Raw genomic sequence first — 144,179 nt, forward strand, 5'->3', positions numbered from 1 at the left:
GTCTCTGTGTCATTTATTTTCATTCTGATCTTTATTATTCCCTTCCTTCTGCTTGCACTGTTTTTTTTTCTTGTTGTTTCTTTCTAATTCTTTGAGTTGTAGGGTTAGATAATTTATTACCATTTTTTCTTGTGTTCTGAGGTAGGCCTGTAGAGCTATGAACTTCCCTCTCAAGACTGCTTTCACTGTGTCCCATAGATTTTGGTTTGTTGTGTTTTCATTGTCATTAGTTGCCATGATGCTTTCTATTTCTTCTTTGATCTCTTTGGTAACCCAATCATTGTTTAGTAGCATGCTATTTAGCCTCCAGGTGTTTGATATTTTTAATTGTTCTTATTGTAGTTGATTTCTAATTTTATGCCATTGTGATCTGAGAAGATGCTTGATTTGATTTTTATCTTCTTGTATTTGAAGAGACTTTGCCAGTGTCCCAATATGTGGTCTATCTTTGAAAATGACCCATGTGCATTTGAGAAGAATGTATATTCTGTGGCTTTGGGGTGGAATGTTCTGAAGATGTCAATTAATTCCATCTGATCTAGTGAGTCATTTAGGATTGATGTTTCTTTGTTGATTTTTTTGTTTAGAGGATTTGTCCAGTAGAGTTAGTAGGGTATTAATGTCCCCTACTATGACTGTATTGCTGTCAATATTTCCCTTGATATCCTCCAGAAGTTTTTTTTATGTATTTGGGTGCTCCTGTATTGGGTGCATATATGTTTACCAAACTTATATCTTCTTGTTGAATTGCTCCCTTTAGTATTATGAAGTGGCCTTCTATATCTCTTGTTATGACCTTCAATTGGAGCTCTAATTTGTCAGATATAAGTATTGCTACCCAGCTTTTTTATTTTATTTCCATTCTCCTAAAAAACCTTTTACCTTCCCTTCACCATTAGTCTGTGTGAGTCCTTTGTTCTGAGTTGGGTCTCCTGTAGACAGCAGATATATCTATCATGTTTTCTTATCCACTCAGCTACTCTATGTCTTTTTATTGGGGCATTTAATCCATTTACATTTAAAGTTATTATTGATAGGTACTTGTTTGTCCCCATTTTTATTCTTTATACTGGTGTTCCTTCTACCCTTCCTCTTTCTTCTTTTTATAGCAGCCCCTTTAACATTTCTTACATTGCTGGTTTGGTGGTAATAAACTCCCTTAGTACTTTTTTGTCTGTGAAGTTCCTGATTTCACTCTCAATTTTAATTGATAGCCTTGCTGAGTACAGTATTCTTGGATTCAGACCCTTGCTTTGCATGACTTTGTATATTTCATTCCATTCCCTTCTGGCCTGATGTGTTTCTGTTGAGAAATCAGTCACTAATCTGATGGAGAATCCTTTGTAGGTAACTTTCTTTTTCTCTCTGGCAGCCTTTAAAATTCTTACTTTGTCATTGGTGTTTGCCAATTTAATTATAATGTGTCTTGGTGTCCGTCTTTTGGGGTTCAGCTTGTTTGGTACTGTGTGCTTCTTGGACATGTGTGATTTTTTTCTTCCCTATATCAAGGACATTATCTGTTATTATTTCTTTATACATGTTTTCTATTCCTTGCTCAGTTTCCTCTCCTTCTGGCACCCCTATTATGTGGATATTGTTTTGTTTTGTGTTGTCCCAAAGTTCCCTTAGGCTCCCTTCTTGTTTTTTACGTTTTTTTTTCTAGTTGCTGCTCTGCTTGGGTATTTTTTTCTACCTTGTTTTCTAGCTCATTGATGCAGTCCTCTACTTCTTCTAGTCTACTGTTGATGCTTTCTTGATTGCTGTGATGTCATTTTTCATTTCTTCTTTGTTCTTCTTCATTTCCTCTTGGTTCTTACGCATATTGTTGAATTTGTCTTCCATCCTTTTCAGCATCCTCTGAATTCTTTCTATGACATATTGATTGCCTCCATTTCATTTACTTCCTTTTCCAGTGATTCCTCCTTTTCTTTCATATGCGAGCTGTTTATTTGTGTCCCCATGATCACTCCTCTCAGGGTGTCTGGTTATGTAGCTCTCTCTTTCCTGAGTTGACTTAAAGGCACAAAATACAACATGACAAGACACAATGCACAGGGCACCAACCCCAAATGTATTCACGATACTAATAACCCCAATTAAAGGTGACTGCCAGAGAAAAGATTTATTGGAGAGAAAAGAGTGCAAAAATGATATTGAGAAAAGGAAAAAATGTAAGAAATAAAATAAAGAGAAGAAAAAAAAAAGGGGGGGGGAATTTAGGTATATGGGGCAAAAACTCTAAAAAAACAGCAACTAATCCAAAAAATGCAAAAAACACACACACACACAAAAAAAAAACACCCAGAGATGAATGCAAACCATAAACAACTAATCCAAAAAAATGAATAAAAACAAACACCCAAACAACAAACACACAGATGAATCCGAGGAGATAAAGCTTATTTCCCAAAGGTAAGGTCAAGGAATTGAATGAATGAGGAAATAGCCACAATTCAGTATATAGGAGGTAGAAAGATAATGAGTGTATAAGAAGAAAAATAAAAAACAAAATACAAAATAATATATATATATATATATATATATATAAGTATATATGTGTGTGTGTATGTGTATATATATATATATATATATAAATATAAATATATATGTATAATTTTCCCCTTTCTTTAACCTATCTATGAATTTGTCTATTATTGAAAAAAGAGAATAGAGAATAGATAGGCTTTAGTTGGGAATTGGAATTAATTAAGCTTTCAGTAGCAGAAGAGAACAAGCATGGAGAGAAAAAATAGAAGCAAAAAAAGAAGAAAAAACACTAACAAACAATCAAACAAACAACAATAAGACAGAAAGAAAGTAAAAGGAAGAAAAAATTTTGGATAGTGAAGAAAGAGAAGAGAGAAGTGTGCATGGACTTGGAGCAGGGAAGATGAAATTAGATATATGAGTAAGATCAATTTTTAACAGGGAGTAAAAAGAAAGGATAGAGAAAAACTAAAGCAGGAGCAAGGTAAGAGAAACATCATGAAAAAGGGGAAAGGTGAGGAGGAGAGTGTTGTCATAAAGGAAAAATTGAGGTAGAGTAAAATAATGCTAAAGAAAAATAAAAATAGAATATAGAACACTAATTCTAAAATAAAATAAAGAAAAATAAAATAGAGAAAAATAAAACAAAAAATGGTAAAATAATAGTAGTAATAATAATGATTAAAAATATAATAATAACAAAGTAAAATCAAGTGTGAAAAAAATTTAGTTTCTAAAGTAAAAGATAAAATATAAAAAAGTGAAGTAGTGAAGGTCTTTCACTTCCTCTACTGTTCTGCTTGGCATGTCAGTTTCCTGTCAGGTAGTCAGCACAGTGTTGAAGTTCCCTGAGATCCACCGCTCCTCTGTGTCATAAGCCACAACCTTGTTTTCAAGCAGGCAGGATCTCTCTGATCACTTTGTTTCTTGCTTCCTTCAGTTGTATTTACATAGGAATCAATTTCTGACACAACCCCTCAGTGGCAGTGTTTCTGAATTAATATCCAGGACTAAATGGCCCCTCTATGCAGTGTTTAGACTCTACTTTCCCTGCCACATTTAATTCTGGTTTGGAGGGACGGACTGACCCACAGCTGGTTTCCACTTTTCTCTCACCACTCTGATCCCCAGCTTCCACAAAAACAACTTTCCCCTGCAGTCTCAGTAAGTGTTTTCATTTGGAAGATCTTATGTACTGTACTTACTAGTAGCAAGCAAAAGAAAGGAGATTTAAAAAAAAAGAAAGATTAGAAAGACAAAGGGAATTGCGCTGACTCTTGTCTTTTTCCTCTGGCACTGCTCGGCCGGCATAGAACTTCAGGATGCCTTTCTGAGCACAGATTCTCACAGATGTGGGCTTAGATCTAGAGTCCCCCTCTGCCAGCACCCCTGTGGACCCTCTTCCACTTTCGAGGGCTACACTGACACCAACAGCTGCAGATTTTGTGGGAGGCAGTCTTCCTCTGAGACTTTAATCCCCGCTGTGAGCGTTTCTCCCTCCAGTCTGGATCCCAGATCTCACCTTCACTAGGCGATATCTGACCTTTCCATCCACAGATTGCCTCACCAGCTATGTTTAATTTGTCAATTTCAGGTGGATGTTATTTGATTCAGCTGTTCATTCTATCTGCTCTGTGAGAAGGCACAGGGCCTGTTCAATTATTCAGTGCTGCTTTGTATTCCCCTGGACAGACTTTTTAGGCACTTGTGGTTAGGAAGACTGGAGTCCCGGTGCTCGTGGGTTTGCAGCTGAGGCAGCTGGTCCCTGGGCCTTGTGGTTGTAGTGTCCTGGGGGGTATCCAAGGTCTCCCTGGTTGAAGGTAAGGCTGGGCTTCCAATCACAGCTGCTCTCCCCTTCAAGATGGCATGGTCTCTGCAGCAGAGCTGGCTGCTCCAGGAGAGAAATCAGCAGCAGTAGAGGCTACCCAGCCAGGGGAGCCTGGTCCGCCAGTCCCCAAGTGTCCTGTTGAATATAGTGGTCCCTCCCCCCTCACAAATACAGACACTCCATGCATGACCACGTACTCTTCTTTCGCTCTCTCACTCACACACTATCTTGCAGCCTGCTGACCCATCAGCAGCTATCTTGGATTCCCAAATTTATTATTTCTCAACATTTCTGTGGCTATTCAGGGTCTTTTTTGGTGCCATATAAATTTTTGGAGTTTTTGTTCTAAATCTGTGAAATATGCTATTCATATTTTAATAGGGATTACATTGAATATTTTAATAGGGATTACATTGTAAATTGTAAATTGCTTTGGGTAGTATGAACATTTTAATGATGTTGATTTTACCATTCCATGAATGCGGTATATTCTTCCACTTGTTTATATCTTCCTCTATCTCTTTTTTCAACATCCTGTAGTTTTGTGAGAATAAGTCTTTTAACTTTTTGGTTAAGTTTATTCCTAAGTATCTTAATATTTTTTGCAATGTTAATGGGATTGTTTGTTAATTTCTTTCTGAGAATGAATTACTGGAGTATAAAAATGCCATCAATATCTGGGTGTTCATTTTGTATCCTCCTACATTGTTGAATATATTTATAAAATCTGGTAGTTTTTTGGTGGAGTCTTTAGAGTTTCCTATGTATAATATCATATCATCTGCAAATAACTACACTTTTACTTACTCTTTTTTCTAATTTGGCCTATTCGCATTTTCCAATTCATCCTGATTAAGTTTTGGAAGATTGTATTTTTCTAGGAATTTGTTCATTTTTCCAGATTGTCCAGTTTGTTGGAATATACTTGTTCATAGTATTGTCTTACAATCCTTTGTATTTCTGTGGCGTCAGTTGTTACCTCACCTCTTTCATTTCTAATTTTATTTTTGGGGTCCTGTCTTTTTGTTTTTTTGATGAGTCTAACAGTTCATCAATCTTATTTACACTGAATGGCCAGATTATTATGATCTCTGAATGCATAATAATCTGGCCACTCAGTGTATATCCTATATAATAAAAGGCTAATATGCAAATTGTCCCCTCAACCAGGATTCAACCAGCAGGCAGGCCGGCCAACCGCCCATGTCCCCTCCCCCTGGCCAGGCTGGCCAGACATCACCCATGCATGAATTTCATGCATGGGTGTGTGTGTCCCTCAGCCCAGCCTGCACCCTCTCCAATCTGAGACCCCTCGAGGGTTAGGCCCAATCCCGGTATGATTGGGCCTAAACAGGCAATCGGACATCCCTCTCACAATCCAGGACTGCTGGCTCCCAACTGCTTGCCTACCTGACTTCCTGATTGCCCCTAACCACTTCTGCCTGCTAGCCTGATCACCCCCTAACCACTCCCCTGCCAGGCTGATTGATGCCTAACTGTTCCCCTGCCAGCCTCATTGCCCCTAACTTCCCTCCCCTGCAGACCTGGTCACTCCTAAATGCCCTCTCCTGCAGGCCTGGTCACCCCTAACTGCCCTTCCGTGCAGGTCCGGTCACCCCCCCAACTTCATTCCTCTGCCAGCCTGGTCACCCCTAGCTGCCCTACCCTGCGGGCTTGATTGCCCCCAACTGCCCTCCCTTGCAGGCCTGGTCCCTCCCAACTGCCCTCCTCTGCTGGCCTGATCGCTCACAACTGCCCTCCCCTGCTGGCCTGATCCCTCCCAACTGCCCTCTGCTGCTGGCCATCTTGTGGTGGCCTTCTTGTGTCCACATGGGGGTAGCCATCTTTGACCACATGGGGGCAGCCATCTTGTGTTTTGGAGTGATGGTCAATTTGCATATCACTCTTTTATTAGATAGGATAGAAGCCTGGTACACGGGTAGGGGTCGGCTGGTTTGCCCTGAAGGGTGTCCCAGATCAGGGTGGGGGTTCCCTTAGGGCATGGGGCATCCTGGGCAAGGGGCTTGTGGTGGTTTTCAGGCCAGCCATGCCCCCCGGCGACCCAAGTGGAGGACAGGGATGGCTGGAAGTATCTGGGATTTATTTATCTTCTATAATTGAAACTTTGTAGCTTTGAGCAGAGGCCTGGGTGGGCCAGGGTGTGCAGGAAGCTTGGCTTCCTCCATTGCCGGGGAAACCCAAGCCACCTGCTCACTCCGTGGCTGCAGCCATCTTGGTTGGGTTAATTTGCATACTTGCTCCTGATTGGCTGGTGGGCATGGCTTGTGGGTGTCACAGAGGTATGGTCAATTTGCATATTACTCTTTTATTAGATAGGATATATATCCTATCAGAACATTCCACCCTAAAGTGGCATATAATCTGGCCACTCAGAGTGTGTGTGTGTGTGTGTGTGTGTGTGTGTGTGTACATATATATACTGAGTGGCCAGATTATTATGCAATCAGAGATCATAATAATCTGGCCACTCAATGTATCTTTTCAAAGGACCACCTCTTGAATTCGTTGATCTTGCTTTTTTTTTTTTTATCTCTATGTCATTTAATTCTGCTTTGTTCTTTATTATTTCCCTTCTCTGTTTAGTTTGGGCTTTTCTTATTGTTTTCTTTCTAATTCTTTAAGTTGTAGGATTAACTAGTTTATTATTAATTTTTCTTGTTATTTGAGATAGGCCTCTAGTGCTATGAACTGCCCTCTCAGGACTGCTTTTGCTGTGTTCCATAGATTTTGGGTTCTTGTGTGTTCATTTTTTTCCATGATGTTTTCTTAATTGATTAGATTGGGACATCATTCATTGTTTAATAACATACTATTTAGCCTCCCTTTTGTTTTGAGTAATTTTATTGTGGTTGATTTCTAGTTTCATGTCATTGTGATCAAAGAAGATGCTTGATATGATTTCAATCCTCTTGAACTTTTAGATACTTATTTTGTGTCCTATCATCTGGTCTATCTTTCAAAATGTCCTGTTTGTACTTAAGAAGAATATACATTCTGCAACTTTAGGGTGGAATGTTCTGTAAATGTCAATTAATCACATCTGATCTAATGTGTCACTTAAGGTCTCTGTTTCCTTGTTGTTGTTTTTGACTGGAAGATCTATCCAGTTATGTCAGTGGGATGTTAAAGTCCCCTGCAAAGACTGTATTGCTTTTGATCTCTCCCTCAAAGTCCTCCAATACCTATTATAAATATTTTGGTGCTCCTAAATTTGGTGCATATATGTTTACCAGTGTTACATCTTTGTGTTGGATTGATCCATTTAGAATTATGTAGGACCTTTTTGTCTCTAGTTATGCACTGGCTTTGAAGTGTATTTTGTCATATACAGATATTGCTACACATGATTATTTTTCTTTCTATTGGCATGGAAAATATTTTTTTTATCCCTTCAATTTCATGGTGTGTCTTTTGTCCTGAGGTGGATGTCTTGTAAACAGTATGTATATAGGTCATGTTTTCTTTCTTTTTTTTTTTTTTCCTTTTTCATGTCTAACCTTAATGAATTTGATTCATTAAACTTTTCTTTTTTTAATTTATATTCTTTCGTGTTTAAAGTATTACATAAGTCTCCTTTTTCCCCTATTGACCACCTGTCTCTTCAGCTGTCCCCAACCCCCAGCACATGCCCACTTACCTCCCCCACCTGTCTGTGTCCTTTAGTTATTCTCCTATGAATGCATACAAGTACTTTGGTTGTTATTTTACCCCCTCACCACCCGCCTTGCCTCATGTTGGACAGTCTGATGTTCTATGACTCTGGTTCTATTTTTGTTCATCAGTTTAAAATGTTCTTTACATTCCACAGATGAGAGAGATCATGTGATATTTATCTTTCACTGACTGGCTTATTTCACTTAGCATAATCTCTCCAATTCCATCTATGTTGTTGCAAATGATAAGAATTTCTTCTTTTTTATAGCAGCACAGTATTCCATTGTGCAGATGTGCCACAGTTTTCTAATACACTCATCTGCTGTTGGGAATTTAGGCTGTTTCCAAATCTTAGCTATTGTAAATTGTGCTGCTATGAACATAGGGGTTCATATATCCTTTCTGATTGGTGTTTTTGTTTTCTAGTATATATTCTTAGAAGTGGTATTACTGGGTCAAATGGAAGTTCCATTTTTTATTTTTTGAGGAAACTCCATACTGTTCTCCACAGTGGCTGCACCAGTCTGCATTCCCACCAGCAGTGCAGTAAGGTTCCTTTTTCTCTGAATCCCCTCCAGCACTTGTCATTTGTTGATTTGCATCTCTCGGACGATTAGTGACTTTGATCATGTTTTCATATGTCTCTTGGCTTTCTGTATGTCCTCTTCTGAAAAGTGTCTACTTAGGTCTTTTGCCTATTTTTTTTATTGGATTGTTTATCTTCCATTTGTTACGTTGTATGAGTTTCCTGTAAATTTTGGAGATTAAACCCTTATCAGAGATAACATTAGCAAATATGTTCTCCCATGCAGTGGGTTTTCTTGTTTTATTGATTGTTTCTTTTGCTGTGCAGAAGCTTTTAATTTTGATGAAATTCTATTGTTTATTTTCTCCTTAGTTTCTATTGGCCTTGGATATTTATTGGTAAAGATATGGCTATGACAATTGTCTGCTATTTTGGTGCCTATGGCTTCTTTTAAGATTTGTATGGTTTCCCATCTTAGGTTTAAGTCCTTCCTCTATTTTGAGTTTATTTTTGTGAATGGTTTAAGTTGGTGGTCTAGTTCCATTTTTTTTTTTTTTTTGCAAGTACCTGTCCAATTTTCCCAACACCATATATAGAAGAGACTGTCTTGACTCCATTGTATGCTCTTGCCTCCTATGTCAAATATTAATTGAGCATAATGGCTTGTGTCAATTTCTGGGTTCTCTGCTCTGTTCCATTGGTCTATAAGTCTGTTCTTGTGACAGTACCAGGCAGTTTTGAGAATAGTTGTTTTGTAGTATAGCTTGATATCTGGTATTGTGATCCTTCCAACTTTGCTCTTCTTTCTCAAGATTGCCGCAGCTATTTGGGGCCTTTTTTTTTTATTCCAGATAAATTTTTGGAGAGTTTGTTCTAGGTCTTTGAAGTATGATGCTGGTATTTCGATTGGAATTGCATTGAATTTATAGATTGGTTTGGGTAGAATGGACAATTTAATGATGTTGATTCTACCGATCCATGAACATGGTATATTCTTCCCTTTGTTCATGTCTTCCTCTATCTCTTTTTTCAGCGTCCTGAAATTTTCTCAGTATAGGTCCTTTATCTCCTTGGTTAAATTTATTCCCAGGTAATTTAATTTTTTTTGTTGCAATGGCAAATGGGATTATTTTTTTAGTTTCTCTTTCTGTGAGTTCATTACTGGTGTATAGAAAAGCCATAGACTTCTGGGTGTTAATTTTGTATCTTGCTACATTGCTGAATTCATTTAATGAGTCTAGTAGTATTTTGATGGAATCTTTGGGGTTTTCTATGTATACTATTATGTCATATACAAATAAGGACAGTTTTACTTCTTCTTTTCCAATTTGGATGCTTTTCATTTCTTCTACTTGTCTGATCACAATGGCTAGTATTTCCAGTACTCTGTCGAACAGGAGTGGTGAGAGTGGGTTTCCCTGTCTAGTTCCTGTTCTTAGGGGAAATGGTTTTAGTTTTTGCCCATTGAGTATGATGTTGGCTGTGGGTTTGTCATATATGGCTTTTATTATGTTGAGGTATGATCCTTCTATTCCCACCTTGCTGAGAGTTTTTATCAAGAAAGGGTGTTGGATTTTGTCAAATGCTTTTTCTGCATCAATGGATTTGACTATATGGTTTTAATCTCTCAGTTTATTTATGTGGTGTATCACATTTATTGATTGGTGGATATTGTACTATCCATGCACCCCGGAATAAATCCCACTTGGTCATGATGTATGATCTTTGTAATGTAATGCTGGATTCAATTTGCTAGAATTTTGTTGAGAATTTTGGTGTCTATGTTCATGACAGATATTGGCCTGTAATTCTCTTTCTTTTTATTGTCTTTATATGGTTTTGGGAGTAGAGTAATACTGGTTTTGTAGAAGGAGCTTGGGAGTGTTCCTTCCTCTTGAATTTTTTGGAATAGTCTGAGGAGGATTGGTTTTAGTTCTTCTTTGAATGCTTAGTAGAACTCCCCTGTAAATCCATCTGGACCAGGGCTTTTGTTTGCTGGAAGATTTTTGATGGTTGCTTCAATTTTTTCCATAATTATTGACCTATTCAGATTTTTTATTCTTCCTGGTTGAATTTTGGAAGGTTGTATTTTTCTAGGAATATGTCCATTTCTTATAGGTTGACCAGTTTGTTGTAATAGAGTTGCTCATAGTATCGTTTTATGATAGTTATTATTTCTGTGGGGAGCAGGCCTAAGCTGGCAGTCAGACATCCTTAGTGCTGCCATGGAGGCAGGAGAGGCTCCCACCACCGCCACTATGCTTGCCAGCCCAGAGCCTGGCTCAAGGCTTCTGGCTGAGCTGTGCTCCCCTGTGGGAGCACAGCTCACCACCAGTGGACAGCTCCTGCATGGAGTGTCTTCCCCCTGGTGTTCATTGCATGTCACAGCAACCAATCATTCTGCCGTTCAGTTGATTTACATATTAGACTTTTATTATGTAGTATATCCTTAATGTCTCCTGTACATTAGTAGTCTAATTTATTCTAGAATAAAACTAAGTTAATACTTTTGAAATGCTAGCATATATCAGAGAATATGTTTAACACTTTATGTACAGTGTCTGATTTAACGCATACAACATTCCTAAGGTCAGTGGCATTATCCTATATAATAAAGAGGTAATATGCAAATTGACCCTCACGCCCTCACATCACACGATGGCCGCCCTCACGTCGTCACAAGATGGCTGCCTTATGTCACCACAAGATGGCCACCCCCACATTGTCACAAAATGGCTGGCAGGGGAGGGCAGTTGGGGGCGACCAGGCCTACAGGGGAGGGCAGTTGGGGGCGACCAGGCCTGCAGGAGAGATCAGTTGTGGGTGATCGGGTCTGCAGGGGAAGGCAGTTGGGGGCAACCAGGCCTACAGGGGAGGGCAGTTGAGGGCAACCAGGCCTGCAGGGTAGGACAGTTGGGGGTGATTGGGCCAGCAGGGGAGCAGTTAGGTGTCAATCATGCCAGCAAGGGAGAGTTTAGGGGGCTATCAGGCTGGCAGGCAGAGTGGTTAGGGGCAATTAGGCATGCAGGCAGGTGAGTGGTTAGGAGCCAGCAGTCCCAGATTGGAGAGGGTGCAGGCTGGGCTGAGAGACCCCCCACCCAGTGCATGAATTTTGTACACCATGCCTCTAGTCCTATATAATAAAGAGCTAATATGCAAATGATCATCATGCCCTTGTGCCCTCACACTCTCGCACCGGGGCTGGAGGACCTGAGGCCGGGCCAGGGACCTGAGGCCATGCCCCCCACCCGACGCCAGGCCAGGGGAGCTGAGGCTGTGCTCCCCTTCTGGCGGGGCTTGACAGGGGACTTGAAGCTGCACCCCCTGCCTGGCAGGGCTTGACAGGGGACCTGAGGCTGCGCCCTCCACTCTGTGGGGCTTGATGGAAGTGGCGCTGACCGGATCTGGGTCTCGTGCAATTTCGAGGCATGCGCAGATGGGTGAGGACTTGACTCTGGGTCCCATGGAACGTCCCAGGCTCTCACAGGAGGGAAATTTTCATATACATTTTACTAATTTTCTTTCATCTCTGACACTTCTATTATAGAGAAAGGGAAAATAGCAATATTAAAATATTTTCTCTCATTAATTCCCTTTTAAAGTGCACTTATTTTGTGCACCAGGCCACTAGCCTCAAATAAAAAAAATAATTGAATTGTAGAATAGAAGTTGTGTTATAAAACACAGTAAAAAGACTTTTTAAAAGCCTCATGGCTTAGTGAAATACATTGAAAATTAAAACTTGCTTACCTGGTTCTAATTCTTGATACAGTGTATCTTTTTTCTCAGTTTCTTCTATTTTGATCATATTTTATGGGCTCACATTCTTTTTTCTTATCATTTATATAACATTCTTTTATTCTTAAATTGTTTTTATTCTTTAAACTAGAGGCCCGGTGCACGAAATTCATGCACGGGGAGGGGGTGTTCCTCAGCCCAGCCTGCACCCTCTCCAATCTGGGACATCCCTCTCACAATCCAGGACTGCTGGCTCCCAACTGTCTGCCAGCCTGATCACCCCCTAACCACTCCCCTGCCAGCCTGATTGATGCCTAACTCCTCCCTTGCCAGCCTATTTGGCTCTAACTGCCCTCCCCTGCAGGCTTGGTCACACCTAACTGCCCTCCCTTGCAGGCCTGGTCACCTCTAAATGCCCTCACCTGCAGGCCTGGTCCCCCCAACTGCTCTCCCCTGCAGGCCTGGTTGCCTCCAACTTCCCTCCCTTGCAGGCCTGATCCCTCCCAACTACCTTCCCCTGCTGGCCTGATTGCCCACAACTGCCCTCCCTTGCAGGCCTGGTCCCTCCCAACTGCCCTCCCCTGCCGGCCATCTTGTGGTGGTCATCTTTTGTCCACATGAGGGCAGGATCTTTGACCACATGGGGGCAGCCATATTGTGTGTTGGAGTGATGGTCAATCTGCATATTATTCTTTTATTAGATAGTATAGAGGCCTGGTGCATGGGTGGGGGCCTGCTGGTTTGCCCTGAAAGATGTCCCAGATCATTTTGGGGGTTTCCTTGGGGTATAGGGTGGCCTGAGCGAGGGGTCTGTGGTGGTTTGCAGACTAGCCACACCCCCCAGTGACCCAAGGGGAGGCTTTGGTATCTGGAGTTTATTTATCTTCTACAATTGAAATTTTGTAGCCTGGAGCAGAGCCAAGCCTTCTGCTCGCTCCGTGGCTGCAACCATTTCTGTTGGGATTTATTTACCTTCTATAATTGAAACTTTGTAGCCTTAAGTGGAGGCCTGGGCTGGCAAGGGCAGGTGGAAAGCTTGACTTCCTCCATCGCTAGGTAAACCCAAGCCTTCCTCCTGCTCTCTGTGGCCTCAGCCATCTTGATTGGGTTTATTTGCATATTTGCTCTTGATTGGCTGGTGGGCATGGCTTGTGGGCATGACTTGTCAGTGTAGCAGAGGTATGGTCAATTTGCATATTACTCCTTTATTAGATAGGATTATTACATATGTCCCTTTTCCCCTCTCGTTTTCCCCCTTCATTCTGCACCCCCATGGACAAAGACAATTGTGCAATGGTTCTGGGTATGGGTGCAGTGTGTGAGGGAGGGGGTCAAAGGGATAAATGGGGTCATATGAAATATTTCAAACAATAAAGATAAATGTTAGAAAAATAATGCTATATAAATAAAAGAAAAAAAAAAGAAGAAACACAGCCCATAAAATATGATCAAAATAGAAGAAACCAAGACAGGGACACATGGTATTAAGAACTTGACCCAAGAAAGTACCAAGGTGGCAGCATAAGTTAATGCAGGTATTCAGATCCTCTCACAACCACATCAAAATTACAACTAAAATACAGAACCACCATATACAGAACTGCCTGAAATCTGGCTGAATGGAAGTCCTACAGTTAGAGAATTAAAAAAGAAAGCACAATGAGACTGCTAGAAGGAGTGAAGGTGCATAATGGGCTGGTGACATGTGTGATGTGTTTTTAATCAAGAGGGATTGCTTGACTGAGGAGGCCTCCTTTGAGAAGCAAGAAATCCCAGCCCTAAACCAGGCCCCCAGCCCAGAGTTCCAGTGACAAGAAGAGAAGTCCCCATATTTTCAGGCTGTAAAAACAAGTGGGACTTGTGCCTGAATGCCAGGGAGACTGCAGGAGTACCAGGAAGTTCCTCTTTAAGTCCCCATACAAGGAATTACTCCCTCTTCAGTGCTCAGGCAATAGCTTGAAATTCTTGATACATTCTTTTTTCTCAATTTCAAGAACATACAGGCGACTAAGTTTTCTGGCATCAGGGCAAGAATTCAGGGGCAGCTTTCTCCAAGACAAAAGTGCTGGGACCTCTCCCCCACAGAGCAGACTGGCAGGTGCCATATCTGAGTCTCCATAAACCTGGCCTATACTGTTCGCTCCACCTCAGTGATTCCCTGAGATCCTGCTGCATCTAATTTTCAGCCCCCCCCAAAACAAACAAACAAACAAACAAACAAACAAAACACTGTTTGCAGTGTTTTTTTCATATGAATGGTCTGTCCTGGCTCAGGCTTAAAACTTTCCTAAAATCTCTCAAATAAGCAGCAGCTGGACTCAGTGTGACCCATATCTCTCAATATGTGGCCCCAGGCCTGGCACTAACAGCAGCTTGCCAAGGTTCACAGCTTGGCCTCTTCTGGGCACCTCTAAGCCCAATATTAGTAGCAGCCATCTGAAGATCACTCTGTAGCTCATGACTGGTGGCCTCAGTCAGGGCATAGGCAGTGGAAGATGGCTGACTTTCCACATTCTTGGTGGCCCCAGAGCCAGGGGACTGGGTGGATAGCTTCAGACCATACCAGACTATAACTCTATCACATCCTTGAATGAGACACTCAAGAGGTGGACTCAGTGAGCACCAAAGCCCCACTGAAGCAAGTTTTCTTCTATACGGGTGTTTCATGCACAGCAGCTCTTCCACTGTAGTTGTAGCTGGTTCTTACAGATAATTGGCCTGGGGGTTAATTCCTCCCAATGATGCCAACAGCAATCAAGGCTCAACTATGAAAAGACAGTATACACAGTCCACACAGGGATACATCTAGAATGCCCAGCTCAGGTGACTGGGGAGGCTGAGTTACTGGGCCCTACAGGACAACTATTACACAAGGCCACTTTACCAATTCCAGGAGACATAGTAGCTCTACCTAACACATAGAAACAAACACAGGGAAGCAGCCAAAATGTGGAGACAAATGAAAGTATAGAAAAAATATCCAGAAAAAGAGCTAAATGAAATGGAAGTAAGCAAACTACTAGGTAGAGTTCATAACAATGGTTATAAGAATGCTCAAGTATCTTAATGAGAGCTCCAAGGAACTTAGTGAAAATTTCAAGGAAATTAGTGAGAACATCAAAGATATGAAAAAGGACTAGGCAAAAATGAAGGCTACACTAACTGAAGTGAAGAATAATTTACAGAGAATCAACAGTAGACTAGAGGATGCCAAGAATCAAATCAGTGATTTGGAGTATGAGAAAGCATAAAACACCCAATCAGAAAAGCAAAAAGCAAAAAGAATTTTAAAAAATGATGATAGTGTAAGTAGCCTCTGTGACAACTTCAAGAGTAGCAACATTCACATCATGGCAGTGCTGGGAGGAGAAGAGAGGGAGCAAGAAATTGAAACCCTGTTTGAAAAAATAATGACAGAAAACTTCCCCTACCTGGTGAGAAAAATAGACATACAAGTCCAGGAAGTGAAGATAGTCCCAAACAAGAGGAACCCAAAGAGGCCCACACCAAGACACATCATAATTAAAATTCCAAAGGTTAAAGACAAAGAGAGAATCTTAAAAGTAGCATGAGAAAAGCAGTTAGTTAACATATGACTGTCAGTTGATTTCTTAATAGAAACTTTGCAGGCCAGAAGGGAATGGCAAGAAATATTCAAGGTGATTAATAGTAAGGACCTAAACCAAGATTATTCAACCCAGCAAAGCTCTAATTTAGAATTTAAGGTCAGATAAAGAGCTTCACAGACAAGAAAAAGCTAAAGGAGTTCACCAACATAAAACCAGTATTACATGAAATGTTGAAGGGTCTTCTTTAAGAAGAATAAAAAGAAGAAATAAAATGAACAATAACATGGCAATTAATACATATCAATCATTAATTGAATCTAAAAATAAAAATAAATGAGCAAGAAGTCTAATGAACAAAATAAATTGATGAACAAAATAGAACCAGAGGCATGGAAACTTGGAACAGACTAACAAATCTCATAGTGAAGAGGGGAATATGGGGGAGAGATTAACCAAAGAACTTATATGTATGTATGCGTTACCCATGGACACAGAAAATAGAGTGGTGAAAACCTGTGGCAAGGTGGGATCTGGGTGGAGGAGGACAATGGAGAAAAAGGGAGGGGGATGTATGTAATAGTCTAAAAAATAAAAATAAAAAAAAGAATTTGAACAGGGTAATCAGGTTTTAACATCCAATGTATTTCACTATTTCATGAGGCTTTAAAATGCTATGGTGTTTTATTAACACAACTTCTATTTTACATCTCAAGCAATCCACTTCTGAGTATTTATCTGAAGAAAATGAAAACACTTACTTGAAAAGATATCTACATCCCCATATTCATTGTAGCATTATTTACAATAGCTGACAGATGAAAGCAGCCTAAGTGTCCATTGATGGATGAATTAATAAAGAAAATGTGATATTTATACACAATAGAATATTATTCACCCATAAAAAGAAGGAAATCTTGCCATTTATGACAACATAGATGAATTTTAAGAGCATTATACCCTATAAAATAAAACAGATAGAGACAAATTCCTGATTATCTCACTAATATGTGGACTCTAAGAAAAACAAAACAAACTTGTAGATATAGAGAACAGATGGGTGGTTGCCAGAGGTGAGCATATGAGGTGAAAGAAATAGCTGAAGAGGGTCAAAAGGTACAAACTTTCAGTAGTAAAATAAATGTCATGTGGATGTTATGTTTAGCATGGTGACTATAATTAATAATACTGTACTGTATATTTGAAATTTGCTAAGAGTAAATCTTAATAGTTTTCATCACAAGAAAAGAAAAAACTATATCTGGTAATGGATACAGATTTCTGGTGTGGCCATTTCACAGTATATATAAAATCATTATGTTATATACCTGAAAGTAGTAAGATGTCATATGTTAATTATGTTTCAATAAAAAATCCCTAAAATGCAATTCCTATTTGGTCAAATTATGCAGTTAAATGTAAGCTATAACCATGGCCCATAAAAAGTTACTCTTTAATTTATGTGTTTTTCCACTATATGGACACTTACTTTAGCCCATATAGATGTAGAAACACTGGTCTCAGAGATGATAGAGCATTTATACCTGGGAAGTTTCACTTCTTTCACAGAGGTATAAGTCAACTTGCTCTGGAGCTTGGTTTAAGAATTTTTACCAGGGTAATGTGCAAAGATACCAAACTTTATTAAACAAAACTTGAACTCACTTAATGTGCAAACCTTTAGGATGTGGGAGTAAACCAAAGTACCCTGAATACTGGTAAACCCATGCAGACATGAGGAGAGCCATGCAAACTCCACACGGACAGTGGTCCTGGCTGGGAATCATTATTTTTTTCTCATCAACATTATATGGAAACAAAGTTGAAAAAACAACATTATCCAAGGACTTGCTATATTTTCTCACCTTAAAAATGTTAAAAATATAGATAGTTTAGAGAAAAACAAAAATATTGTATTATGCTGTTAATAAGATGTGAGTAACATGATAAAACGAACATGAAGGATGGGAGGAGGAAACAGAAGTGTACTATTAAAAGGTTCTTACAACATATGTATTTACTCTTATGTGGAGTTATACAGTTACATGTTAAAGATGTAATGTAAAAATCCTATAACCAACAGTGGGGGTGTAAAAGGAACTAGAACTCTTGTAAATTGCTATTGGGAATGTAAAGTAGTAAAATGACTTTGAAAAATTCTTTGGCATCTTAAAAAGTTGGATGCACCTACCATACAACTCAACTATTTCAATAAAAATATGTCCACACAAAGACATGCACATAAAGATTCATAGCAACTTGATTTGGATTAAAAACAAACAACCTAATAATATTCATCAATGAATCAGTAAAGAAAATATGGTATATCTATACAATGAAACACTACTTAGTAATTAAAGGCACAGACTTGCAACAATATAAATAAATCCCAAGTATTAAACTGAGTGAAAGAAGCCAGATTTTTTTTAAAAAAAGAGTTTATTGTCTAATTCTATTTGCTACAAATGCAAATTAATGTATAGCAACAGAAGAAAGTATATTGTACTAATTACTTAATTACTTTCATTTTTGGGTCTGATTCTATTGACTGATTATTTTCCTGATGACAAGTTGCTTTTTCCTGCTTCTTAGTATAACTAGTAAGTTTCAATTCAGTGCTTTATATTGTAAATGTCATGTACTTGAGTATCTGGATTTTTGTAAAGAATTTTTGAGGTTGCTCTAGCAGAGAGTTATCACAGATCAATTTTATCTTTCTGAGTTTTGATTTTAAGGTTTTTATAGGACAGGTCTAGAATGGCTTTAATATTTAAATATTTGACTATTTCAAGTGGTTTGGTTTTTAACAAGGTTAAATATTCAGAATAATTGCTCAGTTATTAACTGTATTTTCCTGTTTTAAAAATATAATGTAATCTTATCAAAGTTGTTGCTTATAATTAAAACTAGAAGCCTCGTGCACGAATTCATGCATGGGTGGGGTCCGGCTGGCCTGCCTCGATCTGAGCTAATTGGGCCAGGCTGGCTAGGGGGAGGGGCCTTGGTGGTTGGCCGGCTGGCTCCGCCTCCTGGTCAAATTCCTGGTTGAACTCAGGGTGGAACTCCCAGTCCAGGGGACAATTTGCATATTAGCCTTTTATTAGATAGGACTGTATTATTAATTTTAAAATTAAAGTTATTTTAGTATATTTTATTTATATTTTATATTACATTTATATTTATTTATATTTTATACTTAATTATATATTACATTTATCTTATTATTTATTATTTTATCATAGGTTAAAGGGAGAAGAAATAAATATTATGAATCTGAAAACTATTTCTATATATAAAAATCCAGAGACCGTAATGCTTCCATGACCATAACAACCTAACGACTGGTCAATATGACACCCACTGCCACCAGTGAATTGGCCTGATCTGGGTTGGATTGCCCCCAACACACTGATCAGGGCGTCCAGGCTCCGATCAATCAGTGGCATCAGCGACTGACGAGCAGGTGGAAGGCAGACCTCTTGGTTCCTCCCCCTGGCCCTCAGGCTCTGATTGATTCGTGGTGGTGGTAGGGCAGAACTGGGGACTGGAGAGCAGAAGGAAGGCAGACTGCTTGGTCCCTACCCCCGGCCTGCAGGCTCTGATTGATCAGGGGATGTCTAACGGGATAACTGGGGTGAGTGGTGATGCAGGGACTGGCAAGTGGGTGGGAGGTAGACCTCTTGGTCCCTCCTCCTGGCCCTCAGGCTCCAATCTATTGGTGGTGGTGAGAGAGTGGACCTGGAGACTGGCAAATCGGCAGAACATGGCCCTGACACAGGCTATGCCTAGGGACCCTAACTATGCATGATTTTGTGTGATGGGCCTCTAGTACTATAATACAATTTAGATATTTGTATAATTGAAGCAGTTCAAGATTGGACTCCTTTTAAAAACAATTACCATATTTTCCGGCATATAAGACGACTTTTTAACCCAGGAAAATCTTCTCAAAAGTCGGGGGTTGTCTTATATGCCGGGAGTCATCTTATAGGGCGGGTATATCCCAAACTCTATATTTTAACTGGAAGAGTTGGGGGTCGTCTTATATGCCCAGTCATTTTATATGCCAGAAAATACGGTATTTGACATGGATTAGAGATTGATGGTCACATTCTACAAGAGTAACATGAAATATTTGGAATTCAGAAGACTATAAGTCAAAGTCTTAAAGAAGAACATTAAACCCTTGTTTATAGTTACATAAAAAGAAGAGTAGCATCATAACTATAATAGAAATGTAAATCTCCCAACCAGGTCTTTTACTTTACCATGGATCTCACATATATAAATATTTATAAAAATGTGTTTAAAATATTTCCCTTCAATTCTTAGCCTTCAATTTAAATAATTCTAAATTGCAACATTGCCCAGATTCCTGAATCAATATATAAAGTTATCTAAAAATCTCTCTCTTATAAAGAAATTTCCACTGAAGCAATTAATTGGAGGCTTGCAGGATATGTGGCAATATTTACTAGTCTGCATTGAAATCATGAATCATATATAAGGCTAATGGGAAAGGACTATGAATGATAGTTTCTATATTCAGTGAAACCGATCTAATAAAAGAATAATATGCAAATTGACCATCACTCCAACACACAATATGGCTGCCCCCATGTAGTCAAAGATGACTGCCCCCATGTGGACACAAGATGGCCATCACAAGATGGCCAGCAAGGGAGGGCAGTTGGGAGGGACCAGGTCTGCAAGGGAGGGCAGTTGGGGGCGATCAAGCCTACAGGGGAGGGCAGTTAGGGGTGACCAGGCTGGCAGAGAAGGGAAGTTGGGGGCTACCGGGTCTGCAGGGAAGGGGAGTTGGGGGGACCAGGCTTGCAGGGGTGGGCAGTTAGGGGTGGCCAAGCCTGCAGGGGTGGGCAGTTAGGGGCAAACAGGCTGGCAGGGGAATAGTTAGGCATCAATCAGGCTGGCAGGGGAGTGTTTAGGGGGTGATCAGGCTGGCAGGCAGAAGCAGTTAGAGGCAATCAGGAAAGCAGTCAGGTGAGCAGTTGGGAGCCAGCAGTCCTGGACTGTGAGAGGGATGTCCGACTGCCCATTTAGGCCCAATCCAGATAGGATTGCGCCTAAATGGGCAGTCGGACATCCCTCAAGGGGTCCCAGATTGGAGAGGGTGCAGGCTGGGCTGAGGGACACCCCCCTGCACAAATTTCATGCACCGGGCCTCTAGTATAATTATAATTACATTATGGCTACAATTATAATTATAACTTTCTACCCCACAGTATTACATTTTAATCCACAGTATAGAAAGCACCTTTAAAATTAACCTTCTCTAAAATTTATCCAATCACCTCCAAATTCCATGAACATTTCTTCATTATTTCATCTTAGCAGTGTTTGTATATTGTTTAGATCTTTCTAAACATGCAAAAGGCAGAAAAATCACATTCAGGTGTCTTTCTTTCCCCAGTTAGATACACTTGAGAGCAGAGACAACTTTTTTCTTCTTGTTTTGAATCACTTATAAAAATCTAGTCTGGATATAGAAATGAGTGTACTGAAGTTCCCTAAATCTGTGGGAAGATTGATTTGGTATATTATGTTTTCCTTTTATAAGAGTTTCTAAAATTTCATTTTATGAGAGTTTCTCAGTATACCCAAAACTGAATATACCAGATGCTTTTGTCAGGTACATATTACACACTAGAGGCCATTGCACAAAGATTCATGCAATTGGCCTTCCTTCCCCTGGCTGCTGGCACCGGTTTTTCTCTGACAACCGGGACCCAGGCCTTAGCTCTGGCCACCGCCTTCTGTCTTCGCTCTGGCCAGAGCCTTCAGTCTTTGCTCCAGCCAGAGCACCACTCCTGTAGCTCCCTCCACCCCCCACCCTTCCCCTCATAGCAGGTGTCCTGCCCTGCCTGGCCTCACCACACCTGCATGCATGCTGCCCAGAGGTCCTTTGGCATGGGGGCCAGCACTCTAACCACTGAGAAACACCGGCCAGGGATTTTGCCCATTTTTTAGTGAGTTGTTTATTTTCTTAGTATTGACTAGTATAATTTCTTTATACATATATATTTTAAATTAACCCCTTATCAAATGTATCATCAGCAAATATGTTCTCTCATTCAATGGGTTCCCTTTTCATTTAGTTGATGTTTATTTTGCTATGCAAAAGCTTTTTAGTTTAATCTAGCCCTATTTGATTATTTCTCCTTTGTTTCCCTTGCCCAAGGAGCTATATTAGCAAAATTATTGCCACAAGGAGTGTCTGAATTTTGCTACACATGCTTTCTTCTAGGATTTTAATGAATTTTTTGACTTACATTGCATGTTTAGTTTATTCTTGTTTATGCTGTAAGTTGGTGGTCTAGTTTCATTTTTTGGCATGTGCCTGTCCAATTCTTTCAACACCCTTTATTGAAGAGACTGTCTTTACTCCATTATATGCTCTTGCCTCTTTTGTTAAATATTAATTTACCATAAAGGTATAGGTTTATTTCTGGTCTCTCTTTTCTGTTCCATTAATTTGTATGCCTGTTCTTATACCAATATTATGCTGCTTTGATTACTATGACCTTGTAGTATAGTTAGATATCAGGTAGTGTGACACCTACAACATTGTTGTTCTTTCTCAAGATGCTGAGGCTATTTGGGGTCTTTGTGGTTCCATATAAATTTATGGAATATTTGTTCTATATCTGTGAGATATGCAATTTGTATTTTAATAGAAATTGCATATTTTGGGGGGAGTACCTTCATCAACTTTTTTATTCAATACTAGAGGCCTGTTGTATGAAGATTCATGCAATAGGCCTTCCTTCCCCTGGCTTCCGGCACTGGTTTTCCTCCAGCACCCAGGAACCAGGCCTTTGCTCTGGCTGCCACCTTCTGCCTTCACTCCAGTCAGAGTCTGCTGCTTTTGCTGTTGACTCTGGCTGGAGTCTGCCATCTTCGTCTTTGCTGCAGACTCCGGCCGGAGTTGACCATCTTCGTCTTCACTGCTGACTCCAGCCAGAGTCTGCAGTCTTCGTTTTTGGTGCAGCCAGAGTGCCGCTCCTATAGATCCTTTCACCCCATGCCCTCCCTCTCATAGCAGGAGTCCTGCCCCACCTGGCCACCGCCATCTTTGTCCTTCTAATTTGCATATTCCTTCCTGATTGGCTGGTGGGAGTCATGGAGGTATGGTCAATTTGCATCTTTCTCTTTTATTAGTGTAGATCATAATTTTTTGAATACAGGTCTTTTTCCTTCTTGATTAAATTTATTCTTAGGTACCTAATTTTTGTTGTTGCTGTTGAAATAGGAAATGGAATTGTTTTCTTCCTTCCTTCCTTCCTTCCTTTCTTTCTTTCTTTCTTTCTTTCTTTCTTCTTTCTTTCTTTCTTTCTTTCTTTCTTTCATCTTTCTTCTTTTTTTCTTCCTTTCTATTCATTTCAGAGAGGAAGGGAGAGGGAGAGAGAGATAGAAACGTCAATGATGGTAGAGAATCATTGATTGGTTGCCTCCTGCACATCTCCCACTGGGAACCTGTAACCCAGGCATGTATCCTGACTTGGAATCAAAGAGTGACCTCCTAGTTCATAGGTCGACGCTCAACAACTGAGCCATACCAGACAGGTTGGATTGTTTTCTCAATTTCTTTTTCTGATAGTTCATTATTGGTCTATAAAAATGCCACAAATTTCTGAATATTAATTTTGTATCCTCATACTTTGTTGAATACATTTAGTAGATTTAGTAATTTTTGGTGGAGTTTTTAGCATTTTCTATATACATATTCATGTCATCTATGAATAATGACAGTTTAAACTTCCTCCTTTAAACTTTGGATGCCTTTTATTTCTACTTATACTCTAGACTCCCAGTACTATAATGAATAAGAGTGGTAAAAATGAACATGCAAGCCTTGTTTCCAATATGAAGGGAAAGAAACACTTTTAGATTTTGTCCATTGAGTATGATGTTGGCTGTCAATTTGTCATAGATGGCCTTTATTATGTTGAGGTTCGATCTCTCTATTCCCACTTTGCTGAGAGTTTTTATCATAAATGAGTGGCCCCGTGCACAAAATTAGGGGGAGGGTCCCCCAGCCTGGCCTGTGCCTCGTCACAGTGTGGGAGCCCCACAATGCAACACCCCAAAGAGGTAGGTCCTGCCCACCCATCCGGGGCTCCTCGATGGATTGTCCCAAAGAGGTAGGCCAAAGCCGGGGCTCCCGCCTCCATGCCACGCAGAGCTGGGGGACCCCCAGGTGTTGCTGCGCAGAGGCCTCTGCCAGGCCCCAGGCCTCCTGGTGATGGATTATGATGGCTTGATGCAAGTCCCACCCACCCGCACCTGCTGTGCACACAGCCTGCTGATCAGTTGTTACATGTGAGGGCATCCTGACCATTTGCATATTACCCTTTTATTAGTATAGATGGGTATTGGATTTGATAGAATGCTTTTTCTGCACCTTTGGATATGATCATTTGATTTTTATCCTTCATTTTGTTTATGTGATATATCACATTTATTGGTTTGTGAATATTGTACCAGCCTTGCATCCCTGGAATAAATCCCCCTTGGTCATGGTATATGACCATTTTAATGTATTGCTGCATCCAATTTGCTAATTTTTTTTTTTTTTTGAGAATTTTAGCATCTATGTTTATCAGGGACATTGGCTTACAGTTTTTTTTTCTTTGTAGTGTCTTTATCTGGTTTTAGAATTAGGATAATGCTGGCTTTCTAAAAAAAAGGGGGGGGGCTTGGAAGTCTTTCCTCCTCTTGAAATTTTTGAAATAGTTTAAGAATAGATATTAATTCTTCAAATGTTATGGGAAATTTGACTGGGAAGCCATCTGGCCCAGGACTTTTGTTTGGGGGAGTCTTTTTATTACTGCTTTGATTATATTAATTGTAATTGGTCATTCAGTTTTGGAAGATTGTATGTTTCTAGCAATTTATTTATTTCACGTAGGTTGTCCAATTTGTTGGCATATAGTGGTTCATAGTATTTGCTTACAGTCTTTTTGTAATTTTGTGATGGCAGTTGTTCCTTCTCTTTAATTTCTGATTTTAATTATTTGGGTCCTCTATTTTTTTTATGGGTCTGGTTAAAGGTTTATCAATTTTGTTTATCTTTTCAAAGAACCAGCTCTTGGTTTCATTTATCTTTTTTATTGTTTGGTGTTTTATTTTTGTCTCTATGTCATTCATTTCCACTTTGATGTTTATTTTTTCCTTCCTTCTACTTACTATGGGCTTTGATTCTTTTTTTAAATAGTTCTCTTAGGTGTATGGTTAGATTATTTCATATTTTTCTTGATTCTTGAGGTAGGCCTGTAATGCTATGAACTTCCTTCTCTGGACTACTTTCACTGTGCCCCATAGATTTTGAATTGTTGTGTGTTCATTTTCATTTGTTTCCAAGTAACTTTTGATTTTCTTCCTTGATCTCATTGTTGACCTATTGGATGGTTAATGGCATGTTATTTAGCCTCCATGTGTTTGAATGTTTTTTTCACTTTTTAAATTGTAATTGATTTCTAGTTTCATACCATTGTGACTAGAGAAAATGCTTGATATGATTTCAATCTTCTTGAATTCATTGACTTATTTTGTGTCATAAAATGTAGTCTATCTTTGAGAATGTTCTATGTGCACTTGAGAAGAATGTATATAATGCTGCTTTGGGATGAAATGCTCTGTAAATACCAATTAAATCCTTCTGATCCAGTGTATTGTTTAAGTTTGCTCTTGTCTTGTTCATTTCAGTCTGAAAGATGTACCCATTGATTTTAATTGGGTGTTAAAAATCCCCTACTTGACTGCATTGCTTTTGATCTCTTCCTTAATGTCCACCAAAAAATTTTAATATAGTTAAGTGTTTTTATGTTAGGTGCATATATGCTTACAAGGGAGATATTTTCTTACTGGATTAACTTCTTTGTATTATGTCATGACCTTCTTTGTCTCTTGTTATAGCCTTTGTTTTGAGGTCTATTTTGTCTAAGTATTGCAACCCCTCCTCTTTTTTGTTTATATTTGCATGTAATATTCTTTCCCATCCCTTTACTTTCAGTCTGTGTGTATCTTTTGTTATGAGGTAGACAGCATGCATATGGGTCCTGTATTTTTTATCAATTCAGGTACCCTCTTTTTTTTCATTGGAGCATTTATTCTGCTTACATTTAAACTTATTACTGATAAGTATTTATTTATTGCCAATTTCTTCATTATACCTATCTTCCTTTCTCTCTATTTATTTTCTTTCCTCTTTTTAAAGCAGGCCTTTTAACATTTCCTATAATACTGGTGTGGTGTTAATGAACTTATTTATTTATTTATTTGTCTTGGAAGCTCTTTATTTTGCCTTCAGTTTTAAAGGATTTAGCCTTGCTAGATAAATTAGTCTTCGTTGTAGTTTCTTGCTTTTCATCACTTTGAATATTTCATGTCAACCCTCTGGTCTGAAGTGTGTCTTTTGAGAAATCACCTGACAGTGCTATGGGAGCTCCCTCATAGGTAACTAATTGTTTTTCTCTTGTAGCCCTTAAAATTCTCTTTCTGTCTTTCACTTTTGCCATTTTAATTAAAGTATGTCTTGGTGTGTTTTTTGTTATTGTTGTTCATCTTGATTGTCACTCTCTGTGCTTCCTGAGCTTGTGTGACTTTTTTCTTCACTGGGTTAGGAAAGTTTTCTGTCACTATTTCTTCAAACAAGTTCTCATCCCTTGCTAACTTTCCTCTCCTGTGATATCCTTATGATGTGTATATTGTTACCCTTGATGTTGTCCCAGAGGTCCCTTAGACATTCCTCATTTTTTAAATTCTCTTTTTTTTCTAATACTCTGCTTGAATGCTTACTGTTATTGTGTCCTCTAAATGGCTGATTTGACATTCTGCTTCATCTAACCTGCTACTGATTTTTTCCTTTCAGATATTGTATTCTTTATTTCTGACTGTTCTTTTTTTATGATTTCCATTTTATTTATTTATTTATTTTTCTGGAGATTTCTCTTGTTCTTTCAGTTGAAGCATATGTCTTTGTCTCCCTATTTTGTCTCTGTGTATTAGGTAGACCTGCTATTACTTCCAAACTTGTTATTATGGATGTCTTGTTGTACTCAGTGGCACAATCTTTTAGGTCACCTGAGCTCAGTGCTTCAGGGATGGTTTCTTATGGTTTTTGTGCACCTTACTATTTTAGTGAATCTTGAATACTGTTGGCCCTTTCTTGGGTGGAGTTAATATTTCTAGTTGGTTGACTATAAGGAAAAATCTAGATCACTGTGTCTGAGATACTGTGCAAGAACTACCTTTCAAGGTGGAGTTGTTCCCAGCAGGATCTGATGCCTGCCATAATCCCCCTCTAGGTGTACTTCTTGTGTGGCTATTTAGATCCAGTTCTGGTGTGGTCTGATGATCACCACTTGTTTTTGTTTTGGGTCTTCTTTGGCAAGGTTCAGGTACCAGTAAATATCAGACATTGTGTGTAAACAGCCTTGAGCTACTTGTCTGAAGCAACTATGCTGTTCACTGTTTGTGGCTGAATTTACCGGGCCTGGGTGTGCCTGGGAGAGGCCAATCAGTATGCAATAATTGGTTTCCTCCAGCTTAGAGCTGGGGGCAGATCTATAAAATGTCCAAGGCTCCCTGAGGTTTTCCTTCTCCTATCAGCTACACTACCTCCCCAGAGTTTGCCTGGTCTTCTTCCAGAATCTTCCAAAGTAAAATTGTAGAGTGGGCCCAGGCTGAGTGTGACCCACTGATCCTTCCTCAGGTCACAAACTTGGTAAGGCATGGCAACTGGAATCAGGAGTACGAGCCTAGTGGGTCTCTTCCTTGAGAGCCACGTGGTCAGGCACTGAATGAGAGGAATGTGGTCCCTACTCCCGAAGCAAACCACTAAATGTCTGTCAGAGTTTCCAACTCTAGCTTCCTCAGAGGAGTACACCTCAGGTTCATGTTGGGTGCAGCCAGCTATTCCCTCTGCAGGAGCAAGCTCAACAGAGTGGAGCCCTCTGGTCACATGAAGACAGATTTAAAAAGTTGCCCATTGAGGATGGTGCCAGCCAAGCATATAAGAGGGGGACAAACACTTTGTCCTGATCTCAGACTATAGCTTTTGAGGAATCCACACTTCGAATGCCCCAGCTTTAAGTAGCACTACCTTTCCCCCTGTGTGACTGAACTAAGCAGAGCAGGATATTTGGTACTTAGAAGGGCAGATCCAAACAGTCTCTGTTTGGGGTTGGTGCCTACAAGCCTGTAGGACAGGGTCATGAACTTCTTCTCCTTCCAGGGTAGCATGGGCTGAGCTTGCAGGGGAGATAGGAGTGGCTCCCCAGTGATGTAGCCACACAGCCCAGCACCATCTAAATCCCGCACAAAAGCCTCCTTGGGAGACAAGCACAAAAACTTGCAACTCTGTGCAATACTCTGAAATCCCTGCCTGACTGAACTCAGCAGGACAGGGCCAGCCAAGTTATTCAATGGGTGGGGAAGGGGGCTCCAGCTGTGAGCTCAAGATTAGCCTACTTGATAATAATGTCATTTGTTATGTATGTTAAACACCAAGAGCTTCTCTAGAATAAGAGCACCCAAATGGTCACTACTGGGTGCAGTCAGCAGACCCATCCACAGAACCTGAGCGCAACAGGGTGGTATTGCCAACAACTGGGGAACTGGGCAATGCATTCCCCAGGTTGGCTCTGTAACAATAAAAGTGTTCATTCCTGAGAAAGAGACATATGGATATCTAGCAGATTCCCTTCTCCTCCAGGCCAACTAAATCTTCACTGATTTACACCACCAGATGCACTGCAGACTCTTCTTTCCATGTCTGCTGCTCTGAGTTGGGAATACCTGTGTGCAGTTGAGATCCCACCTTCCTAGGGGGAGGTAGTTTTGCAGTTAAGAATACCCTTCAGCTTCTTGGCTGCTGCACATGGATGTTAGGGCCAGTCCTTTCTGTGTCTCCACCATCTTAACCATTTCTATGTGGCTTCTGCTGTAAATCCTTCATTGTAATATTTCAGTTTATCTAATCTTCAAATATTTAGGTTGATTGCTCTATAAGTTAATTGTAAATCTAGTTTCGCACTAGGAGCAGGTGAGTGCAGCTTCCACCTACTTTGTATCCATCCAGGAATCCCTCATTTTCTTAAAGGTATTACCTCTTGGGTAGAGATTTGTATGAATATATGGTATTACGTTAATGTGCAAATCACTGAATTCTCTTTGTGAGTTTACACATATATTTGGAGTACACAAACTTCCAAATATTTTATTGAATCCATATTTGTGAAAGTATTTTGTAAACCTAAAATACATAGTGGAAATACTAGTAATTATTATTTTACTCTTCATTGACCTGATGAGCAAAGACCATAAACTGACATTACTAATGATTTTCTTTCTTAGTTTTTTAGTCAGTTAATACTTTAATTGCATAATTCAGGTTGATCATGTAGTTCACAGAAACTAGCAGAATGCAACTCAGTGTTCTTTATATGATGATTTTTTTCCTGTTCCAACAGTTACAGAATACTTGGCTATTTTTATTTAAGTGGATGACTAGCCTGGAAGGACTACAATTTAGTTTGGAAGCTCTTCTCTTAAAAAATCTGTACTTGTCAGCTTCCCAAAAGGGTCAAGTCAGAAACCAAACCCCCATGAGACTGTGCACACATGTAAATAATATTTGTAAAATCTCTCAGAGTTAATGGCTGTGAAATTTATAACAGTCTATTAGCTGGGGAACTTGCCTTCTGGATTGATTTCAGTTTTAGCCCAGTAATTATTTCTCCAGATTTCTCCCAATTCTTCTAACAGCAGAGTATTTTCAAAACTGGAAGACAGTCAGACATTATTCAAAATTATGTTTCTCAAACTTTTGAATTAATAAAGTACAACTAAAGTAAATTATGCTGATTTTGAAAATGTCATTTGTTATATATGGTAAACATAAAAGGAAGTCAATTATGGGAAGATTTAAGATACTGACCAATAGCTAAACAAGTATATCACAATAGCAAGGGATCATTTCCAGGATAAATATGTGGTCTAAACTGGAAAGTGATTACCAAGAGCAGAGGGTATAGGGGCACCCTTATAAGGCAAACATATAAGAATGAAGAAGGCTGGTGTGGCATCTATAAAAATAAAAGGGTAATATGCTACTTAGACTGGAAGTCTTCTGGATGTCATTCCGGACATCCTTCCTGAGGAAGCCAGGGCCCGAGGGCAGCCAGCCCGGGTCTCGGGTGCCTGCCGGTGGCTGGAGGAGGGAAGCCTGGGTCCCGGGTGCCAGTGGGAAGCCGGTGCCGGCAACCGGGGGAAGGAAGGCCTACTCTTGCACGAATTTTCAAGCATCGGGCCTCTAGTATTTGATAAAAAGTTATTCAATATTTAGAAGACTAAAATAAAATCACAAATTCATATTAGTTTGTTTTGGTAATACACATCAGAGTCAATTGCCACAAAATGTTAAAGCTTAAAAAAACAAAGAAAATTTTTACTTCTGGGTGAGAAACAGTTAATGGTGGACAAATGTTTCCATTAAAATAAGAAAAGCTAGATAAATTACATAAATCATATCTCATGAAAGCTTAGAAAGAATGAGCACTAGATGAAATAATGTTCTAGAGAGTGGAGGATCTGTTTCACCAAACTCGGAGACATTTGTTGATTTTGTGGGAAAGCTAATTATTGAGCTTAGTCTTAACAAAGCTTGGTGGGGTGCAGGAAGCCAAACTAGTCATTTTAGTGGTATGCTAATCTACACTGAAAACGGAGACTGATTTTCAGGGACTGTTTCTTGATTCTGGGGCTCTGTAGCAGTCTGGAGAGTTGGGACTAGACTTCTAAAAAGGCACAATGAAATCTCCAGCAGTTATATCAACTTAAGAAGGGGGAGGAAACCAGCCTGAAACTAATTACCAACTCCCGACTTAAGACATTTGTCAGATTCTGAAGTGATACTGGCAAGAAATTGGAAATCTGGGCTGGACATTTTTAATATTAAAAGTTCAATCTTGTGCAGAATTCTAAGACTGGTGATATAGATACCTACTATGTTTTTTATCCAAAGGCAAAATGGCATATACTAAAATCACAGAGTTGACCCAGGAGTAGATAGATTCTAACTAAATCTTTAAGGGAATTCAGAACAAGCTTATTCTCAGATTTAATTGATATGATCATCAACTCAGATTATTTGCCAAACAGAGGAAAAGAAAAACAGTCTAGTGGAAGATGACATCATTTGGAGTCTCACGTTCTATTTTACAGTAGTTAGCCTTCAATCAAATATTTAACAACGAGAGTTACAAAAACACAACTATAAATAAAAATAAAAAATAACCAATCAGCCCTGGCTGGTTTGGCTCAGTGGATAGAGTGTCAGCCTGTGGACTGAAGGGTCCCAGGTTCGATTCTGGTCAAGGGTACATGCCGGGTTGTGGGCTCATCCCCAGTCGGGGGTGTGCGGGAGGCAGCTGAGCAATGATTCTCTTGTCATTGATGTTTCTATCTCTCTCTCCTTCTCCCTTCCTCTCTGAAATCAATAAAAACATATTTAAAAAAAGAACCAATCATAAAGGCATGGTTAATATAGAAGTTGTAGTTAACAGTAAAAGATTTTGAAATAACTATGATTAATATGTTCAAGAATTTAAAAAAAATTAGACAAAGTATATGAAAGTATAAAATAGTATCATAAAATATCAAATCAGTATTCCATAATGGAAAAAATGTGATAGCTAAAATTAACAACCCAAGAAATGAACCAGCAGATTGGATGCATTAGATGACAAGGTAGGTAAAGTGAAAAAGAGACCACAGAATATATCTGAATAGAAGCATGGAAACTACTGAACAATAAGAGAGCCCTGTGTGGTTTTTCTTAGTGGTTAGTTATAGCATCGTCCTGCAGACCAAAGGGTCAAGAGTTTGATTTCCAGTCAAGGGCATATACCTTGGTTGTGGATTCAGTCCCCAGCCCGGGTCCGGGCCATGCGAGAGGCAACCAATCAACGTGTCGCTGTCATGACAATGTTTCTCTCTCTCCTCTCCTGCCTCCCTTCTACTATGTCTAAAAAAATCAATGGAAAAAAAAATCTTTGGAGGAGGATTTAAAAAATAATTGATTTTAAAAGAGCAATAAGAGTAAATATGCTGGTAAACAATGAATATTCATTATATAAAGCAATTACTGTTATGCCGAACTTATTTGTAGCATTAAAATGCCTGACAACTATAATGTAAAAGGTCAAAGTACAGGTAAACAGGTTTTAAAGTAGCTAAGATTTTAGCATTATAAAGTAATTGGCAACTTTCTTTCTCATTATACATTTGATTATTTTGAATTTCCTCCAACACCCTACCAAATGCCTTTTCCCTTTAAAACTATGTTCCTAGATGAACTTGCTTCCTATTCATAAAGAATATTCTGACTTTTTTATCTTGTAGTTACTCACAATCAAATTATAGACATACAAAAATATCTGTTTTTATTTAGAAACTAGAGGCCCGATGCACAAAATTTGTGCACGGGGGTGTGTGTCCCTCAGCCCAGCCTGCACCCTCTCCAATCTGAGACCTCTCGAGGGATCTCACTAGAATCGGGCCTAAATGGGCAGTCGGACATCCCTCTCACAATCCAGGACTGCTGGCTCCCAACTGCTCGCCTGCCTGCCTTCCTGATTGCCCCTAACCACTTTTGCCTGCCAGCCTGATCACCCCCTAACCACTCCCCTGCCAGTCTGATTGATGCCTAACTGCTCCCCTGTCAGCCTAATTACCCCTAACTGCCTTCCCCTGCCAGCCAGGTCACCCCTCAACTGCTCTCCCCTGCAGGCCTGGGTTTCCCCCAACTGCCCTCCCCTGCAGGCTTGATAGCCCCCAACTTCCTTCCTCTGCTGGCCTGGTCACCCCTAACTGCCCTCCCCTGCAGGCTTGATAGCCCCCAAATGCCCTCTCTTGCAGGCCTGGTTCCTCCCAACTGCCCTCCTCTGCTGGCCATCTTGTGGTGGTCCTCTTGTGTCCACATGGGGGCAGCCATCTTTGACCACATGGGGGCAGCCATCTTGTGTGTTAGAGTGATGGTCAATTTGCATATTACTCTTTTATTAGCTAGGATAGCTAGGATTGAAAATGTTGAAGATACATTCTTTATACTGAAGTGACTTATGATGTCCCTTTGCATTGTGAACTCTTAGCAGATCCTGTTTCTTTACTCTGTTAGGTCAGACATTCCCAAATCAGTGCTGCCTTTCTTTCTCTTTCTTTCTTTTTTGGGGGCAGAATTTATGATTTTATTAACACAAATACAATGTGCACACAATATGTCTATTCATTTTCTTTGTTGCACAGCCTGGCATTGGGATTGGTGTCTGATGGCCAGCTGGGCTGCTCTTTCCACAATGGCTTTGAGGTTATCTGAGGAGACGCTGTGAGCAATATCAGTACAGTAAGGTTTGTTCCATATCAGCAGCACTTCAAGCTCTTTGACGTTGTGGACCAGAAACTTCTGAAAGCCCGTGGACAGCATGTGCTTTGTTTTCTTGTTGCTCCCATAGCCAATGTTGGGCGTCAAGATGTGGCCCTTGAATCAATTCCTCTTGGTTTCCACCAGTTGCACTTAATTTTGACATATCGGTCTGACTGGTGCCAGATGAACTTCTTGGTTCTCTTTTGGACAATTTTGGGTTTCACAAGGGGTCTGAGGGAAGCTATCATGCTAAGTAGGAGATGGTTGCCACCTCCACTGGCAGTGCCGAGGAAGAGCTGTGCTGCCTTTCTTGATGTAGTTTCTATACTTTATACTACAGCATTTATGGCTGTTGATATAGTTTATCATATGTTCTCAGGATTTGGCTTGAGTAGGTTACTCCATGGCTTCTGAAACTTGGAAGTGATTAATATATAAGCCTGTACAGATGGTATCAAGTGATGCTTAGGTTGTCTTGACCTAAATAGAAGATCTCAGAATGTAATAATTTTTCTTTAAATGATGGCTCATGAAACTTTATGGATGTTCAGAAGTAATACAGTTACTTTTTGAGAGAACTATAAAAGGATCCAAACTTAAGAGACTAGATGTTGCATATATATATATATATATATATATATATATATATATATATATATATAATCATATATAGAAAACACTTTAAAGAGCTTATCACAAGAATGGAGATAAATGTATTCTTTAGAGCAGTTTCCTCTGCTTTTTGTTTACTCTTTTCTCTTACTTTTAGAACCAATGAAATATAAAACTGATGTAGTATTAACCTTTAAAATAAGTATTCAAATTATCAATTTATATTATTACATTAAATGACATAAAGATTTAGTATAATTTTAATCAGAAAATATTTTTATAAAAATTAGTCTGTTTCAATAATATAGTTTTTAAAAATTTGCATTTACCTCAATTATCCAAACAGATTTTATCTGTCCCAAGTGACTCTGACCATAGATAGAATAATGCTGAAAAATAAATATAAAGCATATAAAAAGAGAAAAAAAATAAGTATGTTACTTGACCACTTCTTTGGCAGTGGCTGGCCCTTTTGCATGTCAGGAAACCTCTAGGTTCTTGACTAGTGGAGGAAAATTTTGAAGACCAAAGTTCAGGTGAAAGTGAGAAAAAAGCAAGTTTTATTCAGACAGAGAAAAAGAAAGAGGCCTCTTTTTAACAGCTGCATAGTATTCCATTATATAAATGTACCACAGCTTTTTTTTTTAATCTACTCATCTATTAATGGGCTGTTTTCAGATCTTAATTATTGTAAATAATGATGCTCTGAACATAGGGGTGCAAATATTTTTTCCTGATTCATGCTTCAGAGTTCTTAGAATATATTCCTAGAAGTGGGGTTGCTGGGTCAAAAGGCAATTCCATTTTTAACTTTTTTGAGGAAACTCCATACTGTTTTCCATAGTGGCTGTACCAGTCTGCATTCCCACAAACAGTGTACTAGGGTTCCCTTTTCTCCACATCCTCACCAGCACTTGTTTGTTGATTTATTGATGGTAGCCATTCTGGCAGGTGTGAGGTGATACCTCATTGTGGTACATTTACACAATGGAATATAATGCAGCTGTAAAAAAGAAAGATCTCTTACCCTTTGAGGCAACATGGAGGGACCAGTATAGTATTATGCTAAAGCAAAACAAGCCAGTCAGAGAAAGACAAGTATCACATATCTCACTCACATGAACAAAATAAACTGAAGAACAAAATAGATTCAGAGACATAGAAGCATGGAATAGACTGATGAATCTCAGAGGGAAGGCAGGGGCGGAGATGGGGGTGGGAAGAGATTAACCAAATAATTTATATGCATGTATGCATAACCCCTGGACACAGAAAATAGTGTGGTGAAGGCCTGGTTAGGGGTGCCGGATGGAGTGGGTCAATGGGGAAAAAGTAGGGAGATAGCTATAATACTTTCGAAACTAAAAATTAATTTTCAAAAAAAAGGAAAAATAAAGATTGCATTCAGTAATGAAGAATAAAAAATAAAAAATAAAAAGGAAAAGAAAGAGTGCAGGCTCCACTGTGACAGAAGCAACGAGTACATGCCTGAGTGGATGAGGGCCAATTCACTGGTGAGTTGCTCCCATGATTAGCTAATTCTTTGGAATTTATGTTTCCAAGTTGTGTGTGTAGGGGGTTATTTTCAAGCTTTGTGGCACCAAATTCTGACTCCAACTTCTGGTTGAAAGGGGAGTTTTGTTCTTAATATGATCACTTCCAGAAATCATGGTGTTTATCCTCTGAGGTCTCCTTCTACTTATGGTGTCAATTTTTATTATAATGATGGTACATTGAGCTTTGGGCCCTTTTTTGGTTAGTTTAATCTTTGATCTGGATTAGTTTGGCTCTACTTGTTTTTTGTTATCTACCTCCCTAACTACGATTATTTAAACCATCTGTTCTTAGGCATCGTCAGTTAGGGAGGATAGGATCTTGTGATTTATTAGCTGGATGTTAATTGTTCAGCCTTTCCTGCTTTTTGTTCAACCATTTGTCTTAGTATCCTCATTCCACTTGCCAGGGAATTTTCTTTGTTTCTTCCTAACTTGCCTCAAAAGCCACATATTTAAAACAAATATTTCAAGATGCATGCATGGTTAGATGAAATTGTTTAGGAAAATTATTTTCTAAATTTAATTTAATGATTTTTATTTCCCTAATTTCTTCTAGTAATTATAAAAAATAAATTTCATATGTTTACTGTATTTCTTGACATGCAAATTACATTCTTAGAAGGAAGCTTTATTTGTTGTTGTTTATGAAATAGTGTAATCTAATTGTTGTGGAACTTGATAATTCTGTCTTGAATATGACCAAAATGACATAGCTGTTTTGAGAGCAATCAGAAATTAGGTTTCTCAATTATTTTCTCATTTAGCCATGAACCTAGCTTAGGAATAGGATAAAAACTGAATATGTGATATGATTATGGGGTCAGATGCAGGAAGGCTTAGATATCATGAGGCAAGGCAAAGGGAAACACAAGCAAATAAAACAGATGGCCTCAAGGATTCAGAAAAGGTCAGAAATAAATTCATCCAGACATTTCAGAAGTGGAAAGGTAGTAGACTAAAGTCAATAGACTTTACTTTAAGAACTGTAGCTCTAGAATTGTATTGTCTGAGAGCACCAAACTTCTAAGTTTTGTTTTGTTTTTACTGTGGTTTCATTTTAAGATTTTGTATAGCAAGATGGCACATTCTTTTAAAAATCAATTATCAGCATGCATATATCATGATAAAATAATTTTGAAAATGACAATCAAGTATTGTAAGTCTGAAGTCTATAAACTAATCAGAAAACAGAATAAGAACTAAAATATACTTTTTCTTCTCCCTTCCCCTTTCATGGCAATCTGAGAGTGAGAAAAAAAATTTCTGAAGTTATTTGCAACAGGCAAATTGTTTTGTTATCTGTTGTTCATTTGAAGAGAAAAGATATAAATAGATATCTTCAGTAGGGAAACAGAGATGAATAGAATAGCTATTTTGAAGACCTAATCAGTTTTATAAATGTATACATAAGATTGCTCCCAAGGATATTTTTGTTATTTTGCCATTTTTTAGAAGGCGAAGAGCTTTTAAACTTTTTATTTTTAATAGTAAAATAAAAAAACATGCCAAGGCAAAACTTGTAGTGATTAGTGAAACAATAAGAAATAGCAGTTTTCTTCAAAATACATGCAGCCTATTTTGAAGAAAATATGGTTATCATTAAATGTTATTTTTTATTTTCCTCCAATCGTCTATCTGGTTCAATTAATGAATTTTAAATTGTTGTTTGGTAAGCTTATCACAAATGTGCCAAAATTTGACATCTGCAGTTCTGAGTATATGCTCTGTTAAGAAAAACAAAGGGTTCTTTTAATTAGGTCTGATTTCAGATCCACAGACAAAACAATGAAGTAATTTTTTCCTTTGCTTCTCAGGAAAGTATGTTCACCCAGATCAGTAGCTCTCACAGAAGTTATCATATTGAAACTAAGGTTCACCTGGGGAATGTCTATACATTGTAAATCCTCTTTCCTCTTCTCACTACTCTTTCAGGGTTCATTCCAGCTCTTTGTTATATCCTAGGTTAAGAACAATTGGCAGGTGTTATGCAATGCTTTGCTCTTGCCTTCAAGAACCTTCTATTTTCTCCTAATTCTGACAAGAACACCAATGATATGATATAGTAAGATTAGTGCTATGATTGATCTAAAACAAGCTAGCAGAATAACAAAAGCTTACCAGAAGAGGTGACATTTGAGTTCAAAGTTGAAAGATGACTGGATGTAAGCTAGATATAAAAGGGGTTTTTATGCATGAGAGTGTATGTATTTATGGGTATGGTTTGAGAATTGAGATTATTGCAGAGAACATTAAAAACAAATGTGTATTCTAAGCATATGCAAAAGTGTGAAAGAGAGAGTCAGAATATATTGAATACTAGAGGCTCGATGCACGATATTCATGTGAGGGGGGGGGGCAGGGGTTTCCTCAGCCCAGCCTGCACCCTCTCACAATCTGGGACCCATCACTCCTAACTGTCTGCCTGCTCACTCCTTACCATTTGGCTTGCTGCTCCTTACTGCCTGCCTGCTTGCTCCTTACCGCTTGGCTCTCCACTCCTTAGTGCTTCTGCAGAGGCAGGAGAGTCTCCCGCCACCGCTGCTGTGCTCGCCAGCGTGAGCCTGGCTTCTGGCTGAGCAGCAATCCTGCTGTGAGAGCGCACTGACTACCAGAGGGCAGCTCCTGCATTGAGTGTCTGCCCCCTGGTCGTCAGTGTGTGTCATAGCGACTGGGTATTCTGGTCCTTCCACCATAATGGTTGCTGGGCTTTTATATATATAGACCAGGGGCCCAGTGCACGAATTCATATACCTTGAAAGGAACTATGTGATGTGAGGTTTGGTAGGCACAGGGGTGGGTCTTGGCCCATCCTCCATGCCCCTGCCCGGCCCCTCCCACTGGGGCCCCTTGTTGCCTGTCTGCTGGCAGCCCTGCTCAAGCTACTCCCACTCCCAAGCGCTGCCGGCTCCATCCCCAATTGCTCCACTCCATTAGCAGATGCAAGCGCTTTTTGCTGCCCCGATTGACCCTCAGGAGCAGGGGGAGATGGAGAAGTCCTCAGGGGCTATCAGGACCAGCAACTGCCGCTCTCACCTGCTGATGGCACCAAATGATTGGGACTGGCACCAGGCACCAGCAGTGAGATCAAGCGGCAGTTCCAGTGTCGGCTGTCAGTGCAAGTGGGGTCAGCACTCGCAGTGGGTGTGAGTGGTGGCTCCAGTGCTGGCAGCAAGTGTGAGTGCCGGGCAGGACTGCGGCATGTTGGAGCAAAGAATTTTCAGTAACCACCAGAGGCTTGCCCTGATGATAGTGACCAGTGCTATGCCTTGGTCTGATGCACCCACTCACCTGCTCTATTATCCTGCCGCGGCCAATGCCCACCATGTTCCACACATGCCCCCGGTGATCAGCGCATGTCATAGCGACAGGTTGTTCAGTTGTTTGGTTGTTCCAGTTCTGCTGTTCGGTCTATTTGCATATTAGCCTTTTATTATATAGGATGTCATTGTAGTTTGGGGAAGTGGTGCATGATTAATGAAATGGAAGATGTTTAGGAGGTAGAGACTGTTGTGAATAGCTTAAGTAAGGAGTTCAGCCTTTATCCTAAAAGCTTAAGGATGAATTTAAGCAATGGTATAATTGTATTTGGAATTTTGAAAGATTACTGATAATACAGAAATAACACTAGGGGAAGTGAGAGGCTAATAATGTAGTAAGTAATCCAAATGAGAAATTATGGTAGAAAAATTTAATATCATAAGAATAGTAATGAAGAAAAGATTATGAAAACAAAAATGTTGAATCCATATTTACCTCAACTGGATGTATAAAGTGTTTAAAAGACTTCTTTTATACACTGAGTGGCCAGATAATTATGACCACCCCATCAGTACTTCGTTGGGCCACCTTTTGCCTTCAATACTGAGGCGATTCTTCTTGGCATTGACTCCACGAGATGTTGAAAGGTGATGGGAGGAAGCTGACACCATGCCTGATGAATAGCACTGTCCAGTTCTGTGAGATTTGATGGTTGTGGAACCAGCTGGCTGATGGCTCTTTTAACTTCATCCCACAAATGCTCAATTGGATTGAGATATGGTGATTGTGAGGGTTACCTAAGCAAGATCAAGTCTCCCTCATGCTCTTGAAACCACTCCTGCACAATACAAGTACCATGGCATGGTGCATTGTCTTGTTGGAAGAAGCCATCTCCATTGGGATACACTATCAACATGATAGGATGAACTTGATCAGCAACGATACTTAGGTATGTTGTGCTATTCAGACGTTGTTCCACATGAATTAAAGGGCCCAAATCATGCCAGTAAAACATGCCCCAAACTATAACACTGCCCTCACCAGCTTGAAGGGTTGTACTCATGCATGTGGGGTGCATGCTTTCATGCTGTTTCCACAAAATTCTCACTCTTCCATCTGCATGATGCAACTGGGAGCATGATTCATCGGACCATGTGACTTTTTTTCCAATGCTCGACTGTCCAATCCTTGTGTTCCTGTGCAAATTGGAGACATTTTATCTTGGTAACTGCAGACAGCAAAGGTGTTCAAATAGGCCTTCGGCTTCCATATCCCATATGATGCAGTGTACGGCTAATTTGCCTACAAACATCGGGTGGTCATAATAATCTGGCCACTCAGTGTATACTTTATTAAACTCTCTAGTTCCCAGAAGTTTTTCATTGACGATTTACGATACAAAGCATATTTCTTTTTATATTTGTACTAGTAGCCCTGCTCACGAATCCATGCATCAGTAGCTCGCCAGTAGCTCGTTGCCGCCCTCCAGTAGCTCTCCGCCTGCTCCCCCACCCTCCTGTAGCTCCCCCTGCCGATCTTCCCCCACACCCCCTCATAGCTTGCTGCCCTACCCCTCCTGTAGCTCTCCACCGCCCGCTTGTAGTCAAGTAGTTCTCTGCTACCCAACTTTAGCTTCCTCCGCCCCCGCCCCCCCCCCCCCCCGCTTCCTCCCATAGCTTGCTGCCCTACCTGCTCCTGTAGCTCTCTGCCGCCTGCTTGTAGCTCGCTGCCCCACCCTCCTGCTGATCTGTGATCCAGTCGTTAGTTACACGGTCAGTCGTTATGCTTCACAGTGTAACAACCATTTGCATATTATGTCTTTATTATATAGAATCCCTCTACTGAATCATTTCAATAAAATAATAGTAGCCTTTTCCTTAAGAAATCACTTCTCTTGATTTCTCAGTCCTCTACAATTTCTGCTTCATTTTTTTTTGTTTCTTCCAAAGACAAATTTGTCAAAAAAGTGGTGTATTACTGATGTCTTCATTATCTTACTTTTGATTTTCTTATCAATCCACTATTGGCTTCTGATCCCCGTACTAACTTTGCTAGGGCCCACACTGACATCTACATTGAAATACTCAAAGAGCACCCTTCTGCTATTCTTTTTTTTATTTTCCTACCATTGCTCAACATATCAGTTCACTCTGTTCTTTTTGAGATACTTGCTCCCTTGTAACTATGATCATGGTTTCTCTCCCATCTCTGTTGCCACTCTGTCTCAATCTCCTTTCCTATCTCCTCTTCTTCCAACCAATCTGTAACTAATTGTTATTCAGGATGTATCTAACTTTTTTCTTTCCCTTAACTCTAATCCATTTTACAATAATAATAAGAAATCACTGTGACAATGCATGTGTAATTTATATCTACTCTAATTAGGATATCTTCTCTGAATTCTAAATTTGGTGTCTAAAAACTTATTTTATATATCCACTTGTACATTTATAGAGAACTCAAGAGTTATCACATTCAAAATTGTTCTATGGGCCTGTCGGTGTGGCTTAGTGGTTGATATGACCCACGAACCAAGAGGTCACCAGTTTGATTCCCAAGTTGTGGGATCGATCCCCAGTAAGGGCATGCAGGAGGCAGCTGATCAATGATTCTCTTTCATTATTGATGTTTCTGTCTTTCTCCCTACTCCCTTCCTCTCTGTCTCCAAATCAATAAAAACACACATTTTAAAAAATTGTTCTATTGGTTTTTCTGTGTTTTTTTTTTCTTCTTTTCTCCCAGGCTTTCCTATTTTATAAAATGGCACCATCATTCAGGTAGTTGCTCAAGCCAGAAACCTGAGGGATCAAGATAATTTTTCAGTTCTTTCTCTCCTTCCACCTTAAACCCAATCCATCACTAAGACCTGTCATTTCTAAATTCAAATTCATTTTTAAACCATCATCTCCTCTTCATCTTCATTGCCAATAGCTTTGTTCAAGCCACCAGGATTTCTTATCCAAATTTTTTTAGGAGCTTTATTTTTTTTTAACTGGTTTTCATTTTTCTTTTGTAGTGGGCAGTATACCAGATGTTCCTAACTCTACTCCATTCACAGAAATCTTTAAAGAGTATTTGCAACTACTTGTTTTTATAATCAAATGGTAGTTCCCATCTTCATAAACAGAAAATAATATCTGCCCTTACCTTCTACTTTCTAATTTGGGAAAAAAAAATCTCTACCTGCCTTTATAAGTATCACCATATATTATTTCACACTTAGATGGATTACACATAAATACATTAGAGAATAAAAATAACTAACTAAAAATTAATTTTTACAACTCATTTTTTATTCTAATAGTTATGCATTTTAATTTAAAAAATTTGTAATGTAAATAATTCAATTTTGCCACTTATACCTTATAAGATAGAGTTTTTATCCCATTTTGGAAAAATAGAATGTTCTTATGTAACGTTTTGTAACCCAAAATGGCATAAAGTGAGGAAGTAATCACCTTAGGACATATCTTTCTTTTTAATTTAATAAATCTTTATTGTTCAGATTATTACAGTTGTTTCTCTTTTTTCCCCCCAAAGCTCCCCTCCACCTGGTTCCCATCCCACCCTCTTCCCTTACCTCCCCCCCACTGTCTTCATCCATAGATATATGATTTTTATCCAGTCACTTCCCGCACCCCCTACACCCCTTTACCCTTGACAGTTGTCAGTTCACTCCCTTTCTATGCCCCTGATTCTATTATATTCACCAGTTTATTCTGTACATCATATTTTTAATTCACTTGGTTTTTAGATTCACTTGTTGATAGATATGTATTTGTTGTTCATAATTTTTATCTTTACCTTTTCTTCTTCTTCCTCTTCTTAGAGAATACCTTTCAGCATTTCATATAATACTGGTTTGGTGTTCATGAACTCCTTTAGCTTTTTCTTATCTATGAAGCTCTTTAGCTGCCCTTCAATTCTGAATGTCAGCTTGGCTGGGTAGAGTAATCTTGGTTGTAGGTTCTTGCTATTCATCACTTTGACTACTTCTTGCCACTGCCGTCTGGCCTGCATAGTTTCTGTTGAGAAATCAGCTGACAATCATATGGGTGCTCAGGACATATCTTTCTAACCGATACACAGCATAAATCTAGATCAAGCTCAGATGGTCACAGTTACAGTTCAAATTTCCAGTGGCTTGATGCTGAGATGCTGAGTGTGGTTCCCTGGAAGGAGCTTGGTGGTGTCATTCTGCTGGGGTGCAATTGCCTCTCTAAGGGCTCACTGTAAAATAAATGAAAAAGGCTAGTTTCACTTTTTTGCCTTTTTCATATCAAATAAGTATTAATTTAGGTGTCAGTCAAAAGAGATACTAATGTAGGTCTTTCATAAAAACAAAGTGACATAAAGTGAACTTCTGAAAAGCAGAAGATTGCCAAAAATGTTTTTCCTGTGGTTACATATGTTTCTCAAATAGATCTATGCTGCATATTTTAAAAAATTTGTTATTATTTTCTTATTAGAGGTCTGATGCATGAAATTCATGCAGGGGGGAGGGGGCTGTCCCTCAGCCTAGCCTCTCCAATCTGGGACCCCATGAGGGATGTCCGACTGCCCGTTTTGGCCCGATCCAGGATAGGGCCAAAACGGGCAGTCAGACATCCCTCTCACAATCCAGGACTCCTGGCTTGAAACTGCGCGCCTGCCTGCCTGCCTGATTGCCCCTAACCGCTTCTGCCTGCCAGCCTGATCATGCCCTAACCACTCCCCTGCCAGCCTGATCGAAGCCTAACTGCTCCCCTGTCAGCCCAAATGCCCCTAACTGCCCTCCCCTGCCGACCTGGTCACCCTTAACTGTCCTCCCCTGCAGGCCTGGAGGCTACCAACTTCCCTCCCCTGCTGGCCTGGTCACCCATAACTTCCCTCCCTTGGCAGCCTCGTCACCTTAACTGCCCTCCCCTGCCAGCCTGATTGCCTCTAACTTGCCTCCCCTGCTGGCTTGGTCATCCCTAACTGCCCTCCCCTGCCAGTCTGGTTGCCCTTAACTGCCCTCCCCTGCTGGCCTGCTCATCACCAACTGGTCTCCCCTGCTGGTCTGGCCGCCCAAAACTGCCCTCCCCTGCAGGCCTGGTCCTCCCCAACTGCTTCCCCTGCAGGCCTGGTTTCCCCTAACTGTCCTCCCCTGCAGGCCTGGTTGCCCCCCAACTTTACTCCCCTGAAGGCTTGGTCCCTCCCTCCCCCCAATTTCCCTCCCCTGCAGGCCTGGTCACCTCCAACTGCCCTCCCCTGTTGGCCTGGTTGCCCTAACTGACCTCCCCAGCCAGCCTGGTTGGCACCAACTGCCCACCCCTGCAGACCTGGTCCCCCCCAACTGCCCTCCTCTGCCAGCCCAGTCACCCCTAACTGCCCTCCCCTGCAGGCCTGGTCCCTCCCAACTGCCCTCCCTTGCTTGCCTGATTGCCCACAACTGTCTTCCCCTGCCGGACATCTTGTGGTGGCCATCTTCTGTCCACATGGGGGCAGCCATATTTGACCACATGGGGCAGCCATCTTGTGTGTTGGAGTGATGGTCAATTTGCATATTATACTGTTATTGGATAGGATTGCTGACAGTATTACATATATCCCCCATTTTTCCCACATTTGCCCCGCTCAACTAAGCCACTGCCCCACCCAGGATCTTCACCCACTACTCTCTGTATTTATGGGTATACATATATGCAAATATGTTGTTTGTTTAATCTCTTCCTCTCCACCCCACTATCTCCCCTCTGAGATTTGTCAGTCTGTTCTATGCATCCATACCTCTGGACCTATTTATTTTGTTCATTAGATTCCACATAGAAGTGAGATAATGTGATAACTGTCTTTCTCTGTCTTGCTTATTTCACTTAAAATAATACTCTCCAGATTTATCCATGCTGTTGCAAAGGGTAAGAGCTCCTTTTATCTATCTATCTATCTATCTATCTATCTATCTATCTATCTATCTATCATCTATCTATCATCTATCTATCATCTATTTATTTAATACTAGAGGCCTGGTGCATGAAAATTCATGCACTGGAGGGGGGTCCCTCAGCCCGGCCTGCCCCCTCTCACAGACCAGGAGCCCTCGGAGGTGGGAGGTGACCCAGCAATCAGGGGAAGGTGACACCCCATCACACCTCTGCTGCTGCCACTGTCGGCAGTGCAAGCCTTGGTCTGCCCTGGTTACCTGAACCTCAGGCAGCCCTGGGTGGCTGGGCAGCCACCATCCGAGGCTTGCCTGTGCCTTGGGCTGGCCCTGGGCAGCTGGGGGGCTGAGGGGTTTGGGCAACTCCAGAGGCAGGTGCTCAGAGCGGCTGGGCCCACGTGCCTGCTTCCCCGGTGGGTCTGAGAGGACTGGGCACCATCATATTTGAGGGTCTGGCAGTCAATTAGCATATTCCCTCCTATTGGCTGTGGATGCTGCCATCTTTGAGGGCAGGGCAGTCAATTAACATATTCCATCCTTATTGGCTATGGGTGCCACTATCTTTGAGGGTGTGCAGTCAATTAGCATATTCCCTCCTTATTGGCTGTGGGCGCTGCCATTTTGTGATGGCGTGAGGGTCAATTAGCATATTCCCCTCTTTATTAGATAGGGTTTTATTGATTGAAGAGAAAAAGAGAGAGGAAGAGAAATAGAAACATCAATGATAAGGGAGAACCATTGATCGGCTGTCTCCTGCACAAGCCCCACGGGAGATCAAGCCCACAACCTAGGCATGTGCCTTGATCAGAAATTGAATCATGACTTCCTGGTTCATAGGTCAATGCTCAAACACTGAGTCGCGCTGGTTGGGCAGAGTGCCTTCTTTTATATAGCAGCATAGTATTCCATTTTGTAAATGTACTACAGCTTTTTTTATCCACTCATCTACTGGTGGGCACTTGGGCTTTTCCAGATCTATGAACACAGGGGTGGATATATTCTTTCTGACTGGTGTTTCAGGATTTTTAGGATGTATTCCCAAGAGTGATAATGTTGTGTCAAAGGGCAGTCCCATTATTAATTGTTTCAGGAAATTCCATACTGTTGTCTACGGCCATACCACCCTGAACGCGCCCGATCTCGTCTGATCTCGGAAGCTAAGCAGGTTTGGGCCTGGTTAGTACTTGGATGGGAGACCCAATACCATTTATTGAAGAGATTATCTTACTCCACTGATATGCTTGCCTCCTTTGTCAAATATTAATGACTATAATGGTGTGTGTCAATTTCTAGGGACTCTGATCTGTTCCATTGGTCTATATGCCTGTTCTTGTACCAGTACAAGGCTGTTTGATTTATAGTATGGATTTATAGTATAGTTTGATATTTGTATTGTGATCTTTCCAACTTTATTCTTTCTCAAGATTGCTGAGGCTATTCAGTATATTTTATCTAGATCTGTGAAATATGCTGTTTGTATTTTAATAGGGATTGTATTGAATCTATAGATTACTTTGGGTAGTATAGACATTTTAGTGATTTTAATTCTATCAACCCATGAATAAGGTACATACTTCCACTTGCTTGTTACGTCCTATATTTCTTTTTTCAATGTCTTACAGTTTTTTGAGTACAGGTCTTTTTAACTCCTTGATTAAGTTTTACCCAGGTACCTTATTTTGTTGTTGTTGTTTCAGTGGTAATGGGCTTATTTTTTTAGTTTTTCTTTCTGAGAGTTTATTATCTATAATAATAAAGGCATAATATGCTAATTAGACCAGATGTCCTGCCGGATGACCTTCTGGACAAAGCCGGGGCTGCCTGGGTCCCGGGTACCTGCTGGCATCTGGAGGGAAGCCTGGGTCCCAGGTGCCTGCTGGTGGTCAGAGGGAAGCCTGGGTCCCGGGTGCCAGAGGGAAGCCAGTGTTAGCAGCTGGGGGAAGGAAGGCCTACTCTTGCACAAATTTTATGCATCAGGCCTTAGTTGGTATGTAAAAATGCTATCAATATATAGATGTTAATTTTGCTAATTTGCTAAATTCATTTACTAAATATAGTGGTTTTTTGGTAGTCTTTAGGGTTTTCTATGTACAATATCATGTCATCTGTGAATAATGACAGTTTTACATACTCCTTTCAAAATAAAATGCCTTCTTTTTTCTTTTTGTATGATGGGACTTCCAGCACTATGCTGAATAAGAGTGGCAAAAGCAGACATCCCTGCTTGTTCCAGTTTTTAAGAGAAATATTTTCAGTTTCTGCCCATTAAGAATGATGTTAGCAGTGGGTTGTCCTATATGGCCTTTATTACATTGAGGTATGTACTCTCTGTTCCCACTTTGCTGGAATTTTTTTTTTTTTTTTACCATAAATGGATGCTACATTTTGTTGAATATTTTTTCTGCATCTATTGATATGATCATGTGACTTTTTTTCCTTCATCTTGTTTATGTGATATATCACATTCATTGATTTGCAAATATTGTATAGCCTTGCATTCCCAGAATGAATTCCACTTGGTCATGGTGTATGATCTTTTTAATGTATTGCTGGATCTGATTTGGTAACATTTTGTTGAGGATTTTAGCATCTATGTACATCATGTATATTAGCCTATAATTTCCTTTTCTTTCCTTTTTTTTTCTTTTCTTTCCTTTTCTTTTTTTTCTTTTGTAGTGTCTTTATCTTGTTTTGAAATTAGAATAATGCTGGCCTTGTAAAAAGAGATTAGAAGTCTTCCTTCTTCTTGAAATTTTGGGATAGTTTGAAGAGTATAAATATATATACTAGATGGGGGTGGGTGTTCCTCAGCCTGGCCTGCACCTTCTTGCAATCTGGGACCGCTGGCTCCTAACTGCTCGCCTACCTGTCTGCCTGCCTCATTGCCCCTAACCACTATTCTACCTGTCTACCTGGTTGCCCCTAACTGCCTTTGCCTGCCTGCCTGATTGTCCCTAACCCCTCTGCCTGCCTACCTCATCACCCCTAACCACTCACCTGCCTGCCTGATTGCCCTAACCACTCTCCTGCCTGCCTGCCTGCCTTCCTGATCGCCCCTAACCACCTCTGCCTCGGCCCCCACCGCCATGGCTTCGTCTGGAAGGACATCCAGAATGACGTCCAGAAGGTCGTTCGGCTGTCCGGTCTAATTAGCATATTATGCTTATGATATATATGTACTGTGTATAGTTTAGGTGTTCCCATATTGGGTGCATATATGTTTATCAGGGTTATAAACTAGATTGATTTATTTAGTATTATGTAGTGATCTTCTTTGTCTCTCTTTTTAAAAGTATGTTTTTTAAAAAATGATTTTAGAGAGAGAGGATGGAAGAGTGAGAGAGAAACATCTATCAGATGCCTCCTGTACATCCCCTATCAGGGCCCACAACTCATACATGTGCACTGAACTAGAATCAAACCAGTGATGTATTTGGCGAAAAGAACTATGCTCAACCAACTGAGCCACAGTGGCCAGGGCTCTTTGTCTCTTTTATGCCCCTTGTTATGGAGTCTATTTTGTTGCATGTTAGTATTGCTACCCCAGGTTTCTTGTTTGTTTGTTTCCATTTGCATGAATTTTTCCATCTCTTTATGCCTGTGCTGTCTCTCTCTCTCCCTCTTATTTCTCCTTCTTCTTATAGCGGTCCCTATAACCTTTCTTGAAAAGATGGTTTGGTGGTTGTGGGGACCCTGACTAGAGTAAGTGGAATGTTAAAGGACCATTTGCCATACACATGTGCCCAGAGGCAATGACACAGTGTTTCACTGTACCCACTATGCAGGCACATCTATATAGTACATAACTCGTTCATGTAACACTGATTCACTATTTGTCAAGAAGCCTCTTTTGTCTGAGTTAGTATAAAAGTCTGCTACTGACCAGCCAGTGGTTGGCTGCTTTGTATGCAGTGGTTGCTTTGTTTGCAATGGCTGCTTTGTTTACAATAAAACATGTCCCATATACTTGTGGTTGCTCATGTTTTTTTGTTTTGTTTTGTTTTGTAATTTCCAGCATCCAAAGAGGTTCAGTCCCTAGCAGAGGAGCTCGAACCCAACAGTGGTAATAAGTTTGTTTAGCCTTTTTTTTCTTTTTTGGTCTGGGAAGTTCTTTATTTTACCTTAAATTTTGAATGACAGCCTTGCTGGATAGATTAGTCTTGGTTTCAGATCCTTGCTTTCATTATTTTGAATACTTCATGCCATTGCCTTCTGACCTGTAGTGTTTCTGTTGAGAAATCAACTGACAGCCATATCATTGCTCCCTTTTAGGTAACTGACTATCTTTCTCTTGCTGCCTTTAAGATTCTCTCTTGGTCTTTAAAGTTTGCCATTTTAATGATGATGTGTCTTGGTGTGGTTCTCTTTGGGTTCATCTTGACTGGGGCTTTGTACTTCCTAAACTTGTGTGTCTTTTTCTTCACCATGTTAGGGGAGTTTTCTGGCATTATTTCTTCAAACAGGTTTTTTATGCCTTGCTCACTTTCTTCTCCCTCTAGTACTCCTATGATAAGGATGTTGTTTTGTTTTACATTTTTCCAAAGTTACCTTTAACAAACTATTTTTTCCTTTTCTGCTTTTTTTGAGTGATATTTTTTTTTTCTATCTTTTCCTTTAATTCACTAATTTGTTCCTTCTGCTTCCTCCAGCCTACTGGTTATTTCTTCCAGTGTATTCTTTATTTCAGCTATTTCATTCTTTACTTCTGACTGATTGTTTTACATAGTTTCTATGTTCTTTTTCAATCTTCTGAGCATTCTTATATTAATTACTTTGAGATCTGTTTCTGATAAATTTTTTGCCTCCATTTAATTTAGCTCTTTTTTTTTTTTCTTCAAGATTCCTCCTGTTCTTTCATTTAAGGTCTGATTCTTTGTCTTCCCATTTTGGCTGTCTCTTTGTGTTTGTTTCTTTTTATTAGGTAGAACTGCGAAGACTGTCAGTTTTGGTCATGTGGCCTTCTGTAGTACATGTTCTGTGGGTCTCAGTAATGCAGTCTCCTTGATCTCCTGAGCTGGGTGCTCTAGAAATGTCTCTTTATTATTTGGGTCTTCCTGTTTTAGTTGGGTCTTGCTTGCTGTTGGCCCATTTGTGGGTGGGATTGACCCTCAAGATGGTTGACTATGAGGCTCAACCTCAACCCTGGCATGCAAACTGCTATTCAGGTACAGTCTCTAGCTACCTTATTTGAATGCAGTGGCACAATCATACATCCTTTAGGCTGGGTGTCTATAGAGGCAAACCTGATCACCTTGTATAAGATGATGTGCAGGGGCTTCCCCCTTAGGCAGTTTTCTTGCCAGCACTGTCTGGGATCTGCTGGGATTCCTCTTTGGGTGTGCTATTTATGTGTCTAGTTGGGTTGAGCTCTGGTTTGGTCTGAAGCCCATACCTTGTTGTGCTAGTTCTGCATTCTCTAGTGTGTGTTTTAGATGCAGGTCACTGTCAGATTTTGTGAACATGGGAGGGGCCAATTTATGTAAATGGTTCAGCTTCTTCCAGGGTACAGTTGGGGGAAGATCTGTGATCAGACCAAGGCTCCCTGAGATACAACTCCACATATCAGCTATTCTACATTCCCCCTGAGTTGCCTGGCCTTCTTCCAGAGTCTTCCAAAGAGAGTCTTTAGGATGAACCCTGGCTAGCCTTGCTTAGCTAGTTGGCTCCCTGCTTGGGGATTACACAGTCAGGTGCTCAAGGAGGGAAAATTAGTCCATGCTTCAATGTCAATCTCCTCAGTCTCTGCCAGAGTGTCTAACTCTAGTTTCCCCTTAGGGGCTCACTGCAGGTTCAGGTTGGGTACAGCTTGTAGTCTCTTCTGCAGGAGCAGATTCAGTCCCCATGGGCACAGGGGGAGAGATCAAAAGAGTCTCCCATTGAAGATATTTCTGGCCCGACCCACAGGAGAAGGATAAACACTTTCTCCTAGTCCCAGATAACAGCCTCCAAATGTCTCATTTTGTCAATGTCCTGGTCTGAGAGGAACTTCTCTCCCTCACAGAACTGTACCCAGCAGGGGTATCTGGGACTTCACAGAGCTGAACCAAACACTCTCCTGTTGCGGGTGGTGCCCACAGCCTGCAGGAGGGGTGACAAACACTAATACTCTTTCCTGGTGCTTTTCGGTGAAACTCCCAGTAAGCTCAGATATGTCTGCCAACAGTGAAGTCACAGAGCTCAGGACCTGCCTGTCAGTCTCCCTTACAGAAGCCTCCCTCAGCACTAAAAATTCCCAGCTCTGCATGCACCAATGCCCCTATACCACCAAATCAAGCAGAAAGGGGCAGAAAATCAGCGCTGCACAGGACTTCAATCTCTTTATGCAGACCACTCTGCTGGTCCCAAAGACAGCTGTATAGATTTTCAAGTAGTCAGAGTCCAGAACAAACTTCTCAGGCTGGGACTGCTAACATTAGGAGCACTCATTCACTGATAAGGTGGTGTCTAAGCCTCCCAGGCAGACAGAACCTGTGATTCCCTCTGCCAAATGCTACATGAACTCTTCTTCTCATCTCTGTTGCTCTTGGTTGGGGATATCTGCATAGGGTTGAGACCCCACACTCCCAGGGGGAGGGAGTTTGGAAGCTTGGTATCCCTCTGGCCTCTCAGCTTCTGCACCTGCTCAAAGGGGGCTTTCCCTTTCTGTGTCTCCACTTCTCTTACTGGTCTCTTTGTGGCTTCTTCAGGGCTCCTTAGGTATAATATTTCAGATCAGCTACAATTCAATTGGGTTTTCAAGTTGATTTGTCTGTATTTTAGCTGTAAATCAGGTCCATAGCTCAGAACAAATAAGCCCCAGCTACTCTGCAGCCATCTTGCATTCTCCATGAATATTCTTTGTAATAGCATGCTGTGTAACATGTTATTGTATTGGTCTATCATTCTGTCAGAATCTTCAAGAATAAACATATTAAAACATTTTCTGCCTAAATAATTTTCTAATAGCCATAATTTAACTATCTTTTGAAGTCTGACATGAAGGTTATTTCCATTTTCCATTATTATAAGTAACTATAGTAAACATTTTTATTGTTGTTGTTAATCCTCACTGGAGGATATTTTCCCATTGATTTCCAGAGAGAGTGGAAGGGAGAGAGAGAGATGGAGATAGAGAAACATTTTTGTGAGAGAGACACATCAATTGGTTGCCTTCCCGCATGTGCCCCAACCAGGGCCAGAGATCAAGCCAACAACTGAGGTACATGCCCTTGAACAGAATCAAACCTGGGCACCTTTAGTCTGTGGACCAACACTCTATCCACTGAACCAAACCAATTAGGGCTATAGAGTAAACATCCTACCTAATAATAGACAAATATGCAAATTGGCCATACCTCCGACACACCCGCAAGCCACACCCACAAGCCATGCCCACTATCCAATCAGAGTGAGTATGCAAATTAACCCAACCAAGATGGCTACAGCCACAGAGAGCAAGGTTTCCTAGGTAACAGAGGAAGCCAAGCTTTCCGCCTGTCCTTGCCAGGCCTAAGCCTCCACGCAAGCTACAAAGTTTCAATTATAGAAGGTAAACAAATTCAAACAGAAATGGCGGCAGAATGGAACTTGAGAGAGCAGGCCAATGTTGCCCCTGGCAACAGGGGAAGCTAAGCTTTCCACATACCCTGGCCGGGCCCACCTGCTTAAGGCTACAAAGTTTCAATTATAACCCCAACAGAAATGGCTGCCATGGGTGGTTGGCCAGCCAGCCCGGCCCCTGATTGGGGTGGAGGGGCTGATCTGGGGTGGGGCCAGGCAGGGGGAGGGGCTTCAGTATATTGGCTGGCCAGCCTTGACCCCTATTGGGGTGGGGGGGTGTGATCAGGGGCGGGCAGCCACCAGGAGGGGCTGTGGGCCTATTGTGGTGGGGCAGGCTGATTAAAGGTGGCTGGGGACTATTGTGGTGGGGCTGGTGGAGGGGAAGGGAGGGGACGTTTGGCCGGCCTGCCCGCTCTTATGTTTTTTTATTTTTATTTTTGGCAACTTCACAACTTTTATTTGTGGTGCCTGTGCTTTGTCTCAAAATACCTTCTTCCCCTGCCTGGGACAGCATTGGGGAGGGGGCAGCAAAAAAATAGAAGACATCCTTCCCTATTGCACACAAACCCTATATACAGGCCCATCTGGCACAGTCCTGCAGGATGCTTGGCACATTCTCAAATCCCTGCTCAGGGGCTGGAGGGGTCACTCGTGGCAGCACACGTGAGAAGCAACTTCTGAGTAGCCACTCTGGTCCTGGCACTTCCTGCCCCTCGGTTCCTTCCTGGTCCTGCCTGCAGCCCTGATCCCCTTACCTGGCTCAACCTCCCATCTCCATCTTGGCCTTAGATGGCCCCCTTGGCTCCTGGGGGTTCTGTCCTCCCCTCCCAGCCTGGAGGTCCAAAGGGGAGGTTATGGCTTCTCAGAGACTTCCCGGCAGCCCTGTCACTCATGTTCACACAGGGGAAGGGGTATTTGTGGCAGAAGTACCTGTATAAATGTGGGCTCAGGGGCAAGTCCTCTGGGGTACTTGGACAGTTTGCTGATGACGTGGATCAGGGCCGCATTCTTGTCCTTGAGGCGCTGGTTGTCAGCCCAGAGGTTGGACAGTCCCTTCAGCTCCTCTTCAAGCTCAGCCACCTTGCGCTTCAGGGCCCTGCGCTCAAATCTCTCCAGCTCCAGGAGGGTCGGCCTCCCTGCAAAGCACTCCTGCCTCTGCGTGGTGCACTCCAGCTCCACCTTGAGCTGCACCAGCCGCATCATAGTCTGGGTCAGGGCCTCACGAAGTCTCTCATTCTCAACATGCAGCTTTGCATAGAGCTTCCTGAAGCCTCTTCAGGCTCTTCCAATTTGGGCTGGGGTTCTGGGTTTAGGTCCTGCTGGCTCCGGAGGGGAAGGGCTGGATTCTGGGCTGATGTCCACTGGCTTCACCTCCTCCCCCTTCTCAGGCCTTCTCCTCTCCTTGCCAACTCTGTGGAGCTCCCTGGAGGCCTGTGGTCCCTGTCCCTGCTCATCAGGCACCTCTAGTCTCTGGGAAGGGCCATCAGAATTCTCAACCCCACAGACTTGAAGATGCCAGGAAGGGTCCAGGCTCTGTGCAGCCTGCTCTTGATTGGGATGGGAGAGTCCATGGCAAGCCGGCAGAGGGGAGGGGCTGTGAGGTTGGCTGCCAGCCCCACCCCCAGATCAGGCTGGTTTGTTGGCTACAGTGGGGGTCATAGTGACCAGCCCAAACAGGGCCATCAGAATTCTCAACCCCATGGACTCGGGCTGCCAGGAAGGGTACAGGCTCTGTGAGCCGTGCTCTTGATTGGGATGGAAGAGTCTGATCAGGGGAAGGCCAGCAGGGGGGAGGAGCCTCGAGGTTGGCTGCCGGCCCCAACCCTGATCAGCAGTTTGCTGGCTACAGTGGGCATCATAGCAACCAGCCCAATCAGGGCCATCTTCTGCCCATTTGCCAGTCCCCAGGCCCAATGCCACCTCCACTGCTGGCTGTCAGGCTGTTGGTATCACCAGCACATCCCCAGCTGCTTGGGGGTTCAGGCCTGCAGGAAAGCCAGCACCGGTGACTTCACCTGCATGCGCGTGCACAGGGCGGGCTGCTGATGGAACACACTGCCTGCTTGGGACACTCATGCTGGGGCGGGTAGGTCGTGGGTGCTGCTGCAAGTCCCCGCCCACCATGCCTGCTGCGTGTGCAGCCTCCTCCTGTCCGGTCATGACCGTTACAGTATCCCAGCCTAATTTGCATATTCTCTCTCTCTCTCTCTCTCTCTCTATATATATATATATATATATAGCCCCTTTAGCCTGGCTGGTGTGGCTCAGTGTTTGAGGGTCAACCCATGAACCAGGTCACGGTTCAATTCCCAGTCAAGGCACAAGTCTGGATTTAGGGCTAGTCCCCAGTAGGGAGCATGCAGGAGGCAGCTGATGGATAATTCTCTCTCATCAAGGATGTTTCTCTCTCTCTACCCATCTCTTCCTCTCTGGAAAAAAAAAAATTAAAAACAGGGTAGCAAAAATTTAAAAAACAAAAGGAAAAAGGAATGATTCTGTTTGTAAAAATAATAAGTAAATAAATAAATGAATAAAATAAGCCCTGTTAGTTGATACTGATGCACAAGAGCTACAGCCCTAACTATGATAAATATTTCTTTATAGAGATTTCTGTTGATACCGCAATTTTCCACGCAACCACTTATCTACTTTCTGTCACTATAGATAATGGCAATATCTAGACTATTATATAAGTTGAATCGCACAGTATGCATGACTTTTTCTGACTTGCTTTCTCTTGGATTAATATGTAGGCAGGTATACAATTAAAATTTTGGAAACTGTCAAATTATATTACAAAGGAGTTCTATTTTGTATTTCCAGCAGAATTATATGAAAGTTACAATTTCTCTTGCCAACACTTGACATGGTCAATCTCTTGATATTAGCTATTCTAATAAGTGTGTAGTGATATCTCATTATAATATTTAAGTTGCATTTCCCTAATATATGATTTCCATATGCTTTTTGATTATCTTTGGTAAAGTGTTCAAATATTTTGCCAATTTTTAATTGGGGTGGTTTTAAAAATTATTATTGAATTTTCAGATTCCTTTTATATAATGGATTCAAGTTGTTTATCAGCTATATAAGGTGCAAATATTTTCTCCTAGTGATTTCTCTTTTAATTCTCTTAGCAGTGTTTTTCAAAATGCCAAAGTCAAATTTATCATATTTTACCTTTTATGAATTTAGCTTTTGGTGTCATATCCAAGAAATCTTTTCTTAATGAAATGTCAAAAATGTTCTAAAATGTTTTATTTTTGAAGTTTTATTAGAATTTAAGTTTTACATTGAAGTATGATTCATTTTGAATTATTTTTTATTATGATACAGGTGTAAACCAAAGTTTTTTCCCCTTAGATAGTCAGTTATTCCAGCACCATTTTCTGAGAAGACTCTCCTTTGTCAATTGATTTGCCTTTACACCTTTGTAAAAAATCCCACAGGCATAGCCCTTCCAGGTGTTATGATAAAGAGTTGTGTTTTTCTAGCTCTGTCCAGGTAAAGGAAACAAGTGTCTGTTGACTTCTGATCTTACTCTCCGAGCCGCCAGTTAATCCCTCTGGATGCATCATATCCAACCTCCAAAGGATCCGAGGGGCAGGTTCAACCTTCGTTCCACAGGTGAGGAAACTGACCAATAAACACATGGGTCTCATAACTCAGTGTCAGCTCCCGCAGAAATCCCGGGTAATAACTCAGATTGTATATCTAAGGGTATATTTTCTTCTATTTCCATGTTTAATTCAACCCCAGGAATTAAATAATACAATAAAGAATAAAATGAGTTCAGAGGGCTCAGCATTGTGTTCCAGGGCCTTTGGTCCCACACAAACCGAAGTGCTCAGTTATCCTGAGATGAAAGAAAAGGAAAGAGAAACATGAAAGGTTTCCCAGCTCAGTCATAGAGAGATCTCATAGCCACATACTAAGGACATGGCATTAACTTAGGGGTGTAAAGGACACAAATGAAATAGAAGATGGAGCCATTTCCATTCAGATTCAAACCAAGTTAACAAGGCAGAAAAAACACTGGACACCATGAAAGAACGAGATGAAATGGTTTGGTAGGGAGTGTCACAGACCTCACAGGGACAGCACCTGGGGCTCCGGACATGATGGGAGGAGAGAGAGGGCTGGTTGAGAGGAAGTGCATGGAATGGCCTGGGAGTAGGAACAAGAGGGTGATATGCAGAAGGTGGGCCCCAACTGGGTGATGATAGGGGGCAAGCCTGTGGGAGGTGGCCAAGTACCCCCACCTCTGCTGAGGGGTGCATGTGTCCTGTCCTGGGAGCTACGGCTGATGGAGAGGGAGGCTATGGCTCTATGTGGATGAATTGCCAAGGAGAGATTCTCTGCAGCCACAGTACTGGGTGTTCTCAACACGGTGGGAACACAGGATCACATACACAACATAACGAAAGAAAAAGCATCCTATTCCCAACTTATTCACAGACTTCTGTTTCTGGTATCTATATTCCCAATGTGTCCACAAGTAAATTTGGAAAAAGAAAAAAGATTTGTACATGATATGACTGCATCTTTAGAAAACCCAAGTGATCACAACCAGAGCACTTTTAACACCTAATGAGCCAAATACACTGATGAACAAAAAGATACACAGATGCATGAATAGGCTGTGGAACCTCAGAGGGAAGGGGGGGGATGGTGGGTGGGTGGGAAGAGATCAACCCATGGTCTGTGTACATATATGCATCATCCCTGGACACAGACAATGGGGTGGTGAGGGCCTAGAGGAGGTTGTAGTCTGGAAAAGATTAATGGGGGGAAAGGGGACCTATGTAAACCTTTCAACAATAAAGATTTAATAAAAAAGAGAAAAAAATAAAAATAAAATAAAAGCTAAGAATAACTGCCCTGGCCAGGTGGCTTCATTGGTTGGAGCTTCGTCCTGTACATTGAAAGGTTGCGTGTTTGAACCCATGTCGGGGTGTGTGTGGGAGGCCACTGAGCAAGTGGTGCCTGGAGAAGGGAGGCTCCTCGGAGCTAAACACAGTCCAGGCCTCACCCATGATCCCAGGCCCATCCTCTGCTGAGTGAGACCAGACCTCCCAGCTTCCTGTCGAGTACCTGGTCCCTGAGTCATAAGGCCGCTTCCCCATGTTCCCCAGAATGGACTGCTCAGTAACCATCCATACTAATAAAAGGGTAATGTGCTAATTAGACTAGGTGACCGGACATCTTCTGGACATCCAACTTCCTTCCAGACAAAGCCACGGTGGTGGGGGCTGAGGCAGAGGTGGTTAGGGGCAATCAGGTGGGCAGGGGAGGGCAGTTGGGGGCCATCAGGCCAGCAGGGCAGGAAAATTGGGGGCCATCAGGGGAGCGGTTAGATAGCGATTAGGCCAGCAGGCAGGCAAGCAGTTAGGAGCCAGCAGTCCCGGATTGCGAGAGGGATGTCTAACTGTTGCTGCCCTGTGAATGGGGCCTAAACTGGCAGTCAGACCTCCCCCAAGGGGTCCTTGATTGGAGAGGGTGCAGGCTGGGCTGAGAGGGATTCCCCACGCCACCCCGTGCACAAATTTTGTGCACCGGGCCTCTAGTTTTCTTTTTCTTTTTTTTAATATATTTTATTGATTTTTTACAGAGAGGAAGAGAGAGGGATAGAGAATTAGAAACATTGATGAGAGAGAAACATCGATCAGCTGCCTCTTGCACACCCCCTACTGGGGATGTGCCCACAACCAAGGTACATGCCCTTGACCGGAATCGAACCTGGGACCCTTGAGTCTGCAGGCCGACGCTCTATCCACTGAGCCAAACCAGTTTCGGCCGGGCCTCTAGTTTTCTATAAGTTAGTTTTTTATGGAGAGTAACTGATTGCATAGATTTTGTCTATCCACTAAATAAATTCAAGGCTTAATTTTCTGAATAAGATAATGGCTCACCACTGAGATTTGAATTGTAATAAATCCAGTGATAAGGATTTTCTTTGATGGATCCCGAAGTTGGTCAGAATGTTTAATGTCAAGATGTAAAAGCCTGTAAGGTGTTTGAATTCCCTCAGTTCCCATCTCAAAATTGAGATTGTAAAGTCCACAATTTCCCTGATTTTCCTAATTAAAAAGAATTAAATTTACATTCAGAATTGTTCAATGATTTTTTATTTGTGGTGATGGTTTATTTCCTGAAATCAAAGTGGTTCTCATAATATTTCTTTAATATCAGGGTTTAGGGTTATATAAACTTTGCCGTCTGGTCTGGATTTTCACTGAGAATGACCTTCTCTTGATCGTCTTCTAGATCCTGATTAGGAAGAAGGGAGAACATATATATAGTAAATATAATGAAACATTAGAGTCTAAAAATATGATATTCTATGTATAACTATATCTATAAAAGTCCATATCCTATATAATAAAAGGCTAATATGCAAATTTACTGAATGGTGGAATGACCAGCAGAATGACTGGTTGCTGTGACTTGCACTAACCACCAGGGGGAAGACACAATGCAGGAGCTTCCTCCTGGTGGTCAGTGCACTCCCACAGGGGGAGCACCACTCAGCCAGAATCTGGGCTCAAGCTGGTGAGCACAGTAATGGTGTCGGGAGCTTCTCCCACCTCTGCAGCAGCACTAAGGATGTCTGACCTCTGCAGCCTAAGCCTCAGTTGGACATCTCCTGAGGGTTCCTAGACTGCGAGAAGGCACAGGCCAGGCTGAGTGACATGCCTCACAGAGTGCATGAATTTCATGCATTGGGCCTCTAGTTTCTTAATAATATCCTTCATTTATGATGATAAAATCAAGGTTATACTTTGAATAAAGGTATATGAAAATGATAATTTAAAGTGGTGATTTTAGTTCTCTAGAAAATTTGAATGAATTTGGAAGTTCAGAAGAAATACCTGATACATTTTAATTAAAAATTACATGTATCATTCATTATTTAATTTCAAATATCTGTATTGGATTAACTTAAAATCAGATATGCCTATAATGCATTTATAAGACTTGTAACTTCTTTTGACTACCAGTATGTAATTATTTTAGAAATTCCAAATTTATAATTTATTTCAAGTTCCATAAGGGGAATCTTTAATTTTTTAATGTAAAAGAATGTAAGGTAACCTAAGTGGAAGATTAGAAAGTGCACATAAACATAGTTATAAAGAATATTATATTGAATGGGGATATAAACACTGAGTGGCCAGGTTATTATGATCTCTGAACACATAATAATCTGGCCACTCAGTGTATATCCTGTATAATAAAAGGCTAATATACAAATTGTCCCCTCGACCAGGAGTTCAACCAGCAGGCAGGCTGGCCAACCACCCATGTCCCCGCCCCCTGGCCAGGCTGGCCGGACCCCATCCATGCATGAATTCATGCACCGGGCCTCTACTGAGTGGCCAGATTATTATGCATTCAGAGATCATAATAATCTGGCCACTCAGTGTATATGAGTAAATTATGTATATGTAATCTACAAATGATATCAAATTTTGTACAGTTATATTAACAATTTCCTGTATGTGGACAGTGTTTATACTTCAACTCTAGTCTCATCTCAAAAAACAACATTTTACAGAGTTCAGTCCTGTATTTACTTTTGTTCAGCTTTGATATTTAAGGATTTCTTTCCATATTAACTCTATTTGAGTTTTCCTAAAGGGTTCAATGTATCTAGCACTTTAGATGAGTATAGTTGCTTTTCCCTTAATATTTGTTATTCTTAGGTTTTACTAATAGTGCAGAACATAAACAATTTATCTTCTTGCCATCAAAATACTTTGCCCCCTTATTGGCTAACTGTTCTCCCTAACAGACAACAAAGTCCAATCCTATATAATAAAAGAATAATATGTAAATTAGTCATCACTCCATGACAAAAATGGTGGCGCCCATAGCAGACGCTGGAGGCATTGCCCCAGCAATGGGAGCCCAGCATCTGCTCCTTGGCCGTGGAGGGGTCTCTGGCCAGATGACTGGGAGCGGGATGCTGAGCTCGCGTCGCCAGTGGTGGCATGAGCTCAGCATCTGCGCCACAGCTGTGCGGCGGGAGTGAAGGGGCCTCTGGGGCCGCGAGCCCAGAGTCCGGGAGCCCAGAGTCCACGCCCTGGCCTGTCTTGTGGTGGGAGGGAAAGGGCCCGTGGTGCCCGGAGCTCAGCGTCCACACAGCAGGGGAGGAACCAGAAAAATGGATCTTTCCAGTTCCTGATGCTGACAGAGCCCTATGGGTGCTGGGGTCCTCCACCTGCATCCCCAGTCGCAGCCCATCAGCCCCAGTCACAGACTGGAAGCCCCCAGCCAGCAGTCCAGAAGGGACCAGCTTGGTGCCACAGCGGCGGCAGCGGCAGCAAGGGGCAGGGGTGTGTCAGCGGGCATGCTACAGACATCAAATCACTGCCACCGAGCCACCCCCCCCACCTCGCCACACTCGCAAGTAGTATGGTCCAAGGGGGCGACTCCTAAGGCAAGGATCCCATGGCAGCTGATGCTCACCATGCCAGGTGAGGAAGCCAGACCTGAAAGCCCAAGCCCCCGAGTACCTGAGCTGCAGGGCATCGTGGGCCAGGGCCCTGAGGAGGCCCCAGGACAAGCATCTTCCCAGAGGCTGTGCAGAAGGAGGGGATGAACCCCTAGCCAGAGGCCAGGGTGAGGGATGCTGGCGTCTTTGCAGGCCAAGACAGGGCTGAGGGACACGCCCCCACCCATACCCCCATGCATGAATTTTGTGCACCGGGCCTCTAGTAAAATATATGAAAGCACTCTCCTTTTCTTTGGTTTCTTTTAACATCTCACGTGTTACATATGTATATTACTATAGTCAAATTTACCTTGAATTCTTTTGTTGTCTTGTATCTTCTTCACAGGTGTGTCTAAAATTAAATAGTTGTAGTTAAAAAAAAAATTTGAAAATATGGCCAGCATCAGACAGAAGACCACAGTTAAGCAGAAAAGCATAAAGTTTTAAATAAACAGCACTTAAGTGTGTAGATTTTCTTTTGTAGTAGTGAATTTCACAAACATGAGACTTTGCATTGGCAACAGACAAAACAGAAACTTGTTTTCCACAAATCATAATGAATTTTCACCATTTGCAAAATATTTTGTTTCATTATGGCATTTGGAGTTCTGTATAATGTACCACTTCTGCAAAGAGTATATCACTTACATGATTTTTTTCACTTTTTTTTAAAAAAAGCATGACTTTATGATGAAGGGATATTTCACATTATATAAAGTTTAGCAGAAGTACCTCCCCAAAGATATCCATTCATTTCTATTTGTAATGTTATCAAACTTGTGTCTCTGTGAATTATCATTGTAAATTAATTTATGATTACCTTTTAGTACATGAAGACAACAAAATATCATTTGCCTAATAACTCTAGAAATAAGAAATTCAGAAAATGTGTGCCTACATATCTCCAGATTTACTTCTAATCCTACAAGGCCATTAAAAAAATACCTAGTTAAAAATAATAAAAAATATTTTTAAGAATTTCAAGTGTCTATAATTGTAGTTTTGGGCTGTTTCAGTTGTAAAATATTTCTAAATTCCCTTGTTTTTCTTGTAATTCATCCATAAGCTCTACCTGGGAGGCATAACATCCCATATTCACTTTGTTGTTGATCATTTGAGATCAAATAGGTTCCTACAGCGACTTCATATTTTGGCTTACCTTTATTTTTTCTTCAAATTTTGACTTCTTGATTTTTATAAATAATCTATATTATATAATTAAGTCAAACTTTTTCTAATATATATACATATATGAAGTCTCTAATCTATATATATAAAGAGATAATATGCTAATTGATCCTAGCGGTGTCACAGTAATGACCAATTTGCATATTGATAGACCAGCAGGAAGCTGTGCATGCAGCAGGGGTTGGGCGGCCGGAGCCAAGTTCCTGGGGGTCTGAGGAGAGCACCTGACAGGAGCCCGAACTGCAAAGAAGGAAGAGGAAGTGGCCACGGGGAGCTCTTCCAATCCCCCTACATTAGATACCCTACCCCAGTTCCTGCATCCCTGGGGGGATGGGCAGACATACTACCCCAGCCCCAGAAACCCCCGGGAGGATGAGGAGGCTGACCCGATGGGGAGAAGACCCAGCCTTGGAGGTAGCTTCAGCCTGTACCTCCAACTCCCGATCTCTTCCCCTGCCACCCCTGCCAGGGGTGCCCACAACAATAACATGCTGGCGACCATCTGTCAGCGCCCCCAAGGCAACCAGGGCCCATGGACCACCGCTGCTGGGCCCCCTCCACTGGGGCCAGGCATGCCAATCCTCCCTACAACTCCAGACCGGGTGGAGGAAAGCCTGAGTGGCCCCCCAGGGTCAGACCCTTACCCCCCCACAGCAGCAGCGCCGTCTCTGCTGTAGAAGCGCACTGAAACTCGATGGGGGTACAGCTAAACCTGCCCTCCTAACCCACCTGGCTCCACCCTGGCATGGCCCCCACCCCACTCCAGGAGATTGGAGCCCTGCCCTGAGCAGGTACAACTGCGAAACAGCCACTTACAATTTAAAGAATGGTGCCAAGCAGGGAGGTTTGATCGTTACTCCCCCTTGGGCCTTGCTGCCCCCTGAGCGCCCGCCTAATGCCCTGCCCCCCACCAGCACCTCCAGAGACGACTATAGCTACAGGGCTGCTGGCCAGAGCCCACCCCTCTGAGGTCTGTGGAATCCTCTGCAAAGCTTCCATAGCTACAGTCCCGGGAAACAATCATGCCCTCCTCCCCTAATCAGCACCTGCTACCTGCAAGGGTACCCATGGGCTTAAAAATAACAATCCCTTCCCATTTAGACATCACTTACTTGATGAAACATTTCTAGGTTTATTAGCTCAAAACCTCCTTATGACAACCCAGTGAGGTAGGTGGAGAAGAGATTACAATTTCTATGTTATATGCATATGTATTCAGACATGAAGCTCAGAGAGGACAAGTGTCAAGCCCAGTGGTTCCCAAGGTGCAGCACACACCCCACAGGGGGTCAAATTGATTTTAAGTGGGGCCAATTTGAGAATGAGTTAATAGTGAATTTTTTGCATTTCTTATGGTTCTAGAGGGCCTCATCTACAGTGTATCCTACATAATAAAAGGCTAATATGCAAATGACCAAATGGTGGAATGACCGGTCACTGTGATGTGTGCTGACCACCAAGGGGCAGACACTCAACACAGGAGCTGCCCCCTGGTGGTCAGTGTGCTCCCACAGGGGGAGTGCCACTCAGCCAGAAGCTGGGCTCATGGCTGGCGAGCACAGCGGCAGTGGTGGGAGCCTCTCCTGCCTCCGTGGCAATGCTAAGGATGTCTGACTGACAACTTAGGCCCACTAAGCTGTCAGTTGGACAACCCCCCAGGGCTTCCGGATTTCAAGAGGGCACAGGCCAGGCTGAGGGACGCCCCCCCTCCAAGTGCATGAATTTCGTGCACTGGACCTCTAGTCTATAATAATAAAAGTGTAATATGCAAATCGACTGAAAGGCCTAACAGCAGAATGACCTTCTGGATGACCTTCCAGACAAAGCTGGGTCTGTCAGGGCTGAAGCAGCAGCCGTTGGGGTAGCTGCGAGGACCTACCCTTGCACAGGATTCATGCATGAGGTCTCTAGTCCTATCTAATAAAAGAGAAACATGCAAATTGACCGTACCTTCACTATGCCCACAGCCAATCAGAGCAAATATGCAAATGAACCCAAACAAAGATGGTGGTTAGTTTGCATATGCAGGCACTGAGCGGCCTGGGTACCGGAAACATCCTCCCGACCCAGGCCGCTCCTAGCCTGTAGGCCCACACTTAGGTCCTGAGCGACAGGGGTCCAAAAATGCCCCCTGGCCACTCTGAGCCTATGGGTGCAGGCGCCAAGCGGCCTGGCAGGGCAGAAACATTCCCGCCTCGCCCCCAGATGCTTGCAAATGCTCTGGCACCAAGCGGCGGTTTGGGTCCACAGCCCCAGCCCGGTGCCCACAACAGGGGGCTGGCTGCTGGCCTCTGGGGTGTGCCGAGACCCTGGCGGCCACCGTTGCATGCTGCCCAGAGTCCCTGGATGCCCCAGCCTGGTGCCCATGGTGGGGTTGGCTGCTGGCCTCAGGGGCATTAGGTAACAGGGATGTTCCCGCCCTGCCCCCAGGCTTTCCAAGCTCTGGCACCAAGTGGTGGTTCACGTCCACGCCCCCAGCCCAGCGCCCTCCACATGGGGATGGCTGCTGGCCTCTGGGGTGTGCTGAGACCCCGGCAGCCACCACTGGGTGGCAGGGACACGCCCCTAGCCCAGTGGACACAACCCAGGGGCTGCATGAGCTGCAGAGGATACACATTTTAAAAAATATATTTATTTTATTGATTTTTTTTACAGAGAAGAGGGGAGAGGGATAGACAGTCAGAAATATCAATGAGAGAGAAACATCGATTAGCTGCATCCTGCACACTCCCCACTGGGGATGTGCCTTCAACCAAGGTACATGCCCTTAACAGGAATCAAACCTAGGACCCTTCAGTCTGCAGGCCCACAGTCTATCCACTGAGCCAAACCTGTTTGAGAGTAAATACCTTTTCTGACAGCTCATTGGCTAAGCTCCCTGTAGGCCACCACTTGCAGTGTTCTTGGTAATTTGGGTTATAAGAATCCAAGAAGGTGATCTAGGGTTTTTCCACCACACTACTGGAGGAAAAAATGAAGGTCCGCTACTGGAGGGGCTAAGAAATGTAATATCCCGCCCTAGCCGGTTTGGCTCAGTGGATAGAGCCTTGGCCTGCCGACCGCAGGGTCTGGGTTCGATTTTTATCAAGGGCATATACCTAGTTTACAGGCTCCTTCCTGGCCGGGGCCCAGGTCAGGGCTCATGCAGGAGGCAACCAATCAAAGTGTCCCTCTCACATTGATGTTTCCCTCTGTCTCTCCCTCTCTCTTCCACACTCTCTAAAAAATCAATGGAAACATATCCTCAGATGAGGATTAAAAAAAAAAAAAAAAGAAAGAAATGTCATATCGTATGAAAGATACATCTTGAAAATGCCTAAAGAAAGTTGTAATTTTTTCACAGTGAAGGGACTAGAGTCTGTGTTGATGAAAACACCTTGGCGGCTGCAGTGGCTGGCAGTGGCTGCAGCAGTGGGGTAATGGGGCTGATGCCTTCCCTTGATCAGCCTGTTAGCCTGACATTCCTTGAGGGGTCCCAGATTGAAGAGGCTGCAGGCTGGGCTGAGGGACAACCCCCGCCTCGCCCCCCACCCTATGCACAAATTTTGTGCACCAGGCCTCTAGTATTGCATAAAAGGTAAGGCATGAACCTATCACTAACAGTAATTTTGGCTATATGACACCAAGTGAAAGAGAAATATTTTTAATTTCTTTTTACGTATTTTATTTCTATGTGGCAGATTTCCAACATGTCTTTCCTCTCCACAGAATATATGATGCATATGATTTAACACCATATTAGTGCCATAATAAAATACAGAACTGTGGAAAACTTCATTAAATTGGATAGTGGGGTAAAGTTTAAGTGAGATAGGAAAATCTAAATTACAGAATATGTTCCAATTGATAAATTTCTTAATTTTAGAATTACTTGATAACAAAATATGGCTTATAAAATATTGTAAAGAAAAAAATGGGATCCAACCTTTAAATAGTGAATAAGACCATTTTTATAATGGACTTGTTAAATTCCAAATAAGTTATTGTACAATTTATAACAAGATCACAGAAGTGTTTACAACATTACTTTTAATAATTAGCACTGACACTTGGATATTTTTTCCAATCACTTGACAGTATCTAATTGAGCATCCAGTTAGCTAATTTGCTAATTCATTACTATTTTGGTATGACAACATCAAAATAAGTGTTCATCGTGGCAAACAAACATCATGAGAAAAAAGTGTGAATAAAGTGCACAAAATCAGAGTTCCTCCCAAGGGCACCCTGTATTCTCAAACTGAATAAGAGTTGTAACAAGGCATGTTTAGAGAAGCAAAATGGTACCAACAAAGGCCCTTTCTCTACCACATGGATTGTGAAACATGCAAAGCATGTCAGTTCAAATATTTGTGAGATCTTTGCATTTGTATGTGACTATTACTTTGGAAATTTAAAATAGGGTGTAAAATATTACTACATTGACCAGGTTAATGTTCACTGACCAAAATACTGATAGTAGTTAGCATTACTGGGAGCTCATATGTGCCGCACATTATTCCAAGCACTTTTCATACATTAACTCATTTAGATGTAGGTAACATTACTAGCCCCACTTTTCAGAAGAAGGAACCAAGGTCCCCCCCCCAAAAAAAAAAAATCAGTTTACTTAAGTTAGTTTGAGTTGGATCCCAGATTGGGAGTCAGATCTACAACCTGATCCCCTATTGTCTAAAAAAGGCCATAAATCTTTACAGGTTATAAAGTCAGATTTGTCAAAACCTTCCATGACCTTTTTGGTTCCTTTCTCCATAGTTTGATAATCTTCCTTAATTGCTTTAGTATTTTTTGGTAAATGCAGTTCTGCTTAAGATAAGAATGAAAAACTTTATGCATTTTGTGAGAACATATTTTTTAGTTAAGGGACCTAATGTATTTTAGTGAAAAATCATAATATTAGTACCAAGGGCACCACTTAGTCATGACTTCAGTGATTGATACCCAATTCATCCAAATGTACCACAATATGAGCAATTCAGATAGAAAACTCCAAGCTTAGAGATAAGGACCAGAGTTTGGATATAGATCAATTATCTAGACCAGTGATGGCGAACCTATGACACACGTGTCAGCACTGACACGTGTAGCCATTTCTGATGACACGTGGCCGCATGCCGAGGATGAAACATTTGCTGCTCCTGAGGATGAAACATTTGCGACTAGAGTCTGGGAGTTAGTTTTTTCCTCAAAGTGACACACTACCCGAGTTATGCTCAGTTTTTTGGCGAAGTTTGACACACCGAGCTCAAAGGTTGCCCATCACTGATCTAGACTCTCAAAGGAAAAAAGCCAGTCTTCCATGACCCATTTTTTTTTCTTTTAATTTTAGAGAGTAAGGGAAAGGGAGAGAGAGATAGAAACATTCATGACGAGAAAGAATCATTGATAGGCTATCTCCTGCATGCTCCCTACTGGAGACGGAGCCCCAAACCCAGGCATGTGCCCTGACCAGAAGTCGAACTATGATTTCCTGGTTCATAGGTCAGTGCTCAACCAATGAGCCACACTGGTTGGCCATGACCTAATTGCTATTAATACCAGTGTATTTATAAATCACTGTCTCTTAAGAGCTAGGTAAGAGGATACTGTGACTCAGGGATGACCTAATGATTTTACAGGAATGGAAAAATAACTAGCATATCCAATCAATATCCAGATATGTAGTAATAGCTATACTGATTATACTGATAAAAAGAAAAACCTTGGCAATCCTATATAATAAAGAGATAATATGCAAATTGACCATCACTCCAACACACAAGATGGCCACCCCCATGTGGTCAAAAATGGCCGCCCCCATGTGGACACAAGATGGCCGGCAGAAGAGGGCAGTTGTGGGCAATCAGACCAGCAGACCAGGGCATTAGGGAGGGACCAGGCCTGCAAGGGAGCAGTGTTGGGGGCACCCAGGCCACAAGGGGAGGGCATTTAGGGGTGGCTGGACCAACAGAGGAGGGCAGTTGGGGGCGACCAGGTCTGCAGGGGAGGACAGTTTGGGGGGGGACCCAGGCCTGCAGGAGAAGGGAGTTGGGGGGAAACCAGGCCTGCAGGGGAGGGCAGTTGGTAGGCATAAGGCCTTCAGGGGAGGGCAGTTGGGGGTGACTAGGCCTGCAGGGGAGAGCAGTTGGGGAAGACCAGGCCAGCAGGGGAGGGCATTTGGGGATGACCAGGCCTGGAGGGGAGGGCAGTTGAGGGCAACCAGACCTGCAGGGGAGGGCAGTTGGGAGGCACAAGGCCTTCAGGGGAGGGCAGTTAGGGGTGACCAGGCCAGCAGGGGAGGGCAGTTAGGGACAACTAGGCTGGCAAGGGAGGACGGTTGGGAGGCACAAGGCCTGCAGGGGAGGGCAGTTAGGGGTGACCAGGCCAGCAGGGGAGGGCAGTTAGGGATGACTAGACTGACAAGGGAGGGCAGTTGGGATGCACAAGGCCTGCAGGGGAGGGCAGTTGGGGGTTACCAGGCCTGTAGGGGAGGGCAGTTAGGGGTGATCGGGCCGGCAGGGGAGCAGTTAGGCATCAATCAGGCTGGCAGGGTTGTGGTTAGGGGGTGATCAGGCTGGCAGGCAGAAGCTGTTAGGGGCAATCAGGCAGGCAAGTAGGCGAGCAGTTGGGAGTCAGCAGTTCTGGTCTATGAGAGGGACGTCTGAAATTCTAAGGTGGGCCCCAACCACATGCCTTGCAAGTGATTCTGTCCCAGGTGGGATCGGGCCTAAATGGGAAGTCAGACATCCCTCAAGGGGTCCCAGATTGGAGAGGGTGCAGGCTGGGCTGTTCCCCCCACCCCCCATGCACGAATTTTGTGCACCGGGCCTCTAATGTTTTAATAAAATTTATGGTGTGGAATAGTGGAAACTGATGTTTTATAGATATGCAGAAAAACCATATAGTGGAAACTAAAGGAATCAACCTCTGCAATTAACAGAAACAGGAGTTAAGGAAGAATCTATTAACTAAAAATAGAATATTATTAACTTGCAGCAGGTTATCTTCTTTTCTTGAGTAAAGCTATTCTTGAGAATGTAATTCATTGTTTATAATAGACTTATTAATAGGACTTTATTAAAGGAAAGAAAACATACTAACATAAAGTTTAAGCCTAAATAAATTAAAGCAATATACACAGGTACAGCTACTAACTGATTCATTCTCTAAAGATACATTCAAAAAATAAAATAAAAATAAGAAACACTGTCATTCTACAATGCTATTTAATGTGGCAAGGACTAAAAAATTAAAAAAGAATTTAATTTAATCTCATAATGTCTTTGCCGCTTGACTCAAATCAATATATTTTCTTTGCAGATTATTAAGATTTTGGAGGTGGATGAGTGAAGTCTGCATTAGATCTTACAGAAACCTTTTTTTCCTTTAGAGCTTTGGCTGTGTAACATATCCCTTGGAGTCTGAAAGGAAATCTTATATATTTCAGATACATATCTTTCTATTGAGGGGAAATTCAATTACTGTTTGAATAAAAATTATTTCTTTTTACTATTGCTGAACAGTTTTAATACTATGTAAGATATTTTTATCTGTATTAAAATAAGGAATAAAAAGCAATGATTACACATGGTCCCAAGATAATTTATATTTTCTTGGGTAGAATGATACAATTTTTAAAAATTTAAGCAGGAAAAACCATCTGGACCATACTTTGGCTAAACATTTTCAAATGTTCTCAATTCATGGTATATTTCAAGGAGACTATTTGATATTCCAATATAGTTTAAATACTTGTTTCTCTAAGACAACCTGTCAACATTTTACCTTTAATAAAAGGAACTAGAAATTAATTTATTCAAATAAAAATTATCTGCATTATATTTATGACATTATTATTTCTTCAAATAATTACTGTTTAGAGTTTGCATAAGATTTTTAATTTTTTTTCTCCTTTGCCTTTAAAAGCAGGTCCCTTTAATGGCACAGACAGAGAACATTCCATACTTTAAAGATTAAGATTAATATTATATGCAAAATAATTTACTTTCCCAGATATAGATTATCACTCAGACTGTTAAAAGAAACAGATACACATTCCCAAGAATGCAGTTTTAGGCAAGAAAATGACTAAACGCACTGTTTTTTTTTTCCTAGATCTATGAACATGACTTGTATTATTTTTGTGGGAGCAGTGAATACATTTCTTATATAAAATATATGTCAATTTGGGTTTGTTCAAATAACTACCAATTTTAAAAGTTTCCCTTTTTCACATACTTAAAATCCCCTTATAATTATGTGTATCAAAGCAAAAAGATATTCAGTGCTCCTCAAGCTTTATACCATACTTTTTAAAGATTGCTTAAACTAGTTATAATTTCTTTATAGATATAAATAAACTATCATTGAACAAATCAATCTGTTAAGGTAACACATGATGCCATCTTTAAAACAATTGTGAATGCTCAGTCTTTAAAAAGTTGAAGAATTCAGCACCACACCTGTTAGCGGCTTAGCTGTTTCTCCTTTACTGACCTCCCTGAAGCAGTCTTTTAATTTCTTCGTCTTCAAGTAAATGACCATCACCGCCTTCAATGAGTTTGGTGACTTTGGTGACCTCTGAGAGGGTACATGTTTACCACAGAAATTGGTTTATGTAACAAGAAGACAGGAGACCTGATATAAACACATCTGCCCAACTATGAATTCCAGACCAACACTTGGTTCTTTCTCAGATTTTAGTGCTGTTTTTCAATAAGCCTGTTTCCTTATAAATCTGTTGAACAATATATAACAAATATGTAACATAACAATCAATGTGACTGTCATTTAAGTTTCATTCTATATGTTTGGATTTTTTTCTCTTATGTTGGTATAGAACTTAAACAAAGAAATGATATAAAATTACATATATATATATATATATATATATATATGAAGACTCCAAGATTAGTCTTTACAGACAGCTTAGGTAAAGTCATATTCTTATTTTTTTTTAGTATGCTGACCTTCTTGCAACGATTTCTTCAGAGTTTCTTCTGTCTCTCCACCACCAGTAGTAATCCTAGTATATTTTATTTCCGGACCTAAAGGAAAGACAATTAAAAAAAATAGGACTAATACAGGGGTAGGTAAACTTCCTCTGTAAAGGGCCAGATAGTAAACATTTTAAACTTTGTAGGTGATATGGCCTGTGTTGCAACTATTCAACTTAGTAGCTATACTGTGAAAATATCCATGGACATTATATAAATGAATTGACACTCTATTCCAATAAAACTTTATTAAATAAGTTAGCGGCATGGGCTATAGTTGCCAATAACTCATTTAAACAAATATTAATAGAATAGTTGTATTCAGAATTTTAGGCTAATTTATTGGTGGGAGACTGATACAGAGGTTTACTGAGATTATTTATTGTTTTATACATACTTGCATATATTCTGGTATGTATATGAGTAGACCTTAAGATTAATGGAAAACCAAAAGAGGGAATGGTTTTGGTTCTAGGCTATACTAATACATTATATAATGTGTATGAAGCACATAATAAAAACAAATGCTTAAAGATTTGTCTACAAATTTCCAACTCAGAGAAAAACATAGATTACACATTTAGAATAATATTATATCTGCCAAAAAAATAAAGTTACTTCAATAACCACCATGAAAATGACTTAGTTACTCTAATAATTATTCTTTAAGATATACTTTTATTATTGATAATATTACAGATGTCTTCCACTTTCCCCCCATTTACCTCTGTCCTTCCAGCCCCTACCTACCCCACCAGGTCTTCACCCCCCTATTGCCCTTGTCCATGGGCTATGCATGTAAGTATATATAAGTTCTTTGTTTGTCTCTTCTCATGTCCCTAATCCCCACACCAAAGTATGTCAGTCTGTTCCATGCCTCCATGCTTCAGGTCTTATATTGTTGGTCAATTTATTTTGTTCCTTAGATTCTACAAATAAGTGAGATAATGTGATATTTGTCTTTCTCAGTTTGGCTTATTTCACTTAATATAATACTATCCAGGTCCCTCCATGCTGTCCCAAAGGATAAGAGATCCCTCTTTTGTACTGCTGCATAGTATTCCATTATGTAAATCTCCCAAACGTTTTTACCCATTAATCTACTAATTGGCACCTGGGCTGTTTCCAAATCTTAGCTATTGTAAATAATGCTGCTATGAACATAGGGGTGCATATATTCTTTATGATTGTTGTTTTGGGGGTTTTCAGGATATAATAATTCCTATAGAGATATTTTAGAATTAACTGTAGTTGTATCTTTATAATCTAAGGAACAGTTCCATCTATGGAATTAAAGATTACCTGTAATTATTCGTTCTTCCCTTGTCTCTTTTTCAGTTATTTCCACAGGCACTCCATCAATGATTTTGGTGTATTTTTTAATAATTGGCTCTGAAATTAGGGGTAGAAAAATGCATTTGATTTGTCATCCTCATGATGTCAAAAGCTAGATATTTTAATGAGTAAATGTATTTCTCAAAACAATACCATTTATAACTTAATTATACAATTAAAAGTTGGTTCTCAGACATCTCCTATCTCGAACAATTTGGTTCTTGACCAATTATTTCACAGGAAAATGTCTTGTTTGTGAAACAAAACTTGTTTTTGACCTAACAACTCTTTCGTGCTGATATATCAGCATGAAAAAAAAGCATCTCTCACCACCCAGCCAGTGTGGCTCAGTGGTTTAGCATTGACCTATGGACTAGGAGGTCATGGTTTGATTCCTAGTCAGGCCATATGCCCAGATCCAGCTCGATCCCCAGTGTGGGGTGTGCAGGAGACAGCCGATAAATGATTCTCTCTCATCATTAATGTTTCTATCGCTCTCTTCCTCTCCCTTCTTCTCTGAAATCAATAAAAATATATTTAAAAAATACATCTCTCAAGTCACAAACAAATGAGAGACTGTGAGAGTATGAGTCAGTTTACCTCGAAACCTCCTGTTGTTAACATCTCAGGAAATTATGCTGGGAATATTTTTTTGGCATTATTGTTGTTGTATTGTTGCTGGCTAGATGGAGAATTCGCACAATTTTAAAATATAAAGAGGCCATCAAGTGTTGCTAAAGGTGTGAAAGTACTCATGAAACAATGATCTCAGTCAATTGAAGAGGTAGAAAAATTTTTGTTGATTTGGATAAAGAAAAAGCAGTTAGATGGTACTAGCATTTCAGAGGCAATGATACGTGAAAAAGGGAAGACGCTGTATACTGACCTGAAAGACACCCCTGGAATGACTGCTGAAAGTGATTTCATTAAGGCTAGTAGGGGGTGGTTTGATAAATTTAAGAAAAGAAGTATTTATTTATAGAATAAACAGTACATTAGACATGTACTCTATATAATAAAGGACACAACAGGGAATTATTTGGGGGTCTAGAAAGAATTAATTCATTTTAATTATTTCTAATAAGAAAAAATGATTCTGTTTTTGAACAAATTGCTTCTCGAACAGCCTTCTGGAATGAATTAAATTTGAGAATCGAGGTTCCACTGCAATTATTTTGGGGACACAACTCAAATAAATTCAGATCAACAGATGTTTGAAAATTCATAATTATGTCCTGAATCTTGGGTAAGGGCAAAGGGCATCTAGTAAGCTAACTCTCCATGTCATATTTGTTTCCTGACTGTGGAATGAGTATTTAGTGAGAATCCAGAGAGTTCTACATTATTAGAATGAGAACTCTATGATAATCTTAACAGTGGCCTATTAGTCAGTCTAAAACAATGGGACATTTTTTTCTTCTAAGTCCAATATATCCTTTTGTTGAAATTATTGTGATCATTATCCTATATAATAAATAGGTAATATGCAAATTGACCATCACTCCAACACATAAGATGGCCGCCCCCATGTAGTCAAAGATGGCTGCCACAAGATGGCCGGCAGGAGAGGGCAGTTGTGGGATATCAGGCCAGCAGGGGAGGGCAGTTAGGGGTGACCAGGACTGCAGGAGAGGGCAGTTGGGGGTGATCAGGCCTGCAGTGGAGGACAGTTAGGGATGACCAGGCTGGCAGGGGAGGGCAGTTAGAGTGACCAGGCCAGCAGGGGAATGCAGTTAGGGGTGACCAGGCCAGCAGGGAGGGAACTTGGGGGTGACCAGGCCTGCAGGGGAGGACAGTTAGGGGTAACCAGACCAGCAGGGGAGGGAAGTTAGGGGCAATCAGGCTGGCAGGGGAGCAGTTAGACATTGATCAGGCTGGCAGGGGAGTGGTTAGGGGGTGATCAGGCTGGCAGGCAGAAGTGGTTAGGAGCAATCAGGCAAGCAGGCAGGTAGGTAAACAGTTGGGAGCCAGCAGTCCTGGATTGTGAGAGGGATGTCCAACTGCCAGTTTAGGCCTGATCCTGGGCAAAATTGGGCAGTCGGACATCCCTCGAGGGGTCCCAGATTGGAGAGGGTGCATGCTGTGCTGAGGGACACCCCCCCGTGCACAAATTTTGTGTACCAAGCCTCTAGTATTTCATAATCATCACTGCATGTGGAGAAATAATGACAGTTTTATTGAACCTGGTGGCTTAATGGTTAAATTAATTCCAACTAGATTAAAGGTCATCTATATTTTATTTGACAGGCTAATAAGAACCCATAACTGAGAAAAATATTCCCATGATTTACATAAAACACAAGCCAAGAGAAAACATCAGATGTTCAATATATTTAAACCAATTCCTGTGATTAAAATAGTCATAGAGATCCCAATCAGGCAGTAGGAAACATACATAACGCACCTCCATGGATTATTTCAGTTACTGCTTCACCTTCTTTAATCAGTCTGAATTCAGGTTCACCTTCAATTTTCATCTTTGTTATTGTGGGTCCTGAAACATTGTTTTAGGAAACAAATTATCATGTTAAGTAGTCCTTTAAATTTACCAGGATGACAAATTTATTTCAACATTTGGTGTTACTCAAACATGAAAATGATTTCAGGCTTTATAAATTCAGTTTTAAACAATTCCCATTTTCTTCAAATTAGGAAATATTTGGTATTCTATTAAAATTACTTTCATCTGCAAGAGGGCTTAAATTGATTTGTAAATATATCCATTCATTATCACATGAAATATGTGACTATATTTTGTGAATCATACAGTATATATAAATTTGAGTTGTTCTAATTATTTCTAGTGTTATTTTACCATTCTGAGATTATCTATTACTGCTTCCTTATTAAATTTTAATTACTGACTATCTTAGACTCTTTAATCTAATGAGCATAAGATTGAACATTTAAAAATCCCAAGTGTATGCCTACTTTTAAGATACTAAATTCAGGTTTTATGGCTAAACAAATTTGTGTACTTACCTTCTATATGTGAATGATGGAAAAATTTACTAAGTAATAATCCTTCAAATGCAAAAGTTAGTGTTGTATTTGACTTGCAAAATGATTTTGCTTCCATAGAAAATAATTTTGAATGTTAGAAAGTTGATTACTACATTAGTTAATCAAGAATATTTCATAGAGGAAAAGAAAAATAAAGTTCAGTACATTTAACTTATTCTGTAACAACCTTCAACAGCTGAGGGTAACTAAATTTGCTTATCTTTGAGAGGATTTATTTGCTTTGTCCAGGAATTTTCAATTACCCAGAATTAAATAGTCTAGAACAAAATAAAAATCAGGAAAACAAAAGTATAGTTATTTTAAACAATAAATATTTCACATCATGATATTTGATCTATAGAACTAAGGGATACTGAGTATCAAAATAAAAGGCCAGATTTTTAAGGTATAGATATTTCAAAAGAAAAATACACTTAAGATGTTTAAGCATAGGAAATTAGTTAATAAATGATCTGACTTGACATTTCTTTAAAGGAAATTAAACTGATATTTCAGAAATATTCTTTTTAGTGAAGCTCTATGAAGGCAAGGTTTTCATCAAAAATATTTCTTTTTCATATTTACTTCCAGCATTTAGGAGAGTAGCCAACACAATAAATGCTCAATAAATATGTACTGAATTGAATTTCCATTGATTTATTCTTTATTCTGAAATTTGATTAAGTATCCTTTTTTTAAAATAAGAAACATCTTGGAGTCTAATTTATTTAGTGAGAATTCAATAATCATCAATAAATCTGCATCAGTATCATTTTAGAGCAGGACAATCATAAATGGCTGCCAAGATAAGCATTTGTCAAGTCACCACATTAAGATGTTTAGACACGGAAATAAAATTGTATTGAGGTCTGACTCTTCGTAACAATTAAAATACATGAGATAAAGGTGGCACAAAGACATTGAAGCTGGCTAACATAGACAGTAAGGATAAAGAGAAAAGTGAGTGCTTAATGTTCTAGACTGAAACGTCAGGGGAAATGTTTAACTCATACATATGAGGTCAGGGTTAGAACTAAGGTTTCTAAGATTTGACTCACTGCACCAGCTATTTATTACTTCTTCTATTTCAAAATATATTACATGTGGTTGTAATTTTAAGTTTTCATCAACGTATAGCTTCTGTACTCTCTTAAGTTGTTGGATGAAAAATGCCTGCACTTTTTGGAAGAGTGTTTTATAATAGTATAAAAGAGATCCATGTGGGGAGATTGGAAATGAAGCTACAAAAAAAAAAAAAAAAAAAAGAGTATACTCTCTGAAGGAATTGAACTGCAGCAAAAATGCTCAGCATTTATTTGTTTAGTGACTATCTTGGTACTAGTGCTAATGCAATAGCCCATTAGGTTCACGTGAAACTACTATGTTTTCCCAGTCCAGAACAAGCAAATGTACTGAAAGTATTAGAACTGCACAATCCACTCTGTGAAATAATTTGCATTCCCTATTTTTCAATAACATAAGCATGCCATTTGTATAGAAATATTTAGCATGTTAGTTTAAAAAAAGAATGTAGATACATTCATAGAAATCAGTCTATTATATGGGCTTTTTTCACAGTAAAAGGAAACATGTATAACATTGATTTTTACCTTCAGTTTTGATAATAGGCTGAAGACTGCCTTCAATCACTTTAATTTTTGGTTCTACAACTTTGGTTATAATTTTAGTAGCTGAAAGTATAGAAAGTGGAACATAAATGATGCTTATATTTCAACAATCTGAATAAAACAGTTTTTGGTTTTTGTTTTTTGCTAGGTACTAAGGTATCAGGTACAGTAATATGTTCATACAGAAGTTGCAAGAAATATTCATTGCACATTATCTAGTAGTATCTTCTTATGGCCAGATATTGTACTCTGAAGTCCAGGGACTTGGATTTGTTCCAGTGAAATATAGACTCACTAAGTGGAGAATTCTATCTAGAAATCTATAATTTTGAACTGCACCACTAAAGCTCTTTACCTTCTTTTATACTTCTTGAAAATATTGGCTGCATAGCAACAGAAGACAATAAATAGGATTAATTTCACGCAATTCATAATATCTCAAATTGCATTGTTGAATTCTTCCTCAATTAGAAAAAAATAAAATAAAAGGCAAAATATTTTTCATGCATTTTATAACATTAGAGAGGAAAATAGAAAAATAGCTCAGCATACTTAAAAGTAAAAATAAATCTCAGCCAGCCAGATGAGCTCTATGCAACAAACATTATATGATCATTACTTAAATTACAGGCTACAATATCATTAATTTTTATCCTCATCATCATCTTTTTTAAAATTTAAAGGTATGTATTTTGAATGCATGCCATCCACCCAACTAAGGTAATAATGTGTAAAATTTATTTAAGATAGTAGCCAACTTTTTAGTTGGCTTTTGTTTGTACAGATTAACTAAAAATGAGCCTCTGGAGCCATATAAGCAGAGTTACTGGGTTTTTGTCACTTCTAATTAGAGTCCTTAAAAGATGGCTCCATTAGAAAACATGCTGCACTAAAGCTACCTGTGTATTCATATCAGATATATCGACATTTTAAAGGTGAGGTGTTAGCATAGTTTGGGTTTCTGCAACATTCTCACCTCAGTTTTATGAGATGTTTAATTGTATCCACTTTTGAACTAAGATGGCTTCTGGGCCTTAATTGTGACCATGTTTCAGTCATATTAAGATTTTATGTTTTGAGATCCCAAATTGTAAAGTTCTAAGGCATAATAAATCTGTGTCCAATTATTGGTTTCACAGGTGGTCCTACCATAGAGAAACCTTTCCATGAAGGTCAAATACAGAGGTCATATCCACTGCTACTTTCAAAATGAGTTAATTACTTTTATCTCAAATTTTTACTTCATACTAAGGAACTTGAAGTTTAGGGTGTTTAGTTGATTGTTATTTTTGTTTCAATCACACTTTCCTGAAGGCAAATAGTTCTGACAGGTCACCAGCCAAGGATTTAATACTGATTTTATTACTCAATGTTATATAATTGACAAAATTGCTAAATAGCAGCCCCCCCCCAAAAAAAAAATTAGAATGTATGGTGTTTTGGGGACCATAATAATATGTAGCAAGCATATTAAATAAATTTTATATACCAGTCAATAAAGAAACATAAAAATTAAATTTTTGATTTAATTAGTCTCTGTCTCTATTTGACGTATGCTTCTAAATAACAGCCTACCCATCTGTTGTTAAGGAGGAGTTAAAGAAACATTTGATATCAGAATGTAAATCTCAAAGCTGTTTCAAGAGCTTTGAGTAGGAAGGTGAGATTTACTAGACTTGCATAATTTCATAAAGTGTAACATTTTCTGTGATTGAGGATCCAATTTCAGTAAAGGAAAATAAAGGAATTATAGATGGTGGCTCATTGTAAGCAAAATATTATATTGACATATATGGAAAGTGGTGAATTTATTATGGATTAAATAGGAAAATTAAAAAAAAAAGTAATGCACATATACATCTTTAGTAGAGAAAGATGACATAATATTTCTGATGAATAGAGCCCATGAGGATTCTTTAGTTTTTTATGAAATATATCTTTAAAACATTGTATACTTTCATAGTGAAATGTATACCAGGTTTAAACAAAAGTATTACAACTAAATCTTTAAAACAATGCTGAGCTGGCTTGATATTGGATTTGCATATATTATCTATAATAATAAAAGCATAATATGCTAATTTAGACCGGACATACTTCCAGACAACCTTCTGGACGAAGCTGGGGCTGCAAGGGAAGCCATGGTCCCGGGTGCCAGAGGGAAGCCGGTGCTGGCAGCCAGGGGAAGGAAGGCCTATTCTTGCACTAATTTTGTGCATTGGGCCTCTAGTTATTACATGATTGAAGTTAGTAAGAATAGCAGACATTTTGTTTTGCTCCTTATATTGTCTTTACTTCTTTTCCATACCAAGTGTAAATCTTAAAGAACATTTTCTTAATTAAATAACAGATGCTAATGGTTAAAAATTAGAATAATTTTCTAGTCAGAATAAATGTGGGAATTGAAATATTTAGCTACTATTATACTGAATATTGAGTGTTTATTGTAGAGTCAAAAGAAAATTAAAAGAATTTCTGTTTTGAAAATTACGAGAAAGAAAAAATACAAAGGAAGAAAAGTCACATTGAAAAAGACATACCACAAGTTATGTTTATGAGAATAACTTACCCTTTACCAATGTTAAATACTAGGGGTTTAATTTTGATAATCTGGTAGAATCAGGGATAAAAGAACCTTGGGATCAAGAAACTTTATGTTTATCACCTGGCAAAACTTTTATTTCTTTGTACAGTTTTGGATAGAGAGAGTTTTTGACCACCAAGTCATAAACATTAGGATTCTTTGGCACATTGTGTCCCACCCTACATTGAGCAGACTGAGGACTTGAGGGTATAATAAGTGACAAATCCTTTGGCAATGCTATTTCTGTGTCCACACATCTGCATTTTCAGATAGCTCTGGAGTGCTTTTTACCTATATCTTCCCTTTAAGGTCTGTATGTCTTTTTTTCTGCTTCTTTGCCATACTAGCTATTATATTTTACAATTATCTACACTAATAAAAGAGAAACATGCCCACAAGCCATGCCCACCAGCCAATCAGGAGTGAGTATGCAAATTAACCCAACCAAGATGGCTGTGGCCATGGAGTGAGCAGGATGCTTGGGTTTCCCCAGAAATCGAGAAAGCCAAGCTTCCCACCCACTCTGGCCGGTCCTGGCCTCCACTCAAGGCTACCAAGTTTCAATTATAGAAGATAAATAAATCCCAACAAAAATGGCAGCAGCCATGGAGCTGAAGAGAGCAGGAGGCTTGAGTTGCCCCAGGTGATGGAGGAAGCCAAGCTTCCCACAGCCTTAGCCTGCCCTGGCCTCCACTCAACGCTACAAAGTTTCAATTATAGAAGATAAATAAATCCCAGATACCAGGGCCTCCCCTTGGGTTGCCGGAGGGCATGGCTGGCCTGCAAACCACCACAGGCCCCTCGCCCAGGCCACCCCAAACCCCAAGGGAACCCCCACCCTGATCCGGGACACCCTTCAGGGCAAACCAGCCAGCCCCCACCCGTGCACCAGGCCTCTATCCTATCTAATAAAAGAGTAATATGCAAATTGACTGTCACTCTAACACACAAGATGGCCACCACAAGATGGCAAGCAGGGGAGGGCAGTTTAGAGGGACCAGGCCTGCAAGGAAGGGCAGTTGGTGGGGACCCAGGCCTACAGGGGAGGGCAGTTATGGGTGACCAGGCCTGCAGGGGAGAGCAGTTAGGGGCAATTGGGCCAGCAGGGAAGTAGTTAGGCATCAATCAGGCTGGCAGGGGAGTGGTTAGGGGGTAATAAGGCTGGCAGGCAGAAGCAGTTAGGGGCAATCAGGCAGGCAGGCAGGCGAGCAGTTGGGAGCCAGCAGTCCTGGATTGTGAGATGGATGTCCGACTGCCCGTTTAGGCCTGATCCTACTGGGATCAGGCCTAAACGGGCAGTCGGACATCCTTTGAGGGGTCCCAGATTGGAGAGGGTGCAGGCTGGGCTCAGGGACACACTCCCCACCAATCTGGGCATGAATTTCGTGCATCAGGCCTCTAGTTCTTATATATTTTTAGTTGAGTGGGGAAGTGGTTTCTTAGAGTTAGAGGGTATGGCTAAGGCTGAAAGGTCTCATTCTAAACTCAAGCCTTATTTAAAGTGGGATTCCATTTGCCATTGTTTACAATTCTAAATACCAGCTTATCAGTAGTCTTTGTAAATATAAAAAATACTAGAGGCCTGGTGGACGAAATTTGTGCAGGGGGGTCTCCCTCATCCCAACCTGCACCCTCTCCAATTTGGGAGCCCTCAGGGGATGTCCTCCTGATGGCTTAGGTGACTGGGCTGATCGGGGAAGGTGCCGTCCCCATCACCCTGCTGCTGCTGCCACTGCCGGCAGCTGCAGCCACAAAGGTGTTTTCATCAACATGGACTCCAGTCCTTTCATCATGAAAAAATGACATATTTCTTCAGGCATTTTCAAGATGTCTCTTTCATTTCTTCCTTTCCTTCCCTTCCCTTCCCTTCCCTTCCCTTCCCTTCCCTTCCCTTCCCTTCCCTCCCCTCCCCTTCCCTCCCCTCCCCTCCCCTCCCCTCCCCTCCCCTCCCCTCCCTCTCCCTCTCCCTCTCCTCTCCTCTCCTCTCCTTTCCTTTCCTTTCCTTTCCTTTCCTTTCCTTTCCTTTCCTTTCCTCCCTCTCTCCTTTCTTTCTTTCTTTCTTTCTTTCTTTCTTTCTTTCTTTCTTTCTTTCTTTCTTTCTTTCTTTCTTCTTTCTTTCTTTCTTTCTTTCTTTCTTTCTTTCTTTCTTTCTTTCTTTTCTTTCTTTCTTCTTTCTTTCTTTCTTTTCTCCTCACTTGAGGATATTTTTCCATTGATTTTTAGAGAGTGTGGAAGAGAGAGAGAAAGACAGAGAGAAACATCAATGTGAGAGGGACACTTTGATTGGTTGCCTCCTGCATGAGCCCTGATCTGGGCCCCAGCCAGGGAGGGGCCTGCAACCTAGGTACATGCCCTTGACCAGAATCAAACCTGGACCCTGTGGTAGACCATTCGAGGCTCTATCCACTGAGCCAAACCGGCTAGGGCAGGATATGACATTTCTTAGCCCCTCCAGCAGCAGACCTTCATTTTTTCCTCCAGGAGTGTGGTGGAAAGACCCTAGATCACCTTCTTGGATTCTTTTTATGCAAGTTACCAAGAACACTGTGAGTGGCATACTGGGAGCTTAGCCAATGAGCAGTCAGGAAAGGTGTTTCCTCTGCAGCTCATGCAGAGGCAGGACTGCCAGCATGCCCTGGCTGTCAGACACTGTTCTTTGCGCACCTGCCTGCTTGCCGCCGCCACGGCTGGCAGGCAGGCCTTGCTCCCTGCTCTCTGCAGGCCTGCTCGCTGCCACTGTGGCTGGCAAGCCCTGCTTTCTGTGGGCCTGCGCCATCCGTGGCTTGCCTCACCACACAGCAGCCCCCTCCCGCCCACGTGCACGCACAGCTTCCTCCTGAGTGGTTGTGACTGTTATGGCATCCTGGCTAATTTGCATATTACTTCTTTATATATATAGATTATTAATATTTTTTTTAATTTTGCCATTTTCATGTGATTAATACCCATTATGTACTTACTATAGACAGTCATGGGGATTTCTTTGAAGGTGCTACCACGAACAAACTGAAAATAAATGTTTATACATGAAGTGTAGTAACAAGACATGCATACTTAGTAACATAAAACTAAGGCTAGTTGTATTAAAAATATGAAACCACTGTATTTCTTACTAAGGTAAATAAAATGAAGCTATCATTACACTTAACAGAAATGAAGTCTTCATATGAATCAAATTCCAGTTTCCTGTTATGAGGCTGATAGCTTAAAATATATGGATTTGTAACTTAGTCTTGAAAATTATAGAATAGTTAATCCGAAGTCATGTGTTTTCTGACACATTGACTCTATAGTAATAAAAAAGCAAAATATTCTTTGCCTTTAACTATTATGATTAATGACAACTTTTTATAAGTAAATACTTTTTCTTATATTAAGTAGCAAAGACATTTGAGGATAAAAATTTATAGCTTTTTTTTTTTTCCATGTCTTATTTTCCCTACTGGATGGTAATCTTTTTGCATAAAGAGCCATATCTGATTCAAGTTAATATTTCACATAACACTTAATACACAGCTTGGCCTCAAATAGATTTTTATGGATTGTTGTTGAATAAAGCCATAAAGCATTTATGTCATTTCTTTATGCTAGTGATGCATAATCAACAGAGAGCAATCCAAGCCCAGTGTTCATCTATTCATTAATGTCTACATTTATAGTTTCTATGTTCAACACATTATAAATAAATCCAATAATATTCTGTACCTTAATTTGGATATATTTGATCAGTTTATTAAGTATTTCCAGCAGCTGATCACTTCCAATAGGCATATCTATGAAGAGGAATATTAAATAAATGTTGGCAAGAATGTATGGAATAAAAATCTAGGTTTTTATAAAAAAAGATTTAGCATGTTAATGAATTCAATAATTACCAACCTGCTGGATAGAGAAGTTTATCTACAATATGAATGACACCATTTGTTGTCATGATGTCAGATTCTTTTGATTTCAATTCATTTACCAGAAGTGTGTCATTTACCTATCAAAACAAGAGATAATGTCAATGAGAAATTTAATGAAAAATGAATGTTACAATTTATGAACACTATCAGAAGTTCATTCCAGAGAACTTACTCCTTTCAGATAGATTTTGCTTCCTTGTATGGTCTTTAGAATGTTAGTAACACCAGGTTCAAACCCCTTTCCAATGAAAACTCCTGGTGTCAGGTGATAAAGGATAATATTTTGAAGAGCATTTTTGTTGCCTAGAAGGAAATATATACATGTTATCTTGTTTTGGCATTTTGATGCTAGGAATACTAAAGAGAAAAAAAAAATTGTCTTCATATTTCCACACTGTATTTTCTTATGTCATTGTTCTCTCAAGTTGCTATTGATAAATAACGAAATGAACACGTTGCCCAAACACATGACAGTAAGTAGCTAACTAAGAATATTAATGAGTGACCCTTCACATATCTCAAATGAAAATAAAAATAACTAAGACTTTACAAGAATTTTTAAAAAGGAAATATATTTGAGGCTGATGTCTGGGCAGAAACCCTTGAGGAAGAAATTAGGTCCTGATATCAAAGGGCAAATATTCCATATTCACTTTTACTTACGAATCAGAATTTCCTTTTCTTCATTAGTCATTCCCTTAAAGGCATCATTGGTTGGAACAAATAAAGTCCAATCCCCAGGTTGTGTTAGGATCTCTTTCAAGTCTGCAGCTTCTAGAAAGCTAAGGAAGATGCTAAACAGAAAAGACATATGTTTATTTTGTTAGATTTAGATATAGTATGCTCACCTACAATGCATGGAATAGAATATAACCCATGTATTTCAGAAAGCATGAGAAAATTGTTCATACATTTTTATAGGTTTCAAATACAATTTACCTGTTAAGAAAGTTTTATCATGGGGAAATTATTTAAATGTACATGTGATTTTTAAATTTCCTAAGTACTGTTTTTCTCCTATAAAACTTGAGAAGGTCACACTTTACAGCAAATAAACATTTTTAATTTAATATTCTACAAAATAGGCTTTGCTATTAAATATTGTCCTTTAAAAATGTAATTATAAGAAACTTGCAAAGAATAGTTCAGTTTATAAGATTTTTTTTTCACTCACCAAATTATATTAAGTTGCACCAGGAAGCAAAATAATGTTGAGAATATATTTTAATTTTGAAAAAAGTTTCATAGACTTATTCTAAATTTTATGATCAGCAATACTGAATATTAAATGCCGTTTAGAATTCTAACTGTGAAACAAAAATATGCCAATACCTCTCATTCTTTTGTGGTGGAGGTGAAATTAATTAAGTTTACCTAAAACGTTTATCTTGTTTTAACTTTTCATGGAGGGATTTCTCTGCTGGTTTGATGATCTCTCGGAATATGTGAATAGCACCATTTCTCCCTTGCTTGCTTCCTCTCACCATGCAGGAATTTTCAATGCAGACAGCCTAGCAAAAGAAGAAAAGATACAGCTCTCCATTTTCTTATTTGGACTTTCCTATGTGGAAATAATTGCATAATTAAATTTTTAGATTGACTCTCCTAAGAGGTACCCTGACCTATGTATATATGGCTAGTGGAAACAGATTCTCTCTTCTGTTTTTAATTCCTTGCAAAATCTGACATCAACTTTCTTATTCAACAAGGTTTTCTGCTACTACTCAACCTACCATAGGAGTCAGGCAGGTAGTTTTATGAGTAAGTAACAAAAATTCCATAGAATCCCATTGTTAACATTTTCTACCATTCCTCTTCATGTTCCAACTATTTTTCCAACCTTCTTGGGAAACTTTAACCTTTTAACTCTTTAGGACCTTTTTTAACTGTCAGTTTCCTGACATCAGTGACTCTTGTGATCTTCAGAAATAGTTTCTATATTTTCTTAACTGTAATATTCCATCAATTTATAAATGAAAGTATTGATTTAGTTATAGAACTTTTAAACAAATAAAGGTGTATGTATAAATTTGAGAACAGCCCATTTTATGCTTCCTTTATAATGTTTGTCATGGAATTGTGGAACTATAATGAACAGATACTATGTCAAATTCAATTCTAGGAAATGCTTTACTTTCTGTGAAATATTTTAGCTATAGCTGTATGTGTTTCCTGGACAGGAACCAAACAGCACCACTATTTGCACTGTGATTTTGATAAGCAATATTTTCTAAAATGTTTTCCTCAGATAAAGTACATTAAAACCATTTTATAGAATTCAAAAATATTTCTGTTTATGAAAGTTTATCTTGAAAGTCATTCAAAAAAGATTCAATTGCTGAATTGTGATATCACAGTAGAAGATCATTCTACATATTTGATTATATATAAAATTATCTTGTAAATTATAATAGACCCTATAAACTGATAAACAAATGGCCAATGGACAGATGAAAAGATGTTTAACATCATTAATCATCAGTAAATGCAAGTCAAAACCAAAATGAAATACCACCTCAGACCAGTCAGAGTGGCAATTATACAAAACTCAAAGAATTAAGAATAGAGTTAGATCCAGAAACTCCTCTTCTGTGTATCTGACAAAAATTTTTGAAAACATTTATTCACAAAGATATATTCACCACTTCGTTCATTGCAGCATTATTCACAGTGGCCAAGACATGGAAACAACCAAAGTTTCCTTCCATAGATGATTGGGTAAAGAAAATTTGGTACTTATATACAATGGAATACTAATCAGCCATAAAAAAAGATGAAACACTACCCTGTGGGGAGATTAAAAATGGTGGCAGAGTAAGTGGAAGCTACATTGACACTCTCCAAGGACCAAACTGGAAATACAACTAAAATACAGAAAAATCACCTTGAAAAATCAACTAAAGACTAGCTGGAGAGAACCCTGATAACCAGAGATGGAAAGTGGAAGCTGCATAGAGACTGGTAGGAAGTGTGAAGACAAGAAAGGGGTGGCTGGGCTTCCACAGTCAGCAGCTGAAATTTCAAAGAATTATCACAGCTGTTAGGGGGTTCCCACTGAGAACTCTGGGGTCTAAACTCCAAGCTGGCATCCCCAGCCCAGAGCATCAGAACTGAGAAAGGTGCCCACATAATACCTGACTGTGAAAAGCATCAAGGTTGCTATCTGCCAATGAGAGATGGCTGGAAATGCAGGCACCCGCTTAAACGACCAAGGCACAAAATTTTGTGTGCAGCCATTCACCTTTGGCTCCAGCAGAGGGAGGGCAGAGTAGACTGGAGCTGTGTGAGGAGAGTCCAGGGTTGGGGGGTGGGAGTTGGAGCTTGGAGGGCAATTTCCTGGTCTCCTGTGCTGAGTCATTCCCTCACTGTGTGGAGGACATCTTTCTCTGATTGACATTTGCTATCCAGGCAGTTTTGGCTGTGGGGGAAGGCAATTGCACACCCTAATGGAAGTCATCTCTTCCCACCCTGTGGTCAGCACAAGGCTAATCAAGCATGAATAAAATCAAACTGCAGGCAGAGGTGGATCTCTGGAGGCTTTGAGTCTGGGCTTATCTAATCTCAGGCCCTGATCTAGTAAAAGTAGACCCTGGTGCACATTGTGGTCCTTTCCTAAGACACCAGACCCCAGCAGAGGGAGCCACAAGCTGTGGATTGCTGATAGCCCCAAACAGGGTACTAAGTGCCAGTCAGAAGCAGCATGTGACATTATCCTGCATTAGAGATTGGGAGTCACAGCAGATCTACCTAATATATAAACACAAACCCAAACAGGCAGCCAAAATGGGAAGACAAGAAAATAACCCTCAAATGAAAGAAGAGAATTCACCAGAAGAAGAACTAAATAAAATGGAGATAAGAAATTTATCAGATATAGAGTTCAAAATAATAATGGCAAAGATGCTCAACAGCATAAGAAAAAATATAGTAACTATGAAAAAAGACCAGTCGGAAATAAAAAATGACATAGCACTAATAACACTGTGGAAGGAATACACAGCAGATTAGGGGAAGCAGAGGACTGGATCAGTGAATTAGAAGACAGTGTAGAAAAAATTACTCAGAGAAACAAAAAACAATTTAAAAACAGGAGGACAGTTTAAGGGAGATGTGGGACAAAGTGAAACATAAAAATATTTGCATAGTCAGAGTGCCAGAAGGAGGTGAAAGTGAGCAAGGGATAGAGAACATATTTGAAGAAATAATGGCAGAATACTTCCCCAACCTGCTGAAGGAAAAAGTCACATAAGTCCAAGAGACACCTAGAGTCAAAAGAAAGAAGAACCCAAACAAGCCCATGCCCAGACACATCATAATTAAAATGCCAAAAATTAAGACTAAAGAGAGGAACTTAAAGGCAGCAAGAGAAAAGAAATGTGTTACCTACAAAAAGGTTGATTTTTCATCAGAAACTCAATAGGCCAGAAGGGAGTGGCATGAAGTATTCAAGGTAATGAAAAGCAAGTATCTGAAACCAAGATTACTAAATCCAGAAAGGCTATCATTCAAAATAGATGGTGAAATAAAAAGCTTACCAGACAAAAAGGCTTTATCACCATCAAACCAGCAATGCAAGAAATGCTAAAGGGACTGCTGTAATGAGAAGAAATGTATATAGAGAAACATAGATATACAGATCTTAAATGTAAAGAAATAAGTTCCTATCAATAAGAACCTTAAATGCAAATGGATCAAATGCTCCAATCAAAAGATATAGGGTACAGGAATGGATACAAAAACATGACCCAATTATATGCTGTCTACAAGAGACCCACCTCAGAACAAAAGACTCACATAGGCTGAGGATGAAGGGATGGAAAAACATTTTCCATGAAAATGGAAAGGAAAAAAACAAAACAAAACAATGCTAGGGTAGCAATCCTCATATCTGACAAAATAGACTTCAAATTCAAAATGAATTTCATCACAAGAGACAATAAGGGTCACTAAAGGTATCAATACAAGAGGATATAACCCTGGTAAACATATATGTACCCAATATAGGAGCACCTAAATATATATTGTTTTATATATATATATATATATAAAACTTCTTGAGGACTTTAAGGGAGAGATCAAAAGCAATACAGTTATAGTAGGGGACTTTAACACCCAACTGACTTCACTGGATAGATCTTCCAGATAAAAAATTACCAAGGAAAGAATGGCTCTAAATGACCCACTGGATCAGATGGATTTAATTGACATTTATAGAACATTTCATCCCAAAGCTGCAGAATATACATTCTTCTCAAGTGTACATGGACCATTCTCAAAGATAAACCACATGTTAGGATATAAAACAAGTTTCTACAATTTCATGAAAATTGAATTCATATCAAGCATCTTCTTAGACCACAATGGAATGAATTATGAAATCAACTACATTAAAAATACTCCAAAATATTCCAACACAAGGAGGCTAAATAACATGTTATTAAACAACTAGAGTCCCAGTGCACGAATTTGTGCACCAGTGGGGTCCCTTGGCCTGTCTGCAGGATTGGGCTGAAACCCATTATCCAACATACCCCAAGGGGTCCCAGATTGCTAGAGGGTACAGGCCAGGCTGAGGAACCCCACTGGTGCACGATTGAGGCCGAGGAAGGACAGAGGAGGTTGGCCAGCCCAGGAGGGACCACAGAAGGACTCCAGGGCATGTCCAGCCCATCTTGCTTAGTCCTGATTGGCTGCACCCCAGCAGCAAGCTAACCTAATGGTCAAAGCATCTGCTCACTGGTGGTCAGTGCACATCATAGTGAATAATTGAGAGGCCTTAGCATATCATTAGAATATTATGCTTTGATTGGTTGAATGCCCGACCGGACAAACGGACACTTAGCATATTAGGTTTTTATTATATAGGATGACAGGGTTACCAATGAGATCAAGGAAGAAATAAAAAATGTTCTGGAAACAAATGTAAATGAACCTAAAACAACCTAAAATCTCTATGACCCAGCAAAAGCAGTCCTAAGAGGGAGGTTCATAGCACTTCAGGCCTACCTCAAAAGATAAGAAAAATTAATACTAAAATATTTAACACTACACCTTAAAGAACTAGAAAGAGAACAATAAAAAAAGCCCAGAGGAAGTAGAATGAAAGAAATAATAAAGATTAGAGCAGAAATAAATTACATTGAGATGAAAAAAAATCATACAAAAGTTCATTGAAACTAAGAGTTCATTCTTTGAAAAGATAAACAAGACTTATGGACCTTCAGCCAGTCTTATATAATAAAAGCCTAACATGCAAATCAAACGAATAGTGGAATGACTAGTGGAACGACCGGCTGCTATGATATGCACTGACCACGAGGGGACAGATGCTCAATGCAGGAACTTTCCCCAGCCCACAGGCCCCAGGCCAGCCACGGCAGGTGCCAGCAGGGGACCCTTGATCACCCTGCCAGTCACCCGGCCGATTGCCCCTGATCACCAGCCAGGCTAGGGACCCTACCCATGCATGAATTTTGTGCACTGGGCCTCTAGTCAGAAAATAAAGAGAGAGGATCAAAATAAATAAAATCAGAAATGAAATTGGTGAAGTTAACAACTGACACCATGGAAATACAAAGCGTTGTAAGAAAATACTGTGAACAACTATATGCTAACAAGCTGGACAATGTGGATAAAATGGACAAATTCCTAGAAAAATACAATCTCCAAAAACTGAATCAGGAAGAATCAGAAAACCTAAATAAGCCAATAACAACTGATGAAATAGAAGCAGTAATCAAAACCTTCCCGCAAACAAAAGTCTTGGTCTGGACAGCTTCATAGGGGAGTTTTACCAAACCTTCAAAGAACAGCTAAGACCTATCATCCTCAAACTACTCCAAAAAATCCAAGAGAAATAAAACTTCCAAGTTCTTTTCATGAGTCCAATAAACAGAACTAATTCCAAAACCAGATAAAGAAACTGCAAAGAAATAGAACTATAGTCCAATATATCTGATAAACATATGTGCTAAAACCTTTAACAAAATATTAGCAAATTGGATATAGCAATATATCAAAAAGATCATACTCCATGACCAAGTGGGATTTATTATGGGGATGAAAGATATTTGCAAATCAGTAAATGTGATACATCACATAAACAAATTAAAAGGAAAAAAAATCTCATGTACATATCAATATACACAGAAAAAGCATTCAACAAAACCTAACACCTATTTTTTATTAAAAACTCTCAGCAAAGTGGGAATAGAGGGACAATATCTCAACATGATAAAGGTCATATATGACAAACCTATAGCGAACATCATACTCAATAGGCAATAACTAAAACCTTTTCCCCTAAGAACAGGAACAAGTCAGTGATGTCCGATCTCACCACTATTATTCAACATAGTACTGGAAGTCCTAGCCACAGCAGTCAGACAAGAAGAAGTAAAAGACATCCAAATTGAAAAGGAAGAAATAAAACTCTCATTATTCCCAAATGACATGAAAATTCTAAAGTCTTCACCAAAAATTACTAGATTTAATCAATGAATTTGGCAATGTAGCAGGATACAAAATTAACATCCGAAACTGATGGCATTCTTATACACCAATAATTGAATTGTCAGAAAGAGAAATTAAACAAGTAATCCAATTTACCATGGCAACAAAAAATTAAGATACTTGGGAATAAACATAACCAACGAGGTAAAAGACTTGTACTTGGAAAACTAGAGGATGTTAAAAAAAGAGAGAGAGGAAGATATAAACAAATGGAAGAATATACCATGTTCATGGATTGGTAATATTTACATCATTAAAATGTCCATACTACCCAAAGAAATCTACAGATTCAATGCAATCACTATTAAAAAATTAACAGCATATTTCACAGATCTAGAAAAAATTACTCCAAAATGTATATGGAATCAATAAAGACCCCAAATAGTCACAGCAGTCTTGAGAAAGAAGGACAATGTTAGAGGAATCACAATACCCGATATCAAGTTATACTACAAAGCCACTGTAAATCAAAGCAGCCTGTTACTGGCACAAGAACAGGCATATAGACCAATGGAACAGAACAGAGACTCTGGAAATCAAACCAAGCAATTACCCTCAATTAATATTTGACAAAGAAGGTAAGAACATGCAATGTAGTCAAGATAGTCTCTTCAATAAATGTTGGGAAAATTGGACAGACACATGCAAAAAAATGAAACTAGACCACCAACTTACATCATACACAAGAATAAACTCAAAATGGATACAAGACTTAAATGTAAGTTGTCATGCCATTAAAATTCTGGAAGAAACCATAAGCAGGAAAATCTTAGACATCTCTCCTAGCAATATCTTTATAGATACATCTCCTAGGGCAAAGGAAACTAAGGAAGAAATAAACAAATGGGACTACATAAAAATAAAAAACTTCTTCATAATAAAAGAAACCATCAACAAATCAAAAGGAAGCCCACTGTATAAGATAACATATTTGGCAATGATATTCTGATAAAGGTTTAATATCCAAAATATATAAGGAACAAATACAGTTTAACAAAAGGAAGACAAACCATACAATTTAAAAATGGGCAGAATACCTGAATAGACATTTCTCCAAAGAGTATATACAGATGGCCAAGAGGAACATGAAAAAATGCTCCAAGTTACTGATCATCAGTGAGATGCAAATTAAACAACAATGAGGTATCACCTTATACCTGTCAGAATAGCTACCATCAACAAAGTGCAAGTGCTGATGTGGATGTGGAGAAAAGGGAACCCTAGTACACTGCTGGTGGGAATGCAAACTGGTGCAGTTATTATGGAGTTTCCTCAAAAAATTAAATATCAGCTGCCTTTTGACCTAGTGATCCCACTTCTGGGAGTATATCCTAAGAAACTTGAAACACCAATCAGAAAGAATGCATGCATCCCTATGTTCAGAGCAGCACAATTTATAATAGCTAAGACCTGAAAATAACCCAAGTAGATAAAAAAGCAGTGGTACATTTACACCATGAGATACTATACAGCAGTAAAAAAAGAAAGAACTCAACATTTGCAATACCATGGAGGGACCTGGAGAGTATTATGCTAATTGAAATAAGCCAGTCAGACAAAGACAAATATCACATGATCTCACTCATTTGTGGAATCTAATGAAAAAAACAAACAAAAAACTGATGAACAAAATAGATCCAGAAACATAGAACAGACTGTGGAATCTCAGAGAGTAAGCGGGGGAGGATGACTAGGTGAGAAGAGATCAACCAAACAACTTGTATGCATATATTCTTTAACCCATAGACACAGACAATAGAGTAGTAAAGGCCTTGGGTAGTGGGGGGGGTGGGCTGGAAGGGGTCAATACGGGGAAAAGGGGGACATATATAATACTTTCAACAATAAAGATTTAATTTAAAAAAATAAAGAAATACTGCCATATGACTACATGGATGGATCTTGAGAATATCATACTTAGCAAAATAAATCATACAAAAATAGTCAAGAACTATATGATTTCACTCATATGTAGGATACAAAACTGAAAGCAACAAATGAACAAACAGGAAAAACAAACAAAAACTCATAGACACAAACAACTATGGAATACTTACCAGAGGGATAGGAGTGGGAGGTAGTAAAAGGTAAAAGTGTTCAAATATATGGTGATAGGATATTTGACTTAGGGTGGTTGGCAAACAATACAATATACAGATGATTAATCATAGAATTATATACTTGGAACCTATATACCAATGTCACCCAATTAAGTTTATTTTAAAAATAAATAAATCACATATATTCAACAAATAACATGTGTTGGCAAGAATGTAGAGAAAAGGGAACCCTTGTGCACTTTTGGTGGGACTGCAAATTTGTGCAGCCAATATGGAAAGCAGTGTGGAGACTCCTCAAAAAAATTAAAAATAGAACTACCATATCATCCAGCAATTCTATTTCTAGGTATTTATCAAAGGAAACAAAACACTAATTTAAAAAGATATATACCTTTCTAGGTTCATGGCAGCATTATCCTACCTAATAGTAGACAAATATGCAAATTGACCATATCTCCGACACACCCACAAGCCACGCCCACCATCCAATCAGAGCGAGTATGCAAATTAACCCAACCAAGATGGCTACAGCCACAGAGAGCAAGGTTTCCTAGGTAACAGAGGAAGCCAAGCTTTCCGCCTGCCCTTGCCGGGCCTAAACCTCCACTTAAGCTACAAAGTTTCAATTATAGAAGGTAAACAAATTCAAACAGAAATGGCGGCAGAATGGAGCTTGAGAGAGCAGGCCAAGGTTGCTGGCGGCAACAGGGGAAGCAAAGCTTTCCGCATACCCTGGCCGGGCCCACCCGCTTAAGGCAACGAAGTTTCAATTATAACCCCAACAGAAATGGCTGCCGGCCTCGGAGGGAGCCCCATGCTTGGCTCCGCTCCAGGCCACAAAGTTTCAATTGTAGAAGGAAAATAAATTCCAGATACCAGGGCCTCCGCTTGGGTTGCCAGGGGGCGTGGCTGGCCTGCAAACCACCACAGGCCCCTTGCTCAGGCCACCCCATGCCCCAAGGGAACCCCCACCTGATCCGGGACACCCTTCAGGGAAAACCAGCTGGCCCCCACCCCTGTACCAGGCCTCTATCCTATCTAATAAAAGAGTAATATGCAGATTGATCATCACTGCAACACACAATATAGCTGCCCCCATGTGGTCAAAGATCCTTCCCCCATGTGGACACAAGATGGCCACCACAAGATGTCCAGCAGGAGAGGGCAGTTGGGAGGCATCCGGCCTGCAAGGGAGGGCAGTTGAGAAGGACCAGGCCTGCAAGGGAGGGCAGTTGAGAGGGACCAGGCCTGCAAGGGAGGGCAGTTGGAGGTGATCAACCCTGCAGGAGAGGGCAGTTAGGGGTGACCAGGCCAGCAGAGGAGGGAAGTTGGGGGCAAACAGGCTGGCAGTGGAGTGGTTAGGGGGTGATCAGACTGGCAGGCAGAAGCGGTTAGGGGCAATCAGGAAGGCAGGCAGGCAAGCAGTTGGGAGCCAGCAGTCCTGGATTGTGAGAGGGATGTCCAACTGCCCGTTTAGGCCCGATCCCAGTGGGATCGGGCCTAAACGGGCAGTTGGACATCCCTCGAGGGGTCCTAGATTGAAGAGGGTACAGGCTGGGCTGAGGGACAATCCTCCTCTGTGCATGAATTTCATGCACCAGGCCTCTAGTTTTCAATAACCAAGATATAGAAGCAACCTAGATTTCCATTGATAGATGAATGGATAAAAAGTATGTGGTCTAATTTTGCAATGAAATATTACTCAGCCATAAAAAATGAAATTTTACCATTTGTGAGAACAAGGATGGTATTATGCTAAGTGAAGTATGTCAGAGAAAGACAAATACCATATGATTTCACTTATATGTGGAATATGAAGTAAAACAAAAACAGACTTATTGAAACATGGTTTCCAGAGTAGACAAGAGTTGGGAGGGTGGTTAAAAAAGGTGTCGGGGAATATGGCCAATAATATTGTGATCAGTTTTCACAGTGATGGATGATTATTAGACTTAGTGTGATGATCAAATTGTAAGATTTATAAATGTCCAATCACTATATTGCATGCCTGAAATTAATTTGTATACCAACTATACTTAAATAAAACTAGTAATTAAAAATTTATTTTACAGAAGTTGTAGTGATTTGTAAAATTGAAATAATGCTTTAGAATATAATGTCATTTATAATTAAACAATTGTTAATTTAAGAATTATTACCACGTAGTACTTTTTGTGTAACTTTCTGTCTTCACACATGTTACTCAGTTCCATGATCTTTTCTTTTCTTTTTTAATTGATATTTAGAGAGAATAAGGGGGGGAGAGAGAGAGAGAGAAAGAGAAGAGAGAGAGAGAGAGAGAGAGAGAGAGAGAGAGAGAGAGAGAGAGAGAGAGAGAAACATCAATGTGAGATAGAACTCACAACTTGGGTATGTGCCCTGACCAGGAATCAACCTGGTCAAAGTGACAAAGCTCCAAACAACTTAGTCACACTGGCCAGGACATTCCCTGATCTTCTGATGCATATTTATTGTTAAAACTGCATAAATAAAATTCTGGGAAGCATATGTTGTAACAACATCTTTTGACAAGTGCATGTTATTTAACATTTAGGCCAATGTAGATATTTTATACTGTTTTATTCACTTACTGTTCGATACACAAAGACTCTGAGCTGTTTGCCTCCAATGGTCTCAAGTTTTTGTCCATTGTAAAGCTCATTAAGTCCAACTTTTACTTTCAATATATGATTCTGCAGAATTAATTTAAGAAGGCGCTGATCCATGCTCAGAGTATTATCTATAAATAAATTTTAAAGGAAAAAATATGACGGTATTTAGAAAGCATTAAAGTTTCTCTTGGTATGAGAAAATAATGAAAATGAATCATTCTTATCATTGATACTATGGATCCTACACTCATAACATATATATCTCAATTAAATGCTCAAGGCAATGGATTTCATGCACCAACAGAAGCTCTATGAGCTATTTCATCAAGTGACTATAACATGTTTCCAAGCAGTCCAAACAATGGGTTTCATTTCTGTGAGGGCTACGTAGTTTTATGTAGTCATTGGAAAAAGTTAAACTCTAGTGCTGGCCAAGAATTTTTCGGAGAATTTGATATTAAATATCCATATGAAAGACTACTGATGAATCATTTGTAAATTTATCATTGTTACTGAAGAGAAAATCAAAGCACATACCATCTTAAAGGTAGGTTAATATTAATGCATATGGACATCATTATTAAAAAGAAGAAAAACATTTCTAGGAATTTGAAATTTTTATTGATAGCTTCTGTCATAATTTGGTATTTGGAAAATTGTAAAATAGGTGGCACTTATTTATATATATAAAAGCCTAAGTGACCATTATGACTGAATGATAAGAATGACTGGTCAACCGGTCGCTATGATGCACACTGACCACCAGGGGGCAAACGCTCAACGCAGGAGCTGCCCGCTGGTGGTCACTGCACTCCTACAGCCCCTCCCCCCACCAGCCATCCTCAGGCGGTCCCTCCTCCCAGCCGTTTGGGGCCCGCCCCCATAGGCCTCAATCACCGGCCAGGCTAGGGGACCCCACCAGTGCATGAATTTGTGCACCAGGCCTCTAGTTTGTTTATATAGTTATTAAATTATGTCTAACAATTTAAATATGTCTTTAAAAATCACTTTCTAGAAAAAAATGGCAGGTTGCATTAATCTAAGACTGTCACTGAATAGCAGCTACTAGGCAAAATATTTACAACAATAGTTTATAACTTAATATAGAAGTATATAATATTCTCTTGTTTTTATTTATTTATAATTTAACATGTTACTGTCAAATTTTGAGATACAAAATATACCTGTTTATTCCTAAATATTATGTTGGTGTTAAATAAAAAAAAATCAGACTTTTTTTTTTTAAGATTCATTATGTGTGCTGGTAATATGGTTATATTCAGAAAACAACTGAATACCTCTTATCATAAACTTTCACTCCCTTTATGTTATTACCTATTGAAATAAAATCTTTTAAGTAAAGGACATTTCAATAGAGGCTATGTAGTGCTAACACACTGTACGGGTATCCAATACAAAAACTAATCAACAACTTGCAAAAATATATTATTCATTTTTGCAAACAGTCATGGTGAAGAAAAATGGTGTGGATGGGTTGGGGGCTGAAGAACAGGAATGGCATTGTCCAGTAATACATACCAGAAAATGCATTATTCACAGGTGCCAGCAAAGTATATTCTCCATCTGGTCTCAGAGCAGATGCCAAACCTAATTGGGCTATGAGGTCTGCAAAAGTGGTTTGTTGATTTCCAGCTAGCTCAATAACTTGTTTGGCTGTAAAATAAACCATCACAATTCCCAAAATGTCATCAGTGTTATCATCATCATGAAATTAGTAGATCAATTCTTGGCTGTTTTCTATAAGCTATTTGCTGCACTGACAATTTAATAAGACATCCTGCCTTTTCTTAGTAAGAATTCCAGCTTCCCTTTTAGGGAATTAATAACATCAAAACATTTCAGAAGGAAAATATCTTTCTGTCTTCTTGCTTTTAATGTTCTTTAATTCTCTATTGCTCACCTCTATACTCTACTCTTGTGAGTACCATAGCTCTTTCATTTATTCAAAGATGACCATTTAGTTATATCTTTCCTTTGTGTTTTTAAGGAACATTTGACACTATAAGAACCTTTATAAGTACTAGATATTAGAAATCCTAAAAAAACCAAGTTTCACTATTTAGTACTCAGTTCACTCACTATTTATTTTGTGTTTGTGTTTCACATGCCATTCCTTATACTACTACATATTCATCTTTCATGAACTTACTCTTGAGGCATCATAATTGATAAACAATAGTAATTAGAAGAATATAAAACTGTTACTCACCAGAATCAGGAATTAGGACCTGATCAATCAAATGAATAACACCATTGTTTGTCACAATATCTTTTTTGTTCACCATTTTGATTCCATTTACTGTTATGCTGTCACCATCACATCCTATCTCAATTGTGTTTCCTTCTAGAGTCTCAAAGACTGCTCCTCCCGTAATAGCCTCAGAACACTGGAGAGTGTTTAAAATGTGATATTTCATGAGAGCTGAAGGACAGGATAAAAAGAGAAAGTATTCATATCAAGGGAAATAGAATTTAATCCTTAAAAAACTTGCTTCACTATGAAATTAAATATTCCTAAGAAATATTATATATATATATATATATCTTATCTAAGGATCAACTAAATGTTTTCAAAGTTTGTTGAAATTCTTGTACTGTTTTTTTCCATCAACTATATAACTCAGCTCAGTAGGAAGAAGAAAAGAAGATCAGTTGCATGAAATAATTTGTATAATACAAACAAAATGTGTTGGATCAAGTGCCCACTATCATAAGAAAGCACTTTTTGTTGTTAAAGCAAAAAAAATAAATCTATTCCATTCAGAAGGCCTGTAAAGTTATTTGTTGACTGATATTAGTCCCAAAACACCTGAGCAGTATCTTGCATTAGTCACTCATAACAGAATACCTGTACATAAATTTGTAAAGCAATTAATAGAAGCTGAAGGCAAAGACAAAGAATTCCCTTATGACAACATATAGAAAGTATCTAAAGTAAAGATTATTTTTGAAGGATATCTCAAGGGATCAATGCTTCAACTATTGTTGGAAGCTGCCCATTGCCTTCACTAGCAGAGAGAGGTGGACAAGGAGTCCGGAAGGCTGGTTAACCTTGAAGGCTCTGGCAAGGGTCAGAGCCAAGAGCCCACTGTCTAATTGAGACAAAGGGAGCTGAAGAAACTTCCACCTTTTAGTCTTATGTAAATCCTTGCTGATGGGCTATCATTGGAATTGCCTGCCTAAGGGCTATGGGTGTATTCCAAAACCTGAATAGAAGGGATAGCAAGGCCAGAGCAAAGCGGCGTCCTTCCTCTTGAGCTGGCTCCCGCCTGGCCCCCAATATTTCCAAATTAATATTTTCTAGTCTCTTTCATTTGCGTGTGGCCTCCTCCAGAACCTGAACCCTGAACCTGAACCCTGAACCACGTGGGGCGTGGGAGGGGTATTCGCAAACTATATTATATTTATATCTGAATTTTCAAAATTCTCATTTTAAATTGGTTAAATGTATTTTGGAAGAGGCTGAGTGAAATGTATTAGTCACAATGTAAAATCTATTTGAAAATAGAAAAGGAGACTGGAAAGAAGCCAAATTTTGTACATCAATAAGTAATGGCCTAAGAGAACCATGCAATTTATTCAACTCAATCATATCTTTTAGCATAAGTTTATAACTAAGAGCATTTAATAATATGTATATAATATTAAAATTTGATGGTCTAAGACAGTGGTCAGCAAACTCATTAGTCAACAGAACCAAATATCAACAGTACAACGATTGAAATTTTTTTTGAGAGCCAAATTTTTTAAACTAACTATATAGGTAGGTACATTGTTATTAACTTAATTAGGGTACGTGGTATTTTGTGGAAGAGCCACACTCAAGGGGCCAAAGAGCCGCATGATGCTCACGAGCCACTGTTTGCCGACCACTGGTCTAAGATATCTTTTCTATACTTGCTGATTCTTTTAATGTTGCTATTTACTTACTTGAAAGTAGTACAAAAGTATAATGTAATCTTTAGAATATTACTTTAATTACTTTAATTATTAAATTAATTATTAAATTACTCTGCATACGCTTTCAAAGACTTTGTTTTTTAAAATTTTTATAGTTCACCTAATTTTTTTTTTCTTTGCTTATCAACATTAGCATGGCAATCTCTTTTTTTATTTTCTTCCTGAAATTCCATATAGGAAAACATTTTTGTACCTTCAGAAGCCACTTTGTCTCCCATGATCCTTTCTAGGACACCTTGTGGAAGTTTCTCAAAGGCCTCATTGGTGGGAGCAAAGAGTGTGAAGTGACCATCTCTTCCAAGGGCTTCCAATATATCAGATGTGATGGCTGCTGCCTAAAACACAGATGTGCTTTTTAGATGCTTGCACATTATAAATCCAAAAGAAAATTACAAGACACTTAGCCTAGGCTGACAAGAATGAGCTCATTCTATAGAAAACCATGGAAGTTTGCTCTATATACTTTATAGAAACATTATAGTACTTTTTGGCACACCAACTATGTCCTTTCCATCTTTTTTCAAACTATGTCTATAAAAATGACAATTCTGCCAATGTTTGTACGACTGTAGCAATATCCAGCAGTACAGAAAATAAATATTATTTCATATGAGATGATTTATTCTATGTGAAATGAAAACTTTTCATTTCAAGAAATATATTTGTTGTGTTTCTGCCAGATTTGTTTAACAGCATTTTATTGTTTTTAGATTCTAACATAGAAAGAGAAGGAATTTCAATGATCCATGACAATCTACTGTTGCTTCTTATTCTTACCCTAAAAGATGAGAGGTCATCTTCTGCTTCAATGAAGTCTTGAATTGAGTTACCAATTTGTGTAAGGACACGGTCAATGACATGTACAACACCATTTGTTGCAATCTGGTTCCCATGGATGATTCGAGCACAATTAACAGTGACAACCTATAATTATTTGGGAAAATCAAAGTGCAAGAATCAGAGCTATCCATTGACTACTGAGACAGCAAGCTCATTCCCTATTTTTAATTTATACTAATAAAATTAGCATAAAGAAAGACATTCTGAATATAAATTCTGAGAGTGAAAACTTGCATATTGCTATACATAAAAAAGAAATAAGAGAAAACAGAGCCAGTAGAGAACTCAAATATAGTTACACTTAACATATCATAAAACATAAGAAAAAAGCATTTTTTCATTTGAATTATTACTTTGATTCTTATTTTCTTTTATAGATACAGTAATCAACTATTTATAATGTAGAGCAATCCTACCTAATAAAAGGGAAGTATGCAAATAACCATCACTCCGCTATGCCCACGATTGGGCCGGCGGCAGGCTGGGGGCGGGACTTGGGGTGGCCAATTGGGCTGACAGGATGAGTGGGGGGCGGGGACTCACGAGTCCCTGCCCCCGTTCCTCCCGCAGGCCCCAATGGCAGGCACTGCAAGAGGACCGATGGAGCTGGCGGAAGGCGCCGGTGGCGGAACTCGGGGTGGCCGATTGCATGGCTGCCAGCACCAGTTTTCCACCAGCAGCAGTTTTCCTCTGGCCACCTGCCTTCCAATCGGAGTTCCTCTCAGGGTGGCCGATCGCGCTGGCGGGAGGCGCTCCGATTGGGGGCTGGGGGGGGCGGCGGTGGCCAGAGGAAAACTGCTGCTGGCAGCCAGGTGAAGGAAGGTCTATTGCACGAAACTTCATGCAATGGGCTTCTAGTATATAATAATAAAAGCGTAATATACTAAGTAGACCGGATGTCCTTTTGGACATCCTTCCGTCCTTCTGGATGAAGCTGAGGCTGCGAGGAAAACACGGGTCCCGGGTGCCAGAGGGAAGCCGGTGCCAGCAGCCAGGGGAAAGAAGGCCTACTCTTGCATGAATTTCGTGCATCGGCCTTCTAGTAACTTACATAAAAAGTCTAAATAGTCCTAAAATAAGTTCTAAGAGTGAAAAACAATTATTGTATAAATATACTCAGTTTTATTCTAATAATGTACTAAATATTTCCTCTTCAGTGACACTTTTTGACTGTTGAAAGAGCCCTATGAACTTGTTGTAAGTTTTATACAAAGACTCTTATCTAAATACACAAGAACCTAAATCAGTATAGTAGCCAGAGGCTGAATAAAGGAATTCTCATCCTTTGACACATTCTCTGATAAATTCTTATTTATTATTTTTCTCTGATTACTATTTTTAAGCTCATCAACTACTAAGATGTCCTCTTTTAGAACATCTAAGTCTATTGTTAATTTAATATTTCTTCACAATCATTCTTTAGTAGAAATCAGTCACTGAATCAATAATGTACCTGCCCTAAACATGGGGCAAAGTCATGATATAGCACCTATATTTACTAACTTTTATTAGCTCTGTGAACATTATATAAATAGTACAGAAAAAATTAAGGGCAACATTACTTAGAAATGTACTGTTTACTGGTGAAACTTACCCCATTAGGATAATGGTTAATAAAAAGCCCCAAATTGTTATACATCGAAGGAACAATCATGCCGTTTTTTAAGTCTTTGGTTAACATTCTCTTATTAACCATGTGGCTATGTAAAGCATTCAATAATTCAACATTTACATTGCTCTCCAAACCTCTACGGATATCCTAGGAAAAATTAAAATTATAGAAGTTTATTTTATTGTGATTCATTACTAATATTATTATAATTACATTATCACTTCTCTAATTATTTATCTTTGCATTGTCCAGCTGAGCAAACCAAACTGACATAAATAACTTATTTTTTATTATTTAAATTAATTAAGGAATTTTGTAAGTACAGGTATTCAGTTAAGGTCCTGAATCTGGTAGAGTGCTTGGGCGTTTTTAGAGACAAAACAATATTTTAAATGTATATATTGATAAAGTGACAATCTTGATATAAAGCTTACGGGGATATACAATTATCAGACATTTAAAATTTTTTGAGTAATAAAACAAAAATATTATATTGCATACAATATTTTAATTTAATAAATGATTTTATGTTTATTCAAAAACAAATTTAAGAATTCAAATATTCTGTACCTTTTTATTTATCCAAAATTATATATGATATCATGGTGTACATGGTGCTATGGGAAGTACAATGATAGGTAAGGTGAAGTTTCTACTTTTAAGGTACTTATCACATAACAGCATGCAAAAATAAGCACAATAAGATAGAGGACAGGAGGAGGAAAAAATATTTCAGTGATCAAATGAGGAAAGCCAACTTTTCAAGATTTGCAGATAGGCATTGAAGGGTAGATAGGATAGGAATGGTGCAATGATTATTCTGAGTCCAGTTGATAAATATTAAGAGAGCAGAAGTTATCTAGTGGGGTTAGCACATATTTGAGTTTCTCTGATAATATTAAGAAAAGTATGTGGGACAATAGCACATAAAACTTTAATGACTGAGTAAAGTGTAAATTAAACTGACAATGGGAAGCCACTGAGGATTTTGTGGCATTGGATTATAATAATTAGAACGGGCCTTAGAAAGGTTAATGTGGTGGTAATGCATAGCAAACATGAGGGTATTAAGAGTATGAAACATGGGATATAGGTGACTAACTAGTTTGTAAGAACTGGAGAGAAAGGAGGTAAGGATGACTTACAATATCCAAGTCTAAACACTGAGACTGCTATTGCCAATTGTGGAAAAAAGACAGAGAAAAACAATTGTTTATGTTATATGTTGTAGATACCTTTTGTTTAAAGATACAGATGATGTATCCAAAGAACAATATTAAGATGGACATTAGAAATATTCTCCTGGAGTTCCAAAAAGAGCAAGTACAAGAAACAGATATCATGTTATTTGCACTAAAGTAATAGCTGAAGTCATCAGAAGTGTATATAAAGAGGAAAGTCTACTGCACAGACTTTAATAACACCCATTCTTAAGGCAAGGAAAAAGAGGAGTCAGCAAAAGAAATGTGGTTAAAAACAACCAGAAGAGAGAGTTCTATAATGCAAGCAATTAACCACATAGTTACAAGATACTATCCAGAGGAATCTGCCTAAATTTTACCAAGTATGTTTTACTGTAGTAGCAACTATCAATTCATCAAGTAGAAAGTAGATTATAATCATCAGTAAATATCTCTGATTATTTCATGGCAAAAGTGATATTTTTTCTCATGTTGGCTTAAAGTTCTTAAATAATATGTTATTGTTATGGTACATTTTGATACCAGTTTTACAGATTTGGGAACTGAGTCATAATTTGGTGTGTGTAAGTCAGACTATTCACAAAAAGTCTGAAAATAAAATGCATTGTTTACAACACTTCATTTAAATATTTATACATATATTTACAAATCTGTCAATCTCTAAATAGCCATATATATTTACATATATTTCAAATAATAAAGTATATCTATAAAATATACTTTCAAATTTCAAATAAAATTTGAAATTTCACTAAGCTTCTTACCTTTCTATTAGATATGTCAAAATTACATATATTGCCTGGCTGGGTGTGGCTCAGCGGTTGAACATCAACCCAGGAACCAAAAGGTTCCATTCCCAGTTAAGGCATATGTCTGGGTTGCAGCTCGATCCCCAGTAGGGGGCATGCAGGAGGCCGCCAATCAATGATTCTCTCTCATCATTGATGTTTCTATCTCTCTCTCCATGTCCCTTCCTCTCTGAAATCAATAAAAATATATTTAAAAAATTTTAAATTACGTGTATTTTCTCACAACCAAAAAAGAAAGAGTAAAATAGAATAATAACAAGTGCTTGTTCAGTGGTCCATTTTCAGTTTGCCTTTTCTTTATTAGGCTATGAGGATGTTGAATTTTATTTATGGATATTTGAAAATGACTTATTCCTTATCCTCAATAACTCATCCTTTTATGTATCTCCATATATGTCTAATTGAAAGATATAATAGTAAACTTCTATTAATTTCCAAGTTAATAAAGCAATTAAAAATAAAATAATAATGGCAACAAAAGTAATTATATTAAAAAAATAATGAATTACAGAATCCAAGTTGTCCCAAGCCTCATTACTCGGTGCAAAGTAAGTGAATGATCCTTTTCCTTCGATCTCTTCTCTCAATTTTGAGACATCAGAATAGTGTTGTGTTGTGGTGGCTCCCACAATGCCCAGAGTACCATAAATATTGTCAATAGGCAAAACTGAAATAATAAAGAAATAAATAAGAATTTAGGATATTATTTCAAAAATATTATTTTTCAAGCATTTAAACTTTACACTATTGGTAAGTTCCCCAATACATTGAATTGATAATTTTAGCAATAAAATGACTCATCAGTTTTATAAGAAAACTGGCTTTTGTGTGCTAAATAATAAAATACTGTTGAAAACTATTATTTCATATACCCTTTGCATATATACTTGTGAGGAAAAATAAATTTTAAATTATCATTCTAGTTTAACATATAGTCTGTTTAGGTGTCAATCTTTCTATGTCAATAATAGCTCAATTATAATCATCAGTAAATATCTCTGATTATTTCATGGCAAAAGTGATATTTTCTCTCATGTTGGCTTAAAGTTCTTAAATAGTATGTTATTGTTGTGTATAGAAATAAAATTTTGATAGATTTGGGCCCTTTCTGAAATAGATCAAAGTATCTCACATGTCCAGAATAGCTCTCTTCGACTTCCAGAAGAAATATTTATACATATATTTACAAATCTGTATAAAAAAATAAATCAATGTCAAACTTAAGCTTGGTGCAGAAACTTATTTTTTATAACTATTTGAAAATTACTACTTTGGACAATCTCATTGGATAAATGATTATTACAGTTGTGACTATAATAAGAGTAGGTGATATAATTAATATATTAAATGATAAAATCAGGATTTAAAAATATTCCAACAGGATGGAGAAAATTAGTCAAAATTAACGGGATTAAATATAGCATGGTTCCATGCAAGTTCTATGCTTAAGTTGAAAACAAAAATCCTGAGAATGACCTGACTGGATAGTGTTCATATAAACAAGGCCTGTAATAAATTTTAATTGATTTGCAAATTCAATATGAGCTAATGATATGACATGGTAACCAATTATATTAACCCAAGTTCAGGGGCACCCAAAAGTGAGATATTTGTCTTGATATTCTCTCAGCTTTTTGGAACCACATGAATTGTAAACACCAGTCTGGGATCACAATCAGAAAAAAGATGACTGGACTGGGTGCTTTTCATGGGTTGATGTCCATGATGGTGAGACATCCAGAGTCTATGCAACATTAGAGAAAGTAGGGTTGGCTCCCACTTCCCCCAGAAGAGAGAAGATTGTGTTGGAGAAGAGAGGGTAGCTGGAGAAATGTTGTGATGGTTAGTGCTGAATATCAGAATAGCTACCATTTCAAAGAGGAAATAGATTAACTGTTTTCTTCCTCTAGTAGGCAGAGTTTTAGGAAACCAACTTTCAATATGAGGAACATTATAAAACCAGAGCTGTCCAATTAGAAAAGATGATGCCTTGCTAAAATGCTACATGTTTCTAGACATGTTCAAAGAAAGAGATTTTGTAGAGGAATTTTTTTTCATGAAGGAAAGTTGAACTAACTTAATTTAAGCATCTTTTGCATTGTCAGCATTCAATGTATCCAAATTACATTGTAATACTTTACTGCCATGATAAATTAATGATTAACACAAATATATGGGGGCATAGTTGGGATGTATCATGATGCTAAACACACACACACATACACACACACACACATTTGACTTCTCTACAAGCTACTTAAACCTTTTCCCTCAAACAATACAAATTCCTCATTTAATTCAGTAACTAAAAATTTACCTGCTGGGCAGCCTTTCACTCCTTCCATTCTCATATAACCAGGGCAACATTCATATAGCACAGTCCTGTGCATTAGAAGAAAATCAATATTAAAATGGGGAACTACAGAGAATACATTTTGACATAACTTCGTAAAGCATATGATATAAAATTTTTAGAATCCAGAAATCAGTCATTTGTTTATTTTCGACACTAAGGTATTTATATTAGTTTGAAGATATAGTAAAGATTTCCCCTAAATATGTCAGAAAACAGGTCCTTTCTTATATACTTAGTGTGCATTCCAAATATGCCTCATGGTAATCCTATCTAATAAAGAGGGAATATGTTAATTGACCATTACAGCCTCACAAAGATGGTGGCACCCACAACCAATAAGGAGGGAATATGCTAATTGACTTCCACGCCCTCAACGATGGCAGCACCCACATCCACAAGATGATGGTGCCCAGTCCCCTCAGCCCTGCTGGGGTGGCACGGCTGGGCCCACCCCAGGCAGGTCGGGCCACTCCATGCGCCTGCCTCCAGAGTCCCCCAGTCCCCTCAGCCCCCCAGCCACACAGGGCCAGCCCAAGGCATAGGCAAGCCTCAGATGTTGGCTGCCCAGCCACCCAGGGTTGGCCTGAGGTGCAAGCAAGGCTTGATGGCGGTTTCCCAGCCGCCCAGGGGTGCCCAAGGCTCAGGTAACCAGGGCTGCCCGAGGCTTGCTCTGCCAGCAGTGGCAGCAGCAGAAGTGTGATGGGGGCATCACCTTTCCCTGATTGCCGGGTTGCCTCCTGCCCCTGAGGACTCCTGGACTATGAGAGGGGGTAGGCCGGGCTGAGGGACCCTCCCTCCAGTGTATGAATTTTCATGCACCGGGTGTCTAGTCAAAAATATAAAGAACAAAGATTTTTAATCCAGAGCCTTGGAATTCCCAGCTGGGGCTTGGCCTGCATCATGGCCAAGATCATTATCGCTACTGACTTGTGATTGTAATTGTAAATGTGTGAATGACTCACGAGTCTACCAAATGTCTGCAAACTACAGAAATAATGTCTTAGTCAAAAAGTAACACTAGTTGAGAATCTATTAAGCCAATGAGTGGGAATGGACAGCAATGTCCTCTGGTGTCCTACATTTGTTTACCCTTGGAGGTACAGTCCAGCCTTGAATACAGGATTCTTATTTGGAAATAAAAATAATCCTATGTACAACTCTTGTTCTCATCTGCATATATCCATTTGTTTAAAATAGTTAAAATAAAAGGACAGCTGATATTGTGTTAGATACTTATTTCACATTCATCCATTCAATTTACCTTCAGAAACTCTGTAACTATTAAATTCACATTTCACAGGTTAAAAAAACAATAATGAAGACTCCAGGAGGTTAAATGATTTCACATTTATTATTTGTACTCATATTTTACATTTAGGAATAAGTTTTTAACAATCCTCCAATCCTTCCACACCATTTAGGATAGCTGACGTTTGATGATGTGCTAAGCAGGTCCTCCTTTGGATACTCTGCTTCACAAGGTGTCTCTCTCTCACTGAGGATGGGATCCAAATTAACAAGAAGCAAGGAGTCATTTCCACTGTTTCTTGACTAAGGATAAAATCTGTAATAATTTTGACTTAGTAACTTATCCTATCTATGACTCAGCTCCTTAATTTTAAAATGAAGATTTTGGAGCACATGAATGGTTTTCAATATTTATATGCCCAATAGTGTATTTTTATTAATAGTTAGTAACAGATTAAACAAATAAGTAGGTTTATCAAGCAATAAAACATGCTTTCCAATTTTAAGTTAATCAGTGAAAAATATAACTAAAAGAGTAATTGTCTTTTTGGGTATAGTGATGGGCTTTTTGGCTATAGTGGTGGGCTGGGAATCCAGTGGTTTGAAATTAAATGAAGAGATGAAATATTCAAATTCTTTTAGCTTTGATAAAAACTCTGAGGTCAGTTAGAGTACTTTAGATAATTTCCAAATAACTGTAGGTAAGCATTAATTTGTGACTCAAAACCCTTAATATTTCAGGTCATTTTGCTCTTTTAGCCCAGTTTTTAAATATAAAATAAAATATTTGAGGCATAAAGGTTAAATGACTTGCCTAAGAGAAAAGAGGGAGTAAAAATTTCATAGTCAACCTCTCACACAGATTCTATACCAAATCACATTGCCATGTACTCGCCTCCTTTGAACCTATATGACACATAGGTTCAGTAATGAGAATTCCACTATTATATGGAGAAATGCAGGGAGAATTTCTTCATTCATGTATGTGACCCATTCCTTTTTTTAGAAAGCTCACAATTTGGGAGAGGTTTTTCAAGAAAAATGGAGGAGGTATGTCCAAGGAAAGACATAGGCATTATGGTGTTGTCTTTGGAGCTGGCACATTAAGAAAAAGATGAGACTTACGTTTTCTTTCCACAGATGGCACCTTGATACCAGTTTCTACAAGTGCTGAAGTATTTCTTTTTGGTGCCTAAAATCTGTTGAAGGGCACAGACATTTGGGCTTGAAAGATAGAAGAAAAGAAAGAGAATTAATGTCATAAAGACATCTAGAGTTGTTGTTTTTTAATATCTATAGGTAAAATGGTTACAAAAAGAGTTAACGTGGATTTGATTTTCAAGGATTTAATTAAAGTCTTGCACAAACCTGAATTTTATTCAATCTTACTGAATCATTGGAAAAACTAAAATCTATGGGAAAGAGAAAATAAATGATACTTCTCTGAGAATAAAATGTCAGTGTACCAAAAGTTAATCTAATAGCATTATAAAATCAGCATTAGGTTTGATACAATTTTGTTTTCACATATCTCATTACTTTTAATTGTAAATAATCCATTGACTCCTTTTAAGTCAAACATGTGATCATTTTAGGTATAGGGAAGCCTGTAGGGCTCTCTGAAACAATGAGAGATTAGAGAATAAAAGATACAAGTTTTACTATGTCCACAGACACTATATTCTGCAAATTTCTAGGTAAGCCAACATAAAATAAAATAAAAACTAGAATTAACTTAAATAATATTGCTGCACAAAGGAAAATTTATTTCTTTGAATTGAGGTAATAGATTAGAATATCTTTTGCCATAATTTTAAGTGTTTTTTTCTCTTAAATAGATGGAAGTCTTATTTGCACTGTAAGGCATGGAGCTTCTGATTGTTATGAAAATCCCTCTCAGACACAGGAAGAAGTGCCAAGATCCCTTTCAAAAAAATTCTAAATGGTTGGCTAAGATATTAAATTATGACATAACTTTCAAAATGCTAACTTGTAGCTGAATTTATTCTAAGAAATATAAATTGTTTGCAATTTTACTCAATCTAAAATTTAAAAGCATCTTAAATGCTTCAGAAAATTCAGAGACCTTGTTACGTTACCCATTATTTAATTTTTATACAAAACTTAAGTAAAAATTTTCCTAACATCATGTGAGATATTTCATAGCTGTTTACATAATGAGAATCTCTAACCACAAATTCTTTAACTTTGAAAATCTTATTCCAGATTTTTGGAAAAAAAGAAAAACATGAATAAATTACATCATAAAGAAATGCCCTGTTGAATGTTAATTAGATTAGAATTATATAACATTACATAAAAAGCAATTACACACAATTATTTTGAAAGTAATTCTTAAAGTTTAAAACATAAAATCACAGACTACTCATTTTTTTTCTTATTACTTTGTAATAAGTAGAAAAATATGCATCATTGTACATACAATAAGCTAAGGGGTGGGGGTGGGGGGCGGTTTTAACTTGACTTACCCCTGATCTCGTCCTCTGATACGGCTATGAGCCAAAATTTTGTCATAATGACCATTGGCATTTGCAGGGTTAACAACAACCAGCAAGAGCAGAGAAAATATGGATAAGAAAGGAATCATCTTTATCCTCTCCCTTGCAGTTCGTCCAGGAAGAGAACTGGCAGTAGGCTTTGGAGAGCTCAGAGTTTATATACATGCCAGAGTTGTGGGAGGGAGCACTCTATCAACCCTGGGAATCTGCAAAAAACATCAGCAGCTTCAAATTGCTAGCTAAAATCCACTTTTGTTAGTTAGGTTTCCTGAACAGACTGAGTCTCATTTTTACTCATATGAAGATATTTGTATTATTTATATTCTCTTTATTTTTAATACCTGGCTCATTTCATGTTCATATTTCAATTTTATTCTTTGGTAATTTAGAGGGGCCTTTTAATGGAAAATAATTTTGTTTGGGTTTAAGGAATATTCTTCAACCCATCCCTTTCAGAGTACATGTCCCTGTGCTTCATGCAATCATTATTTTACCTTATCATATCTTGTCACATTCATTTCACATCAAAAGTGAAAAGTTACTTGTTTTTTTTTCACCAGAAAACAGAAGATATAAGTTTGATAATCACAAAGGAGTAGTGGCTGTTAATTAAAAACAAATGTGGATTTAAAACTTACATGAAATATGAAACAAGAATTCTAACTTGCTGACAAAAGTGTAGAAGAGGCTACATTTTCCTTGCAATCCTACTGAGGAGATCCCTCCCATTTCACTCCTCTCTTTAAATATCAAGGGATAGATGGAATTAACATAGATCTACTTCTGTCACTTTTCCCTAAGTCTTGAAACAAAGCAGAAAAGGAACACATTTTACTTTTATTGCTTATTCATTACATACTTCACATGATATTGAAAATCTCTAGGTAGTAAATCTACTGATAAGCACTGGGCAAAAGTATCCCATATCAGAAAACATTACTAATATATATGTAATACTTATTATATACTTATTATTAGTAATATACTTCTATTACTAATATAACCATAACAGAATAATTAAATTCATATTATGAAACAGGGATGTTGCCATAATTACTCTTCTGATTTTATCAAGAGTAAATAAAGTCTCTTAATGCTACATGTAATTCCTAGCAAAGGGAATATTTTGGATAAAAGAAATCTGAATTTTAGAAGTCAACAATGAGCTAAAATAATAAGTTCTGTGAATCTCCTTGAAAAAATATGTTACACACTATTCTAACGCCAAAGTGCAATTCAAATCTTTCTTGTGGCAAATTGCTTCTGCTGCAGTGGCACATTAGTTCTGCTTCCCTACTGGTAATATAAAGAAATTATACAATGAATCTCCATGTTGTCCAATTGGAAGTGCTGTTGGGGAATCTGGATTGGACCAGAGAGAATTCCAAGTGTCAGGATAGTTACATTAAGCTTGCTACAGGATTTTGTCTTGGGGCAATACATAATTTTTCACCCTGCTGCCAGACTATTAAGAAAATATAAAATGAAACAATAAATTCTGAAGTATGATTCAAAGGCTTTTTTTCAATTTAAAAATATTGGTAGTCACATATAGAAAATAAAAGAGCTATTTAAAAGGAGAGATGAAGAGAAGATGGTGCAAAATGTAAATTATATTCTTTCCCTAGTCCCTTGTGGGAAGAAGAGAATTACTGTAGCCTATTTTTTATATTTCTATGAATGAAATTATTCTAATTTTATCTGTATGTTGCTGGCATGTGTTATATAATAGATTTCTATTCCTCTTATGTTGTGCAATTTGCTTATTGAGTAGGATGAAAAAAACTTTTATGAAAATAATTTCTACTTAATATCAGCAAATTAGCTGTTAGAACATTATTGATAACATAGTTATAAAAATCTTCAATTCCAGACATTATTGTTTAGACATTATAGTATAGATTATTTATTTTCTTAAAACATAACAATAGAGACTTGTAATTATAGAAAAATAAATCAAACTTAAAATACAGAAATCTCTCTAACATCATTACAATAAATAGTAATTTACTCTTTACTGGGATGCTCACTATTATTGATGCAACTTTTTAAATTTTAGATAACTGTAATTATAAGTTTTTCTGTAATAAAGCTCAAATCTGCTCAAATCTAATGTAGCTATTGAAGAGGAAGTAATGGGGTACAGAGAGAAAGAGATATAGACTTGGATAATATATATTAACAGTAAAATAACTCTTTAAATATAGTCCAGAATAATAACAGATAAACTTGATTATGATTATAACAGTGAAGAAAGAATCAATAATTTCCTTCTATGTCACCCACTTTCTTAATAGTGCCTGTAATAAATAGAAAATATATTGATTCTTAAAAAAAAAAAACCACAAAACACCAAAACACCTACTTGTTCCTTGAGACCACAGTTTTATCTTCCAGTGGTCTGAATAAACAAATAATTGCATAAGATGAGTAGTGAAAATGGAAATGTATTTGTAATTCAAGAGGACTGTTCCCTTTCTGAAAGGACATACACGTTTTCTTTCTATAAAAAAACAAAAACAAAAACATGAGATATGCTCAACCAGTAGAAAGATATTTCCTAAATTTTTCTTTTTGGCGTTTCTAACAATGGAGTCTTAAATATATCCATGAGAATCATATTTGGAACTTAGGTCCCATAGAAGTCAACAAATGCTAGCTCAACAAATATTTTCACTCAAGATGAGTAATGCAGTCAAGGAAGATCTTGAAAATGAGAGACAGATTGTGTATATAAACTGCATGTAAGTTTAGAGGTTGGAGAACATTCCAAGGAAGGAAACGTTTAGAGTAAATATAAAAACATTAAAGCACTGCAGCTCTGAGCTCAGCAAAGAAATAGTGGTGGTGGTGGTGGAAATCAGGCTCTTCCATGGGATCACAAGAAAAGCATTTCAAGGATCCACACATAGGAGATTGTGGTATGGTGGCGTGGTTTATTTGTGATAGCTGCCTCTGCCCCTGTGTTTCTAATGTGCCATCTCCTTCCATGTACAACATGTCTTCAACAAGGCCAAGGTAAAGGCCAGTGTCCAGAGTTTCTGCTTCATAGTCCTTCAGAGCCCCCTGAATCTACTGTGGAACCCAGGTGGCCACTAGACCCACATAGTTGCATGCTTTGGGCAGGAGAGAACACAATGAACAGGGCAAGTACAGGTCACCCGTAAGAGAGAGAGTGAGAGAGTTCTTCCTCTTCTGGGATTTTAACTAGGAGTTTGTTCAAAATAACCAATTAACTTCCCAAGATTATGAGGAATTGCATTGACTCCACCTCTCTAGCCAATGATCTTTTTCCCAGATTATACTGACAGTTCTCTATGGTTAAGTACGTCCCCCTGTGCCATTTTGACTTTATTGCTTATGTGTTTAATGCCCTTTTTCTTGTATCCCTTCCTCAAGTGATCTGTGGGGAAGGTACTGGTGGTTCTCTGGGGGGAGTGTGAAGCTGTAGCTTCCTGGTGAAGCAAATAGGCCTCTGCTTCCCCAGCTGACCATGCCCAACAGTTTCTGACTTGCTTCACTCTCTTCCTTTCAATAGCTAGCTAATGAAGGTAACAGTGGGAAAAAGTCCAAGCAACTATTCAGGCAGAATCTTGGCTTCAGTGAGGCAAATAATTGAATACTGGTCCATAGCCAGCAGTTTATTGTAGGGTAAGGAAAGAAATGGGAAATTCCCAAGAGTGGGAATAAAAGATAGTCTAAATTATAGAGAATAGATTAAAAAATATTAAGAGTAATAAAGTTCTCTCCTTTCAGGGCACTCATCAAGGGACTCTCTCTCTCTCTCTCTCTCTCTCTCTCCCTCTCTCTCTCTCCCTCTCTCTCCACAGAACCCCCATTCTACTATTTCATGAAAAGATCCTGCCCCTAGTTGACTACATAATTTTATTCATGGTTTGAAGAAAGAGTGAAGTCTTGGAACATTCCAGTTACAAAGTCTGACCCAGAAATGTAAGTCATTAGTGAAAAATAAACCATTTATAATGCAATCCGAGATAAATAATGTGTCCAAAAGACAGAGAAATTTGTCTAGTTACTAGGATGCTAATTCACTGTCAGTTCCCAAATTATGCAGGATATTCTTTTAGTAAGCCTTGTAGCTTCTAGAAATTGTGAAGTCACTGTAGCTTCTAGAAATTGTGAAGTCACTGGTAAGCAACCAATATTAGACTTACATTCTCTAGCATTGGACATGGCATCTGGATTAAAAAAAGATTGGCTCTGGCCAGTGTCACTCAGTGGTTGAGTGTCAACCTATAAACCAGGAGGTCACACAGTTTGATTCCTGATCAGGGCACATTCCCAGGTTGCAGGCTCAATCCCCAGTAGAGGGCATGCAGGAAGCAGCCAATCAGTATTTCTCAACATTGATGTTTCTATCTCTCTTTCCCTCTCCTTTACTCTCTAAAAATCAATAAAAACATATTTAAAACAAAACTGGATACTCAAGCCAAGAGTAGACTTTCAGGACAGAATTTCCTTGGTTTTGAATGATCCAGAATGGTTCTTTGCCCCACATTTCTAAACCCCTGCTTTTTAACATGTGGTCTATGACATTTCTTAGTATCATTTTGCTTTTCTACTGGCCTATATGTAAGTTATGATAAGGCCTTGAAGTTGATGCAAGTATCTTGGCAAGGGAACATCTCAGCCTTCCCTGGTACCTGGGGTCTCAGCTCCGTAAACTGAAGTTTTGGCAAAGAACCACTTATCTTTGTTTCCTTTGAGTGAGGGAAAATGTTTTCTTAAAATTATTAGATTGTTCTGACCTAAGACAACAGAAACTCAAATTAAATAAAAATTAAATTTTGTGATCTTTTTTCTTCATAAAACACACATACAGCCAAAATAAAATTAAATATCAATGTCTGACTTAAGTCAAAAAGGTAATATATAAGCTCAGATTTTTTTCCCTGACACATTGTAGAGCTTAGAAAAGGTGGGACTTCCTGAGTCCTCCTCCAAATATATCTCTAGAGAATTTCCTCCTCTACTCCCATAGATCTTCCAGTTATCTTCTGACCTAACATATCTAAGATAATAAACTTATATCAAGAGATAGAAATGACTAACTTGACCCCAAAGTAATTATTAAATGATATGTCTTTAATGCTAATTCATTAAGAAGCAGAGCAGAAGGAATTCTTCAATAATATGTCCTCAAGTGACAGATCTTACTCTCATCCTAAGTAACCATTGTAACTATTTTTCTCTAGTTGTGATTTTGAAATCTTAAAACTGAGTGTATATAAGCAGAATTTCTTTTTAGCAGTATTTACTTGTATCTCTCTGGAGACATCTAGTGGAGAAATACAGTATGTATTTCTAGAAGCACAGAAACCATCTATTATATTTTGATTAAAATATAAATATGAGATCAATATAAAATAATCTCAAATACTTTACAGACATATATACATTAAAAAAACTAAACATTAATAATTACCTTTTATATAAAAATATTTTAAAGCTGATTTAGATTGACCAAAATAAATGATGTCAACTCTAGACAAAAAGTGAAAAATTTACTTTGGTTTTTGTATGTATGTGACTGAAGAATAAATTGCTTTACTTTTTACCTGAGTTTTTGTTGTTGTTGTTGCTCTACACTTACATAGACTGGAGACAGGAATAGAAAATTGTGAATAAGAAACTGTGACAGGTCTTTCTACTTCAACTCAATGATTGGAAATAATCACTTCTGTAGTCTATTTTCATCATTGGTTCCCGTCACATTTATACACCATGTATTTGTCATTGTTGGTATGCTTGATACTGGTAACATTGTGCCTTTCATCTTTTCTCTCTTTCACATTTGAACAATTTTGTTTCAGAGCTAATTAATACTCTGATCATTATCTGTCTCTAACTTACAGATAACTTCCAGTATTCTTTCAGATCAGACTTTAAAATGAGGGGATGGATAATTACTGCAATTGACAAAATTTTGTAGACATTCAGCCTTTATAGTACTGGAATTTCAACACACCATCTGGCACAGTTGGTCTGGTGAAACAATAGTCTGAATTATGATAACTCTATAATTCATAATTGCTCATTTATTACCCTCCTGAGACCCTGTCCCTCTGAAATAGCAACATTCTTGGGTCCCATATTTAGATCACTATCTGCTTATATTTCCTTTGTTTATTTTTCCATATTAACATTGTCCTCAAATTCTTTTAATCTTATTTTTTCAATGTTTATACTGCATTGTCTAAATCCTCTCTCTCCATATCTGAAAAGCTTCTTTTACTTCTTCCCAGGAAAAATGCCAACCAAAGATATTGTGCTCCAAAATAAACTGTTTCTCCACTTCTACAGTTATTTATCATATATGATTAATTAACAATTGCAGCTATTCAGCATCATAACTGCTAGAGATTTATTCTTCTTGCTCACTCCATATATGATGAGGGTTCCTGCTTTCCTTGCTCAAATTTGCTCAAAAATATAATTTCTTCTCTAAATACTTCAACTGATTAAGTTTGTTATTCACTACAATTTTCTTACATTAGTTCTGTGGGGAAGCAAAAACAAAAAAAAAAATCTCTTATTATTTTTATGTTAACAAATGTGTAACATTTTTATATTCTTATTCCAAGAGACACCAATGCTTGTGGAAAAAGTAGAATTAGACAAGTCATGGGACCTCAGGTCATGCCTGCATCTGTTACCTGCACAGGGTTTTCATAGGTTCCCAGTAGTTAATGAAAAACAAAAGAGAAGATGATCATATTAGAAAAAGTTCTGGGAAGGAAGTTATTCCATTGGGCATCGGAACTAATTATATGGTTCTTATTCAGAAAAGTAAAAGACCTATAATAGCTAATAAATTCTTCAGAATTTATTTTTTATCATTTTAAAATCTTTATTGAAGAAAGTATTACATACATTCTTTTTTCCCCATTGACCTCTCCTAGCCTGTTCCCACCACCCCAGTGCAGGCCTTCACCACCCTATTGGTTGTGCTTATATGCATACAAGTTCATTGGTTGATCTACTCCCAATCATGCACCCTCCCCTGCCTTCCCTCTGAGATTTGACAGTCTGTTCCATGCTTCTATCTGGATCTATTTTTGTCCATCACTTTATGTTGTTCATTAGATGCCACATTATCAGTGAGATCATGTGGTATTTATCTTTCTCTGACTGGCTTATTTCACTTAACATAATGCTCTCCAGGGCCATCATGTTGTTTCAAATGGTAAGAGTTCTTTCTTTTATACAGCTGTGTCATATTCCATTGTATAGATGTACCACAGTTTTTTAATCCACTCATCTGAGAATGGGCACTTAGGCTGTTTTCAAATCTTAGCTATTGCAAATTGTACTGCTATGAACAGAGGGGTGCATATACTCTTTCTGATTGGTGTTTCTGGTTTCTTAGGATATATTCCTAAAAGTGGGATCACTGGGTCAATAGGAATTCCAGTTTTAAGTTTTTGAGGAAATGCCATACTGTTTCCACAGAGGATGCACCAGTCTCCATTTCCACCAGCAGGGTACTAGGGTTCCCTTTTCTCCACATCCTTGCCAACACTTGTCATTGGCTGATTTGTTGACGGTAGCCATTCTGACAAGTGTGAGGTGATACCTCATTGTAGTTTTGATTTGTACCTCTCAAATGATTAGTGACTTTGAGCATTTTTTCATATGCCTTTTGGCCTTCTGTACGTCCACTTTGGAGAAGTGTCTATTAAATGTATCTTAGGCAAATATGTTCTCCCATGCAATAGGCTCTCTTGTTTTTTTTGTTTTGTTTTGTTTTGTTTTGTTTTGTTTTGTTTTTGATGGTTTCTTTTTCTGTGCAGAAGTTTTTTATTTTGATGTAGTTCCATTTGTTTATTTTCTCCGTAGTTTCCATTGTCCTAGGAGATATATCTGTAAACATATTGCTACCAGAAATGTCCCAGATTTTGCTGCCTATGGTTTCTGCTAAGATTTTTATGATTTAGCAATTTACATTTAAGTCTTTTATCCATTTTGAGTTTATTCTTGTGTATGGTGTAAGTTGGTGGTCTAGTTTCATTTTTCTTTTTGCATGTATCTGTCCAATTTTCCAAACAACATTTATTGAGGAGACTGTCTTGATTCCATTGTATGTTCTTACCTTCTTTGTCTAATATTAATTGAGGGTAATTGCTTGGGTTGATTTCTGGAGTCTCTGTTCTGTTCCATTGGTCTATATGCCTGTTCTTGTGCCAGTACCAAGCTGTTTTGAGTACAGTGGCTTTGTAGTATTGTGATCCCTCAAACTTTGTTCTTCTTTCTCAGGATTTCTGTGGTTATTCCGGGTCTTTTTAAATTCCAGATGAATTTTTGGAGAGTTTGTTCTAGGTCTGTGAAATATGCCATTGGTATTTTAATAGGACTGCATTGAGTACTTAGGTTGCTTTACGTAGTATGGACAGTTTAATGCTTCTGTTTCTACCAAACCATGAAAACAGTATATTATCCCACTTGTTTATGTCTTCCTCTCTCTCTTTTTCCAATGTCCTGTAGTTTTCCAAGTACAGGTCTTTTATCTCCTTGGTTAAGTTTATTTTTAAGTATCTTAAATTTTTTTGTTGCAGTGGTAAATGGGATTGCTTTTTTAATTTCTATTTATGATAGCTCCTTATCCTATACTATAGGCCCAGTGCATGAAATTCATGCACAGAGTGGGGTGTCCCTCAGCCCGGCCTGCACCCTCTCACAATCTGGGACCTTTTGGGGGATGTCTGAGGCAGTCAGACATATCTCTCACAATCTGGGACTGCTGGCTCCTAACCGCTCACCTGCCTGCCAGATAGCCCCTAACTGCCTCTGCCTGCCTGATTGCCCCTAACCACTCACCTGCCTGCCTGCTTGATTGCCCCTAACCACCTCTTCCTGCCTGACTGATCACCCCAAACTGTTCACCTGCCTGCAAGATCTCCCCTAACTGCTCTCTGGGGGGCGGGTTCAGCCTGGGCGAAGGGCTGTGGTCGTTCTGGTCTCTGGTTATTCTGGTCATTCTGCCATTTTGGTTGCTGGATATATAAGATAAAAGCCCAGCAACTGAAATGGCAGAACAACTAGAATGACCAGATACTGGAATGACTGCTGCCCCTCACCCCTGCTGGCCCTGTCCCCCAATGGGGACCCCCACCCTGATCAGGGGCATGGCCGGCCTACAAACCACCAATGACCCCTCATGCCAGCTGGCCCCACCCTTCAGTGGGGGCCCCCACCCAGATCCAGGGACCCCATCAGGGCAGGCTGGCCGCCCCCCACCCATGCACCAACCCTCTATTCTATATAATAAAAGGGTAATATGCAAATTGACCTTAATGGCGGAACGACCAGAAGGACCACTCGACCAGTCACTATGAGGTGCACTGACCACTTCTCGGTCCCTTTCCCTGGCCGTCAGGCTCTGATCATCCAATGGCAAGTGGGGAACTGGAGGTGGATGGCGGGGGACGCGGGTGGTGCCAGGCCAAGGCCCCTGCTCCACCGGTCATCCCACATACAGAGGCAACCCATGGCAGGGGCGGGGTAGGTGAGTGGGTGGAACAGCTGACCTCTCGGTTCACCCCTCAAGCTGCAGGCCCTGATCACCCGATGGCAAACAGGGAACTTGGGGTGGGGGGCAGGACTGGCTGCAGGCAGCCAGGGAAGATGGCCCTGATTGCAGGCCAGGCCTAGGGACCATACCTGTGCAAGAATTTCATGCACTGAGCCTTTAGTTGGCATATAAAAATGCAATAGATTTCTGGGTGTTAATTTTGTCTCCTGCTACATTGCCAAATTCATTTATTAAATCTAGTAGTTTTTTGATGGAGCCTTTATGGTCTTCTATATACAATATCATTTCACCTGTGAATAATGACAGTTTTACTTCCTCCTTTCTAATTTGGATGCATTTTATTTCTTCTTCTTGTCTTATCACTATGGCTAGCATTTCCAGTAGTATGTCAAACAGAAGTGATAAAAGTGGGCATCATTGTCTTGTTCCTGTTCCTTTGGGAAATAATTTTAGTCTTTGCCCATTGAGAATGATGTTGCCTGTAGGTTTGTCATATATGGCTTTTACTATGTTGAGGTATAATCCCTCTAGTCCCAGTTTGCTGAACATTTTTTATCAAGAAAGGGTATTGGATTTTGTCAAATGCTTTTTCTACATCAATTGATATGCTCATGTGATTTTTTTCTTGCAATTTGTTAATTAGCTGTATCACATTTATTGATTTGTGGATATTGTTCTAGCCTTGCATCACTGGAATAAATCGCTCTTGGTCATGGTGTATTTAATGTATTACTAGATCAGATTTGCTAATATTTTCTTGAGGATTGTAGCATCAATATTCATCAGGGATATTGGCCTGTAATTATCTTTCTTTGTCGTGTCTTTAACTGATTTTGGATTAGGGTAATGCTGGCCTCATAGAAAGAGCTTGGAAGTGTTCATTCCTCTTGAATTTTTTTAATGGTTTGAGGGGGTAGATGTTCTTTATATGTTTGATAAAACTCCCCTGTGAAACCATCCAGACAAGGGCTTTTGTTTTCTGAAAGGTTTTGTTATTATTGTTGTTATTATTATTATTATTATTATTACTGCTTCAATTTCATCACTAGTTATCGGCCTATTCAGGTTTTCTGATTCCTCCTGATTAAGTTTTAGAAGAGTGTATTTTTTCTAGGAATATCTCCATTTTGCCAAGATTTTCCAGTTTGTTGGAATAGGGTTGTTTGTAGTATTTTTTTAAGGATCCTTTGTATTTCTGTGGGGTCAGTTGTTACTTCACCTCTTTCATTTCTGATTTTATTTATTTTGGTCCTCTTTGTTTCTTGCTGAGACTGGCTGTGGGATCATCTATTGTGTTTATCCTTTCAAAGGACCAAATCTTTTGTACTAATGTTTTTTATTGATTTCTTGGCCTCTATGTCATTTATTTCTGCTCTGATTTTTATTATTTCCTTCCTTCTATTTACTCTGGGCTATTTTTGTTGATTCCTTACTAATTCTTTAAGTTGTAGTGCTAAATTACTTATTACCATTTTTTCTTATTTTTTGAGGTAGGCCTGTAGGGCTATGAACTTCCCTCTCAGGACTGCTTTCACTGTGTCCCATAGATTTTGGATTGTTGTGTGTTCATTTTCATTTCTTTTCAGGATATTTTCTATTTCTTCTTTGATCTGTTTGGTAATTCATTCATTGTTTAATAGCATGCTATTTGGCTTCCATGTATTTGATTGTTTTTGAGCATTTTTACTGTAACTGATTTCTAATTTCATGTCATAGTGATCTAAGAATATGCTTGATATAATTTCAATTTTCTTGACTTTGTGGAGACTTAGATTGTGACTTAACATGTGGTCTCTCTTTGAAAATGTCTCATGTGCACTTGAGAAGAATGTATATTCCGTAGATTTGGGGTGAAATGTTCTGAAGATGTCTATTAGTTTCATTTGATCTAGTGTGTCATTTAGGATTGCTGTTTTCTTGTCAATTTTTTTTCCTGAAGATTTATCAAGTGATGAAAGTGGGGTATTGAAGTTCCCTACTATGATTGTATTGCTGTCTATCTCTCCCTTGATATCCTCCAATGTTTTTTATATATGAGATTATTTCTGTGTTGGGTGCATATATGTTTACCAGAGTTATATCCTTTTGTTATATAGATCCCTTTACCATTATTAAGTGGCTTTCCTTATCTCTTGTTATGGCCTTCACTTTGAGGTCTATTTTATCAGGTATAAGTATTGCTACCCCAGCTTTTTTTCATTTCTATTTGCCTGAAAATCCCCCCCCCTCCCCCCCCCCCCATTTCTTCACTTTCAGTCTGTGTGAGTACTTTGTTCTGAGGTGGGTCTCTTGTAGACAGCATATATATGGGTTATGTTTTCTTCTCCATTTAACTAACTTTATATCTTTTAATAAGAACATTTAATTCATTGATATGTACTTGTCTGTTGCCATTTTTTTAATGCCTGTATTCCTCCTTCTCTTTCTATTTTTTCTTCTTACAACTGTCCCGTTAGGATTTCTTACATTGCTGGTTTGATAGTAACAAACTCCTTTAGCCTTTTTTTGTCTTCAAAGCTCCTGATTTCACCTTTAATTTTGAATGATAGCCTTGATGGATAGAGTATTCGTGTATTAATTCTCTTGCTTTTCATTCTGGCCTGATGTTTTTCTGTTGAGAAATCAGTGGATAATCTAATAATATAAGGGATGTAGGTAATTTTGTTTCTTTCTCTTCCAGTCTTTAAGATTCTTTCTTTGTCTTTAACTTTTGCCATTTTAATTATGATGTGTCTTGAAGTGGGTCTTTTGGGTTCATCTTGTTTGAGACTCTCTGTGCCTCCTGGACTTGTATGACTTTTTTCTTCCCCAAGTTAGGGAATTTTTCTGTCATCTCTTTAAACAGGCTTTCTATTCCTTATTCAGCTTCTTCTCCTTCTGGGAGCCCTACTATGTGGATGTTGCTTAATTTCATGTTGTTACAAAGCTCCCTTAAACTTTCCTCCTGCTTTTTAATTTTTTTCCCAATTGCTGCTCTGATTGGGTGATTTTTTCTACCTGGGAAGTGTCGGTAGCACAGTAGCTGGGGCTGATCCATCAGCCCCTGAGACTCCTGCAAGATTTATCTCACACACACACACACACACACACACACACACACACACACACACATGCACCAGGCACATCTGCATACTCCCCTCTCACTCCCTTGCTCACTCACACTCTCTCCCTCACTCCCATCCTATTGGTCACCATGTTGCTGACTAAACACCTATCATGACCTCTTTGGCATTTAAATGAGAAAAGAGAACTGCAGTCAGAAAAGGTCTGTGCCTGCCTGAGAGGGATTTCTCACTGACTCACCTGCATGGACCCCGACACCGAACTGGTGAGTGAGAGAAGCAGGAAATTCAGTTATCAAAATTGACTCTAGAAGAGCGAACCTACCAGACCATTAACAATGGAAAAATATTGAGAATGTTACTAAAAAACTAGCATTCTTCAAAACACCTGGTCCAGATGGTGTTACAGGGCAGACTTTGGCCCTCAGTAGTATCCAGTCATAATTCTCCACAACTAAGGGTTAAAAAAAATCCTTCATGAAGACAGACCTTAAGCCACATGATGGATTCAGAAGTTCATGAAAAGAGTTTGTCCATCATAACATCTTCAACATAAAATATATCACTTTGTATTACAGATTTTGGTGAAATGAAACATCATTTGTATGGATGCTATGTAACTTTCAACAATATAGTGATCACATTTCCATTCAGAAGGTCCTCTTTTGGCAACAGCTGTATGTAATCAAAACCAGGGATGTAGTGCTTCAGTTTAGAATGGATGTATTTCAAAACTTGTATGGCAGAATCCTTCCCCCATTAATGCAGAAAACAACTACACTGGCACTTACATTTAGTCTGTATGAGGTTTTATCTTGCCTTCTCCATCAGCATATCAGTAACCCAGAGTTTGCAACCCATAGCATGGCAGCATTACTTGCAGGGACAACAGAAGCAATTTTCACTCCATTGGAAAGAGTTCAAACATTGCTTCAAGACCACAAGCATCATAACAAATTTACAAACACTTTTATCAGGTTTTCAAGGGACTGCAACGACATGGAATTGGAGAGTATTGTTGAGTCTTGATACCTGATCTTTTCCATAATGGGATTAGCAATGTCTTTTTGTTTTGTTTTGTTTTTGGTCTTGAGCATCTCATTAAGCAGCATCTGCCTACTGCAACTACTCATTGATCAATGATTTTTATCTGTGGAGGTCTATTGGGTTCCATGTTGGGAATCTTGTTTTTTCCAGTTAATGTTGTAAAAACTTGCATGCAATTTCAGATTGAAGGGGAATTTCAGTCTTTTCCTATGGTTTTAAAAATAATCTGATTAGAACTGGACAGGAGACTTACAAATCTTTTCAGAGGTGCCCATTTGAATTACCATGGGTCACTCATCTTTTGGGGCATAATCAATGAAACTTATGAATTTCTGTTAAAGGTTACATGAAAGAAATAATTGTCACTTACCAACTGACTAAACCAGTGATGGAGAACCTATGACACGCGTGTCAGCACTGACACGCGTAGCCATTTCTGATGACACGCGGCCGCTGAAGCGGCCACATGCTGAGGATGAAACATTTGCTGCTCCTGAGGATGAAACATTTGTGACTAGAGTCTTGGAGTCTTGGAGTTAGACTCTAACTCCAAGACTCTAGTCGCAAATGTTTCATCCTCCCCTATTAGATACTCTGTGCCGGAGGTCTGTAGGCCAAAACAACAGAAGTCTGGCACAGTGCGTCTAGTTCTGGGACTTCCGGTTAAGCCGGGATCTTTGCCCTCACTTCTGCCGGCAGAGCAGGGAGCAGCGGAACGCAGTGGGGGACACATCTCTGGGGGCCCTGCCATTACCAGTAACCAAATAACGGTTAACCACAGCAATCATTTTCTACTGTTCTGGGGTGTCATGGATTTCTAATCCATCATTACTGAGATAAGTGAGGGGGAGGCTGGGAGAGGCGAGGGTTTGTGGAGTGCTATGGGTGCCGTTTCCCACCATTAGAAAGAGTGGCAGCCATTTTAATTCACATAAGGAACACCATCTTGCTCCATAGTGCAGACTCCATTACACCACTATTACTGTTGTGCATCCTTATTAACCCCTATTTCTGCTTATTAACCCTGCCCTTTCCTAAAAGACAGTTATATGCACCTTTTTGTCGTTAGTTAGCCTAGTTAACCCCTAATTGCCTGCAGGCCTAACAAGCTATCTATAATTCTATCTTCTGTCACTGCCCCCCTGATGGAGAACCCAAAAATTATAAAACTAAGGTTAAGTAAAGGAAGTGGTAGTAGCAGTGGCCGACCCTTTCAAGAGACATGGACCGAGATGTATGGCTTTATAGAAAAAAATGGCAGATCATTTTGCGTTCTATGTACTGAAATGGTAGTAAGCAGAATGTGGAATATAAATAGACATTTTGAAACTAATCATTCCCAGCTCTTGGAAAAAAGTGAGGATGAAAGGAAGGAATACATTTCCAGGCAGCTACACCTTTATAAGAGCCAATCTAATTCCATCCTTAAATTTATGAAAGGCTCTACAAATTTAACATCTGCAAGTTTGAGCATTGCTCACTCTATAGCTCAGCATGGAAAAGCGCTCAGTGAGGGAGAATTTATTAAAGAAACTCTCCTAAGATGTGCACCAGTTCTATTTCATGATATTCACAATAAAGATGCAATTATTAAGAGAATATCTGAGTTACCACTCAATAGAAATATCATAAAAGACCGAATAATGAGACTGAACACAAACGTACAACATCAATTAAAGAGAGACATAAGGAAGTGTAAATATTTTTCAATCTCCCTTGATGAAACTACTGATGTCACATCACATGCTCAGTTGGCCATTATTGGTCGATATTCTGATGGTCTCACAATGAGAGAAGAGTTGATAAAGTTATTAAACAAGTAAATCAGGAAGCAAAATATGTAAGGTTGTTATTCAAACATTTCGTGGCCTAAGCATTGATATCTCTAAAGTTGTGTCAGTGACGACAGATGGGGTACCAAATATGGTGGGGGGAAAAGTCGGATTTGTCAAATTGTTTACAGAAGCTATTGGACCGATTGTGCCTTTTCATTGTATTATCCATCAGGAGGCTTTATGTGCCAAGGCAGGATTCACCGACTTAAACGACTTAATGTCAGTTGTTACAAAAATAGTTAATTTAATAGCTGCTCGCCCCCTTCACAAGCGAGAATTTTTGGCACTTTTACTGGAGGTTGATTCTACCTACAGTGGACTGCTGATGTACAATAATATAAGATGGCTGAGCTGAGGCAAAGTTGTTGAGCGCTTTGTGGAGTGCTTTGAAGAAATTAAGGTATTTCTTGACAATAAGGATCTGGGAAACTTTCCTCAGCTTGATGATGATAAGTGGGTCAACACCCTGATGTTTTTTACAGATCTCTCTGTTCATATTAATGAACTGAACTTAAAGTTACAAGGTTTTGGCAAAAGTATTGATGTTATGTTTGGATACATAAAAGCTTTTGAAAGTAAAGTTAAAATTTTCAAGTGAGATGTAGAAAGTAAAACTTGTAAGTATTTTCCTCGAGTAACAAAGTATTTTGAGAAGGCCAGTGCAGCTGTACAAAATGAAATGGAACTCTTGCATATGAAGTACCAGCATGTTTTAGACTCGTTACTTGACCAGTTTAGTGATAGATTTAGTCAATTTAGAAGTCTAGAACAGGCCATGAAAATAATTAAGTATCCTGATGTAGTAGCCTACAGTAGTTTGGAATTAAATGGTTTCCAATGGATGTAAATTGATGATTTGGAGATGCAACTTGCAGAATTTCAAGATAGTATCTGGGCTCAGGTGTTTGTTGACTTGAGGTCAAAGCTTGAGAATCTGGAAAGGTGCTGCTTGGAGAATCAAGAGGAGTGCCACTATGAACAGGAAATTTGGAATGCCTGGAACCGACTACCAGACACTTTTAGCACCCTGAAAAATATAGCAATGGCTTTACTCACAATTTTTCCCTCTACATACTTTTGTGAGACCTTATTCTCAGTGTTAAAGAATATCAAAACTAACAAAAGAAACAGATTGACAGATGAAGTTAGTAGCTCTTGCTTGGGCCTGAAGTGTACAAAATACCAACCTTCAATTGAAGATTTAGCCAATGAAATTCAGCAACAAAAAAGTCACTAATAGGCAGGTTAGTTAAAGAATCTCCCCTCCCCCTCACTTATCTTAGTTCATGGCAACCCACACAAGCTAAATAATATCAAGACCAACAAAAGAAACCGCCTGATGGATGAACAAAGAAGTCACTAAGCAGGTAAATTAAATATTAGGTTTTGGTTTATTAAATACAATTATATATAAAAATTATACTTTTATGTTATTTAATCTATAAATATCGTGAAATAATGTTTTTTCCTCAAAGTGACACACTACCCGAGTTATGCTCAGTTTTTTGGCGAAGTTTGACACACCAAGCTCAAAAGGTTGCCCATCACTGGACTAGACCTTCAAAGAATGCAGTTTGACCTGGGTCTTAATTGGCCAAATATAAGTTGGTGTCATAAATTCAGGGTGTTGCTGAAACCAGTTTGGCTCAGTGGATAGAGCATCGGTCTGTGGACTGAAAGGTCCCAGGTTCGATTCCGGTCAAGGGCATGTACATTGGTTGCGGGCACATCCCTGGTAGGGGGTGTGCAGGAGGCAGCTGGTCGATGTTTCTCTCTCATTGATGTTTCTAGCTCTCTATCCCTCTTCCTTCTTCTCTGTAAAAAATCAATAAAATATATTAAAAAATAAAATAAAAAAATTCAGGGTGTTGGGTTTGAGCCAACAGGAACCAGGCCAAGAGATGTTGTGATAGTTTAAGAAATGTTATTACATTCTCACACAGCAAGTTTAGACCTGTATATTGGTGTCAGCAAGCAAGAGTAGGGAATATGGGATATTTATATGTCTCTTTTGAAGGTCAGGGCAAACAGTTAAGCTAGATACAGGTGCAGGTGGTTGCAAGAAGCCAGGTCTAAGCTACTTTTCTTAGCCATTCAGCTGTCTCTTGTGACACCAGAAATGAGAATAACAGGAAAACTACAAAGAAGGAAGGAGCCCCAAGTGGGGCAAAATGAAAAATTACTGAGCACATGTGAAAGCCGTGACCTGCATGGCTAGGGTTCAGGACCTGGAACAGCAGTGGTTCTCAACCTGTGGGTTGCAACCCACAGGTTGAGAACCGCTAGCAGGGTTGCCTAAGACCATCGGAAAACACAGATATTTACATTACGATTCATAACAGTAGCAAAATTACAGTTATGAAGTAGCAGCGAAAATAATTTTATGGTTGGGGGGTCACCACAACATGAGGAACTGTATTAAAAGGTCGTGGCATTAGAAAGGTTGAGAACCACTGGGTTAGTAGGAACCCAAGCGAAAGCAGGTTGTTTTAAAATCATGAGGGAATCTTTTTGGAATGTAGAATTAATACAATGGGATAGTGTGCAGCCTGTGCATGACACCTCATACACAGGCTTGTTGCATTAAGGCACATCTGGATGGGGCCTGAGAGAAGTACAAAAGGATCAAATACACAGGTGGTGGCAAATGCTGTCTTATTGGGAGTTCCCCAAAAGGTACAAATGGAATTATCTGAACCATAGTTAAAACTATACCATTTAATAGGTGCAAGTGCAGCAGCTAACTTCCATTGCATATTTTGTAGGGGCCAATTATCATGTTGTAATTGAAATTCAACAAATCCTCCTCCATACCATGAGATGAAATGATTAGCTTCAACATATAGATAGGATGTGGTCCCCTTCCATTTTAAGGTGTGATTGTTACTATACGCAGACCCATAGGGGCTCCAATCCACAAAGGAAAAACTATTATTAAGTTTGCTGCTGGTGGGATGGTCACTATAACTGTCTTGCTAATTAATTTCTTCCTTGGTGGGGTGCCATTCATAAAACTTTTTACATAATGGCTTAGTGGGGGGATGTCTTAGTAATGTTACATTTTCTGTACCTCTCCCAGGAGCAAGTAGTAATAGTAGATGTATTTTGGTTTTTGCTTCCCCCTCCTTTTGTGTCCATGCTAGACAGCAGCCTCTCTTTAATTCTACACACAAAGGAGCAGTACTTGGATTCTGTGTCATACAAAAGGGAAGCTGGGTGGCGACACCCGTGTAATTATATTTTGCTCATATTTTGCCAAATACGGTCCCTTATCAATCCTCGAGGGTTAATTCCTGTATTAGGCCCTTGAGGCAGATGTAACATGCAAGTGGGATATGCCTTGATAATCTGTTTTGCCTGCTGTCCAGTGATTGAAAATTGCTTAGACAACATTTTGGCAGGCTGATGTAAAAGCTGATGAGATTCTGTGGCCTGTTTTAATAAAGCAAGCAATTGATTAGCATGTGCATTTCCTTTTGTTAAAGGGCCAGGTAATATGCTATGAGCCCTGATATGAGTAATATAGAAAGGGTATTGTCTCTGTTGTGCAATTTGATGAATGTGTTTAAATAGTATAAATAGACTTTGGTCACTGAGCTATTTTAATCAAGCAGTTTCAATTCTATTCACCAATATATATATATATTTATATATAAACAGAGTCAGATATAATATTAAGAGGCTCTTGGAAATCCTGCATTGCAGCCTTGATAGCCTCTAATTCAATTCTTTGCACAGAAGTATGACTGCTCAGGATGACTCGGTCTGAATTCATTGTATGATAAGCAGCTTTATCATTAGATGATTCATCAGTAAAAACAGTTAATGCTCCAGGAATAGGTTCCTGCCTAGTATTTTTTTTTTTTTGGTATAATAATAGGGGTATAATATAAAAATTGTAGTAATTTGTTTTTTAATAGGTGAAAACTAAGTTCCCCTGAATATCCACTGAGTCAAATTTGCCAATTCAAATCAGTGTGAAATAACATTTCTAATTGCTTCCCAGTGAAGGGAAGATAGATGCATTGGGGTTCTTCTCCTCTAAGCTGCCTGCAGCACTTTCTGAGTTGAGATATTAACTGAGCAATGAGTTCTATATATGTAACTGTAGTTTTAGAAAATTGATGCCTTAGGTGGACCCATTCAATAATAACAGGAGAGTTTTTATTTTGGAAGATGACTCCAGTAGGACTATTTGCAGTAGGATTAATCTGTCCCAATAAAGGCAATTCAGGCTATACCCATGCTACATGGGCTGAAAAGATTGTCTGTTCAATTCTTAGTAACTCCTTCCTAGCTTCATTTGTTAATGTTCTGGGTGAGGAATGATTAGTTACCCCTAAGTATATTAAATAAATTTGTCATTTCTCCCATAGAGATTTTCAGATAAAGTCTTAACCAGTTAATGCTCCCTAATAATTTTTGAAAGTCATTTAAAGTTTTAAGGCAATCTTTATGTATTTCCACCTTTTGAGGCCTAATACATTGGTTTTCAATTATGGTTTCTAGATATTTGAAAGGCATTTCTTTCTGTACTTTTTCTGAAGCAATTTTTAAGCCCCATTTAGGGAGTTCCTTTTCTAATTGTGAAAACATTGCTAAAGTCTGCTCTTCCTGTGGACTTGCTAAGAGCAAGTCATCTATGTAATGAATAATATAACATTGGAAATATTTTTTCTCTTAAAGGCTGAACAGCTTGAGCGACATATTTTTGACATAAAGTAGGGCTATCAGCAATTCCTTGAGGCAAAACTTCCCATTGATACCTTTTCATAGATTCTATATTATTAATAGATGGCACTGAAAAGACAAATCTTTGTTTATCTTGAGGTGCCAAGGGCAATGATGAAGAAACAATCCTTAAGATCTACTACTATAAGAGACCAATCTAGAGGGGTTTGTGAAGGTGCTGGGAGTCCAGGCTGTAAAGCTCCCATGGTATGCATAGTAGTGTTAACAGCTCTAAGATCATGTAACAATCTCCACTTTCCTGTCGCCTTCTTAGGTATTGTAAATATAAGGGTATTCCAAGGACTATTGGAAGGCTCTATGTGGCCAGCCTCTAATTGTTCCTGTATTAATTCATGAATATGACCTAATTTCTCCTTAGTTAATAGCCACTGATCCACCCATATAGGTCTATCATCTTTCCATTGTATAGGATCAGCATGGGATGAGGAGACTGAGCAGTGACCATTCCTAAAAAGGCTGATATCCTAATACTCATCTTCCTGGATTTCCTTTGGCTTGGCTGGGCTTTTTAATTCAATGATTATTTTTTCCCAAGCCTTGACCAGTCTGATATCCCATCTGAGTTATTAACTGTTGTCCCTTGCCGGTAATAATACATGCTTGTAAACCTTCTAAAACATCCTGGCCACACAAGTTGACTGCAATTGCAGAGACTATGTAGGGCTGAAACCATCCTGTCTGTCCTTCCTCATCTTGCCACCTTAACACTGCAGCGCTATGTTGTGTATTATCAGGAACTCCAACCCCCCAATAGAACCCATAGCTTCTACCATGGACCAACTTGGAGGCTAGAATTCTTTACTGATAACGCTGACATCCGCTACAATGTCTACTAAACCTTTAAAGAGTTTTACCTCTATTCTTAAATTAATCATAGGATGGGTTTTGCTAATTTCATGTATCCAATAGATATCTGAGCTTCCAAATCCTTGTGTTCCCTTTTTTCCTCTTTATAACTTCACCCTGCTGAATATAAGGTAGAAGTAGGATCTGAGCAATTCTTTGTCCTGGATTAATTTGCATAATATGTTTGCATTCTAGTATTACCTTGATTTTTCCCTAATAGTCTGAATCTATGACTTTAGGCAAAACATTTAGTCCATTCAGAGTGTTTCCACTTCTCCCTAAGACTAGTCCTAATGTTCCCAGTGGCACAGGTCCCCAAATTTCTGTAGGAACAGCTTGCCGAGCCATATTGGGGGTCAGAGTGACTGCTATTGTACTGTTGAGATCTAGGCCTATGCTCCCTGGAGTGGCTTGGATGAGGGAATCCACTGTGGGCCTTGCAGGGCAAAAATCCCCTATTGATGATGGAGCTGGGGGTAGCCCTTCTGGCCATTTCCCTGCAGTTGGCCATTCCCTATGTCTTGATCTTAACGGCTGCCCGAATGAATTTTTTATGAAATTTCAATCTACATTGACCGGCCCAATGATTTCCTTTCTGACATCCAGGACAGAAAGAGGTTGAATCTGCATTGCTTGAATCTGGAGGCGGAATGTTCACGCCTTTCCCTTGGGCGCCACTTTGTGTCCTTCTTGGTTACCTACATTCTTTTTTGAAATGTCCTGTTTTTCCACAATTAATGCATCTTTTATTCCCCACTGCTACAGCAGCAGCTAGTAAGTTTTCTTGAAAAGTGCCTGATCCCACATTCTGACATGCTTGAATAATTTCTGTGATGGTACTATTTTTCCTCAGAGGCATTAGACATTTCTTACAATCAGCATTGGCTTGGTAAATGTGTCATTTCTATAAATGTTAAATGTCAATGAAATCAAATTGGTGGATAGATTTAAGTCTTCAATATCCTTATTAACTATGTGAGAACATATTTTTAACCGTTCTTGAGAAGTAGTGTTGAAAAATGTTCTGCTTAGTTTCCACAGAGGCAGATATAGCTGTCCACTCAGGAATTTATTTGGATGTTGAAACTGATGACACATACCATTACTAATAAATAAATAAAAAATTACTTAGTACTCACAACATGAGTAGATTCCAGTAGAAAAGGGGCTCATTGGGGATCTGGTAAGTAGGTGAGCAAATGTTTCTTTTCTTTTTTTTTTATTGTGTTTAGAAGGAAGGGCCATGAGGTGGGAGGTTCCCCAAGAAGCTGCCCTATTTGAAATCCCAGCAAGACAGAGAGCCTACCTTGGCTTTTTCTTGACAGGTCACACAGGTGGTCTTGGTTGGGAAGAAGAAGAGATAAACCTCTTCTTTTTTTAAAACATTTTTTATTGATTTTAAAGAGGAAGAGAGAGAGAGAGAAAAAGAGAATCATCAATGATGAGAGAGAATCATGGATCAGCTGCCTCTTGTACTCCTACTCTGGGGCCTTCCCTTTCCTCAGTTCTAATAGAATAAAATATGTATAATATCTATAATCAATATAATTATACAATATGTATAATACATACAATAAATATAATTTCAAAAATTAAAAAAGGAATAATACTACAACTGGAGCATGTGCCCTAACTGGGAATCAAATTTTTACCTCCTAGTTCATAGGTTTACCATCAATCACTGAGTCACGCCTACTGGGCAAGCCTCTTCTTGATTGCAAAATTTTAACTATTTGGGTGTGTTTACTCCTCAATTCATTTCTCTCCATTTTGCTTCATGTATTTTGAAGATCTGATATTGAATACACTTTTTTTAAGGATTTTTATGTCTACTTTCTAAACTAACCTTTTGATAATTATGAATTTTAAATCTTTAACTCTTACAATTATCCTTGGTTTGAATTTTGCCTTCTCATTATTAAATTAGCTAATCAGCTTTCTGTAGTTTTGTGCTTAAACAGTATATAATTTTCTCTTCTCTCTCTCTCTCTCTCTCTCTCTCTCTCTCTATATATATATATATATATATATATATATATGTATATATATATATTATTTCCAGCTCTATTTAGACATAATTGACATAAAACATTGTGTAAGTTTAATGTGTACAATACAATTATTTAATATAAATTGTTAAATAGTATCACAATAAGGTTAGTTAACTCATCCTTCACTTCACATGATTACCATTCTGTTGTTATTATGATGTGACCAACATCTTCCCATTGACTGCACCTTTCATCCCCTGGCAACCATCATTCTACTTTCTGTTACTATGAGTTTGATGTTTTTAGATTCCATACATATGACATCATACAATATTTATCTTTTTCTACCTGACTTATTTCACTTAGCACAATGCCCTAAGGGCCATCCATATTGTTGCAAATGATTTCTTCTTTTTACGACTGAATAATATTCCATTAGATATACTCTTTATCCATTCACCAGTCTATAAATACTTAGGTTGTTTCTATATTTTGGATATTGTGAATAATGGAATAATACTGTAATAAAAATGGAGATACATTAATCTTTTTGAGATAGTTATTTCATTTCTACATCTAGGTCTGGGATTTGGGGATCATATGGTAGTTCTATTTTTAACTTTTGAGTACCCTCCATATTGTTTTCTATAAAGCTGTACCAATGTACATTCCCACCAACAGAACATAAGGTTCTCTTTTTCTCCACATCCTCAACAGCACTTTTTATCACTCATCTTTTTTATAATAGCCATTATAAGAGTTGTGAGGTGATATTGCATTGTGTCTTTCATTTGCATTTACCTGATGTATAGTGATGTAGCATAAAACTATGCTGTATGAAATTCTTTCTTTTTAATTATGTTATATCAGGAGCCCAGTGCACAAATTCATGCACCTTGAAAGGAATTGTGGGCTGAGAGGCTGGGTGGGGGGAATAGGGGCAGGTCTTGGCCCATTTTCCTCTGCACCCTGGCCCAGCCCCTCCTGCTGCAGCCCCTGGTCCTCTGTCTGCTGGCAGCCCCACTCCCACTGCCACTGCTCCCATGCACTGACAGCACAGGCCCCACTTGCACTGCTGACTGGGCAGAGCAATTGGGGCTGGCACCAGCAGCAGGTGCAAGTGGGTCTGGTGCTGTCAGTGGGTGCAAGCAGCGGCTGGTGCCCCGATCGCCCCTCAGGAGCAGGGGGAGGTGGAGAAGTCCTCAGGGGTGATTGGAGCCAGTGATCTGGGCTGATGTTGGGTGCCAGCAGCAGGTGCGGGTACTGGCAGCAGGTGTGAGCACCCAGTGAATTTTCAGTAACCACTAGAGGCTCGTCCTGATGACAGCGATTGGTGCCCCGCCTTAGTTTGGCACCCCCACTCACCTGCTCCACCATCCCGCTGCGGCCAATGCCTGCCATGTTCTGCACTCTGCCACCTGCTGCCGATGCCCACCGTGTTCCTCATGCATCCCATGGTGGTCAGTGCATGTCATAGTGACCAGTTGTTTGATTGTTTGGTTGTTCAGCTGTTCGGTCTATTTGCATATTAGGATTTTATATATATAGATGTTAAACTATACTTTCTCTGGGAAGCAGGAGTAAAACTTTAATCTGTTATCAGCTGTTTTTTAAAAATATATTTTTTATTGATTTCAGAGGGGAAGGGAGAGGGCATGAGAGAGATAGACACATCAATGATGAGAGAGAATCATTGATTGGCTGCCTCTTGCACTTCCCCTACTGGGGATCAAGTCCGCAACCTGGGCATGTGCCCTGACTGGGAATTGAACCTTGATCTCTTGTTCATGGGTTGATGATTAACCATTGAGTAACACCAGCTGGGCTCACCTGTTAATTTTTTTAAGGTAAAAGTGAACTGGAGAACCAATATGGCATCATAGGTAAATGCTGGTACTCACCGCCTCCCACAACCACGTCAAAATTAAAACAAAAATATAGAACAACCTGAAATCTGGCTGAATGGAAGTCCTATAACTAGAGAAGTAAAGAAGAAAGCACAATGAGACTGGTAGGAGGGGCGGAGGCCTGGAAAGGTCTGGTCTGACACCCACATGTAGTGTTTCTTTAATTGGGAGGGATATCTCCAAAGTTTTCAGTGAGAAGCAGGAGGTCCAACTCCACACCAGACACACCCCAGCTCAGGGTTCCAGAACTGGGAAGAGAAGTCACTGTAACTTTGGGTGGTAAAAACTAGTGGGGATTGTGGCTGTGTGACATGGAGGCTGCTGGAGTCCCAGATATTCCTCTTAAAAGGACCATATAAGACTTACACAGTCCTGTTTTCTCTTACCTCCAGCACCAGGTAGCAGCTTTCGGGGATTCCAGGGACATACAAGGAGGAACTGGACTGTCTGGCATTGGGGCAGGAAGTCATGGGCAGCTTTCTCCCAGGCAGGGGGGGCTCACAGGGGTCATTGTTCCTGTGCTGGGACCTTTCCATCACAGAGCTCACTGGCAGCCATATCTGAGTCTCCAACAGCTTGGCCTGCACTGTTTGCTCCACCCTGCTGATTCCCTGAGACTCCACCCCATAGAATTTGCACCTCCACCCAAGCTATTTGAATCTGCATTTCTACATGAATGGCCTGTCCTGCTCAGGCTTCAACCTTTGCTAAAATATCTTAAACAAGCATTAACTGGAGTTAGAGTGCCCCAAACCTATCAATAAAAGGCTCAAAACCAGGCACTAGCACAAGCATACCTTGCTTCACAGCTGGGTCTTACTTGTGCACTTCCTAGCCTAATACAAGTCATAGCTATCTGTAGATCTCTCTGTAGCTCCTGCTGGGTATCCCTAGGCAGTGACTGACTTTGAACCTTCCAGAAGGCCCCAGAGCCAGTGTACACAGTGGACAGCTTCAAACCATACCAGTTTAAAACTCTACACATTCACAAGCAACACACTCAAGGGGAAGACTCAGGAAGCATCAAAGCCCCACTGGCCTGGCTAGTGTTGCACAGTGGTTAAGTGTTGAACTATAACCCAGGAGGTCATGGGTTCAATGTCCAGTCAGGGCACATGCCCAGGTTGCAGGCTCAATCCCCAGTATGGGTCATGCTGGAGGCAGCCAATCAATGATTCTCTCTTATCATTGATGTTTCTATCTCCCTCTCACTTCCTATCTGAACTCAATAAAATATATTAGAAAAAAGGAAAAAAAACACTGAAGGAAAGTCCTTTTCCATAAGGATGTCTTTTGCATAGCAGTTTTCCATTATAAACGTAGCTGGTCCTCACAGCCAATTGGCCTGGAGATCAATTCCTCCCAGTAATGCCAACAGCAATCATGGCTCAACTACAATAGGACAATGCACACAGCCTACACAGGGGTGCACTTTGAGTGTCCAGTTCAGATGACTGGAGAGGCTGAGCTACTGGCCCCTACAAGAAATCTACTACACAAGGCTATTCTACCAATTCCAGGAGACATAACAGCTCTACCTAATACATAGAAACAAACACAGGGAAGCAGCCAAACTTGGTACAAATAAAAGAAATGGAAGCAAGCAAGCTATTAGATACAGAGTTCAAAACAATAATTATAAGGTTACTCAAAGATCTTGATGAGGGCTTAAAGGTACTTAATGAGAGCTTTGAGGGACTTAGTGAGACTTTCAAGGATTTTGGTGAGAATGTCAAAGACATAAAAAAAGAACAGTCAGAAATTAAGCATGAACTAACTGGAATAAAGAACAATTTACAAGGATTCAACACTAGAGTAGAGGATTCCAAGGATCAAATCAATGATATGGAATATGAGGAAGAAAAAAACACCCAAATCAGAAGAGCAAAAAGAAAAAAGAACAACAACAACAAAAAAATAGGAACACAGTGTAAGGAGCCTCTGGGACAATGTCAAGCATACTAACATTCACATTATGAGTTGCCAGAAGAAGAAGAGAGAGCAAGATATTGAAAACCTATTTGAAGAAATAATGACAGAAAACATCACCTACCTGGTGAAAGAAATAGACTTACAAATCCAGAAAGCACAGAAAGTCACAAACAAGAGGAACCCAAAGAAGCCCACACCAAGACACATCATAATTAAAATGCCAAGTGTTAAATACAAAGAGAGAATCTTAAAAGCAGAGAAAACCAATTTGTTACCTACAATGGAGTGCTCATATGACTGTTAGCTGATTTATTAATAGAAACTTTTCAGGCCAGAAGTGAGTGGCAAGAAATACTCAAAGTGATGAATAGCAAGGACCTACAACCAAGACTACTATACCCACAAAACTATCATTTAGAACTGAATGTAAGATAAAGAGCTTCACAGACAATAAAAACCCAGCAGAGTTCATCACCACCACATCAATAACATAAAATATTGAAAGGTATTTTTTAAGAAGAGGAAGAAGAAAAAGAAGAAAAAAAGATAAAATTATGAACACTAAAATGTAATAAATACATATCTATCAATAATTGGATCTAAAAATAAATGAACAAGAAGTCTAATAAACAAAATAAACTGATGAATAAAATAGAATCAGAGGCATGAAGACATGTAACAGATTGACAAATCTCAGAAGGAATTGGGGTGGGGGTGGGAAGAGATTATCCAGAGATCTTATATTCATACTAGAGGCCTGGTGCACTGATTCATGCACATTGAAAGGAAATTAATTAGAAGGTGGCCAGCAGGGTGGGACTAGGTGAGATGGACTAGACACACCCTGGAGCCAACCTCCTGCAGTCCCTCCTTGGCTGGCTGCACCGGGACTTGAAGGGTTTCTGTGAAGTGAGTGGGATCCCTCTGGCATGTGGGGTTCCTTGGCCTGGCCTGCAGAGGTAGGGCAAAAACCAGCAGTCCAACATCCCCCAAGGGGTCCCAGAGTGCAAGAGGGCACTCTGCAAAGTTGCTGTCACTCGGCTGCTCCTGTGTTGAGTGTCTGCCCCTGGTGGTCAGTGAGTGTCTTACCTACTGGCTGGTAGGCTTGTTGGCTGGTCACTTAGCCTTTTATATAGATAGACTAGAGGCCCGGTGCATGAAATTTGTGTACAGTGTGTGTGTGGGGGTACCTCAGCCTGGCCTGCACCCTCTCAAAATCCAGGACCCCTCAGGAGATGTCTGACTGCCAGTTTAGGCCCAATCCACAGGGATCAGGCCTAAACCGGCAGTTGGACATTCGTCTCGCAATCTGGGACTGCTGGCCCCTAACTGCTCACCTGCTGCCTGATTACCCCTAACCTCTTGCCTGCCTGCCTGATCATCCCTAACCCCTCTGCCTGCCTGCATGATCACCCCTAACCACTACCCTGCCTGCCTTAACACCCTTAACTGCTTCTGTCTGCCTGCTTGATTGCCCCTAACCACTCACCTGCCTGCCTGATCGCTCCTAACCTCTTGTCTGCCTGCCTGATCATCCCTAACCCCTCTGCCTGCCTGCATGATCGCCCCTAACCACTACTCTGCCTGCCTGATTGCCCCAAGCACTCTGCCTGCCTGCCTGATCACCCCTAAGCACTCTGTCTGCCTGTTCGCCCTTGCCTCTGCCTGCCTGATCGCCCCTAACCACTCTGCCTGCCTCCCTAATTGCCCCTAACTGCTCACCTGGCTGCCTGTTCACTGCTAACCGCTTGCTGGGGGGCTGCCATCCAGGGTGAGGGGCCATGGTCGTTCTGGTCTCTGGTCATTCCACCGTTTTGGTCACTGGGCTTTTATTGTATAGGATATGCATTACCTATGGACACAGACAATAGGGTGATGAAGGCCTTGGATGGGGAAGGAACTGGGTGGAAAGGAACAACAGTGGGGGGTGAGAGGAACATTTGTAATACTCTCAATATTAAAGATTAAAAAAAGAAAGTGAACTTAGCTCTTTTTGTTTGAGCTCAGATTCTGATAAGATAAATTAGGAAAAACTCTAAGTAAACTTAAGAAATTCATATCACGTCTGTCCCTTAATAAAGATCATTTTTTCTTCATTTATCTTCTTTCATTTTTCTCTATAGCCTTTATAGCAGATCAAATAACTCACATATATTGTTAAATTTTAAAAGGAGATTTGGATAGTAATAGAAGTAAAAAGACAGAGTAAAATATTAAAACTTAAACACTTAAGGGAGCCTGGATGATGTGGCTCAGTGATTGAGCATCAACCCATGAACCAGGAGGTCATAGTTCAATTCTTAGTCAGGACACATTCCCGAGTTGTAGACTCAATCCTCATTAGGGGGTGTGAAGGAGGCAGCCAATCCCTGATACTCTCTCATCATTAATATTTCTATCCCTCTCTCCCTCTCCTTTCCTCTCTCTGAAATCAATAAAAATATTTTTTAAAACTTGAGGGAAAAAGAGAGTGTGCTATATATTTTAAAGTGGCTGCTCCTGGAAAGTCAGGTGATCTGGGTTGAACCCTAGCTTATCTAGTCATCAGTTGTAAGATCATTGGGAAAATTCAATTAATAACCCTGTGCCTCAATTTTCTTAGCTGAATAATCAGCTTAAACTATCTGCCCTTTCAACCCTTTAGAGATGTTTTTAGAGTTATTTTTAAAGTGTGTGTGGAGGGGTGAGTTTTTAAATAAATTCTTAAATGGAATAAGTTCTCCATCTTTTTAAAGTTGACAGAAATGAAGAGCACTCTCAAAATTGCCAACTCCATATTTATCTCAAATGAGATCCTCAAAAGGCACTAACCAATACCAGTTTCTCAGCCTTCAGAGCCATGGTAATTGATTTAAGGAATTGTGCAATAGCACCAAAAATAACAGTGAAAATGACTAGTGTTTTTTGTTGATGATCACTAGGATGGATTTATGTAAAAGTGCTTTTTAAACTGTAAAACAGGTAAAAGATTTGGAGTTTTAGAATGAAGACTTCTCAGTGGGGGGCGGGGGCGGAGGAAAATATAGAAAGGTACTTATTCAACCTACTCAGGAAATCAACTCTTGGAGATACAAAGAGAAAATCCAGCTGTACAGGAAAAAGGACAGGCTGAAAGGACAAAAGAAAATTACTTGCTAAATAATTTTACTCTGACAGTTTTCAAGATTAGGTCATGGTGACATTGAGATTTTAAGCTAACAAGTCTTCAAAATGAAATATATCCCAATTAAAAAGACATATACAAATAAACTAGAGGCTCAATGCACGAATTCATGCATGGATGGGGTCAAGCCGGCCTGCCCCCATCGGGGTGAGGAGGGGCAATCAGAGGCTGGGCCAGTTGAGGGGAGGGGCTGCGGGTGGTTGGCTGGCCGGCCCTGCCCCCTAGTCCAATTCCCAGTTGAACTCCCAGTTGAATTCCTGGTTGAGGGGACAATTTGAATTTTAGCCTCTATTATATAGGATGTGAATATTATTCAAGTGTATCAGAATAATTTTTCATATTTGTTTGTAAATAAATGTAAATTGAGTTTCAAAAATCCCTTTTTAGTATTTTTATCTAGAAAGGTGATTTTTTTTGTTTTGTTTGTTTTATTTTTTGTTTTGTTATTTTTTTGGGCTCCAAGAGACATAGATAGCTGCATTGACTTTAAAAAGGTGCCCTAGCTAGCTAGTTGTTCTCAGTGATTAGAGCACCCAGCCTGAGGAGTGACGGGTCTTGGGTTGATTTCAGTCAAGGGCACATACCTTGGTTGCAGTCTCCATCCCCTACTCTAGTTGGGGTATATGTGGGAGGCAACCAATCGATGTGTCTCTCTCATATCAATGTTTCTCTCTCTGTCTCTCCCACTCCCTTCCACTCTCTCTAAAAATTAATGGAAAAAATATTCTTAGGTGAGTATTAACAACAAAAACAACAAGATATGGAGTACCTGATGGGACGATGTGGTTTCTTTACTGCCATTGTGCTCTGAAAAGGAAACTGTGCTTTGTTTTACTTATTAACCTGTAAAATGAATAATCCAAAAAATGTTTTCTGATTATTTTGTAAGGTGACTATAAAGGCAAAGCTTTATATAATCTTATTATGAGATGACATTAAATTGTAGCTTAGGTGTTCTGCCTAAGGTCTCTACAGATTATATCTGTATGCTACTGTGGCATATTAAGAGGAAACTAATTCTATGAGTATATCAGGATCAGTGTTGTTCATTCTGTTTGGGGATAATGTTACCATCCTCTATATTAATAATAGACTAGGGCCATCATGGCCAGACAGACAACCGGTCACCATGAGGGGACCCCGCCTGGATTGAGGGCGTGACTGGCCTTCAAACCGCCAGTGGCCTCTAGCCAAGGCCTGCCCAGCACCCCAGAGGGTATCCCTGCTATGATCAGGGGTGCTGCTGGCCTGCAAACTGCTGGTGGCCCCTTGCCCAGGCTGGGGTGGTGCTGGGGGCTGGGCGTGTGCGGTGCAGTCTTTTAAAAATAAAGAAAGGGCAGCTTCTCTAAGTGCAGTCACCAAGGTACAGCCCCACACAGGTGCACTGGGCCCACCGCCAGGTTGCGGGAAAACGGAGTCCGGGTGGGAGTGGCCAGGCCACCTCAGGGGCCATGCAGATGGATGGACCGTGCTGGACAGACCACGCTGGATGGCGCTGGCGGGCTGCCTGGAGGGCCACAGAGGTACAGATCTGTTAGGGAAGTGACCTGTGGGGTCAGTGAGGCTGGGGTGCCTGGTAGGCCCCAGGTCCTCGGGCGCCACTGGGGGAGCATGGCCATTCAGAGTGGGAGAGAAAGCCCTTCTTTTGGAAGAACACGGATGGTTTAAACGTGAATAGAGAAACTGCAGCGGTACCAACATGTCTATGTCAGTTCCCTGAGCTGCCCGTCAGTGCCCAACCTTAGGCTTCACTATGGGGCATAGGCCCGGTGGTGGGCCAGGACATGGCCTTGGCAGCCAGACTCACCCCCGGCACCTCCTCCCGTCACAATTTCATGAGGTCATTCACAAGTGGCCATCGCTGCTGGTCTCTGGGCCCAGTGAGCCGGCGCCGTGCGTGCTCGGGGCAGCGCCCTCTGTGTTTCTGTGGAAAGGACACCGTATGCGATGGTGCTGTTGATTCCTCAAGGTGGAAACAGGGCAGCCTGAACTTGCTTAGGACGCGATCTTTTCTCCATATTTTACTGCACAGTCTTCTTGGACTCAGGGAACTGGCAACCACTGGAGCGCCAGCTTGGCCATCCCACCCAGCCAGACGCCACCAGGAAGCACAGAAATGTAAAAGCCCCAACAGAACCTGTCACGAAACAGACTCCAGTTCACATACTGGAGCGGAAACAAGAAAACAATGGCACCTATTGGACCTCAGCTGGGACTGTGCCCACGGGTCTGTCTGCAGGGTTCCTGCACCCTGGCCATGGCCCAACGACAAAGAAAGCTCTGCAAGCCTTGATTCTGGAGTTACAGATCTTAGCAAGTAGGCCGGTGCACAAAGGTGGAGTCGAAAATAGCAAGGTTAGACTGTGTGTGAGTGTGTGCATTTATACACATACTAGAAGCCCGGTGCACGAAATTTGTGCACGGAGGGGGGTTGTCCCTCAGCCCAGCCTGTACCCTCACCAATCTGGGAACCCTCGAGGGATGTCCCACTGCCCATGTAGGGCAGTCGGACATCCCTCTCACAATCCAGGACTGCTGGCTCCAAACTGCTTGCCTTCCTGATTGCCCCTAACCGCTTCTGCCTGCCAGCCTGATCACCCCCTAACCACTCTGCTGCCAGCCTGGTTGATGCTTAACTGCTCCCCTGCCAGCCTGTTTGCCCCCAACTTCCCTCCTCTGCTGGCCTGGTCACCCCTAACTGCCCTCTCCTGCAGGGTTGATCACCTCCAACTGCCCTCCCTTGCAAGCCTGGTCCCTCTCAACTGCCCTCCCTTGCAGGCCTGGTCCCTCTCAACTGCCCTCCCTTGCAGGCCGGGTGCCTCCCAACTGCCCTCTCCTGCTGGCCATCTTGTAGTGGCCATCTTGTGTCCACATGGGGGCGGGATCTTTGACCACATGGGGGCAGACATATTGTGTGTTGGAGTGATGGTCAATCTGCATATTACTCTTTTATTAGATAGGATAGAGGCCTGGTGCAGGAGTGGGGGCCAGCTGGTTTGCCCTGAAGGGTGTCCCAGATCAGGGTGGGGGTTCCCGTGGGGCGTGGGATGGCCTGAGCGAGGGGCCTGTGGTGGTTTGCAGGCCGGCCACGCCCCCTGGTAACACAAGCAGAGGCCCTGGTATCTGGAATTTATTTTCCTTCTACAATTGAAACTTTGTAGCCTGGAGCAGAGCCAAGCCTGGGGCTCTCTCAGCGGCCAGCAGTCACTTCTGTTGGGGTTATAATTGAAACTTTGTAGCTTAAGCGTGTGGGCCCGGCCAGGGTGTGCGGAAAGCTTTGCTTCCCCTGTTGCCACTGGCAACCCTGACTTGCTCTCTCAAGCTCTGTTCTGCCACCATTTCTGTTTGAATTTATTAACCTTCTATAATTGAAACTTTGTAGCTTGAGTGGAGGCTTAGGCCTGCAATGGCTCTCGGAAACTTGGCTTGCTTGGTTACCTGGGAAACTTTGCTCTCTGTGGCTGTAGCCATCTTGGTTGGGCTAATTTGCATACTTTCTCTGATTGGCTGGTGGGCATGGCTTGTGGGCGTGGCTTGTGGGTGTGTCGATGGTACGGTCAATTTGTATATTACCTTTTTATTAGGTAGGACTAGAGGCCCGGTGCATGAAATTCATGCATGGTGTGTGTGTGTGTGTGTGTGTGTGTATCCCTCAGCCCAGCCTGCACTCTCTTCAATCTGGGACCCCTCGAGGGATGTCCATCAGCCTGTTTAGGCCCAATCCCTAAACGGGCTGCCGGACATGCCTAAACGGGCCTAAATGGGCTGCCGGACATGCCTCTCACAATCCAGGACTGCTGGCTCCCAAATGCTCACCTGCCTGCCTTCCTTCCTGATTCCCCTAAGTGCTCTGCCTGCCAGCCTGATCACCCCCTAACCACTCCCCTGCCAGGCTGATTGATGCCTAACTGCTCCCCTGCCAGCCCGATTGCCCCTAACTGCCCTCCCCTGCAGGCCTGGTCACCCCTAACAGCCCTCCACTGCAGGCCTGGTCCCCCCAACTGCTCTCCCATGCAGGCCTGGGTCCGCCTCACCTGCCCTGCAGGCCCAGTTGCCCCCAACTTCCCTCCTCTGCAGCCTGGTCACTCCTAA

General features: G+C 39.7%; 1 protein-coding gene and 2 pseudogenes across 4 annotated transcripts; 1 reads left to right on the forward strand and 2 right to left on the reverse strand.

Annotated features, from left to right (window-relative positions):
- Positions 1-33,124: 33,124 nt before the first annotated feature.
- LOC129150081 (60S ribosomal protein L32-like) lies at positions 33,125-33,514 on the reverse strand (annotated as a pseudogene).
- Positions 33,515-58,232: 24,718 nt separating this feature from the next.
- Positions 58,233-110,115, reverse strand: POSTN (periostin). 4 transcript variants are annotated; one of them, XM_028136072.2, is made up of 22 exons: positions 109,970-110,115; positions 108,606-108,704; positions 106,194-106,258; positions 104,386-104,543; positions 101,848-102,012; positions 100,191-100,337; positions 99,607-99,748; positions 97,663-97,875; positions 96,972-97,106; positions 95,412-95,560; positions 84,623-84,759; positions 83,912-84,042; positions 83,421-83,551; positions 83,223-83,325; positions 83,049-83,116; positions 82,304-82,349; positions 76,742-76,822; positions 74,533-74,622; positions 72,096-72,185; positions 70,767-70,844; positions 60,941-60,982; positions 58,233-58,403 (listed from the first exon to the last, which is right to left on the reverse strand). In XM_028136072.2, exons 1-22 carry the CDS (start codon positions 110,086-110,088, stop codon positions 58,366-58,368), a joined length of 2,427 nt encoding a protein of 808 aa, XP_027991873.1. In that variant the 5' UTR covers positions 110,089-110,115; the 3' UTR covers positions 58,233-58,365. The 4 variants fall into 4 exon arrangements, with proteins under 4 accessions (XP_027991873.1, XP_008157440.1, XP_027991871.2 ...); XM_008159218.3 differs by lacking the exon at positions 76,742-76,822; XM_028136070.2 differs by lacking the exons at positions 58,233-58,403; positions 60,941-60,982 and adding an exon at positions 70,280-70,377.
- A 12,998-nt stretch (positions 110,116-123,113) lies between these two features.
- LOC103302197 (mitochondrial nicotinamide adenine dinucleotide transporter SLC25A51-like) lies at positions 123,114-124,011 on the forward strand (annotated as a pseudogene).
- The last annotated feature ends 20,168 nt before the right edge of the window (positions 124,012-144,179 follow it).

The sequence above is a fragment of the Eptesicus fuscus genome, chromosome 8, assembly GCF_027574615.1.
Source record: "Eptesicus fuscus isolate TK198812 chromosome 8, DD_ASM_mEF_20220401, whole genome shotgun sequence".
In the NCBI taxonomy this organism is placed as follows: Eukaryota; Metazoa; Chordata; class Mammalia; order Chiroptera; family Vespertilionidae; genus Eptesicus; species Eptesicus fuscus.

Excerpts from the sequence above, each read along its gene's own strand:
- POSTN (XM_028136070.2), bottom strand. The coding sequence starts at position 110,088 with ATGATTCCTTTCTTATCCATATTTTCTCTGCTCTTGCTGGTTGTTGTT. Across the intron at positions 106,259-108,605 it reads GCCATCTGTGGAAAGAAAAC|GACTGTGCTATATGAATGTT; the intron begins GTAAGTCTCATC and ends TCTAATGCACAG. Across the intron at positions 104,544-106,193 it reads AGTGAAAGGCTGCCCAGCAG|TTTTGCCTATTGACAATATT; the intron begins GTAAATTTTTAG and ends TTATTATTTCAG.